General features: G+C 50.1%; 1 protein-coding gene across 4 annotated transcripts; it reads left to right on the top strand.

The window, feature by feature from the left end:
* Positions 1-21,946: 21,946 nt before the first annotated feature.
* OLFM2 (olfactomedin 2) lies at positions 21,947-104,974 on the top strand. 4 transcript variants are annotated; one of them, XM_014342478.4, is made up of 6 exons: positions 21,947-22,158; positions 97,895-98,044; positions 100,814-100,960; positions 101,193-101,412; positions 101,762-101,868; positions 103,823-104,974. In XM_014342478.4, exons 1-6 carry the CDS (start codon positions 22,096-22,098, stop codon positions 104,498-104,500), a joined length of 1,365 nt encoding a protein of 454 aa, XP_014197964.2. In that variant the 5' UTR covers positions 21,947-22,095; the 3' UTR covers positions 104,501-104,974. The 4 variants fall into 4 exon arrangements, with proteins under 4 accessions (XP_014197964.2, XP_063455924.1, XP_003809653.1 ...); XM_063599854.1 differs by having other exon boundaries at positions 22,001-22,158; positions 100,820-100,960; XM_003809605.5 differs by lacking the exon at positions 21,947-22,158 and adding an exon at positions 44,653-45,012.
* The last annotated feature ends 2,794 nt before the right edge of the window (positions 104,975-107,768 follow it).

Raw genomic sequence — 107,768 nt, 5'->3', positions numbered from 1 at the left:
TTAACTGATTTATTGAGATAGAATTCATTTACCCATTACCATATAATTCATTACCATTCATTACCATATAATTCACCCATTTAAGCTGTGTAATTAAAAGAAATCCTATACCCATTAGTGGTCACTCCTCATGTCTTTCCAACCTCCCAGCTGTAGGCAACCACGAATCTGCTTTCTGTCTCTAAGGATTTGCCTATTCTGGACAGAAATGTCCATTTCATATAAATGGAATCACGCTAGGTGAGGTGGCTCACTCCTGCAACCCCAGCATTTTGGGAGGCCAAGGCGGGAGGATCGCTTGAGGCCAGGAGTTCCAGACCAGCCTAGGCAACATAGCAAGACCCCATCTCTACAAAAATGAAAATAAAAACATTAGCCAGGTACAGTGGTGCATATCTGTAGTCCCAGCTACCCAAGAGGCTGAGGCGGGAGAATCACTGAAGCCAGGAGTTGGAGGCTGCAGTGAGCTGTGATCTCACCACTGCACTCCAGCCTGGGAAACAGAGTGACACCTTGTCTCTAAAAAAAAAAAAAAAAAAAAGGAATAAATACAAATAAATGATATAATGATATATGGCCCTTTGTATCTGGCATTTTCAGCAAAACGGTTTCCAGGAGTTTTTTGTTTTGCGGGCAGAGTCTCGCTCTGTCACCCAGGCTGGAGTGCAGTAGCACGATCTCGGCTCACTGCAACCTCCCCCTCCAGGGTTCAAGCAATTCTCCTTTCTCAGCCTCCCGAGTAGCTGGGACTACAGGCACGCACCACCATCCCTGGCTAATTTTTGTATTTTTAGTAAAAACGGAGTTTCACCATGTCGGCCAGGCTGGTATCGAAACCCTGGCCTCAAGTGATTCACCCACCTCGATCTCCCAAAGTGCTGAGATTACAGACATTAACCACAGTGCCTGGCTGGTTTCCAGGTTTATTTGCAGCATGCATCAGTACTTCATTCCTTTTTATTGCCAAGTAATATTCAGTCGTCTCCCACCTTCGGCTAATTCATTCATCGTTGATGGGCACTGTTGGATTGAGTTTAGTTAGGAGTGATGGAGAAATGGTGTGAGTTGAGTTGGGTCAGATGGGATTGGGTGGGTAGAAACTTCAGGTTGGGGTGAGTTTTCTCCCTCAAACCCAAGGCTCTCACCCTACTACTCCTGCCACCAGCCCCTTAAGGCCACCTGAATACTTGTCCTCATTCATTGAATCAACGTTGTTAAGAGTCCTGACTCCATGAAGACTGTTGGTGCCCAGAGGTTGATGATTCGTTCATTCATGTTTTTTAGAAGCATTTTTTTTTCTTGCTGTTGCCCAGGCTGGAGTGCAGTGGTGCAATCATAGTTCACTGCAGTCTCCAACTCCTGGACTCAAGTGATCCTCCCACCTCAGCCTCTCAAGTAGCTGGGACTATATTCATGTGCCACCATGCCCAGCTAATTTTTAAACTTTTTTTTTTTTTTGAGACAGAGTCTTGCTCTGTCGCCAGGCTGGAGTGCAGTGGCGTGATCTCGGCTCGTTGCAACCTCTGCCTCCTGGGTTCAAGCAACTACCCTGCCTCAGCCTCCCTAGTAGCTGGGACTATAGGTGTGCGCCATCATGCCTGGCTAATTTTTTGTATTTTACTAGAGACGGGGTTTCACCATGTTGTCCAGGATGGTCTTGATCTCCTGACTTCATGATCCACCCATCTTTGCCTCCTAAAGTGCTGGGATTACAGGCATGAGCCACCGCGCCCAGCCAATTTTTAAACTTTTTTAAAGAGACAGGGTCTGGGGAGAGGGGGGAGGGATAGCATTAGGAGATATACCTAATGTAAATGAGTTAATGGGTGCAGCACACCAACATGGCACATGTATACCTATGTAACAAACCCGCACGTTGTGCACATGTACCCTAGAACTTAAAGTATAATTAAAAAAAAAAAAAAAAAAAACAGAGACAGGGGCTCGGCTGGGCACAGTGGCTCACACCTGTAATCCCAGCACTTTGGGAGGCTGAGGTGGGTGGATCATGAGGTCAGGAGTTTGAGACCAGCCTGGCCAATATGGTGAAACCCCGTCTCTACTAAAAATACAAAAATTAGCTGGGCATGGTGGCATGTGCCTGTAGTCCCAGCTGCTCTGGAGGCTGAACTATGAGAATTGCTTGAACCAGGGAGGTGGAGGTTGCAGTGAGCCGAGATTGTGCCACTGCACTCCAGCCTGGGTGACAGAGGGAGACTCTGTCTCAAAAAAAAAAAAAAAAGACAAGGTCTCACTGTGTTGCCCAGGCTGGTCTCAAGCTCCTGGGCTCAAGGGATCATTCAGCCTCAGCTTCCCAAAGTGCTGGGATTACAGGCGTGAGACACCATGCCCAGCCTCAACTAACACTATTAATCTTAAGCATAGTTGCCATTTATTACTCATATGCCAGACACTGTTCATCAAATGTTTTACCTCGATTAATTTAATTATCCCACATAACAACCTTTGAGGGATGTTCTATTATTATCTCTGTGGTGCAGATAAAGAAACTGAGGAACAGAGAGAGGTGGAATAATTTATCCAAAGTCTAGAACTAGAAAGTGATGAAGACCATCGGCCAGGCGCGGTGGCTCACGCCTGTAATCCCAGCACTTTGGGAGGCCAAGGCGGGTGGATCATGAGGTCAGGAGATCAAGACCATCTTGGCTAACCCAGTGAAACCCCGTCTCTACTAAAAATACGAAAAATTAGCAGGGCGTGGTGGCGGGAGCCTGTAGTCCCAGCTACTCGGGAGGCTGAGACAGGAGAATGGCGTGAACCCGGGAGGTGGAGCTTGCAGTGAGCTGAGATTGCACCACTGCACTGCAGCCTGGGTGACAGAGCGAGACTCTGTCAAAAAAAAAAAAAAAAAAAGAAGAAGAAGAAAGTGATGAAGATCGTCAACAGATTTTGCTAAACAGAGCTGGGCATGGTGACATGCACTTGTAGCTCCAGCTATTTAGGAGCCTAAGGTGGGAGATCTGGAGTGAGTTTGAGCCCAGGACTTCAAGTCAACATGGGCAACATACCAAGATCCCATCTCTTAAAAACGAAAAACAAAAAACACAAACATTTTGCTAAACAAAAAGCCATTCTCTCTCTTAAGGGAATTTTGGCTGTTGCCATTTTTCAAAATTACACCCCTGGGCTCAGCACTTTACATGTATTCTCTTTCTTAATTATCACAGTCCACTTTAGTATCTCCCTTTCCTTTTATTTACATTTATATTTATTTTATTTTAATTATTATTATTATTTATTTATTTATTTTTGAGAAGGAGTTTCGCTCTGTCACCCAGGCTTGAGAGCAATGGCGTGAGCTCAGCTCACTGCAACCTCTGCCTCCTGAGATCAAGCGATTCTCCTGCCTCAGCCTCCCGTGTACCTGGGATTATGGGCGTGTGCCACCATGCCCAACTAATTTTTGTATTTTTAGTAGAGACGGGGGTTTCATCATGTTGGTCAGGCTGGTCTCGAACTCCCGACCTCAGGTGATCCACTCGCCTCAGCCTCCCAAAGTGCTGGGATTACAGGTGTGAGCCACCATGCTCGGCCTATTTCTTTTATTTTATTTTATTTATTGTATTTATTTATTTTTTGAGACAGAGTCTTGCTCTGTTGACCAGGCTGGAGTACAGTAGCATGATCTCAGCTCACTGCAGCCTTTGCCTCCTGGGTTCAAGCAATTCTCCTGTCTCAGCCTCCTGAGCAACTGGGACTACAGGCACGTGCCATCACACCCAGCTAATTTTTGCATCTTTAGTAGAGACGGGGCTTTCACTATGTTGGCCAGGCTGGTCTTGAACTCCTGACCCCAGCCTTTTATTTTTTTGAAGCAGGATCTTGCTCTGTTGCCCAGGCTGGAGTGCAGTCACACGATCATAGCTCACTGCAGCCTCCAACACCTGGGCTCAACCAACCCTCTTGCCTCCACCTCCTGAGTAGCTGGGACTACAGGTGCGCTTCACCATGCTCAGCTAATTTTCAAATTTTTTTTGTAGAGAAAGGGTCTTGCTATGTTGCCCAGGCTGGTCTCAAACTCCTGTCCTCAGGCGATCCTCCCGCCTTGGCCTCCCAAAGTGTTGAGATTATAGGCATGAGCCACAGGGCGCTTGCCCCCATGCCCCCATGTCTGTTTGTTTGCATTTTACAGGAAGGAAACAGGTTCAGAGAGGGGAGGCGTCTGCCCACAGTACACAGCCAGGCATTTGAATGCAGGTCGGCCTGTCTCGGTTTTGCAACTCCATTCCCATCCCGGTGCAGGCGTTTTGAAAAGGAGGGACAATTTATAGAGTTTAATGAGGACTCTTTAATGAGCCCAAAGCTCGTTAATGAATGAGAAACCCAACCCCATAAATGAAACGTTAATTGACAAAGGTGTGAGAAGGGAATTCTGGGCCTTGCTAAGCTCCTTGTGTTTATTCAGCATTAGTGCCAGCACCCAGGCGGCTGCCCGGAAAACCCCCAGCTGATTTGCATATTTAGCAGCCATAATTAATCACACTGCTAGTGCTCCCTGAGCAATTACTGACACCCAGTGTTCCAGCCAGGGGTGGAGTGGGGTGGCCAGAGTGGGGGCCGCCTGTGGCTTTATACAGAGATGGCTGTGGTCAGGCGCGGGGCGGATATGGTAGGGGAGTTTATTTGTTTAGGAGTTGGGGTCTTGCTCTGTCACCAGGCTGGAGTGCAGTGGTGTGATCATGGCTCACTGTAGCTTCCACCTCCCCTGCTCAAGTGATCCTCCTGCCTCAGCCTCCAGAGTAGCTGGGACCACAGGTGCATCCCACCACTCCCCACTAACGGTTTTTAATTTATTTTTTTAGAGACAGGGTCCTGTGCTGTCACCCAAGCTGAAGTTCAGTGGCTTGATCATAGCTCACTGCAGCCTCAAATTCCTGGCTTTAAGCAATCCTCCTGCCTCAGCCTCCCTCATAGCTGGGACTACAGGTGCGCACCACCATGCCCAGCTATTTCTTTTGTTGTTGTTGTTGTTTTTGAGATGGTCTCGTTCTGTTGCCCGGGCTGGAGTAGAGCCTCAACATCCCAGTCTCAAGAGATCCTCACATCTCAGCCTCCTGAGTAGCTGGGACCACAGGCTTGTGCCACCACACCCACCTAATTTTTAAATCTTTTGTAGAGACAAGGGCTCACTATGTTGCCCAGGCTGGTCTGGAACTCCTGAGCTCAAGCAGTTCTCCTGCCTCAGCCTCTCAAAGTGCTGGGATGACAGGTGTTAGCCAGGGTGCCGGGCCTAGCAGGGAATTTTACACACGCATACCCATAACTTTGTTTTGTTTTGTTTGAGATGAAGTCTTGCCCTGTTGCCCAGGCTGGAATGCAGTGGCGGTGGCACAATCTTGGCTCACTGCAACCTCCCGCCTCCCAGGTTCAAGCAATTCCCCTGACTCAGCCTCCTGAGTAGCTGGGACGACAGGTGTGTGCCACCATTCCTAGCTTTTTTTTTTTTATTTTTAATTTTTATTAGAGACGGGGTTTGGCAATGTTGGCGAGGCTAGTCTCAAACTCCTGACCTCAGACGATCTGCCTGCCTTGACCTCTCAAAGTGCTGGGATTACAGGCATGAGCCACCGTGCCCGGCCACAACTTTGATGGGGACACTCACACACAATTATATATCAGAACCAAGGACCCTCAAAGTCAGACTTTTCTCTTGTCACCCCTGCCACAGCTGCAGGTCATGTTCCAAACTCCCATACACACACCCACATCCTCAGCCAGGTTCAGACACACTGGCACCAATAGCAGGGCACACACACAGTCACACACTCCCAGCTGTGAAAGGAAAATTGCAACTTGGGGCTCCAAACTCAACTGTGGCAAAAGGGAAAAGTGAAGCTTGGGAACTGAGTCAGGCGAAAACTGCTTTCCTTTTGTTCCCAAGGAGATAGCTGTAATTTCACTTGCTTACTCTGTCTTACGTAAAATGTAGATTTACTGAGCTGGAGCCGATTGCATAATCTACCCCTCTCTTTTCACATGTAAAATGCAGATTCACTAAGCGGTAATCAAAGCCTCACATGAATGAAACCACTTGCCTCATTGCCTACTCTCTCCCCTATTTTTCCCTTCCTCCTTCCCCTCCTTTTGCTTTTTCCCCTTAAATTTGTTTTAATTTTTTTCTCTTCTTTGAGATGGAGTCTTGCTTTGTCACCCAGGCTGGAGTGCAATGATGTGATCTTGGTTCATTGCAACCTCTGCCTCCCGAGTTCAAGCGATTCTCATACCTGAGCCTCCCAAGTAGCTGGGATTATAGGCACGTGCTGCCACATTCGGCTAATTTTTTGTATTTTTAGTAGAGATGGGGTTTCGCCATGTTGGCCAGGCTGGTCTTGAACTCCTGGCCTCAAGTGATCTGCCCGCCTTGACCTCCCAAAATGTGGGATTACAGGTATGAGCCATTGTGCCCACTCTAATTTTTTTTCTTAAAAAAATTTCTTTTTGGAGATAGGGTCTTGCTGTGTTGCCCAGGCTGAAGTGCAATGGTGCCATCACAGCTCACTGCAGCCTCGAACTCCCAGGCTCAAGTGATCCTCCCACTTCGGCCTCCTAAAGCACTGGGATTGCAGGCATGAACCACTACACCCAGTCCCCTTTAAATAGTGAAGTCCTAAAAACTCTCTTTGGACAAAGCACAGGCGGCAGATCCTACTGTAACTTGTGTTTCTTTTTCCCAGGCGTGTCCTTAACCTTGGCAAAATCAACCTCTAAATTGATTGAGATCTGCCTCTGTTACTTATTGGTTTATTTATTTATTTATTTATTGAGACAGAGTCTCGCTCTGTCGCCCAGGCTGGAGTGCAGCGGTGCCATCTCGACTCACTGCAAGCTCCGCCTCCCGTGTTCACGCCATTTTCCTGCCTCAGCCTCCTGAGTAGCTGGGACTACAGGTGCTCGCCACCGCGCCCTGCCAATTTTTTGTATTTTTAGTAGAGACAGAGTTTCACTGTGTTAGCCAGGACGGTCTCTATCTCCTGACCTCGGATCCGCCCTCCTCGGCCTTGCAAAGTGCTGGGATTACAGGTGTGAGCCACCGCACCCAGCCTACTTATTGGTTTACAACACACACCCAGAGCTCCCTTCACACACACACATTGGTGTTCAGAAATCCATTTGCAGAGACAGAGCCACACCTGGAGAGAGAGACTGTCGTTGTCATACACAAAACTACTGCATCATGAGATCTGGCTGGCACATGTTACACCTGGAAAACAGCAGCCTCACATGAAGACATGCCATTGACACATGAAGCTACATACAAGAGCCTGGTTAAACTGGCTTGTAGGCCAGTCATGGTGGTTCACGCCTGTAATCCCAGCACTTTGGGAGGCTGAGGCCGGCAGATCACCTGAGGTCAGGAGTTCAAGACCAGCCTGGCGGACATGCTGAAACCCCATCTCTACTAAAAATACAAAAATTAGTGAGGCATGGTGGTGGGCACACCTGTAATCCCAGCTACTCGGGAGGCTGAGGCAGGAGAATCGTTTGAACCCGGGAGGTGGAGGTTGCAGTGAGCCGAGGTCGCACCACTACACTCCAGCCTGGGCAACAGAGCGAGACTCCATCTCAAAAACGACAACAACAACAACAAAAACCCCAAAAAACTGGCTTGTAGACATATCAGAGGCCCCATCCCAGCACATATAACATTCAACAAATATTTGTTCAGCACCTACTATGCTCCAGGCACTAGAGTGCAATGGCGTAGGCTCTGGGGAGACAGCCATGAAACAAACAAAGATCCTTGCCCTGCTGGAGTTAACACTTTAGGATGGTTGACAGGCAGTAAGCAAATATATACATATATATATACACACACACACATACACACACACATATACACACACACACACACACACATATATACACATATATGTATATATACACACACATATATGTGTGTATATACACACACATATATGTATATATACACACATATATGTATATATATACACACATATATATGTGTATATATATGTATATATATAATATCAAGTGGTGCTATGAAGAAAAGCTAGGGGAGTCCAGGGGTGGTGGCTCAAGTTTGTAATCCTAGCGCTTTGGGAGGCCAAGGTGGGAGGATCGCTTGAGGCCAGGAGTTCAAGATTAGCCCTGGCAACATAGTGAGACACTGTTTCTACAAAAACTTAAAACTTTAGCCAAGTGTAATGGCATGTGCCTGTAGTCCCAGCTTCTAGGGCGGCTGAGGCAACAGTATCACTTGAGCCCAGGAGGTCAAGGCTGCAGTGAGCCATGAGTGGGCCACTGCGTTCCAGCCTGGATGATAGAATGAGACCCTGTCTAAAAAAAAAAAAAAAAAAAAAGAGATTAGCGAATTTTATTGTGTATAATATATGCCTCAATGAAAATAAAATTTTAACAAGAAATGTACCAGACACAGCAATCCCACTTCTGGGTATATAGCAAAAGAATTGAGAGTGAAAGCTCAAAGACATATTTGTACCCCCATGTGCATAGCAGCACTATTTACAATAACCAGCCAGGCATGGTGGCTCACGCCTGTAATCCCAGCACTTTGGGAAGTCGAGGAGGCCAGATCATCTGAGGTCAGGAGTTCAAGACCAGCTTGGCCAACATGGTGAAACCCCGTCTCTACTAAAAATACAAAAATTAGTTGGGCATGGTGGTGTGCACCTGCAGTCCCAGCTACTCAGGAGGCTGAGGCAGGAGAATCGCTTGAACCCAGGAGGCAGAGGCTGCAGTGAGCTGAGATCATGCCAATGCACTCCACGCTGGGTGACAGAGTGAGACTCCGTCTCAAAAAAAAGTTAATTAATTAATACATAAATAGAAAATAATAGAGAGAACTCTTATCATGAACTCTCACCTACTCACACACCCACCTGAGAAATAACGCTTTGCACATAATTGATGCCCCTTGTATACATTTATCCGACTGCATCTCTTTCTTTCCCTCACCAACTGTATCCAAATGTGTATGTAAAATATGCATAACATAGGGCTGGGCGCGGTGGCTCACGCCCAACACGTTGGGAGGCCGAGGTGGACAGATCATGAGGTCAAGAGATTGAGACCATCCTGGCCAACATGGTGAAACCCCGTCTCTACTAAAAAAACAAAAATTAGGTGGGTGTGGTGTTGTGCACCTGTAGTCCCAGCTACTCAGGAGGCTGAGGCAGAATTGCTTGAACCCGGGAGGCGGAGGTTGTAGTGAGCTGAGATGGTGCTACTACACTCCAGCCTGGTGACAAAGGGAGACTACGTCTCAAAAAAAAAAAAAAATATATATATATATATGTATATAACATAACGTTTTCCATTGTAACTAGTTTCAAGTGTATAGTCCAGTGGCTGGAGTACAATCACATTACTGTGCAACCATCACCACCACTCATCTCCAGAATATTCTCATCTTCCCAGACTGAACTACTGTCCCCATGAAACACTCTTTCCCCATTATCCCACCCCTCTGAGTGTGGGAATGGCTGTTCCCAGAATGCTTTTCCAAATGTACTGCATATGGACTGCTGTATCCATGGATGACACACATGATTTGGCAGATTTTTAAATGATCTCTAACTGGTTCAAGGTTGAACATGTTCTTTTGCAACTTGCTTTGTTAGCTCAACTGGAGGTTTTGCCTGTCCTTGTAGATACAAGTATCTCTCTCTCTCTCTCTCTCCCTCTCTCTCTGAGACAGGGTATTGCTCTCTTGCCCATGCTAAAGTGCAGTGGTAACGTGTGACCTTACCTCTGCGTAGTTACTCATTCTATGCATGAACTCTTAGGTTTTTCCCATTTTGTTTCTGTTTAAACATTCTGGCATGCGTCTTTTTTTTTTTTTTTTTTTTTTTTTTTAGACAGAGTCTCGCTCTTTCACCCAGTCTGGAGTGCAGTGGTGCTATCTCGGCTGACTGCAAGCTCCGCCTCCCAGGTTCACGCCATTCTCCTGCCTCAGCCTCCTGAGTAGCTGGGACTACAGGCGCCCGCCACCATGCCCAGCTAATTTTTTCTATTTTTAGTAGAGACGGGGTTTCACCATGTTAGCCAGGATGGTATCGATCTCCTGACCTCGTGATCCACCCACCTTGGCCTCCCAAAGTGCTGGGATTACAGGCGAGAGCCACTGTGCCCGGCCATGTGTCTTTTTTTTTTTTTTTTTTTGGGACAGATTGTCAGTCTGTCACCCAGGCTGGAATGCAGTGGCCTGATCTCAGCTCACTGCAACCTCCGCCTTGCGGGTTCAAGCGATTCTCCTGCCTCAGCCTCCTGAGTAGCTAGGACTACAGGTGCGCACCACCACGCCCTGCTAATTTTTGTATTTTTAGTAGAGACGAGGGTTTCACCATGTTGGCCAGGCTGGTCTCGAACTCCTGACCTTGTGATCCACCCACCTTGGCCTCCCAAAGTGCTGGGATTACAGGCATGGGCCACTGCACCCAGCCCAGCCATGTGTCTTTTTTTTTTTTTAAGAGACAGGGTCTTGCTCTTGCCCATGCCCAGGCTGGGGTGCAGCGGTGCCATCATAGCTCACTGCAGCCTTCAACTCCTGGGCTCAAGTGATTCTCCCACCTCATCCTCCCAAATAGAAGGCGCAAATCACCATGCTCAGGTAGTTTTATTATTATTATTATTATTATTATTATTATTATTATTATTTTATAGAGAGGAGGTCTTGCCCTGTTGCCCAGGCTGGTCTGGAACTCATGGGCTCAACCCATCCTCCCTCCTTGGCCTCCCAAAGTGCTGGGATTGCAGGCATGAGCCACTGCACCCGGCCACAGCGTGTCTTTTGTGCACATAGATAAGTGTCTCTAGGGTGTATAGATTGCTAAGAATAGAAATTCTGGGTTATGGGGGAGGCACATGTTCAGCTGTCCTGGGTGTGGACTTCGTGCTGGTCACTCAGACTTCACCCTGTCCCTTTCCTCTCACCATTCTTCTGAGGCTTCCCTGTTAACCCTAAGATAAAGCCCAAGTCCTCTGACCTAGAATCTTGGGCTTCCCCTGTCACTGTCCCTCACCAGGTGACCTAACTCTCTGAACCTTGCAGCCCCAGGGGCTTCTCGCTGCCCACCGAGCCCTGCTAGCTCCTCTGCATCCTTCAGGTTTCATCTCCAGCATCCGCCCCCCATGGCAAACAACCCAGGCTACGTCAGGGCCTCCCATACACGCCCAGAGAACCTTGCCCACATGTGCACACAGCACGCTCTTGACTCTAAGTTATTTGAGGATGGGGCTGGCTTTTTCTTTCCTTTTTTTTTTCTTTTTTTTTTGAGACAGAGCCTCACTCTGCTCCCCAGGCTGGAGTGCAGTAGCGTGATCTCGGCTCACCAACCTCCGCCTCCTGGATTCAAGTGATTCTCCTGCCTCAGTCTCCCCAGTAGCTGGGACTACAGGCACACACCACCACGCTTGACTAATTTTTGGTATTTTTAGTAAAGACAGGGTTTCATCATATTGGTCAGGCTGGTCTCAAATTCCTGGCCTCAAGTGATCCATCTGCCTTGGCCTCCCAAAGTGCTGGGATTACTTGCAAGAGCCGCCGCGCCTGGCCAGAGCTGGCTGTTTCAGAGCCACAAATCCAGTGCAGCCTGGTCCAGGTGTCAGTTCTTGATCTCTACTTGTAGCTTAAATGGAGGGGTCCTGGCCTCTGCTACAAGATGGGGAGAGGAGGCTGCACAGAGACAAGGGCTTGAATCCTAGCTCCTCTACCTCCTTGCTGTGTGACCTCAGGCAAGTTGCTTCACCTTTCTGAATGTCACTTTCCTCCCCTATGAAACCCTCCAAGGAGGATTGCTTGAGGCCAGGATGTCGAGGCTGCAGTGAGCCATGATTGCACCACTGTACTCCAGCCTGGGTGACAGAGCAAGACCCTGTCTCAAAAAAAAAAAAAAAAGAAAAAAGTCCAGGCCGGGTGGCTCATACCTGTAATCCCAACCCTTTGGGAGACCAAGGAGAGTTGATCACTTGAGCCCAGGAGTTCAAGACCAGAACAGCCTGGGCAACATGGTGAAACCCCATCTCTATAAAAAATACAAGAATTAGCTGGGCATGGTGGCGGTGTGCACCTGTAGTACCAGCTACCTGGGAGGCTGAGGTAGGAGGATCACCTGAGCCTGGGGAGGTCGAGGCTACAATGAGCTGTGATTGTGCTACCGCACTCCAGCCTGGGTGACAGAGTGAGGCCCTGTCTCAAAAAAAGAAAGAAAGGGGCCCGGCTTGGTGGCTCATGCCTGTAATCCCAGCACTTTGGGAGGCCAAGGCACGCGTATCACCTGAGGTCAGGAGGTGGAGACCAGCCTGACCAACATGGTGAAACCCTGTCTCTACTAAAAATACAAAAATTAGCCAGGCATGTGGCAGAAGCCTGTAATCCCAGCTACTCGGGTAGCTGAGGCAGGAGAATTGCTTGAACCTGGGAGGTGGAGGTTCCAGTGAGCTGAGATCGCACCATTGCACTGCAGCCTGGGCAACAAGAGCGAAACTCTGTCTCAGAAAAAAAAAAAAAGAAAGAAAGAAAGAAGAAAAAAGAAAAAGAAATCTTCTCCAGGACTATCGCAGGGGTTGAAATGAGCCCCTGCTGGGCCTGGCTTGGGGCAGACCACTCTGCCTTAGAACGGCTGTGGTTCTGAGCCAAGTTCCGGTCGCATGGCCTTAGATCAGGGCCTTGCTCCTTCCTGCTTTGGTAAGGCTGGGAAGCGTTCCTGGGTCTCCTTGTCCCGCCAGCTCATGCCTCAATTCCCAGGCCCCTAATAGGAACCACATGCGCTGGATGCCTGCCCTCCTCCCCCTTCCCTCCTCCTCCCCCAGAGAGGCCTCCTGAGTCATCCTCTCCACCTCACTCCCTCCTTGCAGCCTCATTCCCACGCTGCCCTGGCCTGGCGTCCTCGTGTCAGAGGGCTGTGTCGTGGGTCCCCACGGGTCTGTTTGTGTGTGAACTCTGCCTCTACTGTGCCTTTGTGGGCGTGACTCCGTGTCTGAGTTATGGATCAGACACTGTGAGCGTGCTTTGTACAAATTCCATGCTTCTGTTTGCGTGTCTGTGCAAGAGTGTGTTGGCATGTGAACTGTCTGCCTGTTTTATGTGATTGTATTGTGAGTGTTTGAGTAAACGGATGTATAAATATGTCTATGCTGGAGACCTGTGTGTGAGCTGTGTGTCTGAATTGCGGGTTTTGTGGAGTTGTGTGTGTGTCTATTTTCTTTCTCTCTCTCTTTCCTTCCTTCCTTCCTTCCCTCCCTCCCTCCCTTCCTTCTTTCCTTCCTCCCTTCCTTCCTCTTTTTCTGCTTCTTTCTTTCCTTCCTTCCTTCTTGCTTTCTTCTTTCTTTCTCTCTCTCTCTCTTTCTTTCTCTCTCTCTCTTTCTTTCTTTCTCTCTCTCTCTCTTTCTTTCTCTCTCTCTCTTTCTTTCTTTCTCTCTCTCTTTCTTTCTCTCTCTCTGTCTTTCTCTCTTTCGTCTTATTCTGTCACCCAGGCTGGAGTGCAGTGATCTCAGCTTACTGCAACCTCCATCTCTCGGTTTCAAGCAATTCTCCTGCCTCAGCCTCCCAAGTAGCTGGGATTACAGGCATGCGCCACCATGCCAGGCTAATTTTTGTATTTTTAGTAGAGACGGGGTTTCATCATGTTGGCCCGGCTAGTCTCAAACTTCCGACCTCAAGTAATCCACCCAGTACGGCCTCCCAAAGTGCTGGGATTACAGTTGTGAACCACAGTGCCGGGCCCCTTTCTTTCTTTCTTTTTTGAGACAAGGTCTCACTCTGTTGCCCAGGCTGGAGTGCAGTGGTGCAATCAGCTCACTGAAGCCTCAATCTCTCAGGCTCAAGCAATTCTCCTGCTTCAGCCTCCAAAGTAGGTGAGACTACAGGCACAAGGCACCATGCTCAGATAATTTTTTATTTTTAGTAGAGATGGGCTCTCGTTAATTAAAAGAATTACCTGGGTGAGGCCGGGCATGGTGGCTCATGCCTGTAATCCCAGCACTTTGGGAGGCCGAGGTGGGTGGATCACGAGGTCAGGAGATCGAGACCATCCTGGCTAACATGGTGAAACCCTGTCTCTACTAAAAATACAAAAAAAATTAGCTGGGCGTGTTGGCAGGCGCCAGTAGTCCCAGCTACTCGGGAGGCTGAGGCAGGAGAATGGTGTGAACCCAGGAGGCAGAGCTTGCAGTGAGCCGAGATCGCGCCACTGCACTCCAGCCTGGGCGACTGAGCAAGACTCCATCTCCCCCCGCTAAAAAAAAAGAATTACCTGGGCGAGACCCCAACTACTTCCTTTTTTTTTTCTTCTTTTGAAAAAAAGAAAAGAGACAAGGTCTTACTCTGTCACCCAGGCTGGAGTACGGTGGCACCATCACAGGTCACTGCAGCCTAGAACTCCTGGGCTCAAGTGATCCTCCCACCTTGGTCTCCTAAAGTGCTGGGAATACAGGTGCCAGCCACTGCACCCGGTCAATAGGTTGGCTTTGAGTCAGATGGAACTCAGTCTGAATCCTGTGTCTGCCCTTTATAGCTGGGTGACCTCGGGCAAATTACTTAACTTCTCTGAGCCTCAAACTTTTCATTTATTTATTTATTAGAGACAGGGTCTCGCTCTGTCACCCAGGCTGGAGGGCAGTGGTGCAATTGCAGCTCACTGCAGCCTCGACCTCCTGGGCTCAAACGATCTTCCCTCCTCAGCCTTCCAAGTAGCTAGTACTACAGGCGCAAGCCACCATGCCTGGCTACTTTTTGTATTTGTTGTAGAGATGGGGTTTTGCCATGTTGCCAGGCTGGTCTCAAACTCCTGGGCTCAAGTGATCTGCAGTCCTCTGCCTCCCAAAGTGCTGGGATTATAGGTATGAGCTGCTGCACCTGGCCTGCATTTTTAAATGGGGGATAACAGTGCCTACCCTATAGGGTTGTTGTAAGAACTCAAGGAATTAATGTATGGAGAGGATGTATCCCAGTGGTGGGTGCTTCACTGGAGCTCAGTGAGTCAGGAAGGTTCCTGTTAAAGAGATGTTTCCAGCATGGTCCAGGAGGGAGTACTGAGTAGGTAGGTCATGAATAGCTTGGAGTATTGGGGCTTCGTGAATTATGAGGTTCTCTTCAGACAGATAAAGGGAATGAATCTTCCAAGCACATATCAATCACGGTTTAGTTGCAGGAAATGAGAACCAAAACCAGGGAACTTGGTGCTTACAGAACCAAGGCTGGAGAATAGGGATCTAGGGAAAGCCGATAGAATGACTTGCTACAAAACACCACCTCCCGGCTGGGAGCAATGGCTCACCCCTGTAATCCTATCCCTTTGGGAGGCCAAGGAAGGCACATCACTTGAGGTCAGGAGTTCAAGACCAGCCTGGCCAACATAGTGAAACCCTGTCTCTACTAAAAATACAAAAAACTAGCTGGGCGTGATGGCATGTGCCTGTAATCCCAGTTACTCTGGAGGCTGAAGCAGGAGAATCGCTTGAATCCAGGAGGTGGAGGTTGCAGTGAGCTGAGATTGTACCACTGCACTCCAGCCTGGGCAACAGAGCGAGGCTCCATCTCAAAACAAAAACAAAAACAAAACAAAAACCATCACCTCCCAACTCACCCAAGCAGGAGCTTCTGCCTCTATTATTAGCAGGGAGGTGGAGAATTATCCCCTAGGGTTGGGATTTTTGACTTTAAGACTACATCACCATAATTAATGAACAAAATATGGGATATCCACACAATGGAATATTATTGAACCATAAAAAGGAACAGCATGGCTGGGCGTGGTGACTCACGCCTGTAATCCTAGCACTTTGGGAGGCCAATGCGGGTGGATCCCTTGAGCCCAGGAGTTTGAGACAAGCCTAGGCAAATGGAGAGACTCCATCTCTACAGAAAATACAGAAAATTAGCAAGGTGTGGGGGCATGCAACTGCAGTCCCATTTACTGGGATGGACTGAGGTGGAAGGATTGCTTGAGTCTGGGAGGTGGAGGTTGCAGTGAGCCAAGATCCCATCACTTCACTCCAGCCTGGGTGACACAGCGAGACTCTATCTCAAAAACAACAACAACAACAACAGCAACAGGAACAACAAAACAATGAAAACACCAGGAAAGTTGCAATTCAGAGATACGGAGGCAGTCATCATTGTTACTGCAATGGACTCTCAACAAAAACGGGTTGTTCTCACAATTGGAAACAGGAACATTCCTGCAGGAAAATCCAGTGTCTCCCAATTGTGCTTAGCAGCTGCCTCTACCAGCATAACAGGAAGATTAATTCCACCTTCTTCCACCACCCACTTCTCATGCTTCTAATGGATGAAACCTAATTGGCCTACAGAAGTTTAGCTGCAAGGGAGTCTGGAAGTATTTTTGCTTTGCAGGCTCTATAATAAGGAATGCATACTAGGGGGTTGAAATGATGCCAAGAACCACCCCCCACCCAAAACCATATATTTTGGTTTTGCTTGTACAGTGTCCTTTCTCTCTTTTAGTGGTCAACATTCTATATCCTTCTCTACCTCCCACTTCCTATCCAATGTAGGTTGAATAAGGCTAACTGCACTCTCTGGCTCCGTGGGGGTGATCTATGAGCCAGACCTAGCCAAGCCAAATAATGAATTCCTCTGAATACATAATTGGTTCAGGATGGGCACACAACTTGGGATGCATAATGAGACATTATTTTGCAAGCTCTCTTTTTGCTGATGCTGCTGAGCTTGGAAGAGAGAAGCTTCTGGAAACCATCTTTGTCATCTCTTGGCTAAAAGTGAATCCTTCCCAGAAGACAGCAAGGAATGAGAAATGAGAGATGAGAAATGAGAGATGAGGAATGGAGAGAGACAGAATCCTGATGATATAACAGAAACCCTGGATCCAGCCATGACTGAATTCCACTACCCTCATTTTTGTTTAAGTTATATGAGCCAATAGATTTTTTTTCTTAATCCAGTTCAAGTTGAGTTTCTGCTAAATTCTACCAAAGGACCTCTAAATAATATATTCAGGGATTAGCAAGAGCAAAGGTATGTGTTGGCAGGCATTCACTTCATGATCACTTTCTCTATGAAGTGGGTGGTACAGGGTGTGAGGAAACAGATGTGGGCTGTGAGAGGGTGACAGGAACCCATGGCTGTCCAAGTTCCTGTCTAATTGGCTGTCCAAATGCCAATTAGAAAAACCCAATGGCCAGATGGCAAGATCCAACGCCCTGCCTCCCTGCTTCCTGTCATGGAGAATGACCTGTGCCCAGTGCCAGACCCTGAGTCCCCAGTTCATCCATTTTGCCACAATAGATCCTTGAGAAGCGGATCCTGATGTCTCTTCAATGATGGCCCACAATTCTGACCACTGCACCATAGACAGTGCACTCTTCTTAACATTAACCACAGTGCTGACCTTGAAGCTGATATCAGTGCAACTAGGATGCTGAGTGTGACTTTGACCTTAGTATGACTCAATCATAATTTTGACCATAGCTTGGCCAGGTCATTATCCACAGCAAGCTCAGGACAAGGACCATAGCACTAGGACAGAGCACAGCATAACCAGGAAACTGACTGTAGTACTAATCACCACACTGACCACAACACAACCAAGAATGACCAGGAGTGACCACAATTCTGACCACAATGCTGACCCTGGCAGAACCAGGATGTTGACGGCAGCACAGATCCCGGTTCAACAGGACACAAACCACAATGCCATCAGGACACCCAGGGGGCCACTAACCATACCAGTCAATGACCAACGGCATTGAATGCATTGACTAAGGTCCAGTCAGAAAAACAGCCCATCCCAGCAAATTCAATAGAAAGAATTTAATATGGGGACTTTAATTAGCCACACACTGAGGTATTAGGTAGGTAGGTTTGTTTGTTTTTGTGGGGTTTTTTGAGACAGGGTCTCACTCTGTTGCCCAGGCTGGAGTGCAGTGGAGTAATCATAGCTCACTGCAGTCTCGACCTTCTCAGGCTCAGATGATCGTCCCACCTCAGCCTCCTGAGTAGCTGAGACTACAGGTGTGCACCACCATGCCTGACTCATTTTTGTATTTTTGGTAGAGATGCAGCATCTCTACAGAGATGTTGGCCAGGCTGGTCTTGAACTCCTTGGCTCAAACAATCCACCTGCCTCAGCCTCCCAAAGTGTTGGGATTAGAAGTGTTAGCCATGGCACTCAGCCGATAGGTAGGTTTTGTTTTTGTTTTTGTTTTTTTCTTTTTTGAGACAGAGTTTCACTATTGTTGCCCAGGCTGGAGTGCAATGGCATGATCTCAGCTCACTGCAATCTCTACCTCCTGGGTTCAAGCGATTCTTCTGCCTCAGCCTCCTCAGTAGCTGGCATTACAGACACCCGCTACCATGCCTGGCTAATTTTTTGTATTTTTAGTAGAGACAGCGTTTTGCCTTGTTGGGCAGGCTGGTCTCAAACACCTGACCTCAGGTGATCCACCCGCTTCGGCCTCCCAAAGTGCTGGGATTACAGGCATGAGCCACCGCACCTGGCCCTATTAGGTAGGTTTTAAGTGCAAACTGGAGCAGGTGAATCAACTCTAGTTGCTAGCTATCATCTTTGCAAGGACTGAAACAACAAAGGGAGGTGGTAGTTACCTGAATCCAGGAGCTGCAGTTACCTGGCCAGTCACCTGCCCCCACCCCCCACCATGGTGGGGAATACCTAATGGGACTGAGACCACAGAGGAGGCACAGCAGCCATGGCTAGAGACACTCAAAGTGGAGGGGGGTAAATTCTCTGGCTTCTCCTTTCTTGGCACCCTCCAATCTGCCTGTAGACCTCCTATTGACTGAGCCTAACCAGATGCAAAGAAGCCTGGGAAATGTAGTGTGTAGAGAACCTGAGAAAGATAATTTGCAGGAGCCATTGCCCTGATACAGAGGGGAGCAGGGGAAAAGTGGGGAATAGATCTAAGTGCATATCGACCAAATTCCAACCATATAACACAGGCTGTAGCTTAGTTGTAACTGTGATCATCTCAGTGACCAGAGCCCAAGGAGGACAGTGTTCATGGTCCTGAAATGCAGCATTCATGAGTCAAGAGTGCTGACTCTTGACCGTGAGACCCACTCTTGGTCAAGAGCTTGTGGGTCCTACCAACCAATGTCCTCCTTTTATGCAACGCCAACTGCAGGATTGGCCTGAAGGGCCCACAAAGGACCGTCTCCCATTTGGGAAAAGGAGATAGAAGAATAGGATGGGTGCGGTGGCTCATGCCTGTAATTCCAGCACTTTGGGAGGCTGAGGCAGGTGGATCACCTGAGGTCGAGAGTTCATGACCAGCCTGGCCAATATGGTGAAACCCCATCTCTACTAAAAATATGAAAAATTAGACAGGCCTTGTGGCAGGCGCCTGTAATCCCAGCTACTTGGAAGGCCGAGGCGGGAGAATCCCTTGAACCCGGAAGGCAGAGGTTGTAAGCCGAGATCAAGCCACTGCACTCCAGCCTGGGTGTGACAGTGTGAGACTCCATCTCAAAAAAAAAAAAAAAAAAAAAAAAGAAGAATAAACGGGATGTCTTCGCAGGCTCAGACTCTATTTTGTGTCCACATCCTATGATGAGTGTCCTCAACCCAGTGCATGGTTGGTTGTTGCAAGGCGTGCTGGGGAGTGAGTGCTAGCTAGGTGCTCTCTTTGCTTAGAGTCACAGATGTCTCCCAATAACTGCAAAAAACAGGTCTTCTAAGAGGGGGAAAGCTTTTCCCCTAAGGTCACATGGCCAAGAAGTGGCAGCACCAGGGTTGAACCCAGATCTGTGGGTCACCAAGCTCTTTCTCATTGACCTGACAAAACCATCATCGACATGTTTTATCCCCAGTAGGGTTGAGACAGGAATGATCCAGGGTGGTCACAGGCAGCCGTTTCACATGACTAGAGGCTACAGGCTGATAAGATCCTGAAAACCAGGGTGTGGACCAAGCTGGCTAAGACCTACTGGACCCAACATGGTGTTACATTCTACCTAGGTTTCACCTAGGATCTCATTATGCACTCATTAAAATACTAAAATTACCCACCCACCAGCGCCCTTGACAGTTCCAGGGACACCCAAATTTGGTGTAAAAATGGGTGGCACCACAGTCCACCTTTTTCCAGTTTTCATGAATATTCCGTCCCTTGGTTAAAGAGATACACAGTGGCCTGTTGTGGTGGCTCACGCCTGTAATCTCAGCACTTTGGGAGGCCAAGGCGGGTGGATCACGAGGTCAGGAGTTTGAGACCAGCCTGGCCAATATGGTGAAACCCCGTCTCTACTAAAAACACAAAAAATTAGCCGGCTGTGATGGCGCACACCTGTAATCCCAGCTACTCAGGAGGCTGAGGCAGGAGAATTGCTTGAACCCGGGAGGCAGAGGTTGCAGTGAGCCGAGATCACACCACTGCACTCCAGCCTGGGTGACAGAGCGAGACTTTGTCTCAAAAAAAAAAAAAGAGACATATAAAGGTAGCAGTCCCAAACCACCTTGCCCATCTCTCTCTCTTAAGTACGCCCACTCCCTTTTCTCAAGTGTGGACTTTTCCCTTAACAAAAAAATCTCCGAACTTTTCATGATTTTCTGATTCCTCCTTGAATTCATTCTTGCGACGGTGTTAAGAGCCTGGACACCAGCTGGGGTCGAGGCCCCACCAGCGTCTGGGGAGACCCCTCCTAGCCCAACAGTATCAGGGTCACAAAAATGCCAGGCTTCCTGGCCTCGCATATTTTATGCCCGATTTCTTTCTAGTCTGACTTATTTGCCCGCCCCCCTCCTCCACCTCTGCCTACATATATCCGAATCCCTAGAGGGGCTGTGGGGAGGAAAGACGACTAGGGACACTTTTTTTTTTTTTTTTTTTTTTTTGAGACAAGTTTTGCTCCTGTTGCCCAGGCTGGAGTGCAATGGCACGATCTCTGCTCACTGCAACCTCTGCCTCCCAGGTTCAAGCGATTCTCCTGTCTCAGCCTCCCGAGTAGCTGGGATTCCAGGCATGCACCACCACGCCCGGCTAATTTTTGTATGTTTTAGTAGAGGTGGGGTTTTGCCATGTTGGCCAGGCTGGTCTTGAACTCCTGACCTCAGATGATCCACCCTCCTCAGCCTCCCAAATTGCTGGGATTACAGGCGTGAGCCACCGCGCCCGGCCTAGGGACACTTTTGGAGGAGTGAGAGGCAGAGAAAGGCTGGAAAGCCTCCCGAAAGAGAGGCTAGACAAGGACGCCCTTCATATGCAAATGGCTTCGCGTGGAGGCGGTGTTAATATTTTGATTCTCTCGGGGGATGTGGTCTTTCATCTTGGGCTATTGAAACAGGAGCGAAGAGAAAGTCTTCCAGGTGTGGCGGAGGCGGGGAGGCTTCCAGCGGGAGGACTGGTGGGGAAATGGGGCGCCCGGGGAGAGTGAAAACGAGACGCCCCTTTTTGAGGCCAAGCCCACCCACGTGGCCATTTCCATTGGCCTCTTGCCTGATTCTCGGTCTCCTGTCCCCCCAACCTCAATTTTTTCCTCTTATTCCCCGTCTCCATCTATGCCTCACCCCTCTTGTCCTGGCATTGACCCCTCCTCCAACTTCCAATTTCAGATTCTGCCTCAGTTTCCCTGTTGACTGTTGAGTTTTTAGGGAGGGGGCGTTCATCATTTCCCTTCTCTGCTACCAGGCCTTCCTCCTATTCCTCTCCCCCAACCATTCGTCCCCGTCCCACCTGCAACGTGGGAAATGCCCCCGGAGGGTGAAATTTACAAACACGTGACGGGCACCCCTCCCCCACCTCCGCGACCCGCTCCCGGAATGGCCTGGGGGTTGGGGGGCGCTGCCAAGTCCTGTCCTCAGGTCCCATCGCCGGGGCTGGCTCCCCCACTTCCCCGCCCCCCACCCCCCCACCCGACCCTGCTCGAGCTGCTCCAGAAGAGGAGCTGGGGGCGGGGCGGGGGGCGGAGCCCGCGACAAAGACTCGGAGCGAGCGAGGGGGCGGGGGTGGGGCGGAATCCCGGCCGCCGGCGAGGCGGGGGAGGCGGCGGCGCAGGGTCGCCCCGGCCGGGCGGGCGGGGTCGCGCCTGGTGGCGGTCCCCGCGCCGAGGCGCCGCTAGGGCGGGCGGGGGTCGGGACGCCGGGCTGGGGGCGCGTCATGTGGCCGCTCACGGTCCCGCCGCCGCTGCTGCTGCTGCTGTGCTCAGGCCTGGCCGGACAGGTAGGGGCCCGGCGGGCAGGTGCGGGCGCGGGTGGCTCCGGGAGAGGAGGGGGGCGCGGAGGGTTCCCGGAGAAACGGGGTTGGGAGGCTCCACAAGCCCCCCCAGCTGCAGGGCGGCGAGGGGCGGGGGTCGCAGCGGGGGAGGGGCCGGGACGTGCACTCTCTGGCTTGGGAGAGGACAAGGGGGGCTTCAAATCCAGCCTCAAGCTGGGCTGGTTTGGGGGGTGGCGTCTTTGGGGTTCTCAACCCCTCCATGGCCCCGAGCCCCCACCCCGCCATCTCGCTGGAGCTGAATGGGGTTGGGAGGGAAACTTCAGGGGGCATTGGAGGGGGGCGGTTGCTTACCCTTGACTTCCTCTTCGGGGCCGAGATGCCCAGTTTCTGAAGCCCCCCACTCCTCGCCTGCAGCCCCCAGTGTGGGGCAGGGGACGGGACTCACGTGAGAGTGACTGACGGGGACGCGTGTGAAATGCTGTGGGGGTGCAGGGTAAACGTGTGTGTCTTTGTGTCGTGGTTGGGTGTGACCGGGGGGAGTTTGTGTGTGTGGCGGTTGGGGGGCTTGTCCAACTAGTGCCTGAGTTGGGGTGTGATCAGTACGTGAGACAGAGTCTGTGTGTGACCGTGTCCTCATTACTGGCTCCAGATGACTGGGTGTTGTACAATACGTGTGTGGCCAGGTGTGTGGCCGTGTGAGAGCCTTGGAGTGAGCGTGTGCTATTCTGTACCTTTGGATAAATCACTCTAAAAGGGTGTGTGTGTGTGCAAGCGCTGTGTGTGCAAACGTGTCCATCCATGCACGTGTGTGTGTGTGTCTTGGTGCCTTGCTCACAACCGCACACGCCATTCATACCCTTACAGAAGCAGGTCTCCCTCCCCATGGCACCTTTCTCTTGGGCAGGCTCAGGGAGGCTTGCAAAATGTGGGGCGTCCACGCTCTCTTTTGCTATTGGAAAGCCCCTCTCCTCCTCCATCTTGGAAGTGAGAGCACCCCCAAGTTCTCAGATCTGTAGGAGTTCACAGGGGAGCTGGGATCAAAAATAATAAAATAGTCATTATGATAACAGTGATCATTCATTACGTGCTAATTTGAGAGGTGCTGTTTCAATCACACAGCACAGACTAAGGCATTTAACCCCCTCTGCCTCCTCCCTACTAGAGCATGGTATTGTTACCTCATTTTATGGATGGGGAAACTGAGGCACAGAAAAGTTAAATCACTTGCTCAAGCTCGAGAGTGACAGAGGTGGGACTGAACCGAGGCAGTCCGGCTCCTGAGCCCACACGATTACCCTCTTGTTAAATAATCCGCCCCATGGGTGTGGACAGCGTCCGTGAAGACATTGCTAGGTGGGCTTTTAGGTAGATAGGCAGGGGAGAAACAATTTGGGCACCTTCTCCTTATCAAGAAAAGAATCAGACCCTTGTGCTCACCCCGAGGGGGGTGTTGGGAGGAATGGAGGTTAGACTCCAGATAGAAGGATTTCCAGGCCACGAGGAGAGATTGTGGGGTCCCCTCCCTCGCTCCTCCATTTCCCCACGCATCTCAGCACCCACGCGCTGGGTGGGATAGGGAGTGTGCCCAGCCCCAGGCATGAGGACACACACAATAGGTACTCAATGGATGTGTGAGCCGGAGAGAAGCCAAGAGACACACCTGGGAGACGAGAGACCAAAAGAGGCACACACTTGAGAAACCAGTGGGAAAAAAATGAGCCAGGAATCAAGTTGAATTATCCTTGACCTAGCAGAGGAGACAGAGAACCACCCCCTGTGGCTTCTCCTCCACCCCCTGCTAGGGGGGCACTAGATTTTCTGGCTTCTCACCAAGATTGGCTAGGATGCCAGAGTTTGCTGCCAGAATTGCAATTGGAGGGTGACTCCTACAGCCCCCAGGGCTGGGAGGGGGTTGCTTTGGGGGCGGGACTAACGAGGTCAGTGGAGGCGGGGCTAAAGGACAACGGGGGCGTGGCCAAATGAGGTAATCCGTTAGGGCGGGGCTGGTGGAATCCTGCCGCGGGCTGCAGTGCCTCCAGGCGGCCACTGCGGGAACTACATGGTTGTGAAACAGTCTCGGCGCCCCATACACCCCCTTGGCGTTGGCCCACCAAGCCTGGCACCCCAGGGAAGGGAGGGGTCTGCAGAGAGGATGCTCTACCCACTCTTCGCTCCCTCCATCACTTTCCAAAGACTTCTTCCCTGTCCCTGATGGGCCCAGGGGTCCTTCCTAGAAATCATTGGTTAATCCATTCAATGAACAGATATGATTATGCACTGGGGATACAGCCACCAACTGAGTCATCAAATCTCTGCTCTCCTGGAGTTGACCTAGCAGAGGAGACAGAAAAGAGCCGAATAACCACGTAATACGGTGTCGGCAACTAAATATACATATAATACAATGCAAGTAGCATGAAGAATAACAGATAAAGTATAGAAGATTAGACTGGAGCCGGGTGCTGTGGCTCACGCCTGTAATCCCAACACTTTGGGAAGTTGAGGCAAGTGGATCGCCTGAGGTCAGGAGTTCGAGACCAGCCTGGCCAACATAGTGAAACCCTGTCTCTACTAAAAATACAAAAAATTAGCTGGGCGTGGTGGCAGGCGCCTGTAATCCCAGCTACTAGGGAGGCTGAGGCAGGAGAATTGCTTGAACCTGGGAGGCAGAGGTTGCGGTGAGCTGAGATCGCCATTGCACTCCAGCCTGGACAACAAGAGTGAAACTCTGTCTCAAAAAAAAAAAAAAAAAAAAAAAAAAAAAAGATTAGAGTGATAACAGTCGGGCATGGAGGCTCACACCTGTAATCCCAGCACTTTGGGAGGCCAGGGTGAGTGGATCACTTGAGGTCAGGAGTTTGAGACCAGCCCGGCCAACATGGTGAAACTCCGTCTCTACTAAAAATGCAAAAAATTAGCCAGGTGTGGGGGTGCACACCTGTAGTCCCAGCTATTGAGGAGGCTGAGGCAGGAGAATTGCTTGAACCTGGGAGGCAGAGGTTCCAGTGAGCCGAGGTCATGCCACTGCACTCCAGCCTAGGCAACAGAACAAGACTGTCTCAAAGCAAAAAAAAAACAAAAAAAGATTACAAGGTGGGGGCTATTTGAGCCAGTGTGGTCAGGGAAGGTGTCTCTAAGGAAGTAGCATTTCAGGTGACATCTGAAAGAGGTGAGAGAGGGAGCCTTGTGGATGTCTGGGGGAAGAGCATTCAAGGTGGGAGGAACAGAAGGTGCAAAGGCCCTGGGGTAAGAACAAGCTCGGTGAGTTTCAGAAGCAGTGTGGACGCTGGTGTGGCTGGAGAGGTCGCGGGGAGATGAGGCCGGGGAAGCCAGACCACTTAGGAACTTGTAAGCTGTGGGCAGAAGTTTGGATTTGACCCAGAGAGCAGGAGAACAGGAAAGCAGGGCCTGTCAGAGGCATTGTCCATTCATCCAGGATCTATCCAAGATGTTCTGGGTTCTGGCCTGGGAGTGACTACCAGAGAGCTTGACAGTTCTGAGCCCCACTATTTTACTTGTGGAAAAGATGCCTTCCTGATCCCTGCGAAGGCCTCCCTAAGATCTAGCTACATCGTTGGCACTATCTGGGTTTGGGACCAACTCTTTCCTGGGGCTTTCAGAGGATGGGGAGAAGGAATAATTCAGTTTAGATCACGTGCCTCAGGGACTTCACACTTGCTGTTCCCTCTGCCTGTGACACTGTTCCCCCCGGTAGCTATTTATCTCTGATTTCTGCTTAAATGTCACCTCCTCCAAGAGGCTCACCCTGAACAGCTAAGTGAAATAGCCCCCTGCTGCCACTCTCTGAGTGCTTACTCCGTGTTCTTTTTCTTTCTCTCTCTTTCTTTTTTTTTTTTTTTTGAGACTGAGTCTCACTCTGTTGCCTGGGCTAGAGTGCAGTAGCGCAATCTCGGCTCACTGCAAGCTTTGCCTCACCCGTTCAAGTGATTCTCGTGCCTCAGCCTCCCGAGTAGCTGGGACTACAGGCACGTGCCACCTGATGCCCAGCTAGTTTTTGTTGTATTTTTAGTAGAGACAGGGTTTCACCATGTTGGCCAGGCTGGTCTTGAACTCCTGACCTCAGGTGATCTGCCGCCCAAAGTGCTGGGATTATAGGCATGAGCCACCACGCCCGGCCATATTTTTCTTTATAGCTCTCGTTTCCACATTTCTATGATTCTTCTATTCATTCATTCTCTATTTCCCCACTAGAGCGGCAGTTTATCAGGGTTCAGCTAGCTTTGTTGTTTCTCCAGTGTCTAGAGCAGAGCCTGACACACAGTAGGTGCTCAAGAAATATCTGCTGAATGGATGAATGGATGGATGGATGGACCCCCTCACACACACAGAGTGTCTTTCTTTCTCAAACCACAGGATTCTTTTATCAAGAGAGTGTCAGGGGAACACTCGCTCCTGGATGGAAGGCACCAAGAAAATCCATTCTTCAGGCCAGGTGTGATGGCTGATACCTATGATCCCAGCATTTTGGGAGACCAAAGCCAGAGGGTCTCTTGAGGCCAGGAATTTGAGACCAGCCTGGGCAATACAGCAAGATCTCATCTCTACAATAACTTTCTCTTTTTATTTATTATTATTATTTTTTTATTTTTGAGATGGAGTCTTGTTCTGTCACCCAGGCTGGAGTACAGTATTGTGATGATCTCAGCTCACTGCAACCTCTGCCTCCCGGGCTCAAGAGATTCTTGTGCCTCAGCCTCCCGAGTAGCTGGGACTACAGGGGCGTGCCACCACACCCAGCTAATTTTTGTATTTTTAGTAGAGATGGGGTTTCACCATTTTGGCCAGGCTGGTCTCGAACTCCTGACATCTTGATTTGTCTGCCTCGGCCTCCTAAACGGCTGGGATTACAGGCGTGAGCCACCATGCCCGGCCTCTGCAGTAACTTTAAAAAAAATTGGCCAGGCTTGTAGTTCTACTCAGGAGGCTGAGGTGTGAGGATCACTTGAGCCCAGGAGTTTGAGGCTGCAGTGAGCTATCATTGCACCACTGCACTCCAGCTTGGGCGACAGACTGAGACCCTGTCTCCACAAAAAAGAAAGAAAGAAAACCCGTCTTCTTTACCTGTACCTGACATTCCACCGATAGGGCACTGCTGTTTAGGGGTAAGACGATGTTCTCCTGGGGCTCCTTTAGAGCATGTAAATGTCCCAGTGGAGGGAAGTAAAAGGAAATTTAAAGACTCCGAGTTAGTGTAGGAAAGAGCCCCTTGGGGCTGGATTTAAGATTATGGAGCTTGAGCGACATCTAGTGGTCGAGTGAGGTTTGTGCAGGGACTGTGTGCGTCTGTGTGACTGGTGGGTGAATGTGTGTGGTTTTGCACCTGTGCGTGGGCATGTGCGTATGTGGGATGGGGGTGCCCAGGTCAGGGTAAAACAGGTGAGATACTCGCCGCGGGTGCAAACATTTTAAAAAGTTGATGATGATGATGATGATATTTGAAACAGTCTTGCTGTGTCGTCCACACTGGAGTGCAGTGGTGCGATTTCGGCTCACTGCAATCTCCGCCTCCCGGGTTCAAGCGATTCTCCTGCTCAGCCTCTCGAGTAGCTGGGATTACAGGCGCACAGCACCACAGCCGGCTAATTTTTTTTTGTTTTTTTTTTTGTATTTTTGTATTTTTAATAGAGACAGGGTTTCACCACGTTGCCCACGCTGGTCTCGAACTCCAGACCTCAGATGATCTGCCCGCCTTGGCCTCCCAAAGTGCTGGGATTACAGGCGTGAGCCACGGTGCCGGGCCTATTTCTAAGACGGGGTCTTGTTCTGTCACCCATGCTGGAGTGCAGTGGTGCAGTCATAGCTCACTGAAGCCTCCAACTCCTGGGCTCAAGTGATTCTTCTGCCTCAGCCTCCTGAGTAGCTAGGGTGACAGGTACATGGTACAGAGTTCAGCTATAGTACAAAATTTAAGGGTATGCCCCCCAAAAAAATAAAAACCAGTAACCAAGATAAATAATATTTTAATGGAACATTTTAAGAAAAATCTCAATTGACGCAAGAAAAATCTATGATGAATAAAAACAAATTTTTAAATAAATATGGGCTCCCCCTCTGCACTTGCATAACTGGCCTCACTCTAACTTTGGCCCCATAGGCATGTGTCTGTGGTGTCATGCGTGTATGTGTATGTTTGGTGACTGTGTGCATGTTCAGGGACCATGAGCACAGGGACATGCTTGTATCATCATTACACCAGTGACTGTATCCATGTAGGCCAACCATATGGTATGTGTGGATTTCTTTCTTTCTTTTCTTTTCTTTCTTTCTTTCTTTCTTTCTTTCTTTTTTTTTTGAGATGGAGTTTCGCTCTTGTTGCCCAGGCTGGAGGTCAGTGGCGCGATCTCGGCTCACCGCAACCTCTGCCTCCCGGGTTCAAGTGATTCTCCTGCCTCAACCTCCCGAGTAGCTGGGATTACGGGCATGCACCACCACATCCAGCTAATTTTGTATTTTTAGGAGAGACGAGGGTTCTCCATGTTGGTCAGGTTGGTCTCGAACTCCTGACCTCAGGTGATCTGCCTGCCTCAGCCTCCCAAAATGCTGGGATTACAGGCGTGAGCCACCACGCCTGGCCTGGTATGTGTGGGTTTCTGATGAGCCCAGTGGCTGGTGTGGGCAATGACTTTGTAGCCCCAGGATTCAGTGTTAGTGCCTGAGAGAGAGTAATGTGCTGTTTTCATTTGTTCCTACATGCATGTATTCATTTATTTTATTTTATTTTATTTTGAGACAGGGTCTCACTCTGTCGCCCAGGCTGGCGTGAAGTGGTGCAATCTCGGCTCACTGCAACCTCCACCTCCCGAGTTCAAGTTCTTCTCCCGCCTCAGCCTCCCAAGTAGCTGGGACTACAGGCACACACCACCACACCCACCTAATGTTTACATTTTTAGTAGAGACAGGGTTTCTCTATATTGTTGTTCAGGCTGGTCTCAAACTCCTGACCTCAGGTGATCCACCCGCCTCAGCCTCCCAAAGTGCTGGGATTACAGGTGTGAGCCACCGCGCCCGGCCCATGTATTCATTTAGAGAGCATTCACTGGAGCCTTCTGTATCTCAAGCGTTGTACTATGCAACAAGCACTGGGTGGTAGTTTGTGCTTTCAAGGGGTGGAGTAGATTTAACTTCTGGAGGAGTTGAGTCTGGCTGTGTTGGGAAAAAACTTGTCATGACAGGAACACTTTATTCCCATATCTAGGGAACTCTTGTCTGAGAACATTGACATGTCTTCCCTGCCAAGGTGGAAGCCCATTCTATCTCTTTTTTTCTTTTTGAGATGGGGTCTTGCCATGGTGCCCAGGCAGGCCTCAAACTCCTGGGCTTAAGCAATTCTCCTGCCTCAGCCTCCCAAGTAGTTGGGATTACAGGTGCACACCACCTCAGTGTGTCTTGCAACTTCATCCATCCAGAGTGCAGCCACAAACCAAGAAGTCACCAGGAAAGAGCAGACAGTAGGGAGAGTAGATTCCATGAAGACTGTATACAAAAGCTTATTCTCTTTCTCTCTCTCTTTTTTTTTTCAGACAGAGTCTCACTCTGTCGCCCAGTCTGGAGTGCAGTGGCACGATCTCATCTCACTGCAACCTCTGCCTCCTGGGTTCAAGCAATTCTCATGCCTCAGCCACCCAAGTAGCTGGGACTACAGGCGTGTACCACCATGCCTGGCTAGTTTTTGTATTTTTAATAGAGACGGGGTTTTGCCATGTTGCCCAGGCTGGTCTTGAACTCCTGGCCTCAAGTGATCCACCCACCTTGGCCTCCCTCAGTGCTGGGATTACAGGCGTGAGCCACTGCATCCAGCCTGGAAAAGGTTGTTCTTGTTGCTCCTGGGGACCCAGTAGACTCTCGGTCCCAGTTTACTCTTACTTTACACATAGTTCCAACAATCCTGGGCAGCTAGTAACTAGCCTTGCTTAATAGACAAGAAGACAGGTGTCATTGCACAAGAAGAAAGAAACAAAAAGGCAAAGCCAGTTCAGCCATCAAATGAAATGGCAAATAGCTTCTCACTTTTTAGGCTCTAAGAGAGTCCTGGTGAATCCCAGGAAAAATACATGATGAGCACATGGTGAGCCAGGTTCTTTTTAAATTTTATTTATTTATTTATTTTTTTAAGAGGCAGGGTCTTGCTCTGTTGACCAGGCTAGAGTGGAGTGGTGTGACCACAGCCCACTGTAGCCTCAACCTCCTTGGCCCAAGTGATCCTCCTACCTTAGCCTCTCAAATAGTTAGGACTACAGGTGTGTACCACTACATCCAGCTAATTTTTCTCTTTCTTTTTCTTTTTTTTGGTAGAGATGGGGGTCTCACTATGTTGCCCAGGCTGGTCTTGAACTCTTGGCCTTAAGTGATCCTCTTGCCTCAGCCTCCCAACGTGCTGGGATTACAGGCGTGAGCCACAGGGCCCAGCTAATTTTTGTATTTTTAGTAGAGACAGGGTTTCACAATATTGTTCAGTCTGGTCTCGAACTCCTGACCTCAAGTGATCCGCCTCAGCCTCCCAAGGTGCTGGGATTACAGGCATGAGTCACTGCACCAGGCCCAGATTGTTTCTGTTCCTAATTTCTCTAGTAATTTCTATGAGAAAGACACTGATAGAGGCACTCACTCACTCAGGAGGGACGTGACACAGTCCGCTCTGAATGGCTGTCAGTTGCCAAATTTGGAAGACAGATGCAGCCGACACATGGTACAAAGTGCCAGATGTCAAGAGTCAAGTGGGCTTCCTGGGGGAGGTGGCATTTGAGATGGGCCTTGAAGGATGAGCGAGTGAAGACTGGAGGGTGGACACAGAAGAAAGTCATTGGTCATGCTGACAAGACCTGGTGGGTTTACCCTTATTTTACACGATTCTAACCATGTTTAAAAGAGGGGAAGTTTCTGGAAATGGGAACTAGGGTAAGTGTGTGGTTGATGCCTATGGTGGGTGCAGATAGGAGAAGGGAAGTGAGCTCGAAAAGGTTGTGATCTGACTGTAAAGGCTTCGAAATCTGGGTTAAGGATTTTAGAATTTATTTATTCATTTATTTATTTATATTTTTTTCGAGACAGAGCCTCGCTTTGTCGCCCAGGCTGGAGTGCAGTGGTGGGATCTCAGCTCACTGCAACCTTCCCCTCCCAGGTTCAAGCAATTCTCCTACCTCAGCCTCCCAAGTAACTGGGTTAACAGGCGTGTGCTACCACGCCTGGCTAATTTTTGTATTTTTAGTAGAGACAGGATTTCACCATGTTGGCCAGGCTGGTCTCAAACTCCCGACCTCGTGATCTGCCTGCCTCGGCCTCCCAAAGTGCTGGGATTACAGGCATCAGCCACCGTGTTGGACCTTATTTATTTATTTTTAGAGATAGAGTCTTGCTCTGTCGCCCAGGCTGGAGTGCAGTGACGCGATCACAGCTCACTGCAGCCTCAAACTCCTGTGCTCAGGCAGTCCTCCCACCTCAGCCACCTGAGTCACTGGGACCACAGGCGTGTGCCACCATGCCCACATAATTTTTTTTGTTTATTTTTTGTAGTGACAGGGTCTCACTATATTGTCCAGGCCGGTCTTGAACTCCTGGGCTCATAAGATCTTCCTGCCTCAGCCTCCCAAACTGCTGGGATTACAGGCGTGAGCCACTGCACTTGGCCTAGAATTTAGTGAGCTGGTAATAGTGACTCATAGAAGAGGTTGTGCGTGTTTAAATGGAAGACTTTAAAAATTTTTAATTGTGGTAAAATACACGTAATGTAAAATTTATCACTTTATTTATTTATTTATTTATTTATTTATTTATTTATTTATTTTTGAGATGGAGTCTCGCTCTCTGTCCCAGGCTGGAGTGCAGTGGCGCGATCTCAGCTCACTGCAAGCTCCGCCTCCCAGATTCAAGCGATTCTCCCATCTCAGCCTCCGGAATAGCTGGGACTACAGGCGGCCGCCACCATGCCCGGCTAATTTTTTGTATTTTTAGTAGAGATGGGGTTTCACCATGTTAGCCAGGATGGTCTCGATCTCCCGACCTCGTGATCCGCCCACCTCAGCCTCCCAAAGTGCTGGAATTACAGGCGTGAGCCACCATGCCTGGCCTAGAATTTCCATCCTTTTAAAGGCTGAATCATATTCCATGTATGGATATACCACATTTTGTTTATCCATTCATTCATCAATAAATAGACACTGGGTTGTTTTCAGCTTTTTTTTAAAAAAAGTCTTAATGTTAGAGAGGAGGTCTCTCTCCATCACTCAGGCTGGAGTGCAGTGGCACCATCATAGCTCGCTGCAACCTCTATCTCCTGGGCTCCAGGGATCCTTCCGCCTCAGCCTCCCAAGTAGCTGGGACTACAGGTGCATGCCACCACGGCTGGCTAATTCTTAAATTTTTTCTGTAGAGATGGGGTCTTGTCATCTTGCTCAAGCTGGTCTTCAACTCCTGGCCTGAAGCAATCCTCTCACCTCAGCCTCCCAAAGTGCTGGGATTACAGGTGTGAGCCACCGCGCCCGGCCTGGTTGTTTTCACCTTTGGGCTTTTTTGAATAATACTGCTATGATCACGGGTGTACCAATATCTCTTTGAGACACTGAGTTCAATTCTTTTGTGTACGTATTCAGAAGTGGCATTGCTGGGCCAGGCGCGGTGGCTCACACCTGTAATCCCAGCAATTGGGAGGCTGAGGTGGGTGGATTGCTTGAGCCCAGGAGTTTGAGACCAACCTCAGCAACATGGTGAAACCGTGTCTCTACAACAAATACAAAAATTAGCTGTGCCTGTGGTCCCAGGTACTTGGGAGGCTGAGGTGGGAGGATTACTTGAGCCCAGGAGGTCAAGGCTGCAGTGCGCCATGATTGTACCATTGCCTGGGTGACAGGGTAAGATCCTGTCTCAAAAAAAAAAAAAGTATTGCTGGGTCTTATGGTAACTATGTTTTAAGTTTTTGAAGAACTACGAGAATGTTTTCTACGGCGACTGCACTATTTTACATTCCCACAAAGGGTTCCTATTTTTGCACATCCTCACCAACACTTGTTATTTTTGTCGAAAGCCTCTGACCACAACGTTTTTGTCAACTGAATAATATATAACTTTTTTTTGTTTTGTTTTGTTTAGACAGGGTCTCACTCTGTCCCCCAGGCTAGAGTGCGGTGGTGTGATCTAGGCTCACTGCAGCCTCCGCCTTCCGGACTCAAACCATTCTCCCACCTCAGCCTCCCAACATGCTGAGTAGCTGGGACTAAGCACCGCCAGGCCTGGCTAATTTTTTGTAGAGCTAGGATTTCACCATGTTGCCCAGGCTGGTCTCCAACTCCTGGGCTCAAACAATCTGCCTGCCTCAGCCTCCCAAAGTGCTGGGATTACAGGCATGAGCCACGGTGCCCAGCCATAACTTTGTTTTATGTGTGTTTCTGTTTTAGAATATCATATATATATATCAATCATATCTATATATATACACGCATATATATATATCACATATATATTTATTTTTTGACTCATTAACATTGAACTCCCGGCCAATAGCACTAGATCTGATGCCTGAATGAAGCTTCTGTAACACGTCTTTTCTCCGTGACACACGTCACAGCCTTCTTGACTTAGAAACACTAGACTACACTTCAGCATGGTGCGTGGGGGCCACTGAAGATAGCAAAGTCACCAACAAACAGCACAAAAATATGAAAAGCTTGGCACTAAATGGACCATAAAAAAGACACTTGCATGTAGTATCAGAGCCGGAGGAAGAAAGCAGAGTGTCTCCTTATTAGACCTCAACAGGGTTGGGTGACTCAGTATGTTGTCAGGCCGGGAGCAATGGCTCACGCCTATAATCCCAGTGCTTTGGGTGGCCAAGGCGGAAGGATGGCTTCAGCCCAGGAGTTCGAGACCAGCCTGGGCAACAGAGCGAGACCTCCATTTCAAAAACAATTTTTTTTTTTTTTTTTTTTTTTGGAGACAGAGTCTCGCTCTGTCGCCCAGGCTGGAGTGCAGTGGCGTGATCTTGGCTCACTGCAAGCCCGCCTCCCGGGTTCACACCATTCTCCTGCCTCAGCTTCCCGAATAGCTGGGACTACAGGCACCCGCCACCACGCCCAGGTAATTTTCTTGTATTTTTGTAGAGACGGGGTTTCACCGTGTTAGCCAGGATGGTCTCGATCTCCTGACCTCGTGATCTGCCCGCCTCGGCCTCCCAAAGTGCTGGGATTACAGGTGTGAGCCACTGCGCCCGGCCTTTTTTTTTTTTTTTTGTAGAGACGGGGTTATTGCTCTGTTGCCCAGGCTGAAATGCAGTGGTACGATCTCGGCTCACTGCAACCTCCACCTCGTGGGTTCAAGTGATTCTTGAGCCTCAGCCTCCCGAGTAGCTGGGATTACAGGCACACGCCACCAAGCCCGGCTAATTTTTGTATTTTTAGTAGAGACGGGGTTTCGACATGTTGGCCAGGTTGGTCTCGAACTCCTGACCTCAGGTAATCCACCTGCCTTAGCCTCCCAAAGTGCTGGGATTACAGGCGTGAGGCACCACGCCCAGCTCTACAAAAAAAATTTGTTTAATTAGCTAAGTGTGGTGCTGCATGCCTGAAGTCCCAGCTACTTGGGAGGATCGCTTGAGCCCAGGAGGTAAAGGCAATCCCACCACTGCACTCTTTTCTTTTCTTTTCCTTTTCTTTTTTCTTTTCTTTTCTTTTCTCTTTTCTTTTCTTTTCTTCTCTGTCTCTTTCCTTCTTTCCTTTCTTTCCTTCTTTCTTTCTTTTTTTTTTTTTCCTGAGACAGTCTCACTTTGTCACCTAGGCTGGAGTGCAGTGGCGATGATCTTGGCTCACTACAACCTCTGACTCCCAGGTTCAAGCAATTCTTGTGCATCAGCTTCCCAAGCATCTGGGATTACAGGTGTGCACCCACCATACCTGGCTAATTTTTGTATTTTTAGTAGAGACAGGATTTCACCATGTTGGCCAGGCTGGTATTGAACTCCTGACCTCAAGTGATCTGCCCACCTTGGCCTCCCAAAGTGCTGGGATTACAGGCATGAGCCACCGTGCCCGGCTACTCCACCCTGTTTCTAAACAAGAAAAAAAAATTATCACTGTGCATGTCCACAAATGACCACAAATGCCCCAGCGAGTATTGATCTTAGAGTATAAACAAATTGCAACAAGTAGGCGAATTTGCCAATCTGGAATTTTGGAATCATGAAGCTCAACTGTATATATGTAGGAGTGGAATTGCTGGGTCATAGGGAGAAACTGCTGTACAGTCTTCCAAAGTTTCAGAGACTCTTCCAAAAAGTCAACAATGTACTCTTCCACCAGTAGTGTATGAAGTGTTCCAGTTGCTCCATATCCTCCCCAACACTTGGTGTTGTCTTTCTTTTTCTTTTCTTTTCTTTTTTTCTTTCTTTCTTTCTTTCTTTTTTTTTTTTTTTTGTGGGACAGGGTCTCACTCTGTCACCCAGGCTGGAGTGCTGTGGCATGATCTGTGCTCACTGCAACCTCAACCTCCCAGGCTCAAGCGATCCTCCCACCTCAGCCTCTCAAGTAGCTAGAACCACAGGCATGCAGCACCACGCCTGGCTAATTTTTTTGTAGAGATGGGGTTTTGCCCTGTTGCCTAGGCTAATCTGGAACTCCTGAGCTCAAGCAATCCACCCACCTTGGCCTCCCAAAGTACTGGGATTACAGGTATGAGCCACTGTGCCTGGCCTTTTTTTAGTTTTAGACATTCTGATGGGTGCCAAATAGTATTGCATTGTGGGTTTATTTATAAATTTATTTTTGTTTTTTTTGAGTCAGGGTCTGGTTATGCTGCCTAGGCTGGTCTCCAACTCCTGGGCTCAAGTGATCCTCCCACCTCAGCTTCCCAAAGTGCTGGGAACATCGTGGGTTTCATTTACATTTCCTGATGATGAGTGATGTGCCTGATGATTAATTAAGTGCCTTTGCATATGTTTATTGACAACTTGGATATCCACTTTTGTGAAATGTCTAAGTCTTTTGCCCACTTCTCTGTTCAGATGTCTGGTTTTTTCTTACTGATTTGTAGGAATTGTGTGTGTGTGTGTGTGTGTGTGTGTGTGTATCCAGATTTTACATAGATACATATTCATATTTTACATAACTATAAAATCAGGATATGAGATTTTTATTGGTCATAATGACTGCAAATATCTTCTCTGTAGCTTTTCTTTTCATTCTCTTAGTGGTGTCTTTTAATCAATAGAATTCCTTAATTTCATTTCATTTCTTTTTTTTTTTTTTTTTTTTTTTTTTGAGACAGGGTCTCACTCTGTTGCCCAGGCCGGAGTGCAGTGGTGCAATTACGGCTCACTGCAGCCTCGATCTCCTGGGCTCAAGCGATCTTCCCACCTTAGCCTGTCGAGTTGCTGGAGCTATAGGTGCACACCACCACACCCAGCTAATTTTTGTAGTTTTTTTAGAGATGGTATTTCACTGTGTTGCCCAGGCTGGTCTTAAATTCCTGGGTTCAAACCATCCTCCCGCCCTGGCCTCCCAAAGTGCTGGGATGACAGGCATGAGCCACTGCATTCAGCCAGGATTTCTTAATTTTAATGTAGTTCAGGCTGGGCGTGGTGGCTCATGCCTGTAATCCTAGCACTTTGGGAGGCCGAGGTGGGCGGATCACGAGGTCAGGAGATCACGACCGTCCTGGCTAATATGGTGAAACTCTGTCTCTACTAAAAATACAAAATAGCCAGGCGTGGTGGCGGGTGCCTGTAGCCCCAGCTACTTGGGAGGCTGAGGCAGGAGAATGGCATGAGCCCGGGAGGCGGAGCTTGCAGCGAGCCAAGATCACGCCACTGCACTCCAGCCTCAGTGACAGAGCGAGACTCCGTCTCAAAAAAAAAAAAAAAAAATTTAATGTAGTTCAAATAATTTTTTCTTTCATGGCTAGTGCTTGTTAGTGTTCTATTTTAAAAACCTTTGCCTAGCTGGGTGCAGTGGCTCATGCCTGTCTTCCCAGTGTTTTGAAAAGCTGAGGCAAGGGGATCGCTTGAGCCAGGAGTTTGAGACCAGCCTGGGCAACATGGTAAGACCCTGTTTCTACCAAAAATAAAAAAAAATTAGCCAAGCATGGTGGCATGTGACTGTAGTCCCAGCTACTCGGAAGGTTGAGGCAGGATCGCTTGAGCCAGGGAGGTCGAGGCTACAGTGAAGTATGATCATGTGACTGCACTCCAGCCTGGGTGACGGTAGGCAAAACCCTGTCTCAAAACAACAACAACAAAATCCCAAAACAAACAAAAGAAAATTATAATTCTGTCTGTTGCATATGGGTATTCTGAGGGTTAAATGAGTTGTTACATGTACTTTGCTGCAAATGGTGTCTGGAACATGATAGTACTAAATAAACCTCAGCAATTATTGATACTTTTCCAACAGTTATGAGTTTTTTACCACCCAGAAATTTCAAGGGAAATAAACTTTTTTTTTTTTCGAGATGGAGTCTCACTCTGTTGCCCAGGCTGGAGTACAGTGGTGTGATCTCTGCTCACAGCAACCTCTGCCTCCCAGGTTCAAATAACTTTCCTGCCTCAGCCTCCCAAGTAGCTGGGATTGCAGGTCTGTGCCACCACGCCTGGCTACTTTTTTTTTTTTTTTTTTTGTATTTTTAGTAGACACAGAGTTTTGCCATGTTGGCCAGGGTGGTCTCGAACTCCTGGCCTCAAGTGATCTGCCTACCTCAGCCTTCCAAAGTGCTCGGATTACAGGCATGAGCCACCGCGCCTAGCCCCAGAAGAAACATTTTTTTCAGTGGCTCATCAGCACGATGTTCACAGTGATGATGATGGGGAAGAGGGGACACTTTCTTGAGATATTTCTGCATCAGGATTAGCTGGCTGTGGTGCTGGTTTGAATAGAAGAGGAGGGATGGAGAAGGAGGGGTAAAAAGTAAATAATCTCTCATTTCTGACCGTGGGTACATCATTGCCAGGACCAGGGTGATGCAAGCAAGGAATCTTGGGCTCAAAATTTAAGGAGACACCTATTCTCGTGTTAGTACAGTGCAGGGCACCTCAAAGAGGGAGCTTGCAAGTAAAGTTTAAAAATGCCTCCCCCTTTTGTACAGGCAGGGTCTTGCTCTGTTGCCCAGGATGGAGTGCAGAGGTGCCATCATAGCTCACTGCAGCCTCAAACACTTGGGCTTAAGCGATCCTCCCACCTCAGTCTCCCAAGTAGCTGGTACTACAGGGACATGCCACCATGCCCAGCTACTTAAAAATTTTTTTTTGGTGGGGAGGGGCCAGGTGTGGTGGCCTACAGCTGTAATCCTAGCACTTTGGGAGGCCGAGGTGGGCAGACCACCTGAGGTCAGGAGTTCGAGACCAGCCGGCCAACATGGTGAAACCCCACCTCTACTAAAAAAAAAAAAAATACAAAAATTAGCTGGGCATGGTGGCGTGCCCCTGTAATCCCAGCTACTCAGGAGGCTGAGGCACGAGAATCACTTGAACCCTGGAGGCACAGATTGCAGTGAGCCGAGCTCTCACCACTGCACTCCAACCTGGGCGACAGAGCAAGACTCTGTCTCAAAAAAAAAAAAAAAAAATGGCAGTGGTCCAGGTGTGGCGGCTTATGCCTATAATCCCAGCACTTTGGGAGGCCGAGGCAGGAGGTTCACCTGAGGTCAGGAGTTTGAGACCAGCCTGGCCAATGTGGCAAAATGCTGTCTCTACTAAAAATACAAAAATTAGCCAGGCGTGGTGGCGTGCACCTGTAATCCCAGCTACTCGGGAGGCTGAGGTAAGGGAATCACTTGAACCCAGAGGGGAAGGTTGCAGTGAGCCAAGATCAGGCCACTGCACTCCAGCCTGAGTGACAGAGCGAGACTCTGTCTCAAATAAATAAATGAATAGGAAGAAATGAGGTCTTGGCCGGGCAAGGTGTCTCACGCCTGTAAATCCCAGCACTTTGGGAGGCCGAGGCAGGTGGATTACGAGGTCAGGAGATCGAGACCATCCTGGCTAACACAGTGAAACCCCATCTCCACTAAAAATATAAAAAATTATCCGGGCGTGGTGGTAGGCGCCTGTAGTCCCAGCTACTCCAGAGGCTGAGGCAGGAGAATGGCATGAGCCTGGGAGGCGGAACTTGCAATGAGCCGAGATCACCCCATTGCACTCCAGCCTGGGTGACAGAGCAAGACTCCATCTCAAAAAAAAGAAAAAAAAAAAAAAGAGAGAAATGAGGTCTCACTGCGTTGCCCAGGCTGGTCTCAAACTCCTGGCTTCAAGCAATTCTCCCGCTTCAGCTTCCCAAGGTGCTGGGATTACAGGCGTGAGCCACCGTGCCTGGTGGATCTTCCCTTTTCAGCAGTTTTATGGAGGTATAATTTACAGAGCATAAAATTCACCTGTGTAAGCATGCAATTGAGTGACTTTTCGTAAATTTACAGAGTTGTGCGGTCATCACCCCGATCCAATTTTAGGACATTTTCATCACCTCCAAAACAGCCCCCGTGTCCATTTGCATTCCATCTCCACTCCCACCCCCACTTGCAGGCAATCTCTCGTCTACTTTATGTCTGTATTGATTTGCTGTCCCTGGACATTATGTATAAATAGAATCATAAACTATGTGGTCTTTTGCATCTGGCTCCTTTTACTTAGCAAAATGTTTTTGAGGATCATCCACATTGTAGCATATATCAGGAGCAAGTTCCTTTTTATGGTGGAATGGCATTCCATTGTATGGATGTACCGCAATTTGTTTATTCACTCACCAGTTGATGGGTATTTGGATTGTTTCATTCATTACGACCAATGCTGCTATGAATATTCATGTGTAGGTCTTTTCATGGACATATGCTTTGGTTTCTCTTGGGTAGATGGAATTGTTGGGTCTTTAAAAAGAGTTTTAGGGTCTGGCGTGGTGGCTTATGCCTACAATCCCAGCATTTTGGGAGGCTGAGGCAGGTGGATTGCCTGAGCCCAAGAGTTTGAGACCAGCCCGGGCAACATAGTGAGACCCCATCTCTACAGAAAACTTAAAAAATTACCTGGGCACGGTGGTGTGCCTCTGTAGTCTCACCTATTCAGGAGGCTGAAGTAGGAGGATCACATGAGCCCAGGAGTTTAAGGTTACAGTGAGCTATGATTGCACCACTGCACTCCAGCCTGGGCAACAGAGTGCCCAGCCCCTCGCCTTAAAAAAAAGATAAAAGAACTAAAGTGGCCAGGCACGGTGGCTCATGCCTGTAATCCCAGCACTTTGGGAGGCCGAGGTGGGTGGATCTCTAGAGGTCAGGAGTTCAAAACCAGCCTGGTCAACATGGTGAAACCCCGTCTCTACTAAAAATACAAAAATTACCTGGGCATGGTGGCATGCACCTGTAAACCCAGCTACTCGGGAGGCTGAGGCATGAGAATTACTCGAACCCGGGAGATGGAGGTTGCAGTGAGCAGAGATTTCGCCACTGCACTCCAACCTGGGCAACAGAGCGAGACTCCATCTCAAAACAAAACAAAACAAAAAACAACTAAAGTAGGGTAAGTGGCACAGAGTGGTGGGGGGCTCAGATTGTAGATGAGGTGGCCAGGGAAGGTCCTTTGGATAAGATCACCATATCACTGAGGGTCTTGTTAGGGAAACAAACTACTCTACGTGTTTCAGAGAGGGGAAATTTAATACAGGGAATTGGTTAAGTGGGAGAAGAAAGAGTTGAGAAGCCACATGGGATGATGAGGAAATCTGGCATAAGCTACAGCAGAAAGCTACTGGAGGGACATGGCAAAGAGAGGATGTGATGAGGAAGGGACCCTTGGGGAGGAACTGGGACTATGGAGGAGGTGTAGCCACTGTCAGAAAACACCCTCCACCCCAAGCAGACACAGGAGAGAAACACCTTGGCTTCTGCCTTCCTCTCCAATCTCCGATCTCCCTCCAGTGGCTCCCATTGGATAAACCGACCAGGAAGCCAGTATGCAATGGAATCTGGGAAATGTAGTTTTCTGGGGGAAGGGCAGGGCATGGCTCTGACCCACACAATGACAGAGCAGAGATACAAATTAAATAAAGGACCGGGAATGGTGGCTCGCATCTGTAGTCCCAGCTACTTGGGAGGCTGAGGCAGGAGAATAGCTTGAGCCTAGGAGTTAGAGGCTGCAATGAGCTATGATTGAACCACTGCACTCCAGCCTGGGTGACAGAGCAAGACTCTGTCTCTAAAAAATACATTAATTAAGTAAAGGAACAAGCCATGGGGGGCATCCTTGATGTATTTTGTGTAGAGGGAACAGGAAGTTCAAAGGTCCTGAGGTTGCAGTGTCCCAGATGGAGCCAAAACCTTGAGAGTGGGTGTGATGGTCCAGGCAGAATGAGAGCAGCAGGGAATCCAGGACAAAGCCCTGAAAGATACAGAGTTTTAGGGAGTAGCAGGAGACAGCGACGGCACAGCCAGAGAGGTGGGTGCAGAACTAGGAAGTCATACCATGTCTCTGAAGTCAAGGGAAAACGGAGTTTCAAGAAGGTGATGGTGCGTGGGGACTGACTGACTGTGAGAATGATCTAATGAGGACTGGCATGAGGGTATGGACCTGGCAAATTGGCACCTTTGGTGAGAGGAGTTTTGGAAACGTTGGGGAGGTGGGAGACAAGGAGTTAAATGCAAGCAAGTGCAAACTCGAGCACAGACCACTCCTTGGAGAAGCCTGGATGCGCTGAACTAAGGCAGTTTCCCACAGCACCCATGGCCAGAGAGTGAGAAAGTTTGTTTGGGTTCCAAATTGTCTAAGCCAGGAGGCCTGGAGCCCGGTTGGTCTTAGGGTCTGAAATCAGACAGTCCTGGTTTCAAAACCTGGGCCCCCACTTCCCTGCTGGGTTCCCCTGATCTGGGTCCCTCTCCTCTCTGAGCTCAGTTTCCTCACCTGGAAATAGGGGTGTCACTGTACTGTTTATGGATGTTGCAGCAATTGTTAACATTGCATCTGCAAAGTGTTCAGCACTCATCAGTGAAAGCTTTAGAACAAGCTGGCAAGAACTCATCTTTTTTTTTTTTAGACAGGGTCTCACTCGTCTGTCGCCCAGGCTGGAGTGCAGTGGCTCGATCTTGGCTCACTGCAACCTCTGCCTCCTGGGTTCAAGCAATTCTCCCACCTCAACCTCCCAAGTAGCTGGGATTACAGGCGTGCACCACCATACCTGGCTAACTTTTGTATTTTTAGTAGAGACAGGGTTTTACCATGTTGGCCAGGCTGGTCTCGAACTCCTGGCCTCAAGTGATCCACCCTCCTCGGCCTCCCAAAGTGCTGGGATTATAGGCATGAGCCACCGTGCCCGGCCTCAAATAATAACAATGGTAGCTACTATTTGAAAAACTTACCATGTCCCAGACACTCATAAAGTATTTTACAAACATCATCATTCCTTATTCTCCCCCTGGCTCACTCCAACTACACTGGCCTCCTTCCTGGTCCTCGAACACTCCTGCCCCAGGGCCTTTGCACTTGCTGTTCCTGTTGCGTGGAACTCTCTTCCCCCAGATATCCAGATGGTTCCCTTCCTCACTTCAGGTCTCTGCTTAAACGTCCCTTTCTCGCCAGGCACAGTGGTTCACGCCTCTAATTCCAGCACTTTGGGAGGCCGAGGCGGGCAGATCACAAGGTCAGGAGATTGAGACCATCCTGGCTAACACGGTGAAACCCCGTCTCTACTAAAAAATACAAAAAATTAGCCGGGCGTGGTGGCGGGTGCCTGTAGTCCCAGCTACTCGGGAGGCTAAGGCAGGAGAATGGCCTGAACCCGGGAGGCAGAGCTTGCAGTGAGCCGAGATCGCACCACTGCACTCCAGCCTGGGCGACAGAGCAAGACTCCGTCTCAAATAAATAAATAAATAAATAAGTCCCATTCTCCAATCACCCTGTTTAAAGTTTACTTCCCCTTCCTCCTAATATCTTATGTACTTTACTTTTTTCCCTTATTTCTTGACTGTCTCACCCCATAGAATATTCATCTTCACATCCAACCCGGAGGCTCACTCCTGGAATGCCAACACTTTGGGAGGCCAAGGTGGGAGGATCGATTGAGGCCAGGGGTTCGAGACCAGCCTGGGCAACATAGCGAGATGCCCATCTCTACCAAAAAAAAAAAAAAAAAAAAAAAAAAAGAGAGAGAGAAAAGAAAAAGAATATTCAATTTCACACAGGCAGGCATTTTTGTCTGTTGTTCACAGTGCCTGGGACATAGTAGATGCTCAGTAAATTACCTGATTCTCAGGATGACCAAGCCCTTTACACGTGTTAGGTCTCCACCACCCACTTTGCAGATGGGGAAACTGAGGCAGAGAGGAACAGTCATCCCTACAGGTCACACTTGCATCTTGGTGTTGTCCAGCTCAGAAAAAAAGACGGTTTGAGACCCCCAGCCCCACTCCCCGCTCATGCTTGGCGCTCCTCCCCAGCCAGAGCCCTCAGCCCCAGGCCGCCGCCTGGAAAGGCCTGAGTCATCGCCGCCTCCAGACGGCGGCGGCCGCGGGCTGAGGGCGACGGCGGCGGCGGAGCGAGGTGATGCGGGGACGCCAGGAGGGGGCGTGAGTGCAGGCAAAACAGAGGAAATTAAAACCAGCCCGGCGCTCCTCTCAGCGGCCCAGCGGCCGCCGCCGCCGGCTGGTGCGTGGGCGGACGGGTGGGCGGCGAGGGCACTGCGCTTCCCGCTCCCCCGAGGGAGCGGGCCGGGAGCGGGGTCCCCGGGGCCGCGAGGAAGGTCCGAAGCGTGAGTGCCCCGCCCCCACCCAAAGTTAAAGTTGCAAGTCGACAACTGCCCGGGACTCGCCTCCTAAAAGCCGCGTGCCAGGTCTCCGTGGTCCCTGGGTAGGAAGCTGCCCTTGGCAGTCGTGGGAACTCCTCCCGTGGCCGAAGTGACCCCAGGACCGCACCTGCACCCAAGCAATTTCGTCTGTTGGCCCTGGATCACGCCACCCTGGGGGCACGAAATGACCGAAGGATCCCTAGAGTGGTCTCAGTGCCCGGGAAGGAAGCCCCTTCCCCCAGCTAAAGGAGACCCTTGGTGACCCGATTCATGGGAGCGCACGAGCGTGTCGCCCCCCCACGCCCCCCAATGCCCGCTGTCCGAGGTTTTAGGTAGCCAGGGTGGGTGTCCCAACAGTGGGTGGGTGGGGATTTGCGACTCCGGCCCCCTGCCGTCTTTGGGTGGCCGGGGTGGGCCGAGGGCGCCTATACGCCCGGGGTCCCGCGGTTCGGGCTCGGAGAGGGGCTGCGTCCGGGAGGCGGTCCGGGAACACCGCCTAGGGGGAGGGGGGCCGGGAATACCGTTGGGGGGCGGGGCTGGGGAATGCCACCGCGGTGGTGGTGGGGCGCTTGGGGAATGCCACCAGGGGGAGGTCCCCCACCCCATGGAGAGGTCCCCGGTAGGGGGCGGGCGGGGGGGTGGGGGCAGTCTGGGCGCCCCCCGCCCCCCGCCGGGCTCCAGGCCGGAGGCGTGACGTCACGGCGGCTGGAAGTGCCCGGCGCGGAGGCGCGGGAGGGGGCGGGGGGCCGAGCCGGCGCTTTATAAGAGGAGCCCGCCAGGCGCGCCGAGCCGCAGCCCGCGTCCCCGAGCCCCCCCTCACCCCGTCCCGGACCCCCTGCCCCGCAGCTCGCGCTCGTGCCCCCTCCCCCACGCCCCCCGGGGCGCCTGGGTGTCGAGGGACCGAGCGCCCCGCGGCGGGCCAGAGAAGGGACGCGCGGCGGGCGGCCGCGGGGCATGAGGCGGAGGCGCGATGTCGGTGCCGCTGCTCAAGATCGGGGCCGTGCTGAGCACCATGGCCATGGTCACCAACTGGATGTCGCAGACGCTGCCCTCGCTCGTGGGGCTCAACGGCACCGTGTCCCGTGCGGGCGCCTCCGAGAAAATCGTGAGTGGCCGCCGCGCGGGGGGCGTGGTACCCGCGCCACAGCCGCTGCCGCCGCCGCAGCCCCCGGGGCCCCCACCTGTCCCCCTCTACCCCTGTGCTTCCCACGACCCTGCCTGGCACGCCTGGGTAGGGGACGCCCTTTCGGGGTTCCAGGGTCGGACGTGGAGGCAGAAGGAGCCCCGGGACCCCTAGCCACCTCCGCGCCATTTAGGATGGTTCTTGCTGTTATTATTGATTATTATGATTATTAGTGAGCAATGTCTGAGCGCCAATAGCGTACCAGGCTCGCTCCGGCCCTAGGGCGGAGGCGACAAGGACTGCAGAATTGAGCTGAGTCTGGGCTGAGTGGGGTGCAGCGGGAGGAGGGTGAGACTCGGGGGTTTAGAAGGACCCTGTCTCTGAAAGAGGGGAGGATCGAGGGGTTTCCGAGTGTCTCCACCTTCAAGGTCTCTGCCTGGTTGCGTCTCTGAGTAGTTCTGTCTGAGTCTCTCTTCATTTCCCCTGCTTTGCGTCTCTGGGTCTCTTTCTATTAATATTTCTATCTTTCCTTGTCTCTGTCTCTGTGGCGCTGAGAATTTGTATCTTTTTTTCTCTCTTTTTCTCTCCCCTGCACCCCTTCCGCCATTCTTGCCTCGCCATGTGCTGAATATTTATCCCCATAACTCACCCTCCCTGGGAGGCAGACGGGGCGCAGACTGGGGCCGGAGCTGACACTGCCTCCCGAAGCTCCAGGATTGCGCCTTCCCATCCCATCCCCCTTTGAGGCTTTATCCTCCAGCTTCCCCACTACAGAGCTTCCCTGGATCGGGGAAGAAGGAGAGAACTCAGTGGGGTCCTCCCCGTGGTGTCCTGAGGAGAGAGGGGAGGGGTTTCCTTCACTGCAAACTTCCCTGGGCCTCCTCCAGATATACCTCTCCCCCAACTCCTCAACCTCTGGTAGCCCCACCCCTGTTCCATCTGTTTGGGGGGTTCCTCCCAAATCATCCCCCAAACCCAGGCTGCGATGCCTGGGGCTCCCTTTCTTTAGCCCCAACTTCACCAACCCTCCCTTGCTTAGCCCCAAATGGTCATCCTGCAGCTTCTTTCTCCTTGATGGGAGCAAAGAAGAATTTGCTCCCTAGGGTCAAAGGCAAGGGTGTGTGGTGGTGGTGGGGACACCTGAGAAGGCTTTGTCCAGCCCCTGGTGGGGGTGGTATTGGGCTTGACACAGGTGAGAGCTTTCAGGCTAGATTCTTAGACTTGGCAGCCAATGTGTGAGACGGTGTGTTTCTGTGTGTCTGTCACATCAAGTGTTTATTATTTGGGTATGTCCTGGTGTGTCTATATGTGTGTGTTTCGGTGTGTATATGGGGGAATGGGAGTGGAGAAAGTTTATGTGCACTGCCGGCATGGGGTCCGGTGTGTCTTCCTGTGTGTCAGGGTGCATCCCAGAATGAGTGTGGGTGTGTCCCTGAGTGACTGTGCTTGGGTGTGGACATATCAGCATGTGTATCTGCAATTGCCTGTCCCTGACTATGGGTTTGCCTGTGTTACAAGATTGCATGTGTGCATATGAGTTTGTTATACACAAGTATGATACAGGCTTCTTGCCGTTGCTATCTGAGAAGGGAGAGAGATGGTATCTCATTGAAATCAGAAGCCAAATTTCCCTCTACCACCATTGAAAGCAAGTGAGTCTGTGTACATGTGTTCTATGCAGGTGTGTGTAAATGTGTGCATATGGTGTGTCTGCAGAATGTATATATAAGTATATAAGAGCATGTCTATGAGTTATGATTTTGTGTGTGCATATGTATCTGTGCAAACGTGTGTGCAAGTATCTTTGTGTGCATATGTGTGGACAGGTATGTCTTTGTAAGTGTGTGCATATAACTGCAAGTGTGTATGAAAGTGTGTGTGTGTGCCTGCCTTGTATGCATGTGGGTAGGATGCCCTGTGTGCTGTGTGTTTTCTGTAAGTGTGTATGTGTGTGTGCCCAAACAGACCTGATCTCCACTCTGGCCCATTCGTAGCTAACAGCATCTTCATCCAATGCTTCCATGAATTCACCTGCTGAAAGCCAGTGGCCCTCCCATCCCTGACACCACCCCATCCCTCAGTCTCATTATACTTTGTCAAAAGGGATCTGAGAAGTGAGATGTTAAGGTACTCAGGGTGAGGGCTGGGAGGGGACTGTGACATGAAGGTGTCCATTTTGGGAGTCTGAAAGACCTATGTTGGAATCTAGATTTTGTCCCCAACTTGCTCTATGACTCTGGCCAGTGCCTTTGTCACTCTGAGCTATCGTTTTCTCATCTATAAAATGGGAATGATGTCTTACCTCACAGAATTGTTGTGGGTAACAGAGATCTGCTGTTCAAATTCCCATCCTTCCACGCTTCCATATATCTCTTCATCCATCCATCCATCCTTCCCTCCATCTATTATTTCATCTATCCATCTGTTTTTACGCCCATCCTTCCATCTGTCTTGCTATCCATATCTCCATTCATTCATTCATCCAACCACCTGTTATTCCATCAGTCTGTCCATCTATCCATCAATTATTTCATCTACCCATCCATTTTCTCTCCATCCATTCACTCATACACCCACCCACTATTCCATCTGTCCATCCATCTGTACATCCATCCTTTCACACATCCATCTCTTTATCCTTCCACCCATCTCTTTTCATCTATCCATGATGCATCATTTGGCTCTCTGTTCTTTCACGGATCCATTCTTCTATCCATCCATCTCTATCCATGCATTCACCAATTCCTCCATCCATCCATTATCCATTATCCAACTCTCTTTTTCTATCCTCTGTGCATCCATCCTTCCACCATCCATCTGCCTCTCCATCCATTCATCTATCCTTCTATCCATTGTATTTATTCCACAAAACTATTTTTTTAAGAGGTGGAGTCTCACCATGTTGCCCAAGCTGGTCTTGAACTCCTGGGCTCGAGGGATCCTCCCGCCTCGGCCTCCCAAAATGCTGGGATTACAGGTATGAGCCACCAGTGCCTGGCCTATTCCACAAGATTATCAAGTGCCTCTTCTATGTCAAGAATTTTTATGTTTGAAAACCCCCAGCGCAGTGCCTAAGATAGCAGATGCTCAGTTAGTGATAAGATTTTTGAGTCAAACATATCTGGGTTTGAATTCTGGCCCTGTAATTTACTAGCTGTGTGACTTTGGGGGAAATTATTTAATTTCTCTAAGCCCCAACTTCCTTATTGTTATTATTATTAATATTATTATTTTTAGAGAAAGAGTCTCACTCTGTCACCCAGGCTGGAGTGTAGTGGTGCCATCATAGCTCACTGACATCTGGAACTCCTAGGCTCAAGTCATTCTCCTGTCTTAGCCTCTGAGAAGCTGGGATTCGATTTCCTTATTAGTCAGGGGGAATTTAGAGTCTTTATGAGATGGTAAGATCCTTGAAGACGTCTGTGTTTTGCTCACTACTGAACCCTAAGGTGTGACGCACAGTAGGCCTACAATAAATATTTGTCCAATGACTGAATCCACAATCACACCTTCATAAGGATTTGTGGATTCCTCCTTCAAACAAAAACAAATAAATAACAGGCACATAGTAGGTGTTTAGTAAGGAGGGGTTCTTTTGTTTACCCCTCTAGCCAAGCCTGGAATAAACATTTCTCAAGTGTCTAAATCCATTTCACCTTCCTCAGGACTGGGGAGAACAAATGGAAAGTGACCAGGCACATAGTAGGTGTTCGGTTAGGAGGAGATGTCGGAAGGTTTAGCACCCCAACGTGGGGGAGGCTGAGGGGTTCAGGAAACGAAGCAGTATGGATTCTCAAAGTCAGGAGGCGGAAGGTTGGATGCTGGTGTTTGGCTTTAAAAAGGAACTCAGTGGTGTGGTGGCGGTGAGCGTAGAGCCTTGGGGGTCCTGCTTCTCTCTGGCTTCCTCCTCCTGAATTGCGGAAGCAGCTTAGCATTCCTGCGGTTATAGACCATCTCTGGGAAGACGTGGGGAAGAAGCTGCCGCTACTACCTTTGGCCAACTCCCAGCCATAAACCATCCCTGTGGGACAGGAGCCTTCAGCGGAATGGCTTCTCACCTGGGGATCATAAATCCAGGACCAGACTAAGAGCTGTCAGCTGTATTGCCAGCCACGGCCATCATTTCGGGGTCTGAAGTAAAATACCTGAATCTTGTATGTTATACCCTTGACCATCGCCTCTGCCTGGGGGGCTGGAGAGACGGAAGGGGAGATGGAGGAGGGGTGTGCTATTTGAGGGGGACCTTTTGCTTTATGGGACGAATAAGGAGGAGCTGAGCAGTTCTCAGCAAAAGGCTCTTAGAGTGGCACTGTGGCTCATGCCTATAATTCTCAAGCTTTGGAAGGCAGGGGTGGGAAGATTGCTTGAGGCCAAGAGTTCAAGACCAGCCTGGGCAACACAGCAAGATCCTGTCTCTACAAAAAATTAAAATAGGCTGACCACAGTGGGCTCACATGTGTAATCTCAGCACTTTGAGGGGTCAAGGTGGGAAGATTGCTTGAGGCCAGGAGTTCGAGACCAGCCTGGACAACATAGCAAAACCCCAAAAGAAAATACATTTTTAGCCAGGCACGGTGGCTCACACCTGTAATCCCAGCACTTTGGGAGGCCAAGGCGGGTGGATCACCTGAGGTCAGGAGTTCAAGACCAGCCTGGCCAACATGGTGAAACCCGGTGGCTCACACCTGTAATCCCAGTGCTTTGGGAGGCTGATGCGGGCAGATCACGAGGTCAGGAGATTGAGACCATCCTGGCTAACATGGTGAAACTCCGTCTCTACTAAAAATACAATAATTAGCTGGGCATGGTGGCGGGTGCCTGCAGTCCCAGCTACTCGGGAAGCTGAGGCAGGAGAATGGCGTGAACCCAGGAGGTGGAGCTCGCAGTAAGCCAAGATTGCATCACTGCACTTCCAGCCTGGGTGACAGAACAAGACTCTGTCTCAAAAAAAAAAAAAAAAAAGTTAGCCAGGTGTGATGGCAGGCACCTGTAATCCCAGCTACTTAGGAGGCTGAGGCAGGAGAACCCAGGAGGCAGAGGTTGCAGTGAGCCGAGATCGCACCATTGCACTCCAGCCTGGGTGACAAGAGCAAAACTCCATCTCAAAAAAAAGAAAAAGAGGAAAAATAAAAAGAATTAGCTGGGCATGGTGGTGCACACCTGTAGTCCCAGCTACTCAGGAGGCTAAAGCATGAGGATTGCTTGAGCCCAGGAGTTTGAGGCTGCAGTGAGCTATGATTGCACCACTGCACTCCAGCCTGGGTGACAGAGTGAAACCCTGTCTCAACAACAACAAAGAATAAGAGAAGAATAAAGGAGGAGTTATTTTAGATCAAGTGGCCTCTCTGAGGAGGTAACACATATGCAGAGATTGGAAGGATGTGAAGGGGGGAAGAGGAGGATTTTGGGAGGCAAAGAGTTGTAGGTAGAGGGAACAGCCCCTGCAAAGAGCCTGAGGCAAGACCTTGCCTGGCGTGTTGGAGGAACAGGGAGGAGGCCCATGTCTGGAGCATAGTGAGCGAGCGGAAGAGGGAGAGGAGGTGAGGGAAGGAAGGTGATGGGAGCCATATCATGTCGTGGGGAGGGGGATCTTTCAGGGACTTAAGATTTTTAAAATTTTTAAATTTTATTTTATTTTTTTTGAGATCAAGTCTCACCCTGTTGCCCAAGCTGGAGTGCAGTGGCACGATCTTTGCTTACTGCAACCTCCGCCTCCCGGATTCAAGCGATTCTCCTGCCTCAGCCTCCCAAGTAGCTGGGATTACAGGCGTGCACCACCAGGCCTGGCTAATTTTTTGTATTTTCAGTAGAGATGGGGTTTTGCTATGTTGGCCAGACTGGTCTCCGACTCCCGACCTCAAGTGATCCACTCACCTCGGCCTCCCAAAGTGTTGGGATTACAGGCATAAGCCACCATGCCCGGCCTATATCTGTCTCTTTATCTCATTCATGTCTGTCTCTCCATGTCTCTCTGTGTCTGTCTGTCTCTACCTCTGGGATTCTATCTCCATCTCACCATAGGACCCTGACGGGGACCCTGGGAAACAGACTAGAATTCTTGGACGGGAGAGGCTTCTAGGGCCAGGACCTGTGTTGGATGTTAGGAAGGATTTGGTGACAGAGGGCAGGATGACCAAGACCACCTCTCTTATTTATTTATTTGTTTGTTTGTTTATTCATTTATTTTGAGATAGAATCTCGCTCTCACCCAGGCTGGAGTGCAGTGGCACCGTCTTGGCCCACTGCGATCTCCCTCAATCACCTCCCGGGTTCAAGCGATTCTCCTGCCTCGGCCTCCCAAGTAGCTGGGACTACAGGTGTGCGCCACCCTGCCTAGCTAATTTTTGTATTTTTAGTAGAGATGGGGTTTCAGCATGTTGGCCAGGCTGGTCTCAAATCCTGACCTCAAGTCATCCACCCGCCTCAGCTACCCAAAGTGCTGGGATTACAGGCGGGAACCACCATGCCTGGCCCCAGACCACCTCTCTTGAGGGCCCCAAAGAGAGGCATTGGCAGTGTCTGGACCCCCTGGGTATGCTGGTGATGGGGCCAAGTGTTGACTGGAGATGGAGGTGGGCTCCCAAGCTCCGGGTGACCCCTTGCCTTCTCTGCCCCCGAGCACCATTCCCCCTCCCCTGCTGCCACTCGGGAGGGCGTCCCTCTAGGACCCAGCCACCAGGCCCAGTACTGGCTCCAAGATGGAACAGCTGTCTGGGCTGCAGCTGCAGAAGCTCATTTTGAACAAGGGAGATGATTGCAGGAGTGATTGGGGGAGGGAGAGGGAAGGGGAGGGTAGCTAGGGCCAAAAGGAATCAGGCCTGATTGTTACCGCTGCCTGCCGCTGCAGAGAGTGGATTGCCCAGGAGATGGGGGAGGCCAAGCCAGGCGGGAAAAGGCAGAGGGGAGGTTTGTCTGCCCAGCCGCGCGTCCATCTGTCCCCACTCTGGTCCTCCCAGTTGCAAAGTTTCTCTGCCTGCGTCTCTCTCTTCCCGTATTTCAGAGTCTGTATCTCTGACTCTGCAGTTCGGTTTGTACTTGAGTTTCCGCATCTCCCCTTGCCTAATCTCTCTGCCCCTCCGCCTGGATCTCTGAATCTCTGAGCCTTCCCGCTTGTCCCTCAGTGCTGCTGTCGTGATCAGAAACACAGCTAAGGTTTGAGCAGCTCTTGGGCGCGCTCTTTCTTGTCTTGTCATTTCTGCGATACTCAGGGGCCAGAGACACATAGAGGCAACAAATTCCCAGGAAACGGATGGAATGGTGTCCTTCGATAAAGGGATATTTGCAAAGATATCTCAATGAGGACTAATTAATTAAGCGAGCCACTTCCCCTGCCCTCTCCCCCACCCTGTGTGCCCGCAGCCTCCTGGGAGGGAACCAGCCAATGAGTGGATGGCAGAGCCTGGTGCTCAGACAGTGTCTCGATGTTTAATTTATAACAGCCTTCTCCCCGCCGCCCCATCAATCCATCTGGAAGGGCAAGGTGGCCATGGGCGTGTAGACTCTGGCAGAGGTTGGAGACCTGCCTGGTCCCCGTGAAAGCATGCTTGGGTGTGTGTGTGCCCCTGCGTGTCAGAGCGTGTCATAGCATGTTTGAGCGTGTCTTCATGGCAAGCACGCCCCTTCGTGTAAGGGGAATCTGATGGCCATCAGTTGTGTCTGAACCCAAGGGACGTGTTGGAGTGAATGAGAGCGTGTCTTGTGTGCGGAATGTCTGAGCGTGGCAAAGCCATGCCTGACTGTTGAGGTGCGATGGGGCGTGTGGAGCACATATGAGGATATGGCACATGTTGGGGCTGCTCAGGGTATAGCGTCTGTGCCAGGCTGCCAAGGCCTGTACTTGCAGGTAAAGCTTCTCTTCTCAAGGGCATGGCAAGGTAGGTTTTTGGCAGGGGCTCCTGGTAAGAACAGCAGAGACAGGACAAGGATCCACAGCTTCCAAGAGGAGCCAATCTGAATCTTTCCGGCCCCTTCAGCACTAGTGGCTCAAGAAAGTTGAGTTCCAACTTTTTTTTTTTTTTTTTTTTGAGATGGAGTCTCATTCTGTCGCCCATACTGGAGTGCAGTGGCGCAACCTCCACCTCCCGGGTTCCAGTGATTCTCCTGCCTCAGCCTCCTGAGTAACTGGAACTACAGGCACCTGCCACCATGCCTGGATAATTTTTTTTGTATTTTATTTTATTTTATTTTATTTTGAGATGGAGTCTCGCTCTGTTGCCCAGGCTGGAATGCAGTGGTGCGATCTCGGCTCACTGCAAGCTCCGCCTTCCGGGTTCAAGCCATTCTCCTGCCTCAGCCTCCCGAGTAGCTGGGACCACAGGCGCCCACCACTACGCCCAGCTAATTTTTTGTATTTTTCGTAGAGACGGGGTTTCACCGTGTTAGCCATGATGGTCTCAATCTCCTGACCTCATGATCTGCCCGCCTCGGCCTCCCAAAGTGCTGGGATTACAGGTGTGAGCCACCGCACCCGGCCTTTTTTTTGTATTTTTAGTAGAGACAGGGTTTCAACATATTGGCCAAGCTGGTCTTGAACTCCTGAGCTCAGGCAGTCCACCCGCCTTGGCCTCCCAAAGTGCTGGGATTACAGCCATGAGCTACTGTGCCTGGCCCCAACTTTTTTTTTTCCTCCCAAGACAGGGTCTCACTCTGTCACTCAGACTATAGTGCAATGGCATGATCATAGCCCCCTGCAGCCTCGACGTCCTGTGTTCAAGTGATCCTCCTGCCTGAGCCTCCCAAATAGCTGGGACTACAGGTGTGCACCACCACACCTGGCTAATTTTTAAATTTTGCATAGAGATGGAGCTCACTATGTGGCCCAGGCTGGTCTCAAACTCCTGTCCTCAAGTGATCCTCCCACCTTGGCCTCCCAGAGTGTTGGGATTACAGGCATGAGCCACCATGCCTGGCCAGAATTCCAACTCTTGATATAATAGTTGCTTTTCTGTCCTCTGGCTTCCCACCCCCAGTGTGTGGCTTCAGAGTCCCCAGTTTTCCTCATCTCTCTAGTCCTACCAGACCCCTCAGAGTCACTTCTCAACCCCACTTCTGCTTGCCCCTTCACACCACACACAGGGGAGCTACCAGTGCTGAGGGAAAGTGTTGCCTGTTAAGTTTAGCTTTCTAGTTATGAAGCCCTCAGTATAATACTCAGACTGGGCTGGGCATGGTGGCTTACGCCTGTAATCCCAACACTTTGGGAGGCAGACGTGGGTGGATCACTTGAGGTCAGGCGTTCGAGACTAGCCTGGCCAACATGGTGAAACCCCGTCTGTACTAAAAATACAAAAATTAGCTGGGCGTGGTGGTACATGCCTATAATCCCAGCTACGTGGGAGGCTGAGGCAGGAGAATCGCTTGAACCTGGGAGGCGGAGGTTGCATAGAGCCGAGATCCTGCCACTGCACTCCAGCCTGGGCGACAGAGTGAGACTCCATCTCAAAACACACACACACACACACAAACACAAACACACACAAACAATACTCAGCCTGGGATTGGAGGCCTTAAGGGCAAGACTAACAGGGTGGTTCAGACAGGTCTGATGATGCAACCCTCAGTGTAATGCCCAACCAGGTAATGCAGCCTTCAGTATAATGACAAGTCTGTTGATGCAGCCCTCAGTGTAGTGCCCATGATAGTGATGTGGCCTTCAGTATAATGACAAATCTGGTGATGCAGCTCCCAGTGTAGTGCCCATCAGAGTAATGCAACCTTCAGTAGAATAACAGGTAGATGTAGCCTTTAGTGTGATGCCAGGATAGTATTGAGGCCAAAAATGTATCTTAAATATGACTTTGGTTCTGCAGATAGATGCTGGCTGGGGCACTTGGTGCGGTGAGAAGGAAAGGAAATTTGTTTATTCTTGGGAGTAAATAGCCAGACATTCTCTGGCTATTCCAGGAGTCCAGGGTTTCCTACCTTGCTGGCCAAGGCTGGCTCCATTAGCCCTCGTAAGTGCCATGTGACCTCAGCAGGACATCAGGCTTATTAGTAGAGCAGAAGTTCTGCAGGAATATTTCAGGTTTCACCGCAATGCTAATGAGTTCGTTGGGGAGACCTAAGATGGCAGCTGACAGATATATACAGATGCCAGTTCCTCCTGAAAGGAGCGTAGGAATGTTCGTGGATACAGGCGGCTGAACAAATGGGTGTGGAGAGTTAATCATGGAAGGGCACAGTTGTTACTTGAATGGATGCAAGTGTGTGGCTTCTGTGTGGTTAACATTGTTAGTGAATAACATGTTTTTGGCTCCTGGTGAGCATACATGTGTGTACCTGCTGTTCAGGAGAGCACACAGAGGGCCATAGGTGTTCACAGGGAGGCGTTCACCTGTGTGATGGGCTCTCACGCTGGCACATGTGGCAGAGCTGTTTGTGAGTATGGGTATGTGCACTTCTGTCCATGGCTGCAGAATTATCCAGGATAAAAGCAATGGCCAGGTGCAGTGGCTTATACCTATTATCTCAGCGCTTTGAGAGGCCAAAGTGGGAGGATCACTTGAACCCAGGAGTTCAAGACCAACCTGGGCAACATCGTGAGATCCTGTCTCTACAACAAAATATGTAAAAATTAGCCAGGCATGGTGGTGCATGCCTGTAATCCCAGCTACTCAGGAAATCGAGGCTGTCTGTACAAAAAGTACAAAAATTAGCTGGGTGTGGTGGTACCCGCCTGTGGTCCTAGCTACTTGGAAGGCCAAGGCAGGAGGATCACTTGAGCTCAGGAGTTCAAGACCAGTCTGGGCAACATAGGGAGATCCTGTCTCTACAGCAAAAAGTATAAAAAATTAGCCAGGCATGGTGGTGTATGCCTTTAATCCCAGCTACTCAGGAAGTCGAGGCTCCAGTGAGCTATGGTCGCACCAGCACTCCAGCTTAGGTGACACAGTGAGACCTTGTCTCTAAAAAGAAACCAGAAAAGGCTGGGTGATCCTCCCACCTGGTCTTGAACTCCTGGGCTCTCACCTGTAATCCCAGCACTTTGGGAGGCCAAGGCAGGTGGATCACTTGAGTGGAGTTCAAGACCAGCCTGGCCAACATGGTGAAAACCCATCTCTACTAAATACAAAATATAAAAATTAGCCAGGCACAGTGGTGGGTTCCTGTAATCCCAGCTACTCGGGAGGCTGAGGCAGGAGAATCGCTTGAACCCAGAAGGCAGAGGTTGCAGTGAGCCGAGATCATGCCATTGCACTCCAGCCTGGGCGACTGAGTGAGACTCCATCTCAAAAAAAAAAAAAAAAAAAAAGATAAAGGCAAGTAAACACAGATATATCCAGTGTCCTCAATATCAATATAGAGTTGGCTGGGCGCAGTGGCTCACGCCTGTAATCCCAGCATTTTGGGAGGCTGAGGTGGGCGAATCATGAGGTCAGGAGATCGAGACCCTCCTGGTTAACACGGTGAAACCCCGTCTCTACTAAAAATACAAAAAATTAGCCAGGCTTGGTGGCGGGCGCCTGTAGTCCCAGCTACTCGGGAGGCTGAGGCAGGAGAATGGCGTGAACCTAGGAGGCAGAGCTTGCAGTGAGCCGAGATCACGCCACTGCACTCCAGCCTGGGTGACAAAGCGAGACTCCGTCTCGAAATATATATATATATGTATATATATATATATATATAAAAATACACAGTCAGTATATAAAGTGATTACGCAGGTTGACTTGTGGGCTCACGAATTGTACACAGAATCTATGGAAATAGAATGTTTGTGAACACGTGTGAACAAAAGGAATGTTTATTGCCATCGGCAACAGCACACAGACATACATATCCTCTAATGCACAATGGCATTTCCCTGGATTTCCACTGATGTGCACATAGGTGCATAGCTAGTTACAGGCATGTCCAGATACTCCACATGTGCCCTAAACGTGGGAATTCACAGGTGCCTGTGGATAAACAACACAGGCGTCCACATCTGGTTGCAGAATCCCTGTGCACTCCAATGCCTACATGCTGCTCTTTTGGAACACAAATAACCAAATCTCCAGAAATTCTCTGAACTCCTGGCAAAGCGAGATCTCAAAGCCAACAAAGGTGGCCTCAAAAGTGCCCTCAGGCTCTTTTCAAAGGAGTACAGAGGGAAGTTTAGAGTCAGGTGGGTGTCTGAGTTCTCGGCCATCCTGGATAGTGAGCCAGGAATACGGAGCCCTGAGCACAGCCCTGCTCACCACACCAACCTTTCTTTCATTACGTTTTTTGTTTGTTTGTTTGTTTGTTTGTTTTTGAGACAGAGTCTCACTCTGTCGCCCAGGCTGGAGTGCAGTGACGCGATCTCAGCTCACTGCAACCTCTGCCTTCCAGGCTCAAGCAAGTCTAATTCCTCAGCCTCCCAAGTAGTTGGAATTACAGGCACAGGCCACTGTATCCAGCTTCCTTCCTTCCCTCCCTCCCTCCCTTCCTTTCTTTCTTCTTTCCTTCCTTTTTTTTTTTTTTCTCCTTTCTTTCTTTCCCTCCTTTCCTTCTTTCCTTCTTTCTTTTCCTTCCTTTCTTTCTTTCTTTTTCTTTCTTTCTTTCCTTCCTTCCTTTTTCCTTCCTTCCTTCCTCTCTCTCTCTCTTTCTTTCTCTTTCTTTCCCTCCCTTCCCTCCCTCCCTCCCTTCCCTCCCCTCCCTCCTCACCTCCTTCCCTCCCTCCCTCCCTTCCTTCCTTCCTTCCTTCCTTCCTTCCCCTTCCCTCCCCTTCCCTTTCCCTTTCCCTCCCCTTCCCTCCCCTCTCCTCTCTTGAAACAAGGTCTTGCTCTGTCACTCAGGCTGGAGTGCAGTGCTGCAATCATAGCTCACTGCAGCCTCAACCTCCTGGGCTCAAGTCATCCTCCCAACTCAGCCTCCTGAGTAGTTGGGACTACAGGCATGCATCACCATGCTCAGCTAATTTTTAATTTTTTTGTAGAGACAGGGTTTTACAACGTTGTCCAAGCTGGTCTCAAACTCCTAGGTTCAAGCGATCCTCCTGCCTCAGCCACCCAACGTGCTTCACCAGCCTTTCTTAGCTGGGATTTCTCCCCCCACCCCCCATCACGTTTCACACCTTTTCCCCATCAGAGCTAAGTATGGGTGGCAATGCACAGAAAGGTGCCCGGCACAAGGAAGGGTGCAGTGCATGGTAGAGACCGTGGTTTTTATTGAGTTGAATCATGATTACTATCATGAATATTCTCCACCAGTGTGGTGCAGAGAGATCCCGGCCCTTTTCTGTCTCATTTTCCACCCTTTTCTCACACCTCCTGCGTGTGCTTGTGTCCACTGTGATGTTGCCCCATCATCCACTGATGCAGCTCCGTCAGTTTCTCTCCTTCCCTGCTCCAGCTGGAGAAGGTCCATCTTTTCAAGTCATCCCTCTCCTCCCCTTCCCAGGTTTCCTCTCTCGGCAGTTAGCTCTTCCCTGACACCTCTCTTCATTTTCATTTGCCTCCTGTTGGCCAGGGGGTGGGTGGGAGTCAGAGAGTCTGTTTGGAATTGAAAGCCTCCTAACCGGCCCAGGGAAGTAGGAGCTTTATGTAAGGAATGCAGGGGATCTCACAAAATCCAATAGCTGGGGCTCCAGGGACCTAGAAAGCCATGATTCGCTCATTTGTCAATTCAGTCAACAGATATTTATTATGCACCTACTATGTGCCAGGGGGACACGTGAGACAAGGCACTTGCTCTTGTGGAACTGACATTGTGGTGGGAGGAGATCAATAACAAACAAATAAACAAGAAATTATCATCTGGCCATAAGCGCAGTACAGAGGGCTAAACAGTATCCGGCGGGGGTGGGGCGGGTGTGGTGGCTCACATATATATGTAATCCCAGCACTTTGGGAGGCTGAGGTGGGAGGATTGCTTGGTCCCAGGAGTTCAAGACCAGACTGGGCAACATAGTGAAACCCTATCTCTAAAAAAAAAATACAGAAATTGGCCAGGCATGGTGGCGTGCGCCTGCAGTCCCAGCTACTTGGGAGGCTGAAATGGGAGGATCACTGGAGCCCAGAGGTCGAGGCTGCAGTGAGCCATGGTTACACCACTGTACTCCAGTCTGGGTGACAGAGCAAGACTCTATCTCAAAAAAGAAAAGAGAAGAACACAACAAGTAGATGGGAGAGAGTATGAGTGGGCGAGCCCCATTATGTTGGGTCACTGGGGTAAGCTCTTTGGGGAGCTGATTGAGAAGGAGCCAGGGAGAAGGGCACCATGAGAGAGGGAGCTGCATGTGCAGAGGCCCTGAGGTTGAAACAAGCGTGGTGCACTCTGGAAAGAGAAGGCTGGAGAGGGAGAGAGAATGGAGTTGTAGAGGTTGGCAGGGAACACTGCATTCGAGGCTTCTGGCCACAGTGAACTGTTGGCTTTTATTCTTTTTTTTTTTTTAATTGAGATGGAATCTCATTCTGTTGCCCAGGCTGGAGTGCAGTGGTGCAAACTTGGCTCGCTGCAACCTCCACCTCCCGGGTTCAAGTGATTCTCCTGCCTCAGCCTCCCAAGTAGCTGGGATTACAGGTGGCTGTCACCACGCCTGGCTAATTTTTGTATTTTTAGTAGAGATGGGGTTTTGCCATGTTGGCTGGGCTGGTCTTGAACTCCTGACCTCAAGTGATCCACCTACCTCGGCCTCCCAAAGTTGTTGGCTTTTATTCTAAACGCGGTGAGAAGCTGCTGGACGATTTGCCGTGGGGTGGAGGGACTTGATCTGATTCACATTATTTAAAGATCTCTCTAGCTGCTGGGTTGGGTAATGGATTCCCGGAAGTGAGAGTAGAATCAGAAGGACCGAGCAAGCCCAGTGTTATCTGAACCAGAACAGTGGCAGCTGGAATGGTGAGCAGTGGGCAGACTGGTACATCTCAGAAGCAGAGCCGTCAGCACTTGCTGATGGATCACATGTGATGAAGTGGGGCAAGAGAGGAACACAGAAATGGCGTGGTGGCTGGAGAGACTTATAAGGCCCAGGAAGAATTTCTTAAAGATAAGGAGGGGGCCAAGCACAGTGGCTCATGCCTGTAATTCCAGAACTTTGGGAGGTTGAGGCAGGAGGATCGCATGAGCCCAGGAATTTGAGACCACCCTGGGCAACATAGCAAGACCCAGTCTCCACACACAAAATTTTTTTTTTTATTTGAGATGGAGTCTCATTGTTGCTCAAGCTGGAGTGCAATGGCACAATCTCTCTTCACTGCAACCTCCACCTCCTGGGTTCAAGCAATTCTCCTGCCTCAGCCTCCTAAGTAGCTGGGATTACAGGCGCCCGCCACCACACCCAGCTAATATTTGCATTTTTAGTAGAGAAGAGGTTTCACCATGTTGGCCAGGCTGGTCTCGAACTCCTGACCTCAGGTGATCTGCCTGCCTTGGCCTCCCAAAGTACTGAGATTACAGGCATGAGCCACCACTCCTAGCACAAAAAATTTTTTTAAAAAAATTAGCTGGGGCCAGGCGCTATGGCTCACACCTGTAATCCCAGCACTTTGGGAGGCTGAGGTGGGTGTATCACCTGAGGTCAGGAGTTCGAGACCACCGTGACCAACATGGTGAAACCCCGTGTCTGTCTCAAAAAAAAAAATTAGCTGGGCACAGTAGCATGCATCTATAGTCCCAGCTACTTGGAAGGCTGAGGTATGGGAGGATTGCTTGAGCCCAGGAGGTCGAGGTTGCAGTGAGCTATGATCACGCCACTGTGCTCCAGCCTGGGTGACAGAGCGAGACCCTGTCTAAAAGTAAAAATAAAATAAAAGACAAGGAGAATCAAGGCAGAACAGACATCAGACAGGTCACTCTGCATGTTAATAGCCAGGAAGTAACAATGATCCGAACCCCCCTCCATGCTCCATGGGAAGAAAGCCAGTGTGTCCCCCAAGATTTTTGTGACTCTGTGGAGGAGCCTGAATTGTCTTGGTCACTGTGCTTCTGACTTCTTGCTTCTGCTGAATTATTCCCCACCTGGCATCTCATGCCCTTGGGTTTTTGCTCTGACCTTTACTGAGACCGGGAGGGAGCTCAGCCCCTGAGGTCATGGAGAGCCTCAAATGCCAGGCCAAGTCACTCAGACTAGATCCTGAAAACAGCGGAGCCATTTATCCATCCGTGTGTTTATTTATTCAACAAGTATTTTGTTTTTATTTTATTTTATTTTTGAGACAGGGTCTCATTTTGTCGTCCAGGCTGGAGTGCAGTGGCGCGATCCCAGCTCACGGCAGCCTCAACCTCCCTAGGCTCAGGCAATCCTCCCACCTCAGCCTCCTGAGTAGCTGGGACTACAGGCTCACACCACCATGCCTTCTAATTTTTTTTTTTTTTTTTGAGACGAAGTCTCACTCTGTCGCCCAGGCTAGAGTGTAGTGGTGGGATCTTGGCTCACTGCAAACTCCACCTCTGGGTTCAAGTGATTCTCCTGCCTCAGCCTCCCAAGTAGCTGGGATTACAGGCATGCACCACCATGCCTGCCTAATTTTTGTATTTTTAGTAGAGATGGGGTTTCACCATGTTGGCCAGGCTGGTCTTGAACTCCTGACCTCAGGTGATCTGCCCACCTTGGCCTCCCAAAGTGCTGGGATTACAGGTGTGAGCCACCACACCTGGCCCACATCCTCTAATTTTTTGTAGAGACAGGGTCTCACTATGTTGCCCGGGCTGGTCTTGAACTCCTGGGCTCAAGCGATCCACCCGTCTCAGCCTTTCAAACTGCTAGGATTATAGGTGTGAGCCACTGCACCCTCAACAAGTATTTTTGAGGACTTCTTATATGCTTTTAAGGGAGAAATTATATTCAACCAAACAGACATGGATGTGTGGTGCTTTCTGCAAAACAGGGAGGTAGGTGATGATTATGTACTTGCAAATAAATATAATTGGCAGCTGTGATAACAGCTTTGAGGGAAAGATTCTTGGTGCTCTAGGAGCTTCTAATAAGGAGATTTGATGTAATTTGGAGGTCAGAGGAAGCAAGAGCTGAGATCTGATGCAGAGAGGAAAGGATGCTCTGGGCAGAGGGAATTGCTTATGCAAAGGCCCTGGGGTGAGAGGAAGGATGGAAAATATGATGGACTAAAGAAGGCCTTGCAAGGCCAGGTGAGGTGGTGGCTCACACCTATAATCCCAGCACTTTTGGAGGCCGGGGTGGGAGGATGGCTTGAGCCAGGAGTTCCAGGCTGCAGTAAGCTACGCTTGTGCCACTGCACTCCAGCCTGGGTAACAGAGCAAGACTCTGTCTCTAAAAAAAAATTAAAATAGGCCGGGCGCAGTGGCTCACGCCTGTAATCCCAGCACTTTGGGAGGCTGAGGCGGGCGGATCACAAGGTCAGGAGATCGAGACCATCCTGGCTAACACAGTGAAACCCTGTCTCTACTAAAAATACAAAAATTAGTCGGGCGTGGTGGCGGGCGCCTGTAGTCCCAGCTACTCGGGAGGCTGAGGCAGGAGAATGGCATGAACCCGGGACGCGGAGCTTGCAGTGAGCCAAGATCGCGCCACTGCACGCCATCCAGCCTGGGCGACAGAGCAAGACTCCGTCTCAAAAAATAAATAAATAAAAAATAAAGTAAAGAAGGCCTGGAAACGAGGAGACCAGATGAAAGCAGAGAAGTAAGTAAAGTGCAGACCCACAGGCTCTTGTGGCAATGTTAAGGAGTTTTATCTCTATCCTAAGAATAAAAGGAATCCACCAATGTGGTTTTGGCTGGGAGGATAATATGATCACACGTGCGTTGTAAAGTTTCCCAGCTTTCAGAGGCCAAGGCGGGTGAATCACTTGAGGTCAGGAGTTTGAGACCAGCCTGGCCAACATGGTGAAACCCTGTCTCTACTAAAAATACAAAAATTAGCCAGGTGTGGTGGCGCGGGCTTGTAATCCCAGCTACTCAGTAGGCTGGGGCAGGAGAATCACTTGAACCCTGGAGGTGGAGGTTGCAGTGAGCTGAGATGGCGCCACTGCACTCCAGCCTGGACGACAGAGCGAGACTCGGTCTAAAAATATAAATAAATAATAAAAATAAATAAAGTTTCCCAGAAGCTCCCATGTGTAGAGTTACTAGCAAGAAAAAAGGTAGATTGAGGTAGACCGAATAGACTTTATTTTTATTTAAATGTTTTGTCATATTTTACAATTATTTATTTATTTATTTATTTATTTATTTATTTGAGACAGGGTCTCACTCTGTCACCCAGGCTGGAGTGTAGTGGTGTGATCACAGCTCATTGAAGCCTTGACTTCTCAGGCTCAAGTGATCCCCCACCCTAAGCCTCCCGAGTAGCTGGGACTACAGGCGTGTGCCACCACACCTCGCTAATTTAAAAAAAAATTTTTTTTTGGTACAGTTAGGGTCCTAGTATGTTGCCCAGGCTGGTCTCAAACTCCTAGGATCAAGCAATCCTCCCACCTCGGCCTCCCAAAGTGCTGGGATTACAGGCATAAGCCACTGCACACAGCCTAGACTTGCTGAATTGTGAAAGTGGCTTGGACCATTGCATGGTGATAGAGATGAAGAATGATGCATGAATTCTAAAGCTATCTAGGAGTTAACATCAGTAGGATTTGGTGAGGGAGTAAAATGAGGGTGAGGATAATGCCCGGGTGTCTGACCCACTGGCCCGGGGGTGGGGAGGATGGAGATGGTGACATAAGGAATGTTGGATAAGAACTAGGTTAGGGAGGGAAGGCTGTGCACTTCAGTTTGAGCATGTTGGGCTTGAGATGCCTTAGAGATATCTGGGGCAGGGGGAGTGGTCAAGGAGTCAGATGATGAATATATGCATTGGAGCTCTGAGGACATATATACAGGCAGGTGTTGATGGATGCTTTGGTAAGGGTCAGACTCCTTAGAGAAAGATAAAGAGAAAATGCAAGGCTAAGTCTAGAGCTGTGGTTCTCAGCCGAGGAGTGGGAAGTTATTTTATTTATTTACTTATTATTTTTTTTTTTTGAGACGGAGTTTTGCTCGTTGCCCAGGCTGGAGTGCAATGGTGCAATCTCGGCTCACTGCAACCTCTGCCTCCCGGGTTCAAGCCATTCTCGTGGCTCAGCCTCCCGAGTAGCTGGGATTACAAGCAGGCACCACCACACCTGGCTAATTTTGTATTTTTAGTAGAGACGGGGTTTCTCCATGTTGGTCAGGCTGGTCTCGAAATCCTGACCTCAGGTGATCTGCCCGCCTCAGCCTCCCAAAGTGCTGGGATTACAGGCGTGAGCCACTGCACCCGGCTTTATTTTATTTATTATTATTATTATTATTATTATTATTATTGAGAGAGAGTCTCACTCTGTTGCCCAGGCTGGAGTGCAGTGACACCATCCCGGTTTCACTGCAGCCTTGACTTACCTGGGCTCAGGTGACAGTAGGTTTTGACCCTTCCTGTTTAACGCATGTTGCCATGATCTCTGCTCATTGCAACCTCCCCCTCCTGGGTTCAAGCGGTTCTCCTGCCTCAGCCTCCTGAGTAGCTGGGATTACAGGCGTGCACCACCACGCCCGGCTAATTTTTGTATTTTTAGTAGATATGGGTTTTCACCATGTTGGCCAGGCTGGTCTCGAACTCCTGGCCTCACGTGATCCACCCGCCTTGGCCTCCCAAAGTTGCTGGGATTACAGGAGTGAGCCACCATGCGTGACTGAGAAAACCCTCTTGAATGCTCTCTCCTGAACTCCTGACCTGAGGTTTGGTGTCTGAGGCTGGGGAGAGCTCAGATAGAGGGATGTTCAACTCTAGTATCTATGAGGTGAGACTCAGGATGGTTCTTGTAAAGTCTTGAAACCTCTTGAAGATTTATGCTGTGTGTAATAGCTCATCAAGAAACCCTGGTAATAATCCTTGAAATAGACCTGCGAACTCTGCTTTAATGAATTTTACATGATGGCGTTGGAGAAATGAAATCCCCTTACCCTCATTAATCCTGAGACACAGCAATCATTTGCAGTAGACGTTCACCCAAGAGGCCCCAAACACTTTAAGAGAAGTGCTCCACATGTGAGAAGGTGCCCAGGAAGGGGAAATTTCTGCCATGAAATCCTCACCTGATTGTGAACGTTCTACTAGGGCAGGGTGTACCCAGGTACTGAGATAGACCAGGCTCAGCTCAGGTTCCAAGATGGGGGGGTTCACTCAAGTCCTGGAACAGAACACAGATACATCCCCAAGGTGTTAAGATGCTCCATGATTGGCCGGGTGTGGTGGCTCACGCCTGTAATCCCAGCACTTTGGGAGGTGGAGGCGGGTGGATCACCTGAGGTTGGGAGTTCGAGACCACCCTGGCTAACATGGTGAAACCCAGTATCTACTAAAAATACAAAAATTAGCTGGGCATGGTGGTAGGTGCCTGTAATCCCAGCTACTTGGGAGGCTGAGGTGGGAGAATCACTTGAACCCGGGAGGTGGAGGCTGCAGTGAGCTGAAATTGTGCCATTGCACTCCAGCCTGGGCAACAGAGCGAGACTCTGTCTCAAAAAAAAAAAAAAAAAAGAAAAAGAAAAAAAGAAAAGATGCCTCGTGGTTTGACTCTATGACAGACTAGAGTCAAGCCCAAGCCTTGGACAGACAAAGGCTTAACTGGGAGAGACCAAAGAGAAACCTGGTTCTAAGAGATGAAGAGGGCCAGGACCAAATCCGAGTCCTGGGTGGATCAGGGCTACGCTGTGGACTTGAGATAGACAAGGCCAAACCCAAGTACTGAGCTAGACCGGAGTTTAACTTGAATCCTGAGATGGACCAGGGCTGAACCCATATCCTGAGACAGATCAGACCAGAACCTTGTGAGGAGAGAACCAGAAAATGGGCTTATCTTAGAGAAATTGTGGGAGAACAGGTTTGCTCTCCCTACTCGTTGAGCCGCGTCACCCAAACTGTCGAGTGCCTCTGGGATGAATGGCCATTGCAGATGACTTGGAATGTCCCAGGACTCATGAGGGGATGAGAATTTTATTTTTATTTGATTTGATTTGACACAGAGTCTTGCTCTGTCACCCAGGCTGGAGTGCAGTGGCGCCATCTGCCTCCTGGGCTCAAGTGATTCTCCCACCTCAGCCTCCTGAGTAGCTGGAACTACAGGCACCCGCCACCAAGCCTAGCTAATTTTCGTATTTTTAGTAGAGACAGGGTTTTGCCATGTTGGCCAGGCTGGTCTCCAACTCCTGGCCTCAAGTGATCCACCCACCTTGGCCTCCCAAAGTGCTGAGATTACAGGCGTGAGGCACCGCACACAGCCAGAATTTTATTTCCCAATGCCAGGTCATCCTAGGATCCAAGGTTGAGCCAGGTCAGGCCCATGAGCCAACAGCACTAGGGATGCCCAGGGTGGCTGTCCCTCCCTGTGGTGTTAGCTGTGTGTACTCTGATACAGACTTGAGTGATGCCCCCACTCCATATAGGCTGTCACACCCAGGGTATCACATATCCACACAGCAGCAGATAGACACATGCACACACACAGTCACACCAACCCATGCACGTGCCTCAGATACACAGCAACACGTGGCACAGACATGCACATTGACACCCCAAACCCTGGCACACACACGTACAGACCACATCACAGTCTTACAAACACAGCCAACTGGCACACTCAGACATAGCCCTCCTCACTATGCCAGTTTCACATCTGCAATAGTGCCCGACTCCAGGGTCATGGTGTTCTCGGAGAACAGTGTCCCTGGAGTTTTCTCACTTATCTATCATCTGACACCATCCTGTTTTATACATTCATATGCATAGTTTTGTACACTTGCTGATGCTCACACACATAAACCTATATATAGCTACCTGCTCATGTGTGTTCTTGGTCATGTAGACACAGACGTGCCACACCTCAGTCTCACACACTCACTGGCTCTGTGCCAGTCAGCATAGGCTAGGTTTTGCTGTATAACAAAACAGCCCCCAAGTCTCAGAGGGTTAGTACAACCAAATGAGCTTTTGCTCATGATACATGAGGGTTGGCAGGGTCTCTGCCTAGTCTGGCCACTCAGGGACCCCAGTGATGGAGGCTTCATACCAACATGCACTTTTTTTTTTTTTTTTTTGAGATGGAGTCTTGCTCTGTTGCCAGGCTGGAGTGCAGTGGTGCCATCTCAGCTCACCTCTGCCTCCTGGTTCAAGCAATTCTCCTGCCTCAGCCTCCCAAGTAGCCGGGACTACAGGCACGTGCCACCACACCTGGCTAATTTTTATATTTTTAGTAGAGACAGGGTTTCACCATGTTGGCCAGGCTGGTCTCAAACTCCTGACCTCAAGTGATTCACCTACCTCGGCCTCCCAAAGTGCTGGGATTACAGATGTGAGCCACTGTGCCTGGCCCCAGCATGCACTTTTTTTTTTTTTTTTTCCGAGATGGAGTCTTGCTCTGTTGCCCAGGCTGTAGTGCGGTGGCATGATCTCGGCTCACTGCAACCTCTGCCTCCAGGTTCAAGTGATTCTCCTGCCTCAGCCTCCTACGTAGCTGGGATTACAGGCACCCACGACCAGGCCTGGCTAATTTTTGTATTTTTAGCAGAGACTGGGTTTCACCATGTTGACCAGGCTGGTCTTGAACTCCTGACCTCAGGTGATCTGCGTGCCTCAGCCTACCAAAGTGCTGGGATTACAAGTGTGAGCCACTGCACCCAGCCCAACATGCCCTTCTGCAGTTGCTGAGGGAAGACTGTGGCACTGCACACTGGCTTGCCTCTTTTTTTCTTCATTGTTTCAGAGACAGGGTTTTGCTCTGTGCCCAGGCTGGAGTGCAGTGGTGTGATCACAGCTCACTGCAGCCTGCAACTCCTGGGCTTAAACAATCCTCCTGCCCCAGCCTCCTGAGTAGCTGGGAATATAAGTGTGCACCTCCATGCCCGATAAATTTTTAAAATATTTTGTAGAATAGGGGTCTTGCTATGTTGCCCAGGCTGTTCTCAAACTCCTGGCCTCAAGCAATTCTCCTGCCTTGGCCTCCCAAAGTGCTGGGATTACAGGTGTGAGCCACCACACCTGGTCCACACTGGCTCTTAAAGTATTCACCTGGAAGTCACTGCAGCTTAAAAGGCATTGGCTAAAGGAAGTCACGTGGCCACACTGGGGAAGTCCTACAGCCCCATCATGTGCCTAAGAGAAAAGAACTAGAAAATTTGTCAACAGTTCTGTTGACTACTGCAGTCTCTTACATGTTCCAACAGTTACTCACTCCTGTAGATACGTCCACATGCACACACTTTTTTCCTTCTCACGGGCACCCATTCTCATGACCTGTTTCCTTCCTTGAGGCAGGGCAGGAGGCCACAGTGCCCACCCCCTCCCCCCAGAGTCTTCCCTTAGCTTCAGATACATCAGAGGGATCTCCCTGTCTCTGTTGAGCTGGGGGTCCCAGGGGTAATGAGTTTCTGAGCCGCAGCTAGAGCTGGAGCTGAGAAAACAGTGCAGACACCTTCTCTGCCCCCGGAGTGGGTGGTATTTTTCCACAGACACTGGGGAAGAATAATAATAGGTGCTGGTAGATCTCTCTATCAGCCGAGCGCCTTCCCCATCTTGCCAGCTGCAGCTTGGAAGAGGGGAGCCCAGAGGGAAGAGAAGGCAAAACCAGAGAGACCCCTGTCCTCCCGACCCGCGTGAGCTCCCAGCGCCACCAGGGACCCTTCGTTGTCCCCTCTCCTCCCCACTCCTCCTTCTGACTACTCAAATATTCCAAGGCAGGAAACTCATGAATATTTATAGGGGCCTGGCAGTGAGGCAGATATAAAAAAAAATTTGGAATTTATGAACCAGGATTCGTCTATAAATAACAGGCCTGTGGCTGGTGGGGTTCTTCCCTCACCCACAACATTGCTTCAACTGCAGCTCCAGCCCCATCCGAGGCTCACAGAGCCTCCCCTTCACACACATACACACAGCTTCACTGTGGATGCACAATTTCCCATCCGCCAGTGCATTGGCACACACACACATTCATACCCAGCCGAACACACAGACACGTGTTCACACCTGCCTGGGTCTGGCCCACTGCCTCCCTTCCACTCACAGACACCCCGATGCAAAGTGAGCCTGAATGCATCCTCCTCTGTCCACATTCGGGCTGGTGCAGCCACTCACACTGCATCTGCACAAAACACACAGTTGGGCTGGGTATGGTGGCTTATGTCTGTAATCCCAATACTTTGAGAGGCTGAGGCAGGAGGATCGCTTGAGCCCAGGAGTTTGAGACCACCCTGGGCAACATAGTGAGACCCCATCTCTACAAAAGAAGACAAACATTTACTAGGCATGGTGGCATGCACCTGTAGTCCCAGCTACTTGGGAGGCTGAGGTGGGAGGATCGCTTGAGCCTGGGAGATCGACACTGTGTGTGCTGTGATCGCGCCACTGCACTCCAGCCTGGGCAACAGAGCAAGAGCCTATCTCAAAAACAAAAAACAAAATACAAAAAACACACAGTTGCACACATACACACCATGGAGAGACACGTGGCCGCAGCTCACTCCCTAACCCATGACCCAAGCACACCCCCTCCCCTCTCCGGGCCTCAGTTTCCTCACCCACATAAGGGGCACACCGAGAGTTCCTACCTCATATGGTTGTTGTGCAGAGTTTTTTTTTTTTTTTTTTTGAGACGGAGTCTCGCTCTGTCGCCCAGGCTAGAGTGCAGTGGCGCAATCTCGGCTCACTGCAACCTCTGCCTCCCGGCTTCAAGCCATTCTCCTGCCTCAGCCTCCCGAGTAGCTGGGACTACAGGCACCCGCCACCATGCCCCGCTAATTTTTTATATTTTTAGTAGAGACGGGGTTTCACCGTGTTAGCCAGGATGGTCTTGATCTCCTGACCTTGTGATCCGCCCGCCTCGGCCTCCCAAAGTGCTGGGATTACAGGCGTGAGCCACCGCGCCCGGCAGAGTTTTAAAAATAACAAATGGATACCAGGTGCCTGTTGTGTGCAAGATGATCTATTTTAAGTGCTAGCAACACAGCAGTGAACAAAAACAGGTAAAAACTCCTGCCTGACATTCTGGAGGGGAAGAAAGATAATTTGCAAAATTAATGCATAAATGATGTGGCGGAAGCAGATGGAGTAGGGAAGTGGATAGGGGGTGCTGGGGCACTTGTAGTTCTGGCCAGGGGAGATCAGGGAAGGTTTGTTTTTTGGTTTTTTTTTTTTGAGATAAGGTCTTACTGTCGCCCAGACTGGAGTGTAGTCGCATGACCTCAGCTCACCGCAACCTCCGCCCCCCAGGCTCAAGCGATTCTCCTGCCTCAGCCTCCCGAGTAGCTGGGATTACAGGCACACACCACCACACCCGGCTAATTTTTGTATTTTTAGTAGAGACGGGGGTTTCACCATGTTAGCCAGGCTGGTCTCGAACTCCCGACCTCAAATGATCCACCCGCCTCAGCCTCCCAAAGTGCTGGGATTACAGACATGAGCCACTGCGCCCGGCCAGCAGGGAGGGTCTTTTGAGACAATGACATTTCAGTAAGGGCCTGAAGGAGGTGGAAGGACATTTCAGGCAGAGGGGATAGCCAGTGCAAAGAGGTGATATAGAAGAAATATGTTTGGGGTTTTGCAGGAACAGTGTGGCTGGAACAGAGTGAGTGAGAGGGAGAGTGGAAGGAAGTGAGGGCAGGGAGGTGATGGGACAGATTGTGAAGGAGTTACGTGCCTTAGGGAGAACTCTACTTTGAGACAAGGAGAAATCATGGCTCACCACAGCCTCGACCTCCCAGGCTCAAGCGATCCTCCCACTTCAGCCTCCTGTGTGGAAGGGACTACAGACACATGCCACCACTTCCGGCTTATTTTTTAATTTTTTGTAGAGATGGGGTCTCACTATGTTGCCTAGGCTGGTCTCAAACTCCTGGGCTCAAGTGATCCTCTCGCCTCAAAATACTGGGATTACAGGTGTAATCACGCTTGGCTGAGGATTTGGGCTTTTAACCCAGGGGAGATGGGAGCCATGGAGGGTTCTCAGCACGGGAGAGACTCAATGTGATTCAGGTGTTCACAGGTGCTCTCTGGCTGCTGTGGGGGAAGCAGACTGTGGGGGCAAGTAGGGGGAACTGGGAGACCACGGAAGGGATGAACTCTGCTGGTTCAGGTGAGCAATGCCAGGGGCTTGACCATGGAGATGGCCATCAAGAGGGTAGAGCAATGGGTAGATTCTAAAGGTAAGGCTGATGCATTGGTATAAGAGAAAGAGAGGGTGGGCGGTGCGGTGGTTCACGCCTGTAATCCCAACACTTTGGGAGGCCGAGGCAAGTGGATCACTTGAGGTTAGGAGTTTGAGACCAGCCTGACCAACATGGAGAAACCTCGTCTCTACTAAAAATACAAAAATTAGCTGGGGGTGGTGGTGTGTGCCTGTAATCCCAGCTACTCGGGAGGCTGAGGCAGGAGAATCGCTTTAACCCGGGAGGTGGAGGTTGCTGTAAGCCAAGATCACACCACTGCACTCTAGCCTGGGCGACAAGAGCGAGACTCCATCTAAAAAAAAAATGAAAGAAAAAGAAAAATTGGGTGAATGCTGTTTGCAAGTGAATGTACTTAAATGATTTATTCTTGAATGCCAGAGATGTTTATTGAACACCTGCTGCGTGCCAGGCACTGTTCTGTTTTGAGGACACAGCAATGAACAAAGTGATAAAAATTCCTGCCCTTTGGGGAGTGTACATATGAGAGCGACAGACAAGAAATAATATGAGGCCAGGCACGGTGGCTCACACCTGTAATCCCAACACTGGGAGGCCAAGGCAGGCGGATCACCTGAGGTCAGGAGTTTGAGACCAGCCTGGCCAACATGGTGAAACCTTGTCTCCACTAAAAATACAAAATTAGCCAGGCGTGGTGGCACATGCCTGTAATCCCAGCTACTTGGGAGGCTGAGGCAGGAGAATCACTTGGACCCAGGAGGCAGAGGTTGCAGTGAGCTGAGATTAAAAAAAAAGAAAGAAACGAGATGAATGTAAGGTGCGGAAAAATGCATCAGGGATGGTCCTGGAGCATGACAGGGGCTGCACATGTAGACGAGGCAGATTGGGCAGAATTGAGGATGCATTTCGAAGTGAGGGCTGCTTTCGGGGTTGTGCAGGATGGATTGCCTATTTAGGTGGAAATGACAGAACTTGGTGCCGGGGTGTGAATGTGAACCTGAAGGGACACTGACATAAATACCCTCTTAGGGCCCAGTGCGGTAATACCAACATGTTGGGAGGCCAAGGTGGGCAGATCACCTGAGGTCAGGAGTTCGAGACCAGCCTGGCCAACATGGTGAAACCCCATTTCTACTAAAAATACAAAAAATTAGCTGGGCATGGTGGTGTGTGCCTGTAATCCCAGCTACTCTGGAGGATGGGGCAGAAGAATCACTTGAACCTGGAAGGCAGAGGTTGCAGTGAGCCAAGATCACTCCATTGTACTCCAGCCTGGGCAACAAGAGCGAAACTCTGTCTCAAAAAAAAAAAAAAAAAAAAAAAAACCCTCTTAGGTTGAATGTTCATCATTTCCCCCATCTTAGGTTGGGTTCCTGAGAAGCAGAACTAGAGAGGTAAGTTTCCAGCACTTTTTTTTTTTTTCTTTTTTGAGACAGGGTCTTGCTCTGTTGCCCAGGCTGGAGTGCAGGGGTGCAATCATGGCTCACTGCAGCCTCAACCTTCTGGGCTCTAGCGATCCTCCCACCTCAGCCTCCCATGTAGCTGGGACTACAGGTGTGCGCCACCACACCTGGTTAATTTTTTAATCTTTTGTAGAGACAGGGTCTTGCTGTGTTGCCTAGCCTGGTCTTAAACTCCTGGGCTCAATAATCCTCCTGCCTCAGCCTCCCAAAGTACTGGGATTACAGGCATGAGCCACTGTGCCTGACTGTGGAGCACATAATTGAAAGTCAGGGCAGGGGTGAGGGGAGCAGGACCTGGAAGAGAATAGATTGAGCAAAGATGAGATCCTAGGTAAAGTCCCGGTTTGGCTTGCTCCACAAGGGTGGGGGGACACTGTGGAGTTATCTCACCATGAGAAAAAGAGTGGGCTTTTTACCCCTGCATCAGTCATTAGCTGCCCCTGGGAGTGGGTGACACCTCCCAAGCATCTCCAAGGTGTGGTGGCTCCCAAAAGCCATGGGCAGGTCTCCAGAGAAGATCACAGCTGCTAGCAATGAGCCACCATGCTCAGCAGCTGCAGGGTGGGTACATCTAGGCAGTCAGGAGCTCTGGGCAGAGCCCCAGGAGCATCTCCCACACTCCCCCAGCCCTAACGAGGGGGGTCATAGGAGCACCAGGCATTTATGCCAATCACAGCGTGGATGTCTGACACCAGACCCTGTTCTCAGCTCTCTCGGGATGAAAACCAGGCCAACTTGGCACTGGAGCTCCTCTGACACAGCTGAGATTTTTTCCGGATTCATTAACTGCCGGAGACTCAGCCCTCTGCCTCCCAGTCTGGGAATTGCAGAAGGGACCAAAAGGAAGAGATGCTGCCTCTAAATGGGTCAGAATCACTCACTCCACAGTAAGGCACTACTATCACTCCCATTTTGCAGGTGGGGAAAGTGAGGCACAGAGAGGTTAAGTCACTTTCCCATGGTCACACAGCTAGAAAGAGAAGCCGGGTTTTGAATTTCAAGTTGTCAGCCTCCAGCGTCCATGTGCTTCACAGCTACACTCAACTACCTTTGACTCCATGACCCCTTCAAAACCCAGAGCCCCTGTATCCACCCTGTGATGGGAGAGGAAGGAGGAAGAGAGCAGACAGAGGGTGTTGGGGAGTCGGGGAGGAAGGGGTCACGTGGAAAACTTGGAGTGTACAGGAAGCATTCATTCATTCATTCATATCTTGATGCCTGTCCATTGTCTCCAGCATCTGCTGGTGTTGGGACCATAGCATGGAAGAAGAAAGACTCAGCCCTGCCCTTTTGGAGCTCACATCCTAATGGGGCATGCAGACACCCACCATGCAAGGAAAAGAATAAAATATAAGAACCTTGTGGAGGGAAGGGGCAGGGAGCTGTGGAGATGTGCACAGGAAGGAACACAGACCTATCTTAGATGATGGAGAAGGCTTCCTGGAGGTGGTGGTGTTTGCTGTGAGCCCTGAAGAATGCCTAGAACTGGCGAGTCCTAGCTGTAGAAACACCAGCATCTCTACAGTCCCATAGATCTGGGGCTGGAGTGCAGTGGCACAATCTTGGCTCAGTGCAACCTCCACCTCCCAGGTTCAAGTGATTCTCCTGCATCAGCCTCCCGAGTAGCTGGGACTACAGGCACCTGCCACCATACCCGGCTAATTTTATATATTTTTGGTAGAGATGGGATTTCACCATGTTGGCCAGGCTGGTTTTGAACTCCTGACCTTGTGATCCGCCTGCCTCAGCCTCCCAAAGTGCTGGGATTACAGTCCTGAGCCACTGTGCCTGGGCTTTTTTTTTTTTTTTTTTTAATTTTTGAGACAGGATCTCACTCTGTCACCCAGGCTGGAGTGCAGTGGCATGATCACAGCTCATTGCAGCCTCAACCTCCCTGGGCTCAGGTGATCCTCCTCCATCAGCCTCCCAAGTAGCTGGGACTACAGGTGCGCACCACCACGCCTGGCTAATCTATGTATTTTTGTTAGAGACGGAGGTCTCACTATGTTACCCAGGCTGGTCTTGAACTCCTGGGCTCAAGCCATCCTTTCACCCCGGCCTCCCAAAGTGCTGGGATTATAGGTGTGAGTCACCATGCCCAGCTAAGACTACTGTGATTTTAAGCTCTGTGTGCGCAGGCATTCGTTCAACCTCCGTGACTGCCTTAAGAGGGGGATGCTGCTGTTCACCTCGTTTTACAGATGGGGAAACTGGCGCACCATGAGGCTTAAGTCACTTGTCTGAGGTCATGGCTAGGAGGTGGTGTGATGAGGTCCCCCATGCACACATCGTGCATGCAAAATGCCTGGCACACGGGCAATGCTTGACTAGACTGGTGAAGATGTTATTACTTGCTGGATGCTGCTCTTTGGTGCATGCCGTGGCTAGAGGTGATACTGAAGTGCGTGCTCAGCCGGGGATGGATACAGGCGCTGGCGGGTACAATGCAGGCTGATTGAAGGCCCTCTGAATCCTGCCACCTGGCAGAGCAGTCTTCAGCCTCCTCTGGCTCCACTCCCAGCCCTGGAGAAGCTGGGGGGCCACGGGCCTCTCTCCGGCAGCTTTGACTGGGAGCAGCTGCTCAGTGCTTAGCCAGGATTGATTTCTCTTTAAGCAGCCCATTCTCGCTAACAAAGGTCTCCGGTGACCCAGGTGGCCGCCACTACCCCCTCCCCTCCAAGCAGAGGACGTGCCTGCCTCTAGGCTGGAGCTGTTTTCTGCCTCTGAGATTGATTCATTTGAAAGTCTTGGGCTTACCCAGAAGGATGGGCTGAGTCAGTCTGGATATGCTTACCTGGAATTTGTTGGATTTTTGCCTGTGTTTTGCCCTGGCCAGTTCACCTTTCATGATCTCCTTCTTGGCCACATCCTTTTTTTTTTTTTGAGATGGAGTCTCGCTCTTGTCACCCAGGCTGGAGTTCAGTGGTGCGATCTCGGCTCACTGTAAGTAACCTCCACCCCCGGATTCAAGTGATTCTCCTGCCTCAGCCTCCCAAGTAGCTGGGACTACAGGCACTTGCCACCACTCCTGGCTAATTTTTTTTGTATTTTTTTTTTTTTAGTAGAGATGGGGTTTCACCATGCTGGCCAGGCTGGTCTCGACCTCCTAACCTCATGTAATCCACCCACCTTGGCCTCCCAAAGTGGGGGGATTACAGGTGTGAGCCACTGCGCCTGGCTTTAAAAAAAATTTTTTTTAATAGATAGGGTCTTGCTCTGTTCCCCAGGCTGGAATGCAGTGGCACAATCATAGCTCACTCCTGAGCTCAAACAATCCTCCCACCTCAGCCTCCTGAGTTGCTGAGGCTATAGGCATGCACCACCATGCCCAGCTAATTTTTTAATTTTTTGTAGACACAGCATCTCACTACGTTGCCCAGGCTGGTCTCAAACTCCTGAGGCCAAGTGATCCACCCACCTCGGCCTCCCAAAGTGCTGGGATTACGAGTGTGAGCCACCGCCCAGCCCCTGACCACATTCCTACCCCACTCACACACAGCTATGGGCTGAATTGTGTGTTTCCACCCCCTAAAAATTCATGTATTTAATTCTTTTTTTTTTTTTTTTTTTTTGAGACGGAGTCTCACTCTGTCACCCAGGCTGGAGTGCAGTGGTGCGGTCTTGGCTCACTGCAAGCTGCAGCTCCCAGGTTTACGCCATTCTCCTGCCTCAGCCTCCCAAGTAGCTGGGACTACAGGCGCCCGCCACCTTGCCCGGCTAATTTTTTGTATTTTTAGTAGAGACGGGGTTTCACTGTGTTAGCCAGGATGGTCTCGATCTCCTGACCTCGTGATCCACCCACCTCGGCCTCCCTAAGAGCTGGGATTACAGGCGTGAGCCACCGCGTCTGGCCTTTTTTTTTTCTTTTTTGAGACAGGGTCTCGCTCTGTTGCCCAGGCTGGAGTGCAGTGGCATTATCACAGCTCACTGCAGACTTGACCTCCCTGGGCTGAAGTGATCCTCCCTCCTCAGCCTCCCGAGTAGCTGAGACTACTGGTGCGAGCCACCACACCTGGCTAATTTTTGTATTTTTTGTAGAGATGAGGTTTTGCCATGTTGCCCAGGCTAGTCTCAAGTAATTGCCTGGGCTCAAGCCATCCACCCGCCTCGGCCTCCTCCCACGGTGTTGGGATTACAGGCGTGAGCCACCACGCCCAGCCCATATGTTTAATTCTTAACACCCAGTACCTCACAATGAATGTGACTGTATTTGGAGGTGGGGTTTTTTTAAGAGGTGATTAAATTAAAATGAGGCCTTTGGAATGGGCCCTAATCCAACATGACTCATGTCTGTATAAGAAAAGGAGATTAGGTCTGGGTGCAGTAGCTCACACCTGTCATCCCAGCACTTTGGGAGGCTGAGGTGGGAGGATCACTTGACAGCAGGAGTTCAAGACCAGCCTGGGCCACACAGCGAGACCCCCAACTGTAAAAAAAAAAAATTAAAAATTAGTGGGACATGGTGGCATGCACATGTAGTCCCAGCTACTCGGGAGGCTGAGCTGAGAGGATCCCTTGAGTCCAAGAGGTTGAGGCTGTAGTGAGGCTTGAAGGAACCAACCCTGCTGACACCTCGACTTCTGACTTCCAGCCTCCAGAACTGTGAGACAATGCATTTTTGTTGCTTATGCTGCCCAGCCTGGGATACTCAGTCAAGGCAGCCTGAGCAAACTCACATGCACGCCCTTGGAAGTTTCCTACCCTTGAGTCCATCTTAGAGTCCATCTCTCAGTAGCCCTGCCTGGCCAGGCTCCTGCATAACACCACTGTATAGGGCAGGGTCCCAGGAAAAAGCATAGTTCCTTCAAAAGGGATTCCAGAGGACAATTCTCTGGAATGAAATGACTGTTTTCAGAGATGTGGGCAAGGTTAATAGAAGGAACAAAGGGATGTTGAAAATCCCTGGGGTTGCCGGGCACAGTGGCTCATGCCTGTAATCCCAGCACTTTGGGAGGCCGAGGCAGGCAGATCACTTGAGGTCAGGAGTTTGAGGCCAGCTGGCCAACATGGCAAAACCCCGTCTCTACTGAAAATACAAAAATTTGCCGGGTGTGGTAGTAGGTGCCTGTAAATTCAGCTGCTTGGGAGGCTGAGGCAGGAGAATTGCTTGAACCTGGGAGGCAGAGGCTGCAGTGAGCCTACATCGCGTCACCGCACTCCAGCCTGGGTGACAGAGCAAGACTCTGTCTCAGAAAATCCCTGGGGTCTGCAGCTGAGAGGAGCTATTGCTACCCCCAGGCCACAGAGAGAGCGCCAAAGCTGCAGAAACGTGTGTTTGTTTACTAGGTCTGCTGTCATGAAGTGCTTCGGGCTGGGTGGCTTACACAACAGAAATTTAATTTCTCACAATCCTCGAGGCTTGAAGTCTGAAATCAAAGCATTAGTTTCTTTTGAGGCCTCTCTCATTGGCTTGCAGGTGGCCACCTTCTTACTGTATCTTCACATGGTCTTTTCCTATGTGTGTGTCTTCATCTCCTCTTTTATTTATTTGTATTATTTATTTATTTTTAGAGATGGGGTCTCGCTCTCTTGCTCAGGTTGGAGTGCAGTGGTGTGATCACAGCTCACTGCAACCTCAAACACCTGGTCACAAGTGATCCTCCCACCTTAGCCTCCTAAAGTGCTGGGATTACAGGTGCACCCCATCACACCTGGCCCCAACTCCTCATTAAACAACTTTCAGGTTCCTCTGTTTGCCATGCGTCTTCCTACTAGAGCAGAAGCTTTATGAGGTTGGGGATGTCTGCCCGTCTCCTGGACAGTAGTGACCCCAGTACCTAGAACAGTGCCTGGCACATAGTGGGTGCTCAGTAAATATTTCTGGGATGAACGGATGCTCTGCCCTCCCTGCCTTTGCCCATGCTGACTCTCGCTCCTACATCCATAAACTTAGCTATTGCATCTTCCAGAAGGCCATTGCTACACCCTCAAAACCAGGCTCTGGGCCAGGCACAGTGGCTCGCATCTGTAATCCTGGCACTTTGGGAGGCCGAGGTGGGAGGATCACTTGAGCTCAACAGTTTAAGACCAGACCGGGCCCAGTGGCTTATGCCTGTAACCCCAGCACTTTAGGAGGCTCAGATGGGCAGATCACCTGAGGTCAGGAGTTCGAGACCAGCCTGGCCAACATGATGAAACCTTGTCTCTACTAAAAATACAAAAATTAGCCAGGCATGGTGGTGTGCACCTGTAGTCCCAGCTACTCAGGAGGCTGAGCCAGGAGACTCACTTGAACCCAGGAGACAGAGGTTGCAGTGAGCCGAGATCTTGCCTCTACACTCTAGCCTGGGTGACAGAGCGAGACTCCACCTCGAAAGACAAAAAAAAGAGAGTTCAAGACCAGCCTGGGCAACACAGCCCAGGCTCTTAAAAATTTAAATATAATTTTTAAAAATTAAAAAACTTAGCCAGGCATGGTGGCGTACACCTGGAGTCCCAGTGTATTAGTTTGTTCTCATACTGCTATAAAGAAATACCTGACACTGGGTAATTTATAAATAAAAGAGTTTTAATTGGCTCACAGTTCCACAGGCTGTACAGGAACCATAGCTGGGGAGGCCTCAGGAAACTGACATTCATGGCAGGGGGTGAAAGGGAAGCAGGCAGGTTTTACACAGCCAGAGCAGGAGCAAGAGAGAGACTGGGGGAGGTGCTACACACGTTTAAACAACGAGAGCTTGGATGGGTGTGGTGGCTCACGCCTGTAATCCCAGCACTTTGGGAGGCTGAGGTGGGCAGATCACCTGAGGTTGGGAGTTGGTGACCACCCTGACCAACATGGAGAAACCCCATCTCTACGAAAAATACAAAATTAGCCAGGCGTGGTGGCACATGCCTGCAATCCCAGCTACTTGAGAGGCTGAGGCAGGAGAATCGCTTGAACCCGGGAGGCGGAGGTTGCAACGAGCCGAGATTGCGCCATTGCACCTGGGTAACAAGAGTGAAACTGTCTCAAAATAAATAAACAAACAGCGAGATCTCATAAGAACTCACTCCTTATCAGGAGAACAGCAAGGGGAAACCTAGCCCCATGATCCAGTCACCTCCCACCAGGCCCCTGTTCCAGCATTGGGGATTACAATTTGACATGAGATTTGAACGGGACACAAATCCAAACCCTATCACTCAGCCACTCAGGAGGCTGAGGTGGGAGGATCGCTTGAGTCCAGGAGGTTGAGGCTGCAGTGAGCCATGACTGTGCCACTGTGCTCCAGCCTGGGCTACCGAGTCTCAAATAAACAAGCAAACAAAAAACTCAGGCTCTGGAGCCCAGAGCTAGAGCCCAGCTCTTCCAGTGTTCTGTGCTTCCCCGCATCGTGGCACTTATCACACCCTGTTATAATTGCCTCTTCCTTTTTCTTTCTTCCTTGCTTATCTGTGAATGTGGGGAAGCTGTGGAGGGTGCTGTCCTATCTGGAAAACAGCCACTGGTATTTCCTGAGCACTCTCTCTGAACCAGGGCTTGAAGCACTTCCATTGTATTAGCTCGCTGGAGCCTCAAAATGCCGACAGGGTCATCTCATCACCTACTGCCAGTTTCCCTGTTTGAGAAATGAAACTGATGCCAGGTGCTCATGTCTGTAATCCCAGCTACTAGGGAGGCTGAGACAGGAGAACTGCTTGAACCTGGGATGTGGAGGCTGCAGTGAGCTGAGATTGTGCCATTGCACTCCAGCCCGGGTGACGAGAGTGAAACTCCATCTCAAAAAAAAAAAAAAAAAAAGAAGAGAAATGAAACTGAGGCTCAGAGAGAGTCACTTGTCCAGGGTAACACAGAGCCAAGATTGAAGCTCAGATGGTCCGGCCCACCTTTCTGTGTTCCCAGTCAGCACCGATTTGCTTATTTTTATTCCATAGGCAATTCTGTCACACTCCCTTGAATATCACATTGCGTATGTGTCCCGGCCTGTTTGCTGTTACTATAACAGACTACCACAGATTGGGTAATTTATAAAGGGCTGGGTGTGGTGGCTCACGCCTGTAATCCGAGCACCTAGGCAGCCAAGGTGGGAGGGTTGCTTGAGCCCAGGAGTTCAAGACCCACCTGGGCAATGTGGCCAGACCCCATGACTACACAGATTTTTTAAATTAGCCAGATGTGGTGGCACGTGTGTAGTCCCAGCTACTCAGGAGGCTAAGGCAGGGGGATCGACTGAGCCTGGAATGTTGAGACTGTGATGAGTCAGGATCGCATCATTGCACTCCAGCCTGGGCAACAGAACCAGACCTCATCTGTAAAATAATCAATTAATTAATCTTTCTTAAAAAAAAAAAAAAAAAGAAAAATTTATTTTTCCAGTTCTGGAGACTGGGAAGTCCAAGGGCATAGCACCAGCCTCTGGCAAAGGTTATCCCATGGCCAAAGGGCTGAAGGCAAAAGTGACACAGAGAGAGGAAATTGGACCAAAATCATTCTTGTTGTCAATAGCCCACTCCCATGATAACTAACCCACTTCCCTGATAATGGCATTAATTCACCTAACCTCATCTTTAAAGGTGCTACCTCTCAACACTGTTACTTTTTTTATTTTTTTATTTTTATTTTATTGTATTTATTTATTTATTTATTTATTTATTTTTGAGACAGAGTTTCTCTCTTGTTGCCCAGGCTGGAGTGCAATGGCACAATCTTGGCTCACCACAACCTCCGCCTCCTGAGTTCCAGCCATTCTCCTGCCTCGGCCTACAGAGTAGCTGGGATTACAGGCATATGCCACCACGCCTGGCTGATTTTGTATTTTTAGTAGAGACGGGGTTTCTCCATGTTGGTCAGGCTGGTCTTGAACTCCTGACCTCAGGTGATCTGCCCGCCTCAGCCTCCCAAAGTGCTGGGATTACAGGTGTGAGCCACCGCACCTGGCCATATTTTTTTTTTTTTTTTTTTTTTTTTTGAGATGGAGTCTCACTCTGTCGCCAAGGCTGGAGTGCAGTGGCACCATCTCGGCTCATTGCAACCTTCACCTACCTGGTTCAAGCAATTCTCATCCCTCAGCCTCCCGAGTAGCTGGGATTACAGGCGCCCGCCATCACGCCCAGCTAATTTTTGTATTTTTACTAGAGGCAGGATTTCGCCATGTTGGCCAGGCTGGTCTCGAACTCCTGGCCTTAAGTGATCTGCCCCCCTTGACCTCCCAAAGTGTTGGGATTACAGGCGTGAGCCACCGCACCCAGCCTCTGAAGTAGCTATTCTTCTGTTTCTTTACTTCTCTAATAAACTTGCTTTCACTTTAAATAAATAAATAAATAAAATGGATTATGTTTCCAACACATGAATTTTGCGGGGACACATTCAAACCATAACATTACGTTAAACCATTCTGATATATTAACAACCACCTCATGACATCAGTACTATTCTTAGCTATATACTCTAACTGGGGGAACGGAGGCACAGGATGGTTAAGTCAGTAGCCCAAGGTGACACGGCAGACCTGAGGCTTGAACCTAGGAGACCCTTAATGACCATGTCCTCCCACCTCCACTGGGGGAATTGAATGCATTTGAGACTCATTTCTTTGAAACCCTGGAATGTGTTGGAGGTGTAGCCAAGGGATAAAGGGTTTGGACCCAGAGTGGACTTGCCACCCGCAGGGGCACACGGGGAACCTAGCAGGAAGGAGCCCTTGGAGGTGGGTTTTCAGGAGTCCTGGTACCTGGCTGTCTGTTATTGGCAGGTTGATCAATGTCACCTCCTGGCTGTGCTGTCCAGCCTTCGAGGCCTCCCTCCAGCCGCCGCCTGGGGGACTCGCAGCAAACACTTCCATTTTGTACAGGGGTGTCCCTGGCTATCGGTGTGAAATGCCTCAGCCAGCCATGGAAGTTAAATGTCCCCCATGACGACCTTTTCCACACGCTAATGGACTGATTTCAGAAATCCATCCCCGGCCAACGCGCCCAGCCCCAGCCCCTACCGCGGGCGCTGATGGCTGCAAATTTATATCCAGGCCAGAAATTGAATTCCTGTAAGTTGAAGGAACTATCTGAAAAGCTCACCCAGGCTCATTTTTACGTCTGAAAAACTTCAGGCAAGAGATTAAATTGGGGCCAGTGTCTCCCAGCAGTAGGGACCTCGGTGGCGGGGAGATGACCTCGCTGAGGACAGCTTCTTTAGATTCTCTGCCTTCAGCTTGGCCTCCTGGGGCTGAGAAATAAAAAGCAGTGAGACCTGCAGGCCTGCATGGCTAAAGGGATTCCCACTTCTGACCAGCTAATGTTAGAAAAGGGACATGCTCTGTGTACCCAAGGCAGGCTGTTGGTCCCCGTGGTAGCTATTGAGCTATTCAGAGGGACAGGAAATAAAACTGCTAATTCGGGCCAGGTGCAGTGGCTCATACCTGTAATCCCAGCACCTTGGGGAGGCCGAGGTGGGAGGATTGCTTGAGCTCAGGAGTTCGAGACAGGGCGATACCCTGTCTCTGTGAGAAAAAACAAACAAACAAAAAACAAAAGAAAAACAACAACAACAACAAAAAACAACCAGATGTGCTGGTAAGTGCCTGTGGTCCCAGCTACCCGGGAGGCTGAGGTGGGAGGATCACCTGAGCCAGGGAAGTCGAAGCTGCAGTGAGTCGTGATCGTGCCACTGGACTCCAGGCTGTCTCAAAAAAAAAAAAAAAGCTGCTAATTCATCTTCATCCCCGGCCAGGCCCCTGCACCAGCTCCTAAGGCCACCCCAGTCCCAGCAAATTGGCGAGGTTCTAATTAAGCTTCCTTGGGCTGTGGCAGAGAGGACATCAGAGTCTGTGGATCATTCCAGAACCCTCACTCTTCCCTGCCCCCTGCCAGAGGCATGAAGGCTGGGGAAGGAGAAGCAGATAAATCAAGTGACAGCTCCGTGAAGGAAGAAACCCCATCTTGCTAGAAAGATCTCTCTCGCCTGCCTTGAAAAAATGAGACTGATGCAAATGCGGCTGCTTCTCTTTGGTACAAAAGCCCTTAAATATTAAAGAAATGAATCCTTGATGTCTACAAAGAAAGGATCAAAAACAAATCTTTCTGAAAGGAGAAAAGCTTTTATTTCGCCGTGAACTCTTCTAGATCTAGCCTCTGGCAGGGATGCCTGCGGAACAGGGAGCACAGGAAGATAAAGCTCTCAGTGATGGCCATTCAATATTTGTTCATTTAGGAAGCGTCTGAAGCAGCTACTGCATTGGGTTACAGGCTGGGGAAACGTCCAGCAAAGTGAGGCCACAGTTCCTGCCCTCAAAAGCCAGTAGGGGACGGGTGCAGTGTCTCATGCCTGTAATCCCAGCACTTTGTGAGGCCGAGGCAGGAGGATTACTTGAGCTCAGGAGTTCAAGACCAGTCTGGGCAACACAGCAAGACCCTGTCTCTAAAAAATAAAATAAAAGACTGGGTGTGGTGGCTCATGCCTGTAATCCCGGCACTTTGGGAGGCCAGGGTGGGTGGATCACTTGAGGTCAGCAGTTTGAGACCAGCCTGGCCAACATGGTGAAACCCCATCTCTACTAAAAATAGAAAAGTTAGCCAGGCATGGTGGTGCACACCTGTAGTCCCAGCTACTTGGGAGGCTGAGGCAGGAGAATCGCTTGAACCCAGGAGGTAGAGGTTGCAGTGAGCCGAGATGGCTCCACGGCACCCCAGCGTGGGCGACAGAGGGAGACTCTATCTCAAAAATAAATAAATAAAATAAAAGCCAGTGGTGGCTGGGCATGATGGCTTATGTCTGTAATGCCACCACTTTGGGAGGCTTAGGTGGGAGGGTCACTTAAGGTCAGGAGTTTGAGTCTAGCCTGGGCAACATAGTGAGACCCCCATCTCTCTTTAAAAAAAAAAAAAAAAGGCCAGTGGGGCATTCTCCAAAACTCCCTGGCCAGTAATCCTCAAAACTGTCAAGGTCAGAAAAAACAAGACAGAAACGTCATAGACCAGATAAGTCTAAAGACATGTGATAACCACTCAGTGTAACGTGGGATCCTGCATTTGATTCTGGACCAGAAAAAGCACTCAAGTGGGAAAACTGGGGAATTTGAATAAAGTCTAGAGTTTAGTTAATAGTAATGGATGCACGGATGTTGATTTCTTAGTTGTGACAAGTGTATCGTGGTTATGTAAGATGTAATAACAGGGAAGGCAGGATGAGAGGTACACAGGAGCTCTCTGTATTATTGTTGTAACTTTTCTGTAAACCTAAAATAATTCCAAAAGTAAAAGTTGATTAGGTAGGCATGGTGGCCCATGCCTGTAATTTCAGTGCTTTGGGAGACTGAGATGGGAAGATCGCTTGAGGTCAGGAGTTCGAGACTAGCTTGGGAAACATAGTGAGATCCTGTCTCTACAAAAAAAGAAAAGAAAAAAAAATTAGCTGGGCATGATAGTGTACATCGGTAGTGCCAGCTACTTGGGAGGCTAAGGTGGGAGGATTGCTCGAGTCTGGGAGGTTGAGGCTGCAGTGAGCCATGATCACACCAATGTGGGACACGGCCTGGGGGACAGAGCAAGACCCTATCTCAAAACAAAAATAAAAATAAAAAAAGTATCAGGGTGTGGTGGCACACACCTGTGGTCTCAGCTACTCCAGAGGCTGAAGCAAGAGAACTGCTTGAGCCTAGGAGGCTGAAGATGCAGTGAGCTATGATCATGCCCCTGCACTCCAGCCTGGGCAACTGCTTGAGACCCTGTCTCTTAAAAAACCAAAAATGTTGGCCAGGTGTGATGGCTCACGCCTGTAAACACAATACTCTGGGAGGCTGAGGCAGGTGGATCCCTTCAACCCAGGAGTTCAAGACCAGCCTGGGCAACATGGTGAAACCCCGTCTCTACAAAAAATACAAAAATTAGCCTGGAGTGGTGGTGTGCACCTGTAGTCCCAGCTACTCAGGGAGCTGAAATGAGAGGATGGCTTGAGCCTGGGAGGTGGAGGTTGCAGTGAGCAGTGATCGCGCCATGATTACACCACTGCACTCCAGCCTGCGCGGCAGAGTGAGACCCTGAAGGAAGTGACTCTTGTCCTCCCAGCATAGTGGCTGAGAGTCTGATAGGCTGGCATCCAAATCCCAGCTCTGTGAATTTGGGTAACTTGACTTTTCTCTGTATCTCAGTTTTCCCATCTGTAGAATGGAGCTAGTGTTAGTACCTACCATGAGATGGGGCTCTAAGGATTGAATTTTGGTAATATTTGTAAAGCAACTAAGAAGAGCGAGCTCTACAAGTGTTAAGTAAAATATGAAATTCAGAATGGGAGTAGAGCTTGGGGAGGGATGGATGGACAGATGAATGAATGGATGGATGGATAGATGGATGGATGTATAAATGGATGGTTGGATGAATGAATACGAGTGAATGGATGGTTGGATGGATGAATGAATGAATGGGTAAATAGATAAATGGATGAGCAGATGAATGAATGGATGGATAGATGGATAGATGGTTGGTTTTATGAATGAATGGATAGATGGATGAATGGGTGGAAAGGTGAATGAATGGATGGATGAATGAATATGTGGACTCACAATCACTTTCTCTCCTGACCCCTGCCCAAGCCACAAGGCTCTTCCAGGCAAAACCCCAGTTCTCAGGCTGAGGGAGGCCCCAGGCGGTTCCCAGGCTTCCAGCATGGCGCGGGTGAACTAATATCTTTTTTTTTTTTTCTTTTGAGACAGGGTCTCGCTCTGTCACCCAGGTTGGAGTGCAGTGGCGTGATCTCAGCTCACTGCAACCTCTGCCTCCCAGGCTCAGGCGATCCTCCCACCTCAGCCTTCCGAGTAGCTGGGACCACAGGCTCGTGCCACCATGCCTGGCTAAATTACTTTATATTTTTGGTAGAGACAGGGTCTTACCATATTGCCCAGGCTGGTCCCGAACTGCTAAGCTCAAGCCATCTGCCTGCCTTGGCCTCCCGAAGTGCTGGGAATGCAAGCATGAGCCACAGCGCCTGGCTGATATCTTCTTTAAGGCCTGTCAAGCTTATCACTCAGGGGATATTTGCCCAATACCTCAAGGTTTGACAAGAGCAGGCTGCTATTATCTCAAGCTTTCCAAAGGGATGTGGCCCCCTGTCACGGCTCAGACGTAGCAGACAGGCACATTCTCCATCATTCATCACAGCCCTCCTGCCATTCTTGCAGTCAGAGAGAAGCCACAGCCTCTGCCTAGCCTACTGGGCACCTGTCTGCAGCCTAATCTCAGGTGATCCTTCCCTAGGACGAACAACAGAAGCAAGCTCCGTGGCAGAAAGAGGAAATTCACGGTAGACCTGTGAAGGTGTTTGCTCTCTGTCCCACTGGTTCATCAGCATCCTCATTCAACAAACATACCTTGTGCCAGGTTCTGAGGATCAGGGATGAATTGTTTGCAAAGCAAACAAAACTCCCCGCTCCCCTGTGGTTTCCTTTCCCAGGGTAGAGGCAGGCCTGGAGCCAGCATTCCCACCAGTGAGGCCCTCCTAATGGCGACTGTGATCAGGGCTTGGAGGAGGACAGGAGAGGTGCCGCAAGCCAGTGTAGACTGTGGAACCAGATGGCCTGTGTTCGAATTCCAGCTACACCACTTACAGGCAGTGATGCTTTGGCAAAGAGCTTTTCTTTTTTTTGAGAGCAGAGTCATGCTCTGTCACCCAGGCTGGAGTGCAGTGGCGGGATCTCAGCTCACTGCAACCTCCGCCTCCAGGGTTCAAGCGAGTCTCCTGCCTCAGCCTCCTGAGTAGCTGGGATTATAGTAGCACACCACCACACCTGGCTAATTTTTTTGTATTTTTAGTAGAGACGGAGTTTCACCATGTTGGTCGGGCTGGATTCGAACTCCTGACCTTGTGATCCGCCTGCCTTGGCCTCCCAAAGCGCTGGGGTTACAGGCGTGAGCCACAGCACCTGGCATTTTATATAATTTTATTTTTTTTTAGACAGGATCTTGCTCTGTTGCCCAGGCTGGAGTGCAGTGGCACCATCTCAGCTCACTGCAATCTCTGCCTCCTAGGTTCAAGTGATTCTCTTGCCTCAGCCTCCTGAGTAGTGGGGATTACAGGCTCTCGCCACCATGCCCAGCTAATTTTTTGTATTTTTAGTAGAGATGGGGTTTCGCCATGTTGGCCAGGCTGGTCTCGAACTCCTGATCTAGAGTGATCTGCCTGACATGACCTCCCAAAGTGCTGGGATTACAGGCATAAGCCACTGGGCCCGGTCTGGTCTTAAACTCTTGAGCTCACCTCGGCCTCCCAAAGTGCCAGGATTACAGATGCGAGCCACCGTAAACCACAGACATGCACCACCACACCCGGCTATTTATTTATTTATTTTGAGACAAAGTTTTGCTCTTGTTGCCCAGGCTGGAGTGCAATGGTGCAATCTCAGCTCAATGCGATCTTGGCTTACAGCAACCTCCACCTCCCGGGTGACTTGAGAGGAGGGTAATGCGTGGCAGGGACAACCAAGACTGCTTTTGGAAGAGACCTGAACGCTTGAGCCCCGGGGATGGGGAAGAGTTAGCCTGGCCCTAAGAAGGGGAGAGTGGGGGGATTGGCAGCGGGCCCGGCCCGTGCAAAGGCCTGGAGATGAGAATAAGCATCCTGTGACCTGGGAAGGGAAAGACAATTAGAGAGGATGGGCCAGAGAGAACACAGCAGTGTGCGCCTACATCCTGGTTCAGTGCCTGTAAGGATGGAGAAGGACCATGGCTCCCCTGCTGCCAGGTTATAGCAAGGAGATATTCTGGAACAGGAAGCCAGCTGGGCCACGTGGGGACTAGGATGGAGCAAGTGTCCCCTCTCATCCCTCACTCTCCTCTCTCCCTCGTTGGACTTTCTTTGCCTCATGATCCCACAGCCTCAACCCCAACTCCATGAGACTTTGCCAGATCCTTTTTATTGTGTCAAGACTCACACCGTTTGACCTCAGGAAGTTACCAAATTGGCCTTTTGAGTGTTATGAAGATAATAATAGCAGGGCAGGGTGTGATGACTCAGGCCAGTAATCCCAGTACTTTGGGAGGCTGAGATGGGAGGATCCCTTGAGGCCAGGAATCCGAGGCTGCAGTGAGCCATGAGTGTGCTGCTGCACCAGCCTGGGCAACATAGTGAGACCCCACCTCTACAAAAAAAATTTTTTTTTAAATTAACCAGGTGCAGTGGTGCATGCCTGTAATCCTAGCACTTTGGGAGGCTGAGGCTGGAGGATTGCTTGAGGCCAGGAGTTCAAGAGCAGTCTGGGCAAGACAGTAAGATCCTGTCTCTACAAAAATATTTTTAAAAATTAACCAGGTGCAGTGGTGCATGCCTGTAATCCCAGCATTTTGGGAGTCTGAGGCTGGAGGAACTGTCTGAGGCCACGAGTTCAAACACAGCTTGGGCAATTATAGCAAGACTCCCATCTCTACAAAAAATAAAAAATTAGCTGGGCGTAGTGGCACATGCCTGTAGTCCCAGATGATCAGGAAGCTGATGGCCAGAGGATCGCTTGAGGTCAGGAGTTCGAGGCTGAAGTGAGCCATGATTGTGCCACTGCACTCCAGCCTGGACGATAGAGTGACACCCTGTCTCTTAAAAAATAAAAATAATAGTATTAGCAGACACTTGTGTAGCTCTTACTACATGCTGATGACTGTTCTAATTGCTCTTATATATATTATGAACTCATTTGATCCTCCTAGCAACCCAGAGAAGTAGGTAGTCATCATGTCCATGGTACAAATGAAAAAACTAAGACACAGAGAGGTTAAGCCACTTGCTGAGGTCACACAGCAAGCGAATGGTGAAGCCAGAACTTAAACCCAGGCAGCCTGACTCCAGGACCCTGCTCTTACCAGTTGGCCCTACTCTACCATCCCAGGAGGAATAAGAAACATCTAGAGGAAACTAGTCACTTCTATCGTAATGATATTGCCCGGAGAGATGCTGGTGACATCACGTGGAATCCTTTTTGGGAGGACTGTGGGAGAAATCCCTGCCAAAAATAATTGAGCTTTCTCCTGAGCATCTGGTGTACTTTTGTTTCAGGACACTGAGAACCGCATAAATGACCAGCTTTCCCTTTCTGAGTTGGCTGCTAAGGAGCTTGGAGCCAAACTTATGGCCCGGCCATATGCTGATTGTTCAGGTTTTTAAGGGATGAGTTTTTCTTAGCCTCGTTTCTGGCTCTGTTTTATGTCCCTGCTTTTGTTTTTCTTCTTTTTCTCCCTTGCCAAAAAAAAAAAAAAAATTTAAGGGACTTTTTAAAATCTTTTTTTTTTTCTTTTGAGATAGGGTCTCACTTTGTCACCCAGGCTGGAGTGTAGTGGCGCCTTCATAGCTCACTGCAGCCATGAACTCCTGGGCTCAAGTGATCCTCCTACTTCAGCTTCCTGAGTAGCTGGGACTGCAGGCATGTGCCACCATGCTCAGCTAATTTTTAAATTTTTTGTAGAGATGAGGTTTTACTATGTTGCCCAGGCTGGTCTCAAACTCCTGGGCTCAAGTGATTCTCCTGCCTTGGCTTCCCAAAGTGTTGGGATTACAAGCGTGAGCCACTGCACCCGGCCCTAAAAATCTTTATAAGAACAATACACGTTCATTGTAGAAAACTTGGAAAATAAGATAAATTTAAAGATGGTGATTAAAATCTCCATTAATCTCTAATTTTTAATGACTGCATAGTATCTCATTCTGTAGATGCATCTTAAATTTGTAAATTGGCTGGACACAGTGCCTCACGCCTGTAATCCCAATACTTTGGGAGGCTGAGGTGGGAGAATTGCTTGAGCCCAGGAATTTGAGACAAGGCTGGGCAACATAGCTAGTCCCTGTTTCTACAAAAAATCTTTTTAAAAATTAGCCTGGGCCAGGCGTGGTGGCTTACACCTGTAATCCCAACACTTTGGGAGGGTAAGGCGGGCAGATCACCTGAGGTCAGGAGTTCAAGACCAGCCTGGCCAACATGGTGAAACCTCGTCTCTACAAAAATACAAAAATTAGCCGGGCATAATGGCAGGTGCCTGTAATCCCAGCTACTCCAGAGACTGAGGCAGGAGAATCACTTGAACCCTCGAGGTGGAGATTGCAGTGAGCCAAGATCACGCCATTGCACTCCAGCCTGGGCATCACAGGGAGACTCCATCTCAAAAAAAAAAAAAAAAAAAATTAGCCTGGTTTAGTGGCTCACACCTGTAGTCCCACCTACTCAGGAGACAGAGGTGGGAGGATCGCTTGAGCCTTTGGACATCAAGGCTGCGGTGAGCTATGATCACGCCACTGTACTCCAGCCTGGATGGCAGAGCAAGACCCTGTCTCCAAAAAAAAAAAAAAATTTTTTTCTAGCATGTGTAATAGCTTTTGATCAAATTAATTTCTAATTGTCCAATTTTAAACAATGCTTAATGAACCTCCCTTGCAACAATCAGATGCTGTCCACAAAGTTTCCACGGGCTGAATTCTTAGCTTTGGATTGGCCGAATAAAATGCAAATTGCAGAAACTGTAATGGCTTGGCTGTGGACTGGCAGGCTGTCCTCCAAAAATATCTAATCCCCGCTCTCATATTTAATTGGCGCTATCTTATGGTATTTTACATATCCTTGTAAACCACTTAGAGTCCTCTCTGGAACAAGGCAGGGCACAAATAAATGTGTAAGCCCCAAGGTGCCTTGGCTTCCTGATTAAATTATCCAGCCTCAAACACAATAATAGCCTCATTTTATTAAGAGGCAGGCGCTTGCTCTCTTCCTGTTGGCTACTTCCTGATAGCCAATGCTTCTCCTGTCCCCAGGACTCTGTAGCAATGCCTCCATCCCCAGGGAAACACCAGGAATTGATTTTTGTTGTTGTTGTTGTTTTTTGAGATGGGGCCTCGCTCTATTGCCCAGGCTGGAGTGCAATGGCACGATCTCGGCTCACTGCAACCTCTGCCTCCTGGGTTCAAGCGATTCTCCTGCCTCAGCCTCCTGAGTAGCTGGGCTTACAGGTGCCTGCCACCACGTCTGGCTAATTTTTGTATTTTTAGTAGAGATGGGGTTTCACCATGTTGGCCAGACTGGTCTCGAACTCCTGACCTCAGGTGATCCGCCCACCTTCACCTCCCAAAGTGCTGGGATTACAGGCGTGAGCCACCACGCCCGGCCACCAGGAATTGTTTTTGAACCAAGATATAGGTGGTGGAGTAGTAGGAGATGATGATCCCTGGCCCGACAGCAAGAACAACTTTCCCTGCCTGTGTCCTACTCAGTTAATCCTGGACCTGTTTTAGAGGCTGGTGTTTAATTAGGGCAGCCTCAGCAAAAGTTTTTGAAAGATTTCAGCCAGAAAAGACATTTGAGGAACAGATACTTGAGTGCATAGCTTCACTCTCTTAAAGCCCATTAGCAGGAATATTAAACCCTGAACCAAGAGCTCAGCAAAGAGAGAGTGGGTTGGCAGGGCCGTCGCAGTAGCTCACGCCTATAATTCCAGCACTTTGGGAGGCCAAGGCGGGTGGATCACTTTAGCCCAGGAGTTCAAGATCAGCCTAGGAAATGTAGTGAGATCCCCGTCTCTACCAAAAAAAATACCCAGTCATGATGGTGCATGCCTGTAGTCCCAGCTGCTCGGGAGGCTGAGGTGGGAGGATTGCTTGAGTCAGGGAAGTTGAGGCTGCAGTGAGCCTCGATCATGCCACTGCACTCCAGCCTAGGCAACAGAGCAAGACCCTGTGTCAAAAAAAAAAAAAAAAAAAAGTGGGTTGGCTTCTTTAGTACATCTGCCACATCCGAGGTGAGACAGGCTGCTAGACCACAGACTTCTATGCTGGAGAACGCCTGTGTTCTTGCACCTGCTGTTATAAGCATTTCCCCTACAGTAGGACACTCTCTGTTCCTCTCTAGTCTTCTGACTGCCAAGAACTCTTGACTTTGTTTCCAAGCTAGACCCAGTCTGGGAGAGCTAGCACATGGTACATTCCAGAATATTCCAGCGGTTCCTAGGGACATGCATTAACTGCATATCTGAACTTAAACCCAATGGGCAAAACTCAGGACTTCTGCCTGCTGCGATCTGGCAGCCAAAACCCAGGCATTTAATTACACTGCTGCAGAGAACACTCCGGTGAGATGCGTCCAACGCAGACAATTATTTTAGGAAAACCATGGAGGCCTTCTCTCTGCACCACTTAAATCTTGCTTCTCTTTTACAATTCAATATTTCCTCTGTCGAGAGAAAATGGCTTATTTGCTTCAAAGGACACGCTAGGCAATGTAGGAAGATGTTAATTACGTTGAACCGGCGGCTTTGTCTCTGCACAAAAGATATTCCTTGAGGGTTTCTATCCAAATTGCTTGGGGACTAGAGCCAGGGGAGGAGAGGCAGGGATGCTTGGGCTCCTGTTTGATGTTTTTCTTTGTGTTTTTTTTTGTTTTTTTGTTTTTTTTTTTTTTTTAAGAATGAGATTTATCAAGAAGGGAGGGCCGGGCACGGTGGCTCATGCCTGTAATCCCAGCATTTTGGGAGGCCAAGGCGGGTGGATCATTTGAGGTCAGGAGTTCAAGACCAGCCTGGCCAACATGGTGAAACCCTGTCTCTACTAAAAATACAAAAATTAGCCAGGCGTGGTGGTGCATGCCTGTAATCCCAGCTACTTGGGAACCTGAGGCAGGAGAATTGCTTGAACCTGGGAGGCAGAGGCTGCAGTGAGCCGAGATCCCGCCATTGCACTCCAGCCTGGGCGACAGAGCAAGACTCCCTCTCAAAAAAAAAAAAAAAAAACCAACAGAGAGGTAACAGTGACTCATGCCTTGTAATCCTAGTGCTTTGGGAGGCTGAGGCAGGAGGATTGCTTGAGCCCAGGAGTTTGAGACCATACTGGACAATATAGCAAGACTCCCATCTCTACAAAAAAATTTAAAAATTAGTAGGTGTGGTGGTGAGACTAAAGGCCTTTAGTCTCAGCTACTCGGGAGGCTGAAGTGGGAGGAATCACTATTTAAGCCCAGGATGTTGAGGCTGCCAAAAGCCCTGATAGTACCACTGCACACCAGCCTGGGTGACCAAGTGAGACTCCATCTCCAAAAAAAAAAAAAAAAGAGGAGAAGAAGAAGAAGGGAGGTGGGAGAGTAGTTCTGGATCCTCCCAGAACCAAAGGGGCAGGCTTTCTTGGGTTATTCCTCTTGTACTGGGCCATCCTTGTTGTCTTAGGTCAGGCTCCTTCAGGGAGGATTTAAGTGCAAGTATCCACCTAAGATACCCCAGGAAGAACCAGTGGGGGAGCAGTGAAGTGAGAGAGGAGGTGAAGGAAACCCGTGCAGGGAGACTTAATGAGTACGCCAGGCGCAGTGGCTCACACCTGTAATACCAGCACTTTGGGAGGCTGAGGCAGGTGGATCGCTTGAGCCCAGGAGTTCAAGACCAGCCTGGGCAGCAAAGCAAGACTGTCTCTACAAAAGGAAAAAAAAAAAAGCTGGGTGTGTTGGTACCTGCCTGTAGGCCCAGCTACTCAGGAGGCAGATGTGGGAGGGGATGGCTTAAACCCAGGAGTTCGAGGCTGCAGTAAGCTAGGATTGCACCACTGCACTCCAGTGGTGGGTGACAGCAAGACCCAGACCTGAGCGACAGCAAGACCCCATCTTAAAAAAATAAATAAATGTGCCAGGCGCAATGGCTCTCGCCTGCAATCCCAGCACTTCGGGAGGCCAAGGTGGACGGATCGCTTGAGGCCAGGAGTTCGAGACCAGCCTGACCAACGTAGTGAAACTCTATCTCTACTAAAAATACAAAAATTAGCCAGGCATGGAGGTGGGTGATTGTAATCCTAGCTACTCGGGAGGCTGAGGCATGAAAATCGCTTGAACCCAGGAGGTGGAGGTTGCAGTGAGCCAAGATCGCACCACTGCCCTCCAGCCTGGGTGACACAGCGAGAGTCTGTCTCAAAAATAAAAAATAATAAAATAAACGAATAAATAAAAGAGAAGTAATGAGCAGGTTGCTGCTGTGGACAACTGAGGTGCAAATCTAATGGGTTGCCCTGGAAGATTTCATGGAACATACACCTTCGAGTTCTTTCCCACTGGAGAGGCAAGAGGGGTGGTATTAATCATGAATGCCTGTGGGTCATCTCTGAGGATTGCTGGGTGTATTTTCTGCTGGCCCCATGCAACGGCAGGGTGGGATATGACCACCAGAGAAAGCTCTTGGCTGTGGCCAATCCTGGGCGCACCTGCAGTGAATGTTAGCTCCACACAGCTCCTACCTGAGTACAAGGAAGGCGGAGAAAGTGAGTTACTGTGCTCCGCTGCCAGGGCTGAGGATGTGCAACTTACAAAGAGGGGGTTCCCCCCATTTAGGAAGGGTGTACAAAGGCTCGAAGAATGACTGACTGTAATAGTTTCAGCTGGCGTTTATGAATGGTTTGTTTTCCTTATAGATTAGTGGGGGAGTCAAGCTCATCTGTACAATTTGTACAATTATATCATTTGCTCATATTCCAATAAGCCTTAAAAAAAAAAGACTCGATTGAGTGGGAGAGAAAAAGGTGGGCTAATAGTTGGAGTCCCCGGGATTGCTCATAATTCACAGCTTGGTTTATCTGTGCTGCAGCTCACGGCACCGATTCTGCTGGGAGATCTAGTAACGGCTGTGCAAATGATCAATGATTGTGGTGCTTTGTTTCTCTGTAAAACACTGGGGTTTTTTAAATCAGAATTTCTTCCATGCCTGTCAGAATGCATCCTGGAATAGGACCAGAATCTTCCATTTACCGCCTCTATGGCCACCACCCATCATCACCTGTCTGGATCTGTGCAGTCACCCCTGCCCTGGCCTCCCTCCCTCGTTCCCTAGAGCAGCCAGAGGTCACTGTGAACACCCAAGTAAGGTCACGTCCCGCCTCTGCACAGAACCCTCCATGCCTCCCACCTTCCTCAGGGCAGAACCCAGAGCCCTCACTGCTTCCCACAAGGCCTTGCCCCATCACCTCCCTTCTCTCATCTGCCTCCACTTACCCCTTACTCAATCTGCTCCAGCCACATGGGCCTCCTCCTTGTTTCACAAACACACCAGGCATGGTCCTGCCTCAGCCTTTCTACTTGCTGTTCTCTCTGCCTGGAACCCCTTCCCCAGACATCCAAATGGCTCCTCCCTCACTTCCTTCAGGTCTTGAACAAAGACTTCAGGTTTTGAACAAATGACACCTACGTGTGCAAGCCCAAGCCAGTCACCCCACAACCCTCACGTCCCCCCACATCCTGTTTTTTTTTTGAGACAGAGTTTCGCTCTTTTGCCCAGGCTGGAGTAAAGTAGTGTGATCTCGGCTCACTGCAACCTCAGCTCGCTGCCCCCACCCCGCCAGGTTCAAGTGATTCTCCTGCCTCAGGCTCCCAAGTAGCTGGGATTATAGGCGCACACCACCATGCCCGGCTAATTTTTGTATTTTTAGTAGAGACGGGGTTTTACCATGTTGGCTAAGCTGGTCTGGAACTCCTGACCTCAGGTGATCCACCTGCCTCCACTTCCCAAAGTGCTAGGATTACAGGTGTGAGCCACCGCGTCTGGCCTTTCTATTTTTTTTAAGAGATGGGGTCTCACTCTGTCACCCAGGCTGGAGTGCAGTGGCACAGCCATAGCTCATTGCAGCCTCAACTTCCTGCACCCAAGCAATCCTCCTGCCTCAGCCTTGTGAGTAGCTGGGACCACAGGTGCATGCCACTACATCCAGCTAATTTTTTTTTTTTAATTTTTAGTATAGATGAGGTCTTTTTATGTTGCCCAGGGTGGCCTTAAACTCCTGGCCTTCAGTGATCCACCCCCTTCAGCCTCTTGAAATTCTGGGATTACAGGCGTGAGCCACCATTCCTGGGTCCCTCCAGACATTGATCAGGATTTGTAATGATAGAAATGTCCCCTGCCTTCTCCTTTTCTTCTGTCTCACTCGTCCTTCAAGTTCATCTCAAGAGCCCATTCTCTTGGACACCTCCTCAGAGACCCTCAGCCTGAGGGAAGACCCCCTGTTACTCCCTGCACTACTTCTTCAAAGCACTCACTGCAGCATGTGGTTCTAGAAGTATCAATGGCATTAAGTGGTTGATGTCCGTCTCTCCTAGTAGCTCCATGGACAACCACCACATGTTTTCTTCATTCCTTCTCTTCCTTGATCCTATCCCAGACCCTATGCCTGGGACAGAAGAGACTCTCATGGATATCTTCTTTTTTTTTTTTTTTTCTTTGAGACGGAGTCTTGCTCTGTTGCCCAGGCTGGAGCGCAGTGGCACAATCTCAGCTCACTGCAACCTCCGCCTCCCAAGTTCAAGCCATTCTTCTGCCTCAGCCTCCCATGTAGCTGGGATTACAGGTGCCCGCCACCACACTCGGCTAATTTTTGTATTTTTAGTAGAGATGGGGCTTTGCCATGTTGGCCAGGCTGTTCTCAAACTCCTGACCTCAGGTGATCCACCTGCCTCAGGGGTGTCTTCTAATCAGTTTGGAAGTTTATGATTTGTGTCTAGAGTTCCCTGGTACTTATTAGCATTTCTAAGCCTCTGATAAGTCCTGCAGTAACAAAACTTGTTTCACCCAGTGACACACATTTATTTGACCACAGAGCATCCTTTTCCCAGCACACCTGGTAAGATTACCAGTGTTGCAAGGAGCATGGCTTGGGAAACAAAGCCATAATTGGTCACTGGATTATCTGAGCATTTTGTCTGCCATTAGTTTGCCTGGGTGGCTCCAGGTGGGGTGGGGGCACAGCAGGGTTGCACTTAACATTTAGTGGCCCTGATGGCTGGGCACGGTGGCTCACGCCTGTAATGCCAGCACTTTGGGAGGCTGAGACGGGTGGATCACCTGAGGTGAGATCCTTTTATTTTGTGAGACAGGGTCTCACTCTGTTACCCAGGCTGGAGTGGAGGCCAGGTGTTGGAGACAGGCGGAGATTGCAGTGAGCCCAGATCGCGCCACTGCACTCCAGCCTGGGTGACAGGGCAAGACTGTGTCTCAAAAACAAACAACAACAAAAAACAAACCAAAAAAAAAAAAAAATTAAGTGGCCCTGAGATAGCTCCAGAGCCGATATGTCACTGTGGGCTGGGGAAGCAGAGAGGAGGTCCAGGTTTGGGGGTTATTTGAGTGGATCTCTGTTCTAATGGCAGTCACGGAGACAGTGTTGTGTGCGTGCGAATCTGTGTGAGAGAATGAATTCTGGTCTTGGAGAAGATTTGAGTCCTCCAATTCCTTGCCGTGTTCCTTAACCCCTCTGCACCTCAGTCTTGCCATCCGTGAAATAAGGCTCCTTAAGGAGGGCCTGAGATCACACACAACAGACACTGGCATATGCCTGGAGCCCAGCAAAGGGCATCTGTGGTTTCCTTGGGCCCCCTTCCTGTCCCAGTGAGGGCGAGGTGAGACCCTCACTGGGATCCCAGTCTCTGACCCCCACCTCTTTGCAGACTCTCTTCCAGAGCCCAGAAGAGGGCTGGCAGCTGTACACCTCAGCCCAGGCCCCTGACGGGAAATGCATCTGCACGGCCGTGATCCCAGCGCAGAGTACCTGCTCTCGAGACGGCAGGAGTCGGGAGCTGCGGCAACTGATGGAGAAGGTGAGAACCTTCCAGGTGCCCTGGGGGCAGCTGGGAAAATCTCCCAGTTCTCACCATGCCCTCCAGCCCCATCCAGGTCAGCCAGTGGCCATATCCAGCTATGCAAATTATTCAGAGCTGGCTGATAATCCAGCTCCTCTCCAGGCAGGTCCTTTTTTTTTTTTTTCCTTTTAACACAGGGTCTCACTCTGTTACCCAGGCTGGAATGCAGCGACACGATCAGCTCACTGCAGCCTCAAACTCCTAGGTTCAAGCAATCCCCACTCCTCAGCCTCTGAGTAGATGGGACTACAGACATGCACCACCATGCCCTGCTAATTTTTATATTTTTTGTGGAGACGGGGTCTCCCTATGTTGCCCAGGCTGGTCTCAATCTCCTGGGCTCAAGTGATCCTCCTGCCTCAGCCTCCCAACGTGTTGGGATTACAGGTGTGAGCCACCATGCCCAGATGGATACTTTATCCAATATCTGTTCAATGCTTTTTTTTTTTTTTTCTTGAGACAGTCTCACTCTGTCGCCCAGGCTGGAGTGCAGGTGCAGTGGCGCGATCTCGGCTCACTGCAACCTCCACCTCCCAGGTTCAAGTGATTCTCCTGCCTCAGCCTCCCGAGTAGCTGGGATTACAGGCGTGTACCACCACGCCCAGCTAATTTTTTTACTTTTAGCAGAGATGGGGTTTCACCATATTAGTCATGCTGGTCTTGAACTCCTGACTTCAGGTGATTTGCCTGTCTTGGCCTCCCAAAGTGTGGTGATTACAGGCGTGAGCCACTGCGCCCAGCCTGTTCAATGCTTTTTTGGGAGAGAAGCCAAGCACTTATTGGGATTGGGGTGGGGGGAAGGAAGGAAGACTGGAGGGGCAGCATCTGAGTCTCCTGTGTGTGAGCTCTGGTCCACCAGGCATGTCCCACCCAGCTTTGCAGTTCACCAGACTCACCTGCTAAGAAGGCATTCTGTGCCCCTTGGGGAGGGTCTAACCCTCCACCTCAAGAGGCTCCTATAAAAGTTTCCTTCTACCTCTGATCATGGTCAAGAGAAAATAGTCCCCTGGGCCAGGCGTGGTAGCTCACGCCTGTAATCCCAGCACTTTGGGAGGCTGAGGCATGTGTATCACTTGAGGTCAGGAGTTTGAGATCAGCCTCTACCAAAAATACAAAAATTAGCGGGGCGTGGTGGTGTGTGCCTGTAGTCCCACCTACTCGGGAGGCTGAGGCAGGAGAACTGCTTGAACCTGGGAGGTGGAGGTTGCAGTGAGCTGAGATGGCACCACTGCACTCCAGCCTGGGCAACAGAGCAAGACTCCATCTCAAATAAATAAATAAATAAAACTTACAAATTGTTGATTTCTGTAATTTCCCACTTAATATTTTTGGACTGTGGTTGGCCTCAGTAGCTGAAACGTGAAACTGTGGAGAAGGGAAGAGTATGTAAAAATGTTTTGTGGCATTCAGGGTGGGTATTAGGCTGCTGGGTTTCTGAGAGTTTCCAAGTGTCATGTGAATAATTGTACAGGAAAGTCTGTATTTCAACAGGCATCCAGTGGTAACTCTGACTGGGTTTAACTTAGCCAGGCAGAGTCCACTTTAGTCAGGTGAAGATGATGCGAATCTACCTTAGCCAGGTGAGAGTCTACCTTAGCCAGGTAAAGGTCTACCTTAGCCAGGTGAGGGTCTACCTTAGCCAGGTGAAAGTCTACCTTAGCCAGGTGTTCATCTTAGCCAAGTGAGAGTCTACCTTAACAAGGTGGGAGTCTACCTTAGCCAGGTGTTCACCTTAGCCAGCTGGAGTCTACCTTAGCCAGGTGAGAGTCTACTTAAGCCAGAGATGGAGTTCACCTTAACAAGGTGGCTACCTTAGCCAGATGTTCACCTTAGTCAGATGGGAGTCTACCTTAGCCAGGGGGAGTTCAACTTTTCTAGGTGGAGTTCACCGTAGCCAGGTGGAGGTGGGAGCTGGGTGCTCTCAGGTTGGGTCAGGAGAGGCCAGGGCAAGGGAAGTTTATTTTACTCATTCAGCCAAAAAATACTTATTGGGCCTCTACTCCAGGCCAGTGCTGGGCACTGGAGGTTAAGCTGTGGACAAGCTAGACGCAGCCTCTGTCTCTGAGGGTCCCACCTGAAGGAGGCAGATGGATAAGAATGTTCTACATAGTCACAGCTGGGAAGGAAATGACCAGGCAAGAGGAGAGTGAGTGAGCGGCTACCGGACAGGGTGGTCAGGGAAGGCTGCTTTGAGTCGGGGATGCTGGAGCTGAACCCTGAAGGATGAGAAGGAGCCAGCCATGGGAACTTGGGGGAACAGCACTCCAGGTAGAGAGACCAGCAAGTGCAAAGACCCTGCAGAAGGAAGGAGCTTAGAGTCTGTGAGAACAAAGAGAGAGGAAGTGGGTTGGGCGGGGGGTGGGCAGGACCAGCCAGCACAGGATCTGTGGAGGAGGAAGGTGATCTAATCTCTGTTTTGAAAGTTCCTTCTGCCTGCTGTGTAGAGAATCGACTACAGGGGATGAAGGTGGAACTGGGAGACTAGGGAGGAGGTGAGAGGTGGTGGTAGGTGGACCAGATGGGAGCCAGTGGGTAGTAGGGAGGGAGGGATGGATGGATGGATTGGGCACGCAATTGGGAGGCTGCTGGTAAGCTCAGGGGAGGAGAAGGTGGCCTCGTCGGTGTGGGGTTTGTACAGCCTCTGTTCCTGCCAGCTCTTGTCTGTGGCATCTCTGGGTTGGGATTTGGGGAAGGAGGTCTGGTCCCTTCAGTTGTCCCCATTCCTAGGTCCAGAACGTCTCCCAGTCCATGGAGGTCCTTGAGTTGCGGACGTATCGCGACCTCCAGTATGTACGCGGCATGGAGACCCTCATGCGGAGCCTGGATGCGCGGCTCCGGGCAGCTGATGGGTCCCTCTCGGTCAAGAGCTTCCAGGTGGGTCCTCCTGTGTCCAGACCAGAGGTCAAACAAATGACTGGGATTTGGTATCCATTAGTTCCTACAATGGAGTCATGTCTGGGAAGAATCTAGGGTCCAATCTGAGCCACATGTCAAGGGCCAGGTGTGCATCAAAGACAAAGGGTGAAGTTATGAGTCAGAGGTTGGAGTCATGTCTGGGTCAAAGGCCAGGGGTCAGGCTTGGCCATGGTTCCATCTTGATGCACAGGAGCTGAAGGACAGGATGACGGAACTGTTGCCCCTGAGCTCGGTCCTGGAGCAGTACAAGGCAGACACGCGGACCATTGTACGCTTGCGGGAGGAGGTGAGGAATCTCTCCGGCAGTCTGGCGGCCATTCAGGAGGAGATGGGTGCCTACGGGTATGAGGACCTGCAGCAACGGGTGATGGCCCTGGAGGCCCGGCTCCACGCCTGCGCCCAGAAGCTGGGTATGCCTTGGCCCTTGACCCTGACCCCTGATCTCTGACTGCCACACCCAACTCCAATATCACCTGTTTGTGCCTAGAAGCTGGACACGGTTTTGACCTCTAACTTTTAAACCTCAACCCTTGACCTTCCTACCTAAGGCTACACTTGAGTCCAGAAGCTGGAAATGGCCCTGACCCTTGGCCTCTAACCCCTCACTCACAACTGAACAACATATTGGGACCAGATTTTTGAGTCTTCTCTCATCCCTGGTCCCAGCTTTCCCAACTTGATCACAGCACTTCATCTTTGCCCGGCCTCTCTTGGGCTGTTCCCTTCCCCATCCTCATTCCCCCTGTTCCTGCCTCCCAGGCTGTGGGAAGCTGACCGGGGTCAGTAACCCCATCACCGTTCGGGCCATGGGGTCCCGCTTTGGCTCCTGGATGACTGACACGATGGCCCCCAGTGCGGATAGCCGGGTGAGTGACTGCGCCCACCCCTGGGGTCAGGGCCTGGGAGGGACAGAGCCTTTGACTGCCCATAGGTGCCTAGGGAGTCCACACTGGTGACTGTCTTGTAGCCCAAAGTTCCTGGATCCCCCAGGGCCATTGGACCTCCCTGTCCAGTAACCCCCAAGTGACCAAGGGCTTTGCAGCCTTGTGAATCCCACTCTGTTGACCTCCAGTGTCTGTATAGTGGCTAATGGTTACTGAGTTCTACTGACCAGTTCTCAGGGACTACTGACGTCCAAGTAACTACCCAATGACCAATGCCCTCCCAAGGACAAGAGACCTCTTCCACCAAGCACTGCTCAGTGACCTTTGGACTTCTAGTAGCTTCCACGGTCATGACTGCCCATCATTTAGACACACAAGAACCATCCATGAGGCTAGGCATGGTGGCTCACGCCTGTAATCCCAGCACTTTGGGAGGCTGAGGTGGGCGGATCACCTGAGGTCGGGAGTTCGAGACCAGCCTGACCAACATGGAGAAACCCTGTCTCTACTAAAAATACAAAATTAGCCGGGCATGGTGGTGCATGCCTGTAATCCCAGCTACTCGGGAGGCTGAGGCAGGAGAATCACTTGAACCCTGGAGGCGGAGGTTGCAGTGAGCCAAGATCGCACCATTGCACTCCAGCCTGGGCAACACGAGTGAAACTCTGTCTCAAAAACAAAACAAAACAAAAACAACAACAAATGCTAGTTAACATGATGACAACAATGATGTTGATGACATGCCTGGTCACCTCATGGTGACAGGGGTTAACCATGGCAGTGAATTCAAGTGATGTCTTATCATTCAATGGCTGTCCAGTGACCACTAACCACCCAATATTCAATGACCAGGGAATTCCTGGGCCCAGTGACTCCCCAGGGGCTGCAGTTCCCTGGGTCCTTTGGGATGGAGCATTGTCCACTTAGGGTCTGTTTTAAGATCAATAGTGGCCAGGTGCGGTGGCTCACGCCTGTAATCCCAGCACTTCAGGAGGCCGAGGCAGGCAGATCACTTGAGCTCAGGAGTTTGAGACTAGCCTGGGCAACATTGCAAGACCTTGTCTCTACTAAAGATACAATAAATAAGCTGGGCGTGGTGACTTGTGCCTGTAGTCCCTGCTATTCGGGGGGACTGAGGTGAGAGGATTGCTTGAGCCCGGGAGGTCGAGGCTGCAGTGAGCCGTGATTGTGCCGCTGCCCGCCAGCCTGGGAAAAACAGTGAGACCTTGTTTCAAAAGAAAAAAAAAGGCCAGGTGTGGTGGCTCATGCCTGTAATCCCAGCACTTTGGGAGGCTGAGACAGCAGATCACAAGGTCGGGAGTTCGAGACCAGCCTGACCAACATGGTGAAACCCCATCTCTACTAAAAATACAAAAATTAGCCGGGCGTGGTGGGACGCGCCTGTAATCCCAGCTACTCAGGAGGCTGAGGCAGGAGAATCGCTTGAACCTGGGAGGCGGAGGTTACAGTGAGCTGAGATCACGCCACTGTACTCCAGCCTGGGCGACAGAGAGGGACTCCATCTCAAAAAAAAAAAAAAAAAGAAAGAAAAAAAATTACTTAAAAAAAAAAAAAAGACCAATAGCACTCACTGGGATTTGGGTCCTACTGGGGCCATGCAGTTCCCCAAGAAACTGCAGCCCCTGGGGACTCACTGGGCCCAGGAATTCCTTGGTCATTGGATATTGGGTGGTTAGTGGTCACTGGACAGCCATTGAGTGATAAGACGTCACTTGAATTCACTGCCCATGGTTAATGCTGTCACCAGGAGATGATCATGGTCACACTAGGGCCATAATTGGTAATGAATGGTCAACAGAGTTCCCACGACTAATGACCACTTAGTGACTGTTGATCTCTAATGGCTGTAGCTGGTGCTGGGACCCTTGGGTCATTGGTGGTGGTTCCCCCCAGTGACCAGCGACTGCTACCATAGGTCTGGTACATGGATGGCTATTACAAAGGCCGCCGGGTCCTGGAGTTCCGTACCCTGGGAGACTTCATCAAAGGCCAGAACTTTATCCAGCACCTGCTGCCCCAGCCATGGGCGGGCACGGGCCACGTGGTGTACAATGGCTCCCTGTTCTATAACAAGTACCAGAGCAACGTGGTGGTCAAATACCACTTCCGCTCGCGCTCTGTGCTGGTGCAGAGGAGCCTCCCAGGCGCCGGTTACAACAACACCTTCCCCTACTCCTGGGGCGGCTTCTCCGACATGGACTTCATGGTGGACGAGAGCGGGCTCTGGGCTGTGTACACCACCAACCAGAACGCGGGCAACATCGTGGTCAGCCGGCTGGACCCGCACACCCTCGAGGTCATGCGGTCCTGGGACACCGGCTACCCCAAGCGCAGCGCCGGCGAGGCCTTCATGATCTGCGGTGTGCTCTACGTGACCAACTCCCACCTGGCTGGGGCCAAGGTCTACTTCGCCTATTTTACCAACACGTCCAGTTACGAGTACACGGATGTGCCCTTCCACAACCAGTATTCCCACATCTCGATGCTGGATTACAACCCCCGGGAGCGCGCCCTTTATACCTGGAACAACGGCCACCAGGTGCTCTACAATGTCACCCTGTTTCACGTCATCAGCACCTCTGGGGACCCCTGAGCCAATGCTGTGGCTCGGGCTGCTGCCTGGGGGGCCTCCGGGGGCTGGGGGCCCTTTTCATTCTGCCTGTGTCCCTCAAGGGTGATCTCTCTGTCTCTGTCACGCCCTTTCTCCCCGCCTTTTTGCTGGGCTTTTGTTCTCTGCCTATGTATTTCTGTCTATTTTTTCAATTTCCCCTCTTCTGCTTTATTGATCTCTGCTTTTAATACACCACTTCTTTCTTTCTGCCTTTTTATGGATGTCTTCTTCTTTTTATGGCTCTGGTTCTCCAGTTCTTTCCCTGTCTCTGCCTCTCTCTGTCTCTCTCACTCTCTCTGTCCTTCCACCCCTCCCTCCTTGCTTCCCACCCATTCCTCATCCCTCACTCCCACCCCCACCCCCACCCCCAGGAGTTGAGTGCATGGATCTGTTTCTTTTTTTATTTACACTTTTTCTTTCCGGTTTGCCGGAATAAACAGGACCTTTGACATTTGATGCTTCGGTGACTGTGTGTGTCCAATGGCGACAGAGGTGGAGGTGGCCCCGAAGTCCAAGCCTGGAGACCCATCTCCAGTGAGGATCCCCTTATCCATGACTCAAGCTTAAGCGAACTGGGGGGAAGGGGTTCCCCAGGGCCAGCCCTTTGGGGAGATGGGTGAGGAGACCCAATCCAAAGTTGTTTTGATCGAAAGCAATTCATTTAAAAGCAGTTTGATCAAAACAACCGAGAATTCTAGCACAGCAATGAAAACTGGCCTCAAATGAGTATTCTCCCGTCACTGGATTGCCAGTCTCCAATCACTGTTGATGCATTACTAAGAGGTCTGGAATTTTTTTTTTTTTTTTTTTTTTTTGAGACAGTCTTGCTCTGTCACCCACGCTGGAGTGCAGTGGCATGATCTCAGCTCACTGCAACCTCCACCTCCCGGGTTCAAGCGATTCGCGTGCCTGAGCCTTCCGAGTAGCTGGGATAACAGGCACGCACCACCATGCCAGGCTAATTTTTGTATTTTTAGTAGAGATGGGGGTTTCGCCATGTTGTCCAGGGCGGTCTTGAACTCCTGGGCTCAAGTGATCCGCTCCCCTCGGCCTTCCAAACTGCTGGGATTACAGGCGTGAGCCACTGAGCCCGGCCAGTCTGGCAATTTTTTAATGAGTTTTTAACAATCGAGCTGGCTTTTAAGAAGCTGAGTATGAAAGAGTAGGGCCCAGCTGAAATTTTCCATTTTCTTTTTTCTCTTGTTGCTTTGTAATTTCAAAAATGGTTTTTAGACGAGTCACATTTGTGCCGAGTAAACTAATCCCAAAAAAGCTAGAAACAGCCGTTTAAAGGGGCACTCAGGTGCCTTCAATTGAACACACTCATACCCCACACCTGGAGCCTGTTTGCCTGGAAGAGGGATTGGGCAGGGACAGCCCTTGATGGGGGACCAGAATTCTTGGAGGGGAAGGAGAGGAAAAGACAAGAAGTTTTGGAGGCAGGAAAGAAGAGTATGAGGGAGACAGGAAGGGACTGAACTAGGAGTAGGCTGGATGCAGCAGCTCATGCCTGTAATCTCAGCACTTTGGGAGACTGAGGTGGAAGGACTGCTTGAGCCCAGGAGTTCAAGACCAGCCTGGGCAACATAGCAAGACCTCGTCTCTAAAACAATTTTACAAAATTAGCCAGGCATGGTGGCGTGCGCCTATAGTCCCAGCTACTCGGGAGGCTGAGGTGGGAGGATCTCTTGAACCCAAGAGTTCGAGGCTGCCATGAACCACGAGGGCCACTGCATTGCAGCATGGGCCACAGAGTGAGACCTTGTCTCAATCTAAAAAATAAAAAAGGAGACGCTAAGTCCTCAGCAGCCTTAGAGATCTGGCTAAAGGCAGGGGAAGGGAAGTCACAGAAGGGGAAGAACCAGATGAGGGCTTTATACGAGCCAGGCCTGTCTGAAGGCCTGCATGAGGCAGACCTAAGGGGTGCAGCCAGGCTAGTTGGAAGGGGTACAAGAAAGGTGAGGAGCGTCACCCTTGGGGCTGAGGGACCAAGAATGAAGGTAGGGGGTGCTGCCCAGGTGATCCTGCCCCATGTTGACCCCAGTGGTTGGTCCCTATTGAATCCAGAGCAGAAACATCATTTAAAGAGCCCCACTGGTCCAGACCCCCACCCCGCTGAGGCCACAAAGGGGGCACTTCCACTCCTCCTGGGGGAGGCTCTCCTCATCTCTAATTAATGGTTACCCTGATTAAATCATCTCCGCTCCGTGCTGGCATCTCCGGGAACTCGGATACCGGGGCCATATTGGGAACGAAACCAATGAATAATAAATGGGACTGCCTAATGTACTCATTTAAAACCAATTTTTAGAGAAATCCTCAAGAAAAGCAATTAATTTCCATTTAAGCGAATATGTTTGACATCGGAAAAAGGATTCATTCCCGGATTAGCATGTGGAGAGGCACTTTACTCTGTACCTGCTGAAAAAATGAAATGAAAAGAAGCACAAAGCCAGGACACCTAGAACATCTGTATCCCCCCCCAACTCCCACCCCAATTTACATTTATTTGGAGGCAGAGAGTCTCCACAGTGAGGGGACGAGGTAGTTTATCAGCCTTAGATACTGGATTCTCCCAAAGTAAGGTGGAGAATTGAGGATGCTGAGGTCCACAGTCTTTGTCCACAATATGCTGAGTGCTGGGGAGCCACATTCTCACACCGAGATTAGGGCTGGGTGTGGGTGTGTCCATCACATCTGTACCAGGTCCTCAGAGAGATCACACACACACACACACACACACACACACACACACACACAGGCTCAGAGCTCCTTTTGAGTTTGTGGCTTTTGTTACAAACAAGGATGGGCAGGCAGACTAACACTTCCCAGGCCAGGATCAATCTGTGTGCGTCTTTGGCTATCCACTGCTAACTCACTGACTTCCCCTCTCATCATGGACGTGGGCACAGCGAAGCCAACTCCTGTCCTGGGGCAGTAATACCGTTTACCCCAAGGTGACCTGCTCCAGCTCTGCCCAGCAGCCACAGAAGCCAGGGGCACGTAGAGACTGACCCCCTGGGGCGGGTCTGGCCTGGGAAGTGCCTGTAAGTGGCACTAGGGAAGACTACATTGTCACCATCCTAAAGGCCTGGGATGTATGCCCTGGTTCTAGGCAGGAGGGGGTGAGGGGGTGGGTGGGAGGTGAGGGAATGCGCAGCTGCTTAATAATGAATCACCGGCCCCGAAGTGGGCTCTGGAGGCATGTTTACCTAACAGCGACATTCTCATTTGGGTTTTGGCCACTGCA

This window comes from Pan paniscus, chromosome 20 (genome assembly GCF_029289425.2).
Source record: "Pan paniscus chromosome 20, NHGRI_mPanPan1-v2.0_pri, whole genome shotgun sequence".
In the NCBI taxonomy this organism is placed as follows: domain Eukaryota; kingdom Metazoa; phylum Chordata; class Mammalia; order Primates; family Hominidae; genus Pan; species Pan paniscus.
This window is presented reverse-complemented; position numbering and strand designations above follow the sequence as displayed.

What these genes read in the sequence shown, in the direction of transcription:
- OLFM2 (XM_003809605.5), top strand. Translation starts at nt 44,878, where the DNA reads ATGTCGGTGCCGCTGCTCAAGATCGGGGCCGTGCTGAGCACCATGGCC. An exon ending in CGGGCGCCTCCGAGAAAATC is followed by an intron (nt 45,013 to 97,894) that starts GTGAGTGGCCGC and finishes ACCTCTTTGCAG; the next exon opens with ACTCTCTTCCAGAGCCCAGA. An exon ending in TGCGGCAACTGATGGAGAAG is followed by an intron (nt 98,045 to 100,813) that starts GTGAGAACCTTC and finishes CCCCATTCCTAG; the next exon opens with GTCCAGAACGTCTCCCAGTC.